A 144,179-nucleotide genomic window follows, 5' to 3' on the forward strand; every position below is an offset into this window, starting at 1 on the left:
ATGTTTTCTTGGTTTTATTCACTTCATTTATGTAACTCTTCCCAGGCTTTTCTGAAATCAGCCTGCTCATCATTTCTTTTTGAACAACAATATTTATTCCATTACAAAATTTTAAGCACAAGGTTTTGCAAGGGCTGATGTTGAAGGATTATCCATACATGTGTTTTGAAAATAAAAAAGCTTTAATAATAATAGAAAAAAGAATTGAACATCACATAATCTTATTGTTGCTGTGTTCAAAGATCTCCTGGTTCTGCTCACTTTACTTAGCATCAGTTCATGTAAGACTCTCCACACCTTTCTGAAATCATCCTGCTGTCTTTTTATAGAACGTTATAGAATGTTATATTTCACAACATTTATATACCATAACTTATTCAGCCATTCCCTAATTGATGGGCATTCACTGTTTTCAGTTCCTTGCCACTACAAAAAGGGCAGCTGCAAACATTTTTTAGCACATGTAAATTTGGAAAAGAAATTCTATAAAAATGGATGACAAAGTGGTTTTTAAAAATTTCACTGGGTAAAAGAGGAGAATCAAAGAAGAGAATGGAATGATACAGAAAAGCCAATTCTTGTATTTCTGTTTTCTCTGCCAAGGAGAATGATGTTTTAAGAGTTTTTTCTTTAATCTCTTTCATTTGATTTTTAAAGTCTTAAAAGTTCTGTGAATTCTTTTTGGGCAGGTGACCATTGGATGTTGTTTTTGGGGGTAGGAAAAATCCTTTTTTGTTTCAATAGCCTTCTTTGAAGATGAATCTGAGTCTTCCCTATTCCCATAGTGATTTTCTGTAGTTGGGTTCTTTCTTCTTTGCCTGCTCTTTTATTTTTTTAAATAAGAGTTTGTTAGGGTAATCACCTCTAATCCTGGGGCAGAGTGAAAAGAGGGAAAAATGATAATTCTGGCTTCAGGTTTTCCTTCAGTTTTCCTTCTGGCCTAGAACTCCAAATCAAAAACTCTACCTTCCTGCATGTGCCCTGCAGACAGCAGCTTTACTGTCCACCTTTTGCCCTTACCTGCCATGTGCTAGTTCCTTCTCACCCAAAGCCATATCTCAGCAGGAGAGTTACCCTGACAGCAGAGGGTCACTCCCTTTCTACTGACAAAGACTCCTAACTCTACACACTGTCCTGGAAATGAAAGTTCTGTGGTTGAGGCTGCAGTTTCCTCCCAACTCAGCTAATCTCAAGGCTAGATGCTTGTTGTTATTTCTACAGAACTAGTTGGAGGTGTATACACTTTACAATCTCTGTTCTGGAGTATTTCTTCTGATTTTCAGCAATTGTCTCAGGAGAATCACTATTCTTCCCTGTCACTTATTTTTAACCATTCTTCTAACTGCCCTCAGTTGCAATTTGTCTTGTTTGTGGGGAAAATCTGCATAACTTGGAATTTTCTTAGCTACTTTGCCAAGTTCCCAGATTCATCTCTATTTCAAAATTATTTTAAATTCTTCTTTATTATTGAACATCCAGATTAAGCTTAGATTTTCAGGATAGATCACTCTAAGCTTATCTTGAGTTTCTTTCTGAATATTCCTTCTGAATATATTATTCCATTCCCTTCTATACTTCTAGTGGTATAGTCTTGCATTGTTGAATGTCTTTTCCTTTGTATCTGAAGGACTTTCCCCTGATGACTTGCAGACTTTGTTGTTTCTGATTTGAAATGTGAAATTTAATCCCTGTGTCTCTTGAAGTTTGAAGAATTGTATCTCTCCCCTCTCTCTTCCAAGATGATCTGTGAACACTTTCTGTGTTCAGAAGTTTTGGACAGTTCTCTTTTTATTTTTTACTTTATTATAGTATTAAGGTTTTTTTTTTTTTCTTGTTATGTTCTAGGAAACTTATAATAATTAGGTTTTCTCTATCCATTTTCTCTTAGAGATCAGTATTTTTTGCTTGGATAACTATCATTTTCATTTTTCCCCTCTTAAATGCTATCATTTCCTTTCTAAAAACCTCTTTTTAACTCTTTCTTCATTTCTTCCAGAAATTCCAGTTGAGTGTGTGTAAAAACGGTGTTTTTCTCTGAGACATTGCTTGTAGCTGTTTCAGAGTCATTCTCTTCTGTGTTTGTGCCTTGAATGGCCTCTCCTATCAACCTGATAGCACATTATAGTGGGAGTTCTTTTGTTTGCCCATTCTTCCAGCCTATTTGTTGGCTTTGGATTAGATATTAGGGCTGGGCATTTTACATTTCTGGAGTAAAGGTCTGGGTTAGTCCTATTGCTGCTTTCTTGCTTCCAGTGTTGTGTTCTAGATTTCATGAACAGGTGGGGTACCTGCAAGCCTTCAGTGTTTCCAAAGTTGAATGACCCAGGACAAAGTCTTATTGCTGGCCCCTTAGTCTAAGCTCTGAAATTTCTTGACTTAAGTTTTAGTCAGAGCAGCAGGTGAATGCTGCCAAACCAAGCTACTATTAGAGAGCTGGGAAATCCTCCTGGTTCAGAATGACAGAATGCAGGTTCCCCATTAGTCTGGGATTCCTGGGCTAGATGCCCGAACTGAAATCCCACTCTACTCCTGGTATCAGAGCCACACTATTGTTGCCTGCTTTGGAAATTCTTTCTTTCTCAATATACCTTCCAGGGCCTCTTCTCAATCTGCTCTGGTTCTCTGACCCAGAAATGGTTTGGGGGCAACAAAGCTGCTATTGTGCGTTTATGGGCATTCCCAGAACAGGTTCTTATTCTAGCCTACAGCCTCTAACAGGGCAGTGCAGTGCTCTTATTAGCAGCGTGTCCCCAGTGCCCACAAACCTCCCAGTCTGTCTCCCCATGCTAAACTGGGCCAAAGGACTTAATAAGACATTTTTCTCTTATTTCCTTGCTAATATTTGGTCTGGTGCATTTTCTGCCTGTTTAGAGAAGTTTTGTGCTTTTCTTTTGACCAGATTGGAGTATATAATATATTTCCTATCTTTTTTTCTCCCTTTCCCTTTCTTATGTGTCTTCCCATACTTCAGTTCAATCCCATAAAACCCTGCTTTACTTTAGGCCAAATGTTGTGACGTTTTCAGTCCATGATGTCTCAGACCTGTTTCTTCAGAAGCCCCACCATGTACTTTTATTTTTTTTTATTTTTTTTATTTTTTTATTTGCTGAGGCAATTGGGGTTAAGTGATTTGCCCAGGGTAACACAGTGAGAAAGTGTTAAGTGTCTGAGACCAGATTTGAACTCATATCTTCCCTCCCCCCACCATGTACTTTAAAAAGAAATATTTTCATGCCATCTCTTATTTTTGGTTATTGTTGTTGTTAACCCCATAGATAACTATGTCTTCTTAGTTTTTTCAACCCTTTTACTTCTGGAGTAAATGATTTCATTATCTGTGCCTTGCTTGGCTACTATATTTGTTTATCTTTCTTATTGCTGTTGTTAGGATTATTTAGGTAGATCTGCTTCCTACCTCCCCCAACAATATTTAGAATCCTTCTTTTCTATTAAAAATCCATCTTTAAAAATTTTTTTTGCTAGACTCAGGCTTGCAAAATATGTCACTTTGGTTTGCATCTTCAGCTCTTTTAATTCCAAACACATATTTAATTTCCTCCTGCAATTTCTGGTTGATGCAGAATAGTCCCATGCTTATTTGAATTTTCTTTTTTTTTTTTTTTTCTATTTAAAAATCTTTCTCTTGTAGACAATCTTTTCCTCTTTCATTTTATCAGTTTCTTGTTTGTCATTGAAATTATTAAATTTAATCACCTCTTGATGTTTATAGTATAAAGTTTTTTCCCTGAATGAAATATATACATTTTTCTATATATTTTAACATTTCAGTTTATTTATTGATTTTAAAATAATTTATTTTCCTCCAGTTACATGTGAAGACAATTTTTAAATGTTAAGTACAATATATGTATATATATTTATACAGTTATCTTGCTGCTTAAGAAAGATCAGATCTAGAAAGAAGGTAAAAAAACTGAGAAGGAAAATAAATGCAAGCAAACAACAACAGAAAGAGTGAAAATGCTATGTTGTGGTCCACACTCATTTCCCATAGTTCTCTCTTTGGATGTAGCTGGTTTTGTTCAATATTGCACTATTGGAACTGATTTGGTTCATCTCATTGTTCAAGAGGGCCATGTCCATCAGAATTGATCATCATATAGTATTGTTGTTGAAGTATATAATGAATCTCCTGGTCCTGCTCATTTTACTCAGCATCAATTCATATAAATCTCTCCAAGACTCTCTGTATTCATCCTGCTGGTCATTTCTTAAAGAACAATAATATTCCATAACATTCATATTCCACAATTTATTCAGCCATTCTTCAATTGATGGGCATCCATTCAATTTCCAGTTTCTAGCCATTACAAAAAGAGCTGCCACACTTTTGCACATGTAAAGACAATTTTTAACATTTACTATTTAAAATTTTTAAAAAACATTTTACTATTTAAAAAAAAAATTTGAGTTTCAAATTTTCTCTCTCCCTCTTTCACCTCTCTCCTCCCTGAGATATTAAACAATTTGATATAGGTTATATATGTTCAATAATGAAAATATTACATTACATTATTTTCATTTAAAATTTGATTTCCTAATTTTCTCCTTCCCACCCCTCCATCATCCACTGAGAAGGCAAGCAATATGATATTAATTATATATATGTGAAATCATGTAAAATATATTACATTAGCCATTTTCTTTAAAAGCAAAAAAATAAAATCAAAAAATGTAATGTTCTTCTCTAAAATATAATGTTCTCTGGGAGCAGGTTTCTTGGGGGGCTTCTGGAGGCAGCCTTAGTTTCAACTCAAAGTAATAATCACCTCAACTGCAGCTAGGAGTTAAAGTCCAATCCTTTATTGTTTCCTTTCTAGTCTTGCTTCTCTCTCTCCTTGGTTCCTGCCGCTAATCTTGCCTCTGCCAGCTACTGCCTCTAGCTCCCTCCGAATGTCTCCAGCCAGCACAAAGGTGGAAAATGGAATGAATCTGTCTACTCCTCCAAGAGTGGGCTTGTCCTTTTTGACTTCTGAATGTCCTGGACTGAATCCTGGTTAAGGCTCCTAGCTTATATATGCTCTCTTAAAAGTATGAATCTTGTCGAACTCTAATAAGTACTAAGTACATTAATGAACTAGGTAACTCTTAAGTACCATGCTAAATTAGATGATTATTGTCTCTATCAATTCCAGTGACTTAGCACCTTGTAAGAATGCTAACAAAAAAATATGTTTCAATTTGCAAGTTCAATAGTTTTCTCTTTGGAGACTTTTCTTCCTCAAAAGACTTTTAGAATTGTCTTGGATCACTGATTTAATCTATATAGCCAAGTCTTTCATAGAATATTCAATAGAATTCATACAATAGAATTTCATAGAATATTTCATAGAATATCATAGAATTAACATTGCTGTTCCTGTACACAAGGACCTTCTGGTTCTTACTTCACTTTGCATTGGTTCATAGAGGTTTTGAAAAAAATTTTTTTTTCGGAAACTGCCTCTTCATCATTTCTTATAGCACAGTAGTACTCCATCTCAACCATATTCCTCAACTTATTTAGCCATTACACAATTGATGGATATCCTCTTGATTTTCAATTCTTTGCCACCACAAAAAGAGCTATTATAAATACTTTTGTATAAATAGGTCCTTTTCCTTTTTCTTTGGTCTGTTTGGGATACAGACCTGGTCAATAGTATTTCTTGGTCAAAGGAAATGCACAGTTTTATAGCCCATTGGGCATGATTCCATATTTTTCAAAATAAATGGAAAAGTTCATTGTTCCACCAAGAGTTCATTAATGATTTTGTTTTTCCTTTAGTCCCTTCAGCATGTCATTTTTGAAAGATATGAGGTATTATCTCAGAGTTATTTTAATTTTCATTTTTATAATCAATGACTTCTTTTTATTAAAACTGCCTTTTAATATTCTTTGACTATCAGTTGGGAAATTGCTCTTATTTTTACAAATTTGATTCAGTTTTGTATTCAATATATATATTTCAGAAATGAGACCTTTATCAGAAATAAAAAAAAAATTACTTCATTGTCACCTTTATAATGGCACCTTTTTAATATTGTCATTCCTCTAATCACCTCTTTTAAATGAGTCTATGATTATTACCTCTGTTTTTTTTTTTACTTCAGCTGAAGCAAACTAGAGTCTGCTTCAGTCTTTTATTTTAACTCTGTGTCTCCGTGTATTATAGTCTCTTGTAAATAACATATTGTTAGATTCTGACTTTACTTTTCTTGTCTTTTCTCGCCTTTTCTTTTTTTTTTTGGTAAGGCAGTTGGGGTTAAGTGACTTGCCTAGGGTCACACAAGTATTAAGTGTCTGAGGCCAGATTTGAACTCAGGTCCTCTTGATTTCAGGGTAGGGGCTCTATCTTCTCTACCATCTAGCTGCCCCTGAATTCTGGTTTCTAATCTGTTCTATCTGCTTCCATTTTATGGATGAGTTCATTCCATTCACATTCACAGTTATGATTCCTAACTGTGTATTAACCCATTTCTATCCCATTTTCTTCTGTTTTTTTTTTTTCTCTTCTTTCTTTTTATCCTGCTTTTTCCTCAGAAGTTTATATTGCTTTTGACCATTATACCTCTTAATCTACTTTCCCTTTTATCCTCCCTCCTTCCTTCTCTCTTATTTTTTCCCCCTCCTATTTCCTTATTGGATAAACCACATTAATCTAACTCTGTGTGTGTGTATGTGTGTGTGTGTATTCTCCCTTCTTTGAACTAATTCTGATGAGAGTGAAGTTCAAGCATTGACTACGCACTATATCCCCACTCTACTTTTCCTTCTTCTCCAACTGACACCCTCTTTCTCACCCCTTCATTTTTTAAATGGAGATCATTCTAACATAATCAACTCATACCCATGCCATCAATGTAAACTCCTTTTAATTGTTCTAATAATGATAAAGTTTTTGGAAGTTACATGTATCATATTTCCATAGAGGAATATTGTAAAGAGACATAGATAGTGGTGGAACTCTCAGTGAGATATAAGACCCTTCAGTCCAGAGGGAAGCTGCTGACAATATCTGGTTTGGTTCTCATCTCCCCTTGGGGCATCTCACTCTTCCTGAGAAGTCAGGGGGGGTGTGGGGAGGTGGGGGGTGTGGAGGATGGGGGTTGGGGTGGGAGGCAGGAGGGAGTGTGACGACCTGTTTTGTACTTGAAACTGAGATACTTATTGTAAAGAGTCATTTACATATTAATAGAAGGGTGCTATAGTTAGCACATACTCAGTGTGCTGTAGTGATGTAATTGTACTAAGGTATTTAGGGTTGAGAGAACTTGAAATAAACAGATTCCAATTTTGACCATCCTTGTGGATTCTGACTCATCACTCCTCCATTAAGACCAAGTACTCGGGCTGTTCCCAAGATCCTCCAGAGAGCTAGTCTGGATGGCATATTTTGGTACACCAACTTGAGCACGATACATTTTGGTACCCCAACTTGGGGGCTTTAGAAAGCACACTACAGAATATAATGTCCCTTATGACATTTTATCTTTTTATGTTTCTTGTATCTTGTGGTTGAAATTAAATTTTCTATTGAGCTCTGGTTTTCTTATTAGGAATGCTTGAAAGTTCTTTATTTCATTAAACATCCATTTCCTCTTTCAGTTTTGCTGGATAAATGATTTTTGATTGTAATCTAAGCTCATTTTCCTTCCAGAATATCATATTCCAAGCTCTCCTCTTCATAAATGTGGAAGCTACTAAATCTTGTGTGACCCTGAATTTGGCTTTGTAATATTTGAATTGTTTCTTCTTGACTACTGATTTTTTTTTTTTTTTGGGTAATTTTGGAGCTCTGTAATTTAGCTATAAAATTTCTGGGAGTTTTCATTTTGAGATCTCTTTCAAGAGATAATTGGTCGATCCTTTCCATTGTCTTCTGGATCTAAGATATCAGGGTAGTTTTGCTTGATAATTTCTTGAAAGATGCTGCCTAGATTTTCTTTCTTCCTTTCTTACTTTCTGTCTGTCTTTCTCTCTGTCTTAGATCAGATCTGAACTCAGGTCCTCCTGACTTCAGGGCTGGTACTCTCTCCATTGTGCCATCTAGCTGCCCCTGTTGATTGTTTTTCTAATGAGAGAGTTCACATTTTCTTCAACTTTTCCATTCTTTTTTGTTTTTTATTGTATCTTGTATATCTTTTTTCATATTGTATCTTTTGTATCTTAATGTCTAATGGAATTATTAGTTTCCACTTATCCAATTCTAATTTTTAGAGAATTTTCTCCAGTGAGATTTTATACTTTTTTTCATTTTTCCAATTTTGCCTTTTAAAGAGTTATTTTCTTCAGTGAATTTTTTTTCCCTCTGGTTCCATTTGGCTAATTCTATCTTTTAAGGAATTCTCTTTGTGGATTTCTAAGCTTTTTATTTTTTTAATTAATTAATTGCTATTTGGCCAATTCTGTTTTTTATGATTTTTCTTCAGTAATTTTTTTTTCTTATGCCTCTTTTACTAATCAAACTGTTAATTCTATTTTTATGGTTTTCTTGCATTATTCTCATCCCTATCCCCATCCAGTTTTTCCTCTACCGCTCTTATCTTTCTTTAATACTTCTAGGTATTCTTGTTAGGCTTAGGTCTAATTAGCATTTTTCTTTGATACTTTTTTTGATAGTTATTTTCATATTGTTATTTTCTGAATTTATATCTTCCCTGTCAATTTATTATGGTTCAATTCTCTCTCTCTCTCTCTTTCTCTCTCTCTCTCTTTCACTCATTTTCCCTGCATATTTCTTTACTTTGAACTCTATGTTAAAGTTGGGCTCTGCTCCCCTGGGGATAAGGAAGAATTGGCTCAAGTCTCAGACTTTTTTTAAATTTAAGTTTAAAAAAATTTAAATATTTTATTCTTCTCAATTATATGTAAAAATAAATTTTAATATTTGTTTTTAAATTTTGAGTTCCAAATTCTATTCCTTTCTTTCTCTCTTTCCTCACTAAGACAATAAGCAATTTGTTATAAATCATATGAGCAATTATGCAAAACATACTTCCATATTAGTCATGTTGTAAAGGAAAATACAGACCAAAAAAAAAGGTGAAAAATAGTTCAATTTCTGGTATAAATCCTACTTTCTCATAGTGTATTATCCTGGTGATAAGTTGCTGTAAGTTGCTAATATTTTATTTAAGATTTTTGCATCAATATTCATTAGAGAAATTTTCTTTTTCTGTTTTGGCCCCTCCTAAGTTTGGGTATCAGTACCATATTTGCGTCATAAAAGGAATTTGGTAGGACTACTTTTTCCCTATTTTCCCAAATAGTTTGTATAGTATTGAAATTAATTGTTCTTTAAATGTTTGGGAGAAAAAAAAAAACAAAAAAAAAATTAAAAAAAAAATGTTTGGGAGAATTCACTTAAAAATCCAACAGGGCACTTATATGTTGCTCTTCCTATAACTTCTACGCCATTGATTATTTCTGATTTCTTTTTTTGTCATTCTTGTCAATTTGTTGGATTTGAGATGAAACTTTTGGGCTGTTTAAATTTATTTTTCTTTTTATTAGTTATTTAGAGCATTCTTTCATATGTTTATCATTGGTTTTCAATTCTTCTTTAAGAACTGTTCATATCTGTTGGGGAATGACTTCTTTGAAGCCATCATTGGGGGAAGCAACTCCTTCAGGGAAAGAATGAGGTATCCCTACCAAGCGCTACTTACAGGGAAAACAAGCCTGCCTAGCTAAAATAGCAAGGACCATGATGGAAATACAGGAGGTAACATGCCAGGCAAATCAAACTACTGCCACCACTATCACCATCATCATATAACCATTATTTTTCCTCAGGCTATCATGGAGACGCTCTAGAACACCGAACTCAAGAAACTTGAGAACAGTGGTATCCCCCAAACTTGTTATATATATGTATAATCAAGCAAAACAAATTCCATAAAGGTCATGTTGAAAAAATATGCTTTAATGTACACTCTTAATCTATCATCTTTTTATCTGGAGGTGGATGGCATGTTTCATCATGAAATTTCTTGAATTGTTGTTTGTCACTAATCAGAGTTTCTTAGTCATTCAAAGTTATGGTTATACTATTTTTTTCATTATTGTATACAAACTGTTCTGGTTCTGTTCAATTCATGTGAAGACCGAGTTAGCCGGAGTCAGGATAAGCAAAAGTTCTTGGTCTTTAGCTGTAGAAGTGAAGGGAATGGACATAGGAATCTCCACATCTCTCCTCTCTCCTCTTTGTCTCCCGCCCAAAAATAACTCTGGCTTGTCTTATTCCACCCTCTAGTCCCTCCTACAATTCTCTATATAAACTAACAGATGGAGCCACCACAGAATAGTGGGGCCGGCCATTTTCCAAGCATATGCTAATAGAGTATCATCCAATAGTAATTAGCCTTCAGTGCTTGATTGTCCAAGTGCACCTACTCAGAGTTTCAGCCCTTTACAAATTCATACAAGTTTTCCCAGGTTTTTCTAAAATCAGCTTTTCTTATATATAGCACAATAATTCCATCACATACTATAATTAGTTCAGTCCTTCCCAAATTGATGGGCATCCCCTTAGTTTCTTACTAGAAAAAGAGCTATTATATAATTTTTTTTCTTGTATAAGAATTCTTTTCCCTTTTCTTTGATCTCTTTGGAGAACAGAATTAGTAACAGAATTATTGGATCAATGTTTATGCACAGTTTTAATAGTTTTAGAGGTACAGATCCAATTTGCTTTCTAAAATGCCTCTTCCAGTTAACAAATCCACCAATGATTCATTAATGTGTCTGTCTTTCCATGGCCACTTTAGTATGTCTTTTTTTTTCTCATCAACTTTAACAATCTAATGGGTATGAGGTGCTATTTTACAGACATTTTGATTTGCATTCCTCTAATTATTATAATTTATTATTATATATAATATTATTATGATTTAAATTATTTCTTTCCCTCTCCCCATATGGCTATTGATGGGTTGGACTTCTTACTCTGAAAATTATTTACTCATAATCTTTGACTATTTTATCCATTGGGGAATAATTCTTATAATGTGGAATTATTTCTCTCCATATACATACATACATACACACATGAATAACTACACAGATACATACATAAAAGGAATTAAACTTATACCAAACTTAATGCATATTTACTATTACTTTTCTAATTTTAGTTGCATTGAGTTTTTTTGTAAATAACTAAACTTTATGTAATCAAAATTGCCAATTTTATATTCTGTGAACTTATCTTTCTAGGTTATGAACTCTCCCTCTATTCATAGTTTTTACAGGTAACTCCTTTCATGTCTCTCTAATTTATTGTATCACTCTTTATATCTAAAACATGTACCTCTTATCATAGTATATAATATGAGATGCTCATCTATATCTAGTTTGTCAGACTGCTTTCCATTTTTTTCCTACCATTTTTTTTCTTTTCTGAATATTGAGTTCTTGCCCCAATTAATGGGAACTGGATTTATCAAATACTAGACTACTGGGATCATTTGCTCTTATATATGCCAAATCTGTTTCACTGTTTAATTTTTTTTTTATGCAGTACTAAATTGTTGATAACTATGGCTTTGATATAATAGTTTGAAATGTGGTACTGCATGATCCTTTACCCCCTCCCCAATTAATTCCCTTCATAGTCTTGATCTTTTGTTCTTCCTATGGATTTTGTAGCTCTGTAAAACAATCTTTTGGCAGTTTGATAAGGCAATAAGCCTGTGTATATGTGTGTGTGTGTGTGTGTGTGTGTGTGTGTGAATACTATGATTACAAGGTTTTTTTTGAGCTTGTAGTGAGAGCTCAGATTTTTACCTTTCATTTCTAATTTATTTTTTAGCATTTTTTTCTTTGGATGCATTCTGGAGTTTATTGTTGCTATTCTATCATTTCTGGGAGTCTGCAGGATTTTCGTTTGACCTGGGTAGTTTTTTAGACTTATGGGATCCCAATCTTAGAGTGAGAAGGGATCTCAGAGACTGAGTTCACTCATCAACTTATTTTATACAAAAGGAAACTGAAATAGAGACACAGCTACTAAATGTAGTTACCTTCATGTAATACTTGTTTAAAGAGCTCAATCTTCTCTTTAAGGTGTTACTAATATTTTCACTTTTGTAATCCTTATGTTGGTTTGTGCTTATTCAGGCTTTCTCTATTGAATGTCCTCTTTTCATGTTGGAGAACATGGAAAATGTCAGGACCCAAATCCCAAAATATATTTCTTAGGTTAAAGATTTGCCTGATTGCAAGCTGGGTTTTTAGCTTCATTTCTATCAAATACTGATCTTTCCACATTCTAGCATGCATTGTGTCCTACATGTCCATCTCTCTCTCCTTTCCCAATGTCACTTTACACTTTCTAAATCTGAGCAAGCAGACTCAGCATTTGCTATGACTTGGGAGGTGATAATAGGACAGATTAATTCCCTGCCATAGCGCAAATATGTCAATTAGATCCATAATCATAAGCCTATAGTTGCTTGAACACACTGAAGAATGGATTGAGGGAGGAAAATGTTTAAGAAAAAAGAAAAAAAAAGTTTACTCAGTATTTTCTAGCTATACTACTTCTGTTCTATACTTTTATAATTAATTTTGTTAGGCTTATACCTCAATTTTATCCTGTTACTCTAACTTGTCAAGGTTAGTTTGGCTCCTGATTATACAATAGTTTTCCTCCCAGTTTCATGAAATTACATTAAATTGTTTGCTTCTCAATGAGATGAGGTGGAGAGGGAGAAAAAGAGTTTGAAACTTAGTTTTAAAAACAAATGTTAAAATTATTTTAACATGTAACTGGGGAAAATTAAAATACTAAATACATTTTCAAAAAAATAAAGACATTGAAAGGCAAAAAATAAAAAATGAAAAAGGGGGGAGGCTGATCTCAAAACTAGGGAAAAATGAGTTCAAGCTCTGCCTCTGACAAATACTGGCCATAGGAATCCTCAGCAAATCAGAATCTCAGTACTTTATACAACTCTTATATGATAGGAAAAGTACTAATCTGAATTGATTGGAATTTCCTTGCCTAGAAGAGACCTGTACTAGAGACCTATACCACAGGTTCAGTTCCTATCTCTATTCTAGCTTAATTTTATCTATTATTTTGATGAATATCATCAATACTTTATCCAAATCATTAATAAAAATGTTAAATAATAAAAGCCAAAGATAGAATCTTGAAGTTATATTGGAGACTTAATCGAAGTTGACATTAATTCTCTTTGAATCTGGTGAGCCAGCTTTGTTATACTGAGAACAGGCTATGACAGACTACTATCATTTTTTTGTGGGGGGACTATGATTACTAAGCTGGTAAATGACAGTGGATATGGTGATATTTTAGCAAAGCATTCTGGTGGAGAAAAATGGGGATATGGATTAGACAATAAAGCGAATGGATAGCTTCAGAAATGATTAAATATTCAGATTTTAAAAATAGCTGTTAATGTTAATGTGGCAGATAGTCTCCAATGGATGCTCCAGGGGTCTGTGCTTGGTCCTTTATGGCTTAACACTTTTATTAATGACCTAGATAAAGGCACTTGGATAACATGCTTGTCAATTGTGCAGATGACAAAAGATGAAAGACAGCTAACATTTTGGATTAGAGTCAAGATCCAAAGAGACCCTGATTAGCTGGAGCAATGGGTAAATAAATATAAAGCTTTATTCTTAGGCACAATCAACTTCATAAACATAATATAATAAAGATATGATTATACAGTAGAGTTCTTAAAAAATTCTGAGTACGTTAGTGGTTGTGATATGTGATATGAGTTAGTAGTTTGATGTAACAGCCAAAAAAGTGACTGTCATCTTGAAAGGCATATTTCTGCTAGGTATAAGGAGATGATAATCCAATTATAGTTTGCCTTGATCAGACATTATTTGGAGTACTGTGTTAAGTTTTGGATGCTATTGTTTAAAAGATATTGACAAGGTGAATGTTTAAAGTAATGATTATGATGAAAGGTCTTCTGTCATTGGACTGAAGAAAATGAAAAAAGTTTTGTCTGGAGAAGACTTGAGAGACATGACTATTCAAAGCTGTTATATGAAGGCAGATTTTGTAATAATTTCTTTATAACATTTGTAGCATTCATATTGTTATAAAACTAGGTAGTATTAAATGGTTTTTTGATTTTTAAATTTTTTTAGTTTTTTGATTATACATGTACATTAAGAGAGAAAAATTAGAACAAAAAGGAAAAACCATAAGAGAAAAGCGAAAAAAAAGAACAGAAAAAAGAAAAAAATGAATATAGCATGTGTTGATTTGTATTCATTCTCCAGACTTTTCTCTGCTTACAGATGGCGTTTTCTTATCCAAAGTTTATTGGGATTGTCTCGGATCCACTAAAACACTGAGAAGAACCAAATTTTCATAGTTGATCATACAATCTTGCTGTAACTGTGTACAATGTATTCCTGCTTTTATTTGTTTTGCTCAGCATCAGTTCATGTAAATCTTTCTAGGTCTTTCTAAAAAAGCAGCCTGTTCCATCATTTTTTATAGAACAATAATATTCCATTATTTTCATATACCATAACTTATTCAGCCATTTCCCAACTGGTGAATGTCTACTTTGCATTTCTTTGCCACCACAAAAATTAGCTGCTACATTTTTGCACAAGTGGGTCCTTTTCTTTATGATTTCCTTAGGACACAGACCCAGTAATGGCACTGCTGGGTCAAAGGGTATGCAGTTTTATAGCCTGTTGGGTATAGTTTGAAATTGCTCTCCAGAAGGTTTGGATCAGTTCACAACTCCATCAAAAATGTATTAGTGTCCCAGTTTTCCCACATCTCCTCCAACATTTATCATTATCTTTTCCTGTCATTCTAACCAGTCTGAGAGATGTGAGGTGGTACTTCAGAGTTGGACAGTTTTCAAAGTATTTTACATATCTCATTTATTCCTCATAATTTGTCAAGTGGGTATTACATATATTTTACAGGTGAGGAAATTCAGATCAAAAGATTGTTACTTGCAGAGATTCATACACTGAGGTAGTATTTGAACTCAGTTTTCCAGAATCCAAATTCAGTACTATATACACATATCACCTAATTGCCTCTCAGTTAATTTGTTGGGGAAATTGGAAATTGAGATGCCCATCAATTAGGGAATGGTTCAACAAATTATGTCTTGCTGTAAGAAATGATGAGCAGGCAGATGCCAGAAAAATCTAGAAAAGCTTAAATGAACTGTTGCTGAGTGAAGTCAACAGAATCAGAACAACATTAACAGCAACATTACATGATCAACTTTGATACTTAGCTCTTCTCAGCAGTACAGTAATCTAAGACAATTCCAAAAGACTCAGGCTGGAAAATGCTAGTCACATCCACATATGGAGTCTGAATGCAGATCAAAACATACTATTTTCACTTTTTTTCTTTCATATTTTTTTCTTTTGTTCTGATTTTTCTTTCACAATATTACTAATGTAGAAATGTTTAACACGATCTCACATTTATAACTTTTATCAGATTGCTTGCCACCTTGGGGATGGAGCAGGGAAAGGAGAAAAAAAATGCAACTCAAAATCATGCACAAATGGATGTTGAAAACAGTCTTTACGTGGAATTCGAAAAAATATTAATTGGGGGAAAAGATTTGTTCAGGTTGTATCCTCATCACTTGTTCTTTTTTCTTTTCTACCTTTATTGGTTTTTTCTTTGTATGACTATTAGAACAGAAGAAAATTACCCCTATACTCTTTGATTCCCAATGACATTAGGATTCTAAAGGAATGTTTGCTTTCTGCTTCTTTTACTGAAAATGTGTGAGGTTTAATCTGATTGTATATTTATTCATGTTTTACCTATGACCTGAACAAACATGACTTTAAAATCTTTTTTTCCATTCCTGACCTTTCATTCATTCTTCAGCCACACTCAAAGGCAGAAATCCTATCACTTCTTATTCCCTCTAATGCTGTGTACTTTCCAAACTTCATTAATATCAGATTTTTACTTACACCTAACTTTATTCTTTCCTATTCAGTCATGATGCTGACTTCAGAATATAATTTCATAGCCACCATGCCAATCCATGTCCTATTTATCTCACCCTCGATTACATCTTACATGGGTTTTTGTCATGTTATATTGAAGATTATTCCCCATTACTAAAGATCTGAGGAACACAGAAGTAAAGAGAGAATAAATATTAGCTGGTATCTTCAGTAAAGGAGGAACTTAAACTATCTCTGTACTTAATTTCAGGTTCTGGGCTTCTAGAATGCACTGCCTCTCTGATCAATGTTTGCATGTGGTACTATCACTGTATTTCATTATCATACATTGCCAGTTGAAAGTTTCAAACAAACAAAAAGTATCACAGACTTTATAAAATCCAGTTGGAAGTAGTTCTGTATAACCCAACAAATACATCAAAAATAATTTTTCTCTGCCCCATTCCCAGCAAGTGGTCATCCAAACTTTTCTTGAACATCTTTACTGACAAGAGAATCTTTTACTTTTTGGGGCAACCCATTTTACTTTGGGATAGTTCCAGTTAGAAACAAAAATCTGCTCCTTATAATCATCGCTTCTACGCTTTCTGAAGCTCAGTGTATATAACATATCTCAATATCTCATCCAATCTATCTTTAGGCATTTGTAAAGCAGCAAGTCCATATTCTACCTACTCCTAATTGCTACCCTGGGTTCTAACAGAGACTACAATTTGTGGCAGTATGCTATTGATTAAAACAGGTTTTTAACACAATTTTCTGGCAAACACAGATTTGGCCATATCATGGTCAGTCAATTCTGGAACCCTCTATTCAGAAATTGTGTTTATATGTTATGTAGAAGGGGCCAGAGAGCCAGGAAAAAGGGCAATAGAGGAAAAGAACAGAGGAAAATGTCATTCCATATACCTAAGAACTGGACTAATTAGAAACAACACTCTTTAGTTGAAGCTATTTTCTCCAGACTAATATTAATCTTTTCTCTTGGAGAGTTGTAGCTATTCCTGCTTCTTACTTAGTCATCCAAAAAAAAAAAAAAAAAAAAAAAAAACAAACATTATTGAAAAAGAACTGATAAAGTATCAGATTTTTTTCCTAATTGCAAAAATTCCTTAGAATTCTACCTGATTAGTGAAGTTCAAATGTGATGTATATAAAACACTTTACAAACCTTAGAGTACTACATAACTATGACTTGATTGCTTTGAATTTACTTTGAGCCTTCATCAATCTATTGTAATAAGCCTTCTGAATCTTCATGACAGATTTCTCTTGAATCAGTTTTGTTATCTCTGCCTCACTGTTGCTCAGAAATCTCCAATAACTATTTTACATAAGAAATACTTCAATAATTTGACCTTACCCAAAAAATTCAACTGTACTTCCTAGTATTTTCTAAATATGCCATGGCTTCATCTGGATATGTTGATATCCAATTGGAATTACCATTTCCCTTCACCCTTTAAAAACTAAAATATTTAGCCTTGCCTGGACTGGGCCACATCAATTTGCCATTTCTTCAAATTCCTAAAATACTTTATATACCATTCAGCTTGATATTTTAATATTTACTACATTACAATGACACTTAATGCTTAACTATTTCATAATGTATGTTTTAATATACAAGTAGATGGTAAACTACTTGAGAATAGAACTTTTTTTTTGATATCCCACTTCATGCTTCTAATGCAAAGTAGATATTCAAAAATGATTGTTAAAAAAGATAGGTTATAATAATCAAGGCCCAGTTCTTTTCAATACTATTAATATAAAGCTGATACAATTTGTTGGCTGAGTTCTAATGACGTGACTTAGGAAGGCTTCAGATGCTTTGGAGAAATATATTTCATAATCTCTGATAGTCTAGGTTTCTTCAATCTAGACTGGGAACGGTATCTCATTGTTATGATAGACTACTAACAGAGAGGTGCCTACTGGTGGTTGATAATACTCTTTTTAACTCTGAATAACTTAAAAAGCCTGGAATAATTTTATAATCCTGTGAAGTCAGATGAGGAATAAAAAAAATATATTTGGATGCTAAATTCTTCTATTTCCTATCACTATCCTCTAGAACTTCTGACACAAAAAATACTAATTTTTGGTTTCAGAGAAGGAATAGAGCTACCTGAAGGTGCATAATAAATACTTTTAAAGTATTTTAGGGCTTGGCAAAGTTCCTTCAAATAGACAAGGCTTTTACTTTTTTAGGGACACTGAGTAATGATATTAAAAATAAAAGGTACAAGAGCAAATAACTTTGTCAGGGATTATAGGGAGAGACAGGAAACTGGAAGAGGTTTTGTATTTCTTTAGGAGAAAAAACACATCATAGCACTATATATTAATTTAAGGAGGGCATGTGTGATGGAAGGGTGGTAAATTATCTGTATTAGGAGGGCACTCATTAATCTCCATTTGACAAATGAGGAAACTAAAGCAAGCAGACTTTAAGTGACTTGCCCAGAGTTTCATAGCTAGTAAATTTCTGAGGTCAAATTTGAACTGGGATTTTCTGTATTACAGGCCCAGTGTTCTACCACTGTGCTACCTACTGCCCACTCAAGAAAAGGAAAGGAAAGAATATCAAATAGGTCCCATAAGAGAAATCAGGGCATCAGGACTTCAGATCCTAGCTTCTGATATGATGGATATGAAGTACAAAGGGAAAAGGGAGGCAAGGGTAGATGGAATAGTTTGTTCAGACTTCTGGACAAGAGCAAAGATTAGTTGTGAAAGAGGAAGGATTAGCTATAACTGGTAACAAAACAAACCATTCTTCAAAAATATTACAGCATTTTATTATGAAAATATGACTTCAGTCAAATTAGTTGAGGCAGTTGCTTCTTCTGTGTTTTGTCCCATCTGAAGTTCATCTGGTCAAATAAATCTTTCTTCCAAAATGACCAGAGTAAACAAGGGAGGATGATCACTTTCTATTTCAAAAAACCTGAAAGAAAACTTAAAACAAAAAATTAAAATCAGTCTTAATTCTGACTGTTTTCTCATAAAAGATTAACAAAAGGATAATTTTTTTCTGTTTTTTTAAATGCCACAAGTTATTCCTTTACTGAAATAATAGTATGTTTTAGATACTGCAAGTAAGAAGAGTAAATTAAATATGACCCTTAAGGGGTTTATGTTTTCAACAAGTAGAACTGAAAAGCTAATTTATAGTAAACATCTTTTAAAAGATGTGATTTTTTTTTCTGCCTCAAATATTTTGATAATTGCACCTCGTCAACTGGTTTCCTTTGTAATCCTACATATTTAAAAGATATAAATGAAAAATGATATAAAGCATAATTAGCCCTAGAATGGGGACTTGCTAGGATAGGGCTCTATTCTTAAATGAGGTCTGACACATTAGACTTACCTTGATTTATACATTTTCAACCATTGCATTAGTGTTTCTTGACACACTTCTTTTCAGATACTCTTCAGTATCTGCAATTTATAGTTGGGTGCAAATTTTTTTCATTTGGATAAATTAGTAAAATTCAAAATTTTTGAAATATACCTCAAAATGAAGACTCTTAACAATTTTCATTTTAAATTTCTGAAGCCTTTTAAAATTACTGGAAAGTTCTGAAAATTATAGTAACTCATGAAAATGACACCGTGAAAGAAATATCAGCATTACTATCTTTAATTCTTTATCCCAATTTCTTCTGTACTATAAAATTGTTTCAAGAAAATACTACCTAATACTTTCATATATTTTATCTAGAAATTTGCATATGGTGGTTGTTGTTTGGTTATCTTTGGTTCTTGAAGAGAATCAAAGTGATATCACTATGATCTTGGAAAGGCTCTACCACAGACTGAGCACAAATAATTCACATAAACATTTGGAGTAGAGTTTGGAATTTATAACTACTCACATAATAAAAAGAGCTTCAAAGCATGATGCTCATACTAATTCTAAGGTGAGCACTGTAAATTTTATCATATTCCTTTGGCAGACAATAAAACTGAAGGTTGAAGAGATGTAAGTGATGTATTTAGTTAATTAATTGGTAAATTAAACAACCAGGATTCAATCTCAGGTCTCGCTGACTCTGCTTTATTTTTTCCCCACTAAAACATGCTTCTCAACACATGAGTGCAATATTCCAGCTCAACATCCCAAACCCTACCCTTTTTTCAGCTCAGGGTTATATCTGTTTCCAAAGTTCTTGTTAGCTGTTAAAATGAAAGAGAGAGAGAGATGATCTCTGAAGACAACCCTTTTCAGTTCTTGAAGTATATAAGAAGTATCTATTTTCTCTTAGATGTTTTTAAATGGCACATCAGAAATATAATTTTTGACACAAATCTACACAATTTTAAATGGTTTAGTGGAAGGAACACTGGATTTGGAAATTAATCAGTAAAACAAGACTCAATGATTCCTACCCAAAAATCTGATATTTACAATTAGTGCCTCTACTCCTTTTCTAAATGCTCTGCAATATGGTTTCCAATACATTTTGGTTACTCCAAAACACACTACAGAAAGTCACTGATATCTTAGCTGCCAAATCTGATGTCCATTTCTCAATCTTCATCCATCTTCTGACGTATTGTTCATTTACTTTTCCTGGTACTATCTTTCTTCTAGGTTTTTATGACACAGTGATCTCCTGGTTCTTTGCCTATATGACTACATATCTCTGCTAGATCTTTACCAAGGTCATACCTCTATCTTGGTCTCTCTTCTCCTATGATATGTGATCTCATCTGTTTTCAGATGAGATCAATTATCATCACTATACAGATCCATCTAGCCTTAACCTCCCTCTTGAACTCCAATTTCACAATAGTAACTAATGGACATTTGAAAACAAATGTCTCATACATATCTCAAATTCAACACGTCAAAAGCAGAACCCATTATCTTTACTTCAAAGCTTCTAGTCATCCCAACATGATGACGGTACCACCATCCTATTCTCCCAGTCACCTAGGTTGCACACTTGATGTCATTTTCAACTCCTCTCTTCTATGTACTCCACATATCCTATCTGTGGCCAAATTGTTACTTCAACTTGTTTCCTTCCTGTGTCTTCTCATCCATAACTCTCCATATTGAGTGATATAATTGAGTGACGTTGGCCACTTTGCTGTTCTTTCCACATAATACTGCATCTCCTAACTGGAACTGTCTCCCGTGTCTTGAACTCTATCCCTTCTCACCTTGGCCTCCTGACTTCCTTCTAGATTCAGTTTAAATCTGAACTTATTCATGAAGTGTTGTTGGAATCCCTCACTAGTGCTTTCCCTTTGAGTTTATCTTCAGTTTACACTGTTTATATTTGCATATGCAGATTGTCTTTCCTTGAAGGCAGAGACCCTATTTTTTGTTTTTGTATTTCTAGCACATATCAGAGTATATGGCACATATTAACAGCTTAATAAATGCTTATTGATATGCCCAAAGGGTTACAAAACTGTTCATATCCTTTGATCTAGTAGTGACACTACTGGATCTGTATCCCAAAAAGATCATAAAAGAGGGAAAAGAATACACATATGCAAAAATATTGTAGCAGTTCTTTTTGTGATAACGAAGAATTAGAAATTGAGTGGATGCTCATCAATTGGGGAATGGGTGAATATGTTATGGTATATGAATGTAATGTAATATTCTATGAGAAACTATGAGCAGCTCGATTTCAGAAAAGTCTGTGAAGACTTATGAACTGATGCTGAGTGAAATAAGGAGAACCAGGAGAATATTGTGCACAACAGCAAGATTATGTGATGGATCAATTATGACAGACTTGGCTCTTTTCAGCAATACACTAATCCAAGACAATTCCAATAGGTTGGGATGGAAAATGCCATCTGTATCTGGAGAGAGAATTGTGGATACTGATAGGAGTCTGAACTACCATGGTTATAGTGGGAGTAAAAAGGAGATGTCTAATTGTGTGAGGTAAGAAAAAGATATAAAGATATTTTTTTGTATAATTTGGGAATTAACTATCACAAGTGTCTTCTGGGGGCAGCTTGATGGCTCCTGTGGATAGAGCACCAGCCCTGAATTCAGGAGATCTGTAGTTCAAACCTAGCCTCAGACACTTGACACATACTAGCACAGTGTGATCCTGAACAAATCACTTGACCCCAATTGCCTTGCCCCCCCACCCAGCCAAAAGTGTCTTTTGTACACTGAATAAAAACATAGCTCGATTATGTGTGGTGTCTCTTAGAATAGAACTAATCCTACTGCCTGAGAGAAACAGCTCTGAAGACACATAGGAACTTTTTATTGAACAAAATTAATTATGAAAATTATGCTAGAGTTGTTCTTTTAAAATTATATTTACTGCCTTCTTAAATGATCATGGTTATATAATTTTAAACATTTTAATTGTGAATATTTTTAATTAAAGGAGTGAAACTGTGTAAATCCTAGAAAGAGAATTTCCAGGAATATACCAATAGAACTCAAGGGCTTCCAGGAGAATCTGTAATTGGTTCCTTCCTTAAGCATTAGGAATATTTGCTTTTTTATCTCTGTATACTTCTGTGTATTCTGATCATTCTAAGGACAGATAGTTTTTTCCCTGTTCTCTTTTCTTCCTCATAGCCTAAAAATTTCCCTCTGACCCAAATGGACAGTTGAGGAAGACACATAAAGAGGCTAAGTCACAGGATTAGAAATACTAAGGGAGAGAAAGAAGGATAGATTCCTTTTTAGTCTAATTTAAAGGTAGCACACTTCTGCAGAAAGTATTTTTAAAAAGCTTTATTCATTCACTTTGTCACTTTCACTTCTTTTTAACTTAAATTTACATAATTAATAATTGTTCCTTTCCTGAATCTGTTCTCAACCACCCCCAACAATAACAAGAACAGGAGGGAGGAAGGTAAAGATGAACTAAGGCAACTCTTTTTTTATTTGAAAACTCTACTTTGTCCTTCACCTAGATTTTAAAAAATCTAGATAGATATCAAATACGATACTGCATTTCAGCAATTAATTATGTTGACTTGTACAAGCATAGTCAAATGATTTATTGCCCATTTGACCACAGATTTAGGGATGGAAGGAACCTTAGGTAACATTTGGTTTAAACTCCTCATTCTAGGTAAGACGACAGAAATCCCAGAAAAGTATAGGTGAAAGTCACAAGGGGAATAAATGGTAAAGTTTGGTTTGGAATCCAAGTATTCTTGATTCCAAATGTAGCCCTGATTCCATTTCACAATGTTGCTACTTTAGGGTTCTTTTTCTTAGTCTGTTCATTTTAAAGGGTGAAACTACACTGGCTAACAAAGTTTTAGTTGGAAGTTTGTATATGTGTATGTTTGAGTATATAAACAGATAATTGTCTTATGCAATCCTTTTAAGAGACTAATAATTTTACTCTGATTAAGAGCCAAAAACTAGGAAAAGACTTACCACCCAGTGTGTCAATCCCAGGAGCCTTAATCATTCTTCCATCCTCTTTCCCCTTTGTTTCCATCATCTATTTCATGTTCCACTTCCCCCTCTGCGGAATTTTCAGGTCACCAGTCTGAAGAAGTCCTTCTTCCACTGCAGCCACCTACCAGTTTATTACTCTGCTGCACCAGAAGGGTATATAGAAGAGGTTCTGTTCAGTATCAGATCATTAACCAAACAGGGTTCCTTTGTCCAACATACCGTGTTTGTGTCTTCCTAATATTTTTATGGTCTCTTGCTACTACATATCACACACAGTAAAGTTATGGTTAACTTTTAAGAAAAACTGATGTTACACTGGTAAAATTTCAAAATTAGAAGAAGAAAAGGCTCAAGTCACTCAACAATCAAAATCTAAGAGATATTTTCCCTTCTTTTTAAAAATAATTGGTTACTTTCCTGATTCCATTACTAAGAATTATATCAAAATTCACTTTAGATACACATAATTTTAAAACCTGAATTTGGTGGTTCCAAAACCTCGCAAAATTGCACTTCAGAGATCACCAAAATAGTAGTAGAATGAGTAGAAATTTAATTTTTATTAAATTTGCTAGAAACTGGAGCTATGTCTTCCTAATTTTTCAATGTTTTAGACTACTTAAAATCACAAACATACACATGTAACCCCCCCACCTATATTTGAATGAGACACCTATATATGCAATGTAATGATTTATTTGGAAACAGCTAATTATTTAGAAATTCAACAACACTGTTTTTTGCTAGAGAAAATAGACATTTCCCCAAATGATATGTACATCCATCTCTCTCTCTCTCTCACACACACACACACACACACACAGCGCAGAATGAAAAGGAAAAAGAATACATGTGTAAAAAAAGATAAGAAAACAGTTTTAACAAGTCTTTTAAAAAGTTCTCACCACCACTTAGGGGCATTATTATTGTCATTGTCATGCTAGCTATAAAGGTACTTAATTCAATAGCCAAATGATGGTCATTAAGGATAATTTCTTCCTTTTCCCCTCTCTTAACACTGTCTCCCCAACAAAAACAAACAAAAAAAAGAAGCTGATATGCCAGTATTTAAGACTGATACTCTTCTAAAGCGATGAACTCTAGTTTAACAAATGGAGTAAAATGATGTTCCATTTTCCTCGTCATTTATTTCCCAATTCTCTACCCCCATCCTTTGACCTCAGTATGCAGGGTGAGCCTGAGCAGAAGAGTTGGTGACATCAGGGCTTCGCCATTCCCATGGCTGCTTTCAAGAGGCCTGCTGTGCTTCTGAGAAGTGGGGCACAGGGAAGTATCTCTGACTGGAATCTAAAACAACATTTTGACCACCCACAACCCATCCCTCATCTCAAATCTCAATGGTAATCAGCAGGTTTAATTATCATATCTAGATCAACTCTACCAAATGTATATTAAGTATGGAGGAATCTACTCCAAGGCCTTTTAAATTGCCACAACACCTACCAAATATACCTGGGTCATTTAAACGGGACAGAGAATAGAAAGTTTATGAAACTACCTCTCTATGCCCCTTAAGGGTATCTATTCCTTATTATCAGCTCCTGGCTATCACAATCAGCTACAGACCATGGTCCTTTAGGCTCATTCCTTCTTAAGGCATTTCATGATAACTTCAAGAAGCATAGTATCTGTAACTTGGGATTCCTTCATTTAAGAATTTCAGTGAACTAAGAAAGATATAACAAAGCCTCACAATTCTTAGTAGGAATGACTTCTATTTTACATGAGGAAGATGAAGCATAGGATTAACTTTTCACGTGTGTAATAAGATACAGAGGCAGGGCTAAATGACATTTTTCTTTACAGATGCCTCATTGGTTGTGGGATAAGATGAAATCATGTAGGAAAAAATCTTGAAAAGCAGTTAGTTATGTGATACAAGACTCATCAAATTTAGCTTAAAAAGAAGAATTGGAGGGGGATAAATGCAACTCTAAATTAAACTAGGGAATGGTCTAACTGAACTTAAGAATTTGCCTCTTACCAGAAAGCATATACTAAGTCAAACTTCTTAACCACTATATTCCCTTGTCCCATCCATTCCCAACTTCCCCAAGCTACCTCCCCCTTCCCCCCGCGACTGTGATTTTTCATCTTTTAGCTTTATCAGATCATTTGAAGATAAGAAATTATCATTTTTTTTCTTTGTTAACAGGAGTGCCATATAAGTGCTTGGTACTGAAAGATTAGTATTTAAATTACTTTGTAACTAATTACTTTCTATTAACTCTCTATGTTCCTTTCTCAGCTTTATAATCATGTCATAAAAATCAAAGTGCTATAAAGACTAGCTAAATGCTATGGTAAAAAGTGTAACATTTAGCCTAATTCCTAATTTTACCTTTTCAAAACTAGTTTTCCATACCTGTCAACTCTTAATTGATGTCTTTATACTGTGAGCTCACTGTGTACTTGGAACACCAACCCCTGTAAAAGCTTAAGCCAGAGTAGCACAATGGAAGAAACAAACAAACCCAAAACAAAAACAAAGCCAAAAAATCCCCTCCCACATTCTAAAATACCCAAATACAGACACATATGCAAAGAACAGAAATATATCTATGCCTCTAAACAGCCTCCCCCAAGAATGTTATGTGCTCATCCCAACCAGTTCTAAAGCTCACCCAGATGGGAAAATTAAGTAAATGATTTTATAAGTATGTTTATGCAATTTTTTCCCTAAACCAGAGTCATGAGTCTCAAAATAAACCAAAATTATTTCTTAAAACAAAATGGGAAAGGGAAGAAGAAAGGGAGGGCAAAGAGCAAGTTAGAAAACAAGACTGGTGATCAGAAGCAAACAGAAAGAGTCAAATTACCTGCTAGCAGGCTGGGGCTCTGCATGGATCCAGGCTGCTGCATTTACCATTATACGAGCTGCATTATTGGGGGAAGGGAAGTTTAAAAAGGCATTGACCCCGAAAGTTCTCAAAACTTCTCACTCATCATCAGGAAGGGGGAAGGAGGAAATTTTTTTCTCTGGGTTTTTTTTTTTTTTTGGCTCCGGAAAAGGCTGGCAAAGAACAGTAACAGTGGAAACAGTTAGAATATTTCTTTAAAAACAAAACAAAAAACAAAAAAAAAAACATTAAAGAAATAAAAAGCCAAGTTTTCATTAATATAAGAAAGTTTAACACTAAAGTTAGGCACCCTCCCCAAAAACAGTATATCAACAGGACTTTGGTAAAAGAAATAAAATACCACACAAAAAAGCCCAAAACAAAATTAAAAGCATTTCAAGTCAAATCTGGAAGAGGACTAGGAGATTCCAACAGCAGATTTTTGTCTACTACTGAGACACTCCAAAATCCAAGCTTCAAAGACGCTTAACATACTTTAAATAAAACATTTATTTTTTAAAAAGAAAGAAAGAAAAAGGAGTGAATCTGGTTATAAATCCTGCAATATATTACTTTCTTAAAATCCTAGAACAATGAAAACAAATTTTAAATAAAATAAAAAACAGTAGCAGCAGAGGTTACCTGTCTGAGCACCTACATTTCCTTAGGGAGGAGGGGATCGTGTCTCACCAGCCACATAGCCCATAAACCTTCTCAAAAAGAGTGAGCCAGGAAAAAAATAATGTAACACGAGATTTGATTTTACAGTCTCCCTAAGCCCTCCCATAGCCCAAAACTGGGATTTTACTCTTAAGTGAGTAAAACAACTCTTTGTTTACCCTTTTTTTTTCCTTTTTTTTTTTTTTTCACTGGGAAGAGTAGGGGAGTTGATTTGGAAAGTCAGTGATTTCACACGATGCCTTCTCAAAGTCTGATGGAGTGCTGGATGAAAGCATGTCTCTGGATTTTTTTCCCCAAAGACTCAAATGTTCCAAAGCTGTTTCTTGAGCAGATAGCATGCACACAAAGATTTCAAAGTTGGGTGAAGGAAAAGCCAGCAGAAATGACTAAGCAGCTTGTGAATATCAAAAAAATTTTTTTTAAATGGGGAAAAAAATAAAATGGAATCGTCCATAGTATGTGTGCATGTATATAGTCCAACTTCCATCATGTGCAAGATGAAGAAACGATCCAGAAAATAATTTTAAAAAAATACAGTATTAAAAAAGTACAAATGTGACAAGCTACAAAGCTATACAAACAATTCAAACTTTGACATGATTATAGTTACACATATTGACAGATACATTTCTACCTCTCCAAACAATAATGAAGTTTATACAAAAGGTATTACAAATACAAAAATAAACTTAATTAAAACTTAAACATAAATACTTGTAAAAGTCTCACTTGGCTCTTTTAGGAAGACTTAACTTTTCTCTTACCTCTATTTAATGAAGGAATAGAGGAAAAATAGCTAGGTTTTACTGTTGTTTTCATTCTAATATGTGAACTTCCAAATCATAACAAGGTTGGTGAATCTAAAGTTAAAACAATGTGATTTTATAAAAATAGTTTATCAAAGTATGAATAAACTAGTGATGGAATGACCTTTTACTTGGCATGTGGATGACTTGCTATGAATGTGTAAGTACAAGTTACATTAAATTAATTTCCCCTATTCCCTCCCTTTCCAATACCACAAACCCTATGGTTCTTTCCCTTTATTGTCAAAGGGGAAAAAAAAAGTTACTTGTACACATCTGTGTGTACAAAAACACACACACACACACACACACTCTCTCTCTCTCTCTCTCTCTCTTTCTCTCTCCAAGTGTATCTGTCATATAGAGATGTTCTTGACATGAAAACATTTCTGGTAAATGCAACTAAGCACATGCTTCCTCCTTTCTTGATTTTTTTTTTTTTTTTACTTGACCAAACAATGTACTGGAACCATCAAATAACAGAATTCAATTAGAGTATCATCTGATTATGTGATCATTTTCTGTTTATGGTTCACATGTGTATGAAGATATACACTGAGTATTCTGCCTATAAGTCAAATTATTTGAATGTGATTTAGAGTACTCTTAAGTTTAACAAACTCCTCCTAAATATAGTACTTTCTAATATGAAGTCAGATACCGGCATTTTCCATTCTAGTTATCAACAATTAACCTACTGAATTTTAATATAATTTAATTCTATTTAAAATTCATTTTTGTTACATTCCTTTTTAAAATGAAAAAAAAATCCTATACAAATAAGCATGATCAAACCTCTGTTACAACAGGTTAATACTGATCTTTCTTTTTATTGCCTTGAAGTCTCTCTAGTAGTATCCACGAAATTATGGTTAAGATCCACATGAAGGTAAACAGCACTGAAGAAGCAAAGAAGTGGCTCAAAGAAAAACTGTAGAGGATTGTAGGGGAGATGGTACTTGCTCTTTTAAGAATCCTGTGAAGATTGGCAGCATTTCCATTTTTCTCTCATACATACTCCAACACCTCTTTGGGATACCTTTATCCCTGTTCATTATTGTTGTTGTTGTTGTTTGTGTATGTGTGTGTTTATGTGTGTTGACACCTCTAAGTTTCAGGGCTTTACAGATTTAGTGGGCAAGGGAAAAAAATACTAGGGAAAGCTGATGTTATAATGGACCCAATTATAACTAACCCAATGCTGCTGTCTTCATTTTTCTTCTTCCCTCCACCCTTCCCCCCAAACCCCATGAGTAGAAGGGAAAATCCCTGGCCAAGAGTGTGAACAAAAAAACATGAGGCCTTGAATAAACATATCCTGAAAAGTTAATAACTAATAAAGGAAATAAACTGACACAAAATAACATACACACACAGACCTGGGAAGTATCTATTCCACATGGTGGCTTCACGTAGTTACTCTCCCCCCACCCCCTTGGTGAAGTCTAGTTCTTAAAACAACTCATGTTCTGTTCCTTGAAGTCAAAAACTACATACTTCCCTTCAGATCCCATTGACTTTATATCTGTTCTTTTATCTTAAAGTCAACGTAAAAAAAAAATAAACCCCACTAGTTGCTCCCCCATGTCAAATACACACACACACACACACACACACACACACACACACACACACCCTACTTTCTAAAATGTGAATGAGAATACAAATTATTGGCATCAAAATGCATTCAAGAGCTTAAAGCTAATTTCCCCAAATATAAATTATTTTTCTATCCTCTATCCTCACCTTAATACACCCAACCACCACTGAAAAGACAAAACAAAGGGGAAAAAGGAAAGGAAAAAAGGATAATAAAGATGCACAGGCGTCAATTCAGTGTCTTGTTAACAAAAGGTAGTGTTTTCTTCACTTTGGCCATTGTTAAAGATGCAGGCATAGAGCAGGGAATATTGGACTAGCATGTATTAAAAAAATGCAACATTAACATAGTATATATCTTCCAAAAGACTAAAACACTAACAAATACAAGGCAATGCACATATTTTTAAACTAGTGTAAGTTTTTCCACATTCGATTAAATGTTACTTTGTACACCAAACATTGCAACGCTGTTCATCTATCTTCCATTATGCAAACATGCTATTTCTGTCATTAAGAAATGTTTTCACAGATCACATCTATCTTGCCCTCCCATCTAATATGAAAAACAAAATGCAGCCATAAAATGTGAAGCATCCATGTTAAAACGGTTCTAGAAGATTTGTAAAGACATCTGGACATAGAGTTAGATACAGAAATGGCAGAAATTTAGTTTTGTATATTAAAACGTTTCTTTAATTTTAGATGTTTTCTCTGACCTATTTCTAATAAATGATCTTGAGAGGGGAACTACGATCTTCAATAAAATACTGACTTTCCAAATGCAAAAGATATAAGGGATCGTGCAAGAATTTTACATCCCTTTTTTTCTGGCCCTAAAGTACATTCATTTTGAAGATTATTTTAAAAGTAGTAACTGTGAAAGAATTATCTACTTGAGCCTATAGACCTTATATCCACTTTTCTGCCTTGTTAATTCATGTAGTAAAATTCCATTTAATGGTTCTGCAGTATTAAAAAATGGAGGATAGCAGTGACGGAAAAACATAAGTTTTTCCTTTTCTCTCTTTGTTCTCTTATCTAACCTGGCTCAGTTTCCCCTCCAGCTCCCTGAGCTTCTCTCATAAACAGCATTGCAAGTTGGTTTCAAAAAAGGAAGGAAAAAAAGGAAAAAAAAAGAGAGAGAGAGAAAGATTTACAAGGGCTTTGTTCGTTAATTATTTACAGGTGGAGTCACTCCACCAGGAGTTTGATTTCATTGGCTAGCAGCTGGTTCATGTTGAACAGGCCCCCTGGGAGCTTGGTGAGTAGCTCCCTCTCCGTGGTTTCAGGGTCGCTGTCGACAGAGCTGGAGCTTGCGCTCATGTTGTCGACAGCAGTGCTGGCTGGGGGGCCCAGCTCTGGCTCACTAGTCTCGCTGGCCGTGGACACCACGGAGAGCAGGGACATGCGCCGTGTGAGCCGGCCAGGGGGCAGAAGGGAGGTGGCATAGTCCGCTATCATACCAGCTACGTCTAGATTACAAGCCTTATCAAAGGCGATGAAACCTACATTTGCATTGGCCTCGCAGACGCAGAACGAGCCGTCATCTTTCATCAGTAGGTCAATGCCACACACATCCATCCCCAAGATGTTTGACACCTGGATGGCAAGCTGTTTTCCTTGTTCACTCAGAGAGCACATCATTCCCACACCACCTAAGAAAAGCAAAGCCACAGGGATACATATAAACATGATTGCTTTTTTTCAAGTGAACAGATTACACACAAAAGCTCCATGTTTCTTGATGTGACTAGTCTTAGACTCTCTTAAGTAAATTCAAATGGGTTCTAGCCTCTTTCCTACTTTTTTTTTTTTTTTTAAAGTGACTTGCCCAGAGTTACACAGCTAGTATGTCAACTGTCTGAGGTTGTAGTTGAACACAGGTTTTCCTGACTCCAGGGTCCATGCTCTCTATCTACTGTGCCACCTCGCTGCCCATTTTCTATCTTCTAGAGACATAAAAGTGGGTCCTAAATTCAACCTCTTTATTCATGAATGATCCCCTAACCCTATTTTTTAGAACTAAGATGTGAAGTCCTCAAAAGCCATAATGTGTTCTATTTAAGCCTTTCCTTTTACCACTTAGGAAGTTAATACTTAATGGCTTGGTTGGATTCTGAAAATATCTATGTTTTTGTTCACACAAGTACTATGATATAAATAATTGTAGCTAAAATTTATGTAATGTTTACTATATGTTAAACACTTTATAATGATTTCATGTGATTTTTACAACCACCCCAGGAGGTAGTGCTGTAATAGATCTATCTAGCAAGTATCTTAAGGATGGATTTGAAGTCAGAACTTTCTAACACTAGCCACTACATTATCTAGCTTCCTCAGAAATGGAAAGTCATGTATGGGGAAGAATAAGTAAGCCATTTTGGCTGGAATAAGAAGTGCTCCAAGGCAAAATAACATTTTGACCAAAGCTAGAAACAAATTATGTGGTGTTTTAAATACTAAACAAAAAAAAGTTTTTGTTTTTTATCTTGGTGACATAACAGAAAGGCACTTAAGCTTCTCAATTAGGGGAATGACAAGGACAACACTAATTTTAAAATATAGATATTCTTGCTTTTTTGTAAGTAGACCATTTTGTAACTTCTACGTAAAGTGATTTTTATGTAAAATGAAATTGATTGTGGACATGGGAACAGGAGGGAGAGAAAGGTGGCAGGAAGGAAAGGTGCTGTCCATGGAGTGAAGGGACCAGGATATAGTTTGAGGGGACTATATGTGGGGACTAGGGATACAAAAGCAGGAGTTGAAGGTGAAAAAGAAGGGGCCCTGGGGCCTGGCTGGAACCATGAGAAAACATGGGAGAAGAATGTGGGGCCCAGACATAGACAAGACACAGGAAAGAAGAGGCAACACATGAGACTCAGGGTCAGACAGGGCCAGATAGACATACAGTACTTAGTATGGACAGAGTAAAGACAGACACACAGAACAGGAACACAGGTCTCTCTCCCCCTGCCAGGAGTCTTAAGCCCTGCCCCTGATCTGACAGCACCCAGTCTCTCCATGTGTCAGTTCTGCTTTCACTTTAAGGGTTTTGGGGAATTTTTTTTTTTTGGGGGGGGGATACAGCAGAAATCCAAGCCAATGGACAAGAGTGTAGAGAGAGAGCACAGTCAAGTTAACAGGATATTTTGGAATGCAGACTTCTTTCAGAAACCATTACCCAAGTCAAAGGTGCATAATGTGTAATTTACATAAAACAGAAACTGACTTTATTCAATTTGGCAGCTGTATCAAATATGGATTGAAGAGGAGAAAAGACATGAAATCAAATAGAAGACTACTGCAGTAGTCTAGGATAATGGTGGTATGAGGATGATTCTGGGAAGATGATGGAGTAGGTTGGCAAATTTCAAGCTCTCCAGATTTCCCCTACAAACGTAACAAATTTGTGCTTCATGGTGAACATAGACTGGTGAAAAATCAAGAAGACTTGGAGTAAAACAGGGGTCCATCTGATACAACCCAAGAAAATCTGAATAAAGACCCCAGACCTGGGATTTACCAATGTCAAGTTGTGGGCTAATTCCCAGAAACAGCAAGTGGGAACCCTTGGGGTGAGCTGGGTTTGATCAGAGCCTCAGCAGGAACCACAGAAATTTTTACCTTCTGCATGTCTGAGTCAGGGAAGACTGAGGGAATCTTGGTTGATTGGGAATGCCAGACCTAGCTGTGCTGCAGAGGCACGACCCTGAGCAGGAAGGAGCCAGCACACCAGAAGTACAGAGGCAGTAGGGCAAGGACACTGCTGACTTTGGGCACTTTCTGGAGGGTGGAGCTTTTGGTTAGGGGCTTCAGGTCAAAGGGGAGAGCCAAGGTGAAGCTAAAGGTACTATCTCCACATCCCGTGATTAGAAGCTTACATTAATATTCCTAATTAAAAATATGAATCAGCAAAGAACCCAATCATATATAGACTTACTATGAGAACAGGGAAGACCAGGTTTCATTTTCAGAGGACACTGAAGTAAAAAAAAGTTTTTTCTACCTCAAAGAGTAATGTTAAATAACTCCCTACCCAGAGACAATTTATAGAAGTTCAAAAAATTATTTAGAAATCAAATTTTCTAAAAATTTGAGGAAGAACTAAAAATAAAGAAGAAAAAAATTAAAAACCATCCAAGAAAAACAAAATTATTGAAAAATAAATTAACCAACTAGAAAAGGAGATAGAGTCTCAAAGATGAAAATAATTCTATGAAAATTACAATTGGGCAAGGGAAAGCTAGTGAAGCTATGAGACCAAAAAAATAACAAAATAGATAATAATGAAAAAAATAGAACAAAATGTAAAACATAAGAAAAACAACAGATCTGGAGAACAGATAAAGAAAAAATATAAGAATTATTAAACTACCTGAAAGCTGTGACCAAAAAAAGAACCTTGATACAACAGTGCAAGAAATAATCCAATAAAATTGTTTCAGAGTGATAGAACATCAGAAAAAAGCAGAATTAGAAAAAAATCCTCTGATGGACCTCAAAGAGAGCCTTTGTGGAGAACACACAAGAATATTTTGGCCAAATTTTAAAACCCCCATATCAAAGAGAAAATTTTGCAAGAAACAAGAAAAAACAATTCAAATACTGTGAAGCTACAATTGTACAGGACTTAACAATCACAATAAAAGACCAAAGTCCTGGAATGATATCTACTAGCAATCAGAATTAGGCCTACAGATAAAAACATCATATCTAGCAAAATTATCCATTAATATTGAATGAGAGAAAATAATGACATCCAAACCTGTACTCAATAGAAAATTTAATATTAAAAAATGTTTTCAAGGACAAGTTCAGAGTACCCTGAACTTTGTGAATTTATTTATATGAATCGATGCAGAGTGAAATGAGTAGAATCAGAAGAATTTATATATTAATTAATTATAATTTATATAATTAACATAAATTTGTAAAGACAAACAATGTTGAAAGACTATAAAAGTGATCCACATAATGAATAATCACAATTTCAGAGGACTGATGATGGACTCAATATAGAATGTAGAAGATATATTTTGGATATATGAAAATGATCAGCCAAGTGAAAAAATTAATTTCATTTGATTATGCATATTTGTTATATAAGTATTGTTTTTGTTTTTCTATTTTATTAATGGGTTGGAGGAAGGTATGAAGTAGAAAAAAATTTTTGTTAGTTGAAAAAAATTAAATTTGATAGTTTCCTCATCTGTAAAATAAGGAGGCTGAGCTAAATAACCACTAAGGTGCCTTCCACATCTAAAGCCTATGATCTTATTCCAAGCAAATCTTAACCTAGGCATTAGGTTATACATATATAATGTTCACAAATATAGTTTTCATCTAGAATTTAAATTTATGGCCAGAGCTGTGATTTTATTGATGTGATTATCTCCCTTTGAGGAAATTCTTTCTACCAATACAGATCAGCTATTGCTTTGGAACTGATAGTTTCAGAGAACTGCACAGGGCACTGAGAGATTCAATGATTGTCCAGAGTCCCACACAACAAGTATATGTCACAGTTAAGATGTGATCTTAGGTCTTCCTGACTTTGAGATGAATCATCCAGTTAGGCAATAAACATTTATGAAATACCTTCTATAAGATAGGCATTATACTTAGTGCTGGGGATACAAAAAGAGACAAAAAAACCAGTCTCTGTCCTCAAGAGCTTACAATCTAATTTTAATACTGTATTTTTTTTGCACATAATAGTATTTGAAGATAGTAGTTTTGAACATAATAGTATTGACATTAAAAACGAACACTGTCTACTTGAGAATAATTTACATACACATTAGTAGATCTCTATGGTACCTGAGGAACTGGGTCCAAATCCCAATTTAGCATTACACTGGCCTGTGTAAACTTGGATACACTGTGGCAACCCTCTGGAATTCAATATCCTGATTTGTTAAAAATAAAGGGTTTTGATGGTATCATCTCTAGGGTCTCTTTGAGCTATATATATCCTATACTTTTAGGTAAGCAATGTATTAATTATATACAAAGCACAAAAATAATAGGGTGAAAAAATGCCTTTCCCCCAAATACTACTGGCCAAGGTTTCAGCTGTAAAGCTTCTAATGAAGGAACTACTTCTGTCACCCCTCACTCTTCCTTCTGCCTATCAAACCACAACACAGTATGGGGTTTTGAGGACCCTACAAAGGTGTAGGAGAATAGAACTAGGGAGGTGAGACTAAAAAACATCCTATTTACAAACTGGAAATGGAAAAAGAGAATTGAAAGTTCAGAGAATATTTCTTTTTGCTGTTCCAAAAATAATTTAAAATATACACCCTATTTAACAGCAGGTTTACAGTACTATCTTCATATTTAGATTGTAGATTCTAGAATCTATAGCTGCAAAAAAATTGTGGGCATCATCTAGTCTAATCCCCTTATTCATAAAATGAAGAAACTGAGACTCATGGGAATGAATAATTTGATTAAGAACACATAGACTATAGGGATTCTGAGGACCTAAGTTCAATCCTTGATAATATCTAAATCCTCAGAATCTGTATCCTATACTGTACTATATTATGTTGTTCTATATAGGTGTATAGCACTATTATTTATAATTTATGAAATAAAAAAATTTATGTAAGTGCCCCCTGGAACAACTAAATTATCCACTTATATAATATGATAACATTACAATTTATACCTAGCGAGCAGTTGCTTTGCATTCTTCCATCAGTTGAACAGCGCAGCATAGTGCCTACTACACGGCCTCCCACCACAATGACACGTACATCCCGGCCATGGGATTCCTTTATATACTTCTGGAATAGGTATGGAGCTTCATGGCGAATAAGATGGCTTAGATCAGCCAAGTGATGCTTATCTCGAGCCAGGAAAACAGCTTTACCTTAAGTAAGAAGAAAACAAAAGGGTGCTAAAGTAATTGTACTATGGCAATTGATAATTAATTCTGTCTCCTTTTTTGGCACCCACCACCCAATACCATGATACTTAAATCAGAAATATTTTAATTTTTCACATTGAACTGTCATGCTCATTTAGTGAAATCTTAAAGTCTGATATTAAGTAAAACTTTGTTTAATGGAAAATGGGAACAAGAAAAGATAAAGGAGCAATTTCCATTTCATTTTAACTATATTATATATATTTAACTGTATTAAAATGTTTCCCAAGAGTAGTAGTGATAATAAAAATGACTTGAATATGAGACTTGATATACTATACTTCTATTTTGGGATCTTATCCTTTCTTTTCCACTACTACTCCAAAGCCATTTGAAAGCATTTCTGCCATAATAACCTTCATTTCACATTCTTTAGTATCTTTTCTAAGCAAAGGCATAGGCTTTCTTTACTGAAAACAACCAAGAACATCATGATCTCTCAAAAAGGGACATTTTGATTCGTTTAATAATAAAATAATAAAGTAACTAAGATACCAAAGTAGTGAAAATGGGAAAAGCTGGGAGAAAAATTTGCCTTTTAGAGAAAAGGGTGTATAGTCTAGCTAAAAAAAACAATATCTGATAAGGTTGAGCAGGTTCATCTCTCTCTTTTTTTTAATTGTAACTTTTTATTGCCAGAACATATGCCTGGGTAATTTTTTTTACAACATTATCCCTTGTATTCACTTCTGTTCTGACTTTTCCCTTCCTTTCTTCAACCCCCTTCCCTAGATGGCAAGCAGTCTTATACATGTTAAATATGTTATACTATATCCTAGATAAAATATATGTGTGTATAACCGAACAGTTCGCTTGTTCAACAGGAAGAATTGGATTCAGAAGGTAAAAATAACCTGGGAAGAAAAACAAAAATGCAAACAGTTCACACTCATTTCCCAATGTTCTTTCTTCGGGTGTAGCTGCTTCTGTCTATCATTGATCAACTGGAACTGAATAGATCTTCTCTTTGTTGAAAAAATCCACTTCCATCAGAATACATCCTCATACAATATCCTTGTTGAAGTATATAATGATCTCCTGGTTGCACAGGTTCATCTCTATAACTATCTCCCTTGCTGATGCCATAGAGTCAGTTCCTCACTTACAAAAAGGTTTTGCTCCAAAAATTCATTTATAAAATAGTAATGAACACAATTTCCCATAGAAGCAATGTAAATAGTGACCAAATTTCTAAGTTAACTTATTTTAATCCATTTAGGTTATGTAAATGTAATGTAATATAAATGTAATGCAAAAGAAGCCTTAGTTTTCCATGTAAACTATTGCACTGACAAAGTATTTCAACTTAAGTATCCATGAATAGTCAGAACAATGGCTCTTCTCTTCACAAGAATTAAATTCTGATTCTTTTGGCTTTATATTTTCATCACTTAAATTCTCTGATTTTTAAAGATAACTTAAAGAGGACTATAAAGGGGTCAGTCTGCAGAAAGATGTAATTATCATCATGAAAAGCAGGGCAATGTAATCCATTAAGCATTTTTGAAATACTATGTGCAATTCACTGGGGATACTGACAAAAGTGTTGAATTTACAATAAGTAAATAGATAATATACATGATATTTAAAGGAGAAGATAAAACATATAAACAACTAGAAGGATCAGAAGAATAGGCTTCCTTTGGGCTAGGGATTTCCAATGATTGTCAAGGGGACAAGCTCTGTTCTTTGTATGGGAAATATTTAGAAAATAATTATATTAACTTATTGAAATATTACAAAAGTCACCGTGAAAAAAAGAAATTGTGTAATGGAGAGAGGACAGGGTAGAATGAGCAAAGATTTATTACAGTACATCTAAATGTTTTGGAAGAGACTGTGGAAGGGATAATTCTCTACTACCTAAAATCATATGAATAAGTTTTGGATACAAAACCCTTTCCATACTTAGCTGGAAAAATAGTGATAAAGACTCAGTGAAGGATGAGCTAATTTTCTTTGTAATGAGCAGAAACTGATTTCCAATTAGTGAAGACGAACATATGCAGATGATCTCTTTCTAAAATTATACCAAAAATGGTATAACCAAACTGGTTAGTTGACAAGAAACAGAATTAAGGGCCTCATCAATTAATTTGATTGTGTTCCAATAATAACTTTATAATGTGAGGAAGTGTTACATAATATAAAAATTAAACACCTATGTGCCTGAAACAATGCTAAGTATTCTAGACACAAATAAAGACAACCTTGACCTCAAGAAGATACATCTAACAGGAAGACAACACATAAGAGGAAACTGAAAGTGGGAGTGAAGATGGCAGCATGACATTGAGAAATACAAAACAAAGCAGTGTAGCTGACAAGAAATGAACTGGTTGGGCTTCTGGGGCTACTTTATGCTGGGGATTTGGGAGGAATAATTTATTAAATAGAATTGTCTTCATGAAAGAAATTAATTTATTTTACTTCTTACATGGTACATCCTAGAATGTAATTCCTTTCATGTTGAAAGGGAAGCATAGGGATGTGTACTGAAAGACAAGGAATAAAGATTTTAGAAAACCTTTACAATGGATGATGGCACATGAACTAAGCTTTGAAGAAAACGAAATTTTCTATGAGAAGGAAGAAAAGAGGATATTCTAGGCATGGGGACAACTTATAAAGAGAGCTGAAGGCAGGAAATGGAAGGCTAAATTCTGGCTATTGTAACTAATTTGACTGGAACCATAAATACTTAATTTGCACAGTTATGTTACAAATACATTTTTCTCTGTGGCAGCAAGCATATGAATTTTTGAAGCATTACAGGTTTTTGTTTATTCATTTATTTATTATACTAATTTGTAAATGTCTATTTTACATGAGTGCAATGATTTCAGTGTTTTAAGTTTGATTAGGTCAAACTGACTATTTCTGACTAAGCACAAACTCCTATAGTTTCTCAATCTGCCATCAAATTATGTTTAAACTGCCAGAAGAAATCAGTGCAAACTGAATGTCATGCTCTTATTTGCAAGAGAGTTTATAAAAGTTTTTTTTTAATCATATTTCACCACAAATTTGTATGAGCAAGCATTTTCATTTTATTATTGTTTAATTTAAATCAAAACATGAAAATAAACTTGATTTGGAACCAGATTTAAGACTATGTTTATCAGATACTAAGCCAAACACTGCAAACCTTTGTTCAGATAAAGTTTAACATCAAAATTAAGTTACTATGTAATTACTATATTAAGTGTAATTTATATTTGATAAAATTTGCAGAACAAAAAAATTTATATGGAGCCCTGCAGATGAAATAAACATATGGTCTAGCTGGATTACTTCTTTTAATTCTTTCACAATGCTGCAATAAAACATTCATACTTGTGAGGTTGAGTTTTAATTTTTTGTGGAGTTTTTATAAATAAGAGAACATTTTGGAGGCTAGGGCCAAAGCTTTCACTATAGTTACTATAGGCATATAATGAATAAATCAAAAAATAATTATAAACATCATAATAAAGTATATTGAAGATTTACATCTTTTTTTGTTTGTTTGTTTTATGTTAAAGGAGAGCATTGGGCCATTGGAACATTCCCTCAAAACACAAGGAATCATCGGACCATGACACCAATTACTATATAAAAGACAAGAATATGAAATAAGCCTGGAGGGGGTCAGATTGTGAAGAATTTCAGATGCCTAATTGAAGAGTTTAAATTTTATCTTAAAGATAATAGTTGAGCTCCACTGAAAGTTCCTGAGCAGAGAGAAAAATATGGGTATTAATAAAGATTATTTTGGTACAGGATAGACTTTTAATAATAAAACACAAGTCTCTCCTTAATAATTTCTTTTATCAAATGAGTTATAGATAAAAACAAAAAGAAATGAATGATACTTGTGATTTTTATCTGTGATAGTCATATATTGTTCTGATCAATGCTATTTTGCAAGCAACTTAAGTGTAAGCAAGCTTCATTACAATATTATTTAATTGTCAAAGAGTCAAATTGGATCGTCTGAGATGACTTAGTATGGTAGCTCCAACTTCAACCAGTTAATCACTATTATATATTGCTCATAGCACAAGTGAAGCTCTTGAGAACCTAAATGTCCATTAACACTATTTTTTCTTACATTATATTTTCCTAGAACCAATTAACTTCAGGCAGAATATGCAGGTATTATCAGCTAAATTATTAAAGGTAAATTTAAATATTACTCAATTCTAATGAATTTTATTAAGGGTGCATCTACTATGTTACAGGCAGTAAGCTAGATTTGGGAATATAAAGAGCTTGTGAGTCTAGCAGAAAAGACATGACATGATAACTAGAAGCAGCCTGATGTGTTGGTCCTGGAGTCAGGAAGACCTGGGTTCAAATCCCACCTGTGATATTTTGTAGCTGTATAATCTTGGGCAAGCCATCCAACATCAGTTACTTTGATTTCCTCTGTTGTAAAGAGAGGATAGTAATAGGACCTACCTCCCATAGTGGTTGTGAGGATCAAATAAGATAATATGATTAGAAGTTGGAACAAGTTTGGGGAGTTTTAAACTAAGCAGGCTTGCCATTTATATCACTGAAGGTTTTTGAGAAATGAGATTTTTGGTATCAGAAATGTGCATAAGGAAAGCCTACTCTGGTATGAGAAAGAAAGAAGCAGGGAAAGATAGAGTAGAAGCAGGTAGAACAGTTAGAAGGCTACTAGAATAATCTAGGAAAGTTAATGTGGATTTGAATTAGGGTAACCATTGGGAATCAAAAAGAAGGAATGAATTTGTGAGAAAATGAAATAATATCTTGGCACTTGGCAGTTGGTGGGACTCTCCATTTCATTATCATCTTGCTTATTTTCCTCTCTCTTTCCTTCCCCTGCATCCTCTTTATGTGTTATCTCTTTTAGAAAGTACAAGTAACTTAAAGGTCTGTCTTAATCATTAGTATCCCTAATACCTTAGCACAATGCCTGAAACATAGTGAAAGCTTAATACATTTTTTCATCTGATTTTTTAGTTTTATCTCTGACTTTAATATTAGCAATATAAAGTCTATGGACAAATGAATCTTTGCCTTTCTTCTAGTCCTGAGCTAAAACTTCTTTCTTCTATTTCAAAGTAATTCCATGATAATTTGTATTCATTATCAACTCTACTTTATAAATATTAGCTATTGCTATTATGGCTATCTAATAGGTTTTCCAATTTCTTTCTATAGTGTCTTTAAAAATCACTGTTTCAGAAACTGTTTTCTTCTTGATTCAAAAATTATTTCTTACTACTATGATCTAATCAGTACCTAGAAAGAAACAGAAAAGAAGAATATAATTGCTTTCATCTGATCAAGAAAAAAATAAATCCATTCCATAAACTATTCCTTCTTACTTCCCCACTCTCTGTGTGTGTGTGTGTGTGTGTGTGTGTGTGTGTGTCTATGTCTATCACTTATACACACCTCTATGACCCCGTGTATTCTTCACGACCATTGGGAATTCCAATACTTCTGCTTCATCAATCATTTTAGCAAAATTTTCATGACCACCTGTTTTAAAGAAAACAAAACATAAAAAGTTTCATAATTGTTCTCTTCTAAACTGTACTTGAAAAAAGGAGGTCAAAGGGAAACCCTACTTTGATGATCAAAATCCTTTAAATTTTAGGAAGAAAACAAACTCTGGAAAAATAAAGATTGATTTTAGTTCCAAACTACTTGTACATTTTAGAGTAGATAAGAGAAATCTTAACCCGCCCCTCCCACCCCCCCATACATGTTATCTATCCTTGATAGATATTTCAACGATATGGATATTTCACCAAACTTTTCAATACCCACAATCTATATCTTTGCTCTAACTCAGGTATCCATAGAATTAGTAGTACTTTAAAATTTTCATCATAACCGATAACTGTGTCACTTTTAAGCTCTTCAACTCTGAAGTTATCATAACCTCCTATCATTTTTTCCTCCTTCCTAAATATATTTTCATTCTGCCCTCTTTTCTTAGCTCACCAACTCTGTTCTAGCCTCACTCACGTCCCTTCACAGTTAAGCAGTCCATTACATACTTTTTCCCATTGGGAATTCTTTTGCTCACTTGTCATGCCATGAAAATTATTTTCAACCCCTACCACTATCATCCTTCTTTCCTGCTGACTATAGGAAGAAATGATTTTCAGCTATGTTAAGTGTATTCCATATTATCTCATTTCAAATGGGGTAATAGGTATTGTCTTACTAGTGTTGGGATGTAGACCAAGAAGGTTTTGCTAAAGGTAAGTTCTACTCTTAGAATGTCAGAGCTAGGAGAAAGTTTAGATATCGCTTATTTCAACCTCCTCCTTTTATAAATAAAAATGGACAGTCCTCCAGAGTCAGGTTTGACAAATATACATGTTAGTTGAGCTAACATCATTTCAACAAGTAGAAAAGGGCAATTTAAAAAATCTGGCATGGTAGTTTATACTTTTACATACAGTCCAGAAGTGAAAAAGCACTCAACTGCAAAGAAGTCAAGAATCCTATGTTCACAGACTTTTAAGCTAAAAGTGACGATATAGATAAATTAGTCCAACTCTCAATCTCATCCCCATCTTCCATATAAGAAACAAGGCCCAGAGATAGAAATTACTTAAGGTTATAAACTAAATTAATGGCAAAACCAAAAATTGGAAAATAAGTGTGCATTCCACTATCCTGGCTCAAAATCCAAAGATTTTTTTAGTACCCAAGGGTATAATTTATCTGGCACCTGCAGCTTGAGCTAATTTAAAGTAATTAAGTACTATTTTAACATCTCCTTGTTTATCTTGGACATGACAAAACCTAAGAGTTGGAAGACATTCATAGGATCAGAAAATTAGAAGTTTAGACCAGCAAAGGACATTAGAAATCATCTACCAAATATTTCCTTTTAAAGATGTGGAAACCGAGGCACTAATAGTTTGTAAATAGCCCATGGTCACATAAGCATTAAGTGGCAGAGGTAGGACTTGAAACCAGATGCTGACTCTAAAATCCTAAATTTTTGTACTTCACCTCAGCCTTGGTCTTCCTATCATTTAAACAAGAATTCCAAGATAAACAAGGAGATGTTAAAATAATTTCCTCTTCAACTCTACATTGGAGAATCCTTATCTTTTTTGAAAGCCCTGATTTTTATTACTAATTCTTCTGAACTAATTTTTAATCTTCTTAATTACAAATACCATTAGAAACATAAGCTCATTGAGGCTAGGTACTGTTTCCTTTTTGTCTTTAGTTCCGAGTCAACACAAAGATCAGCACAAATCTTGCTGAAAAGCTGAAGCCAAGAAAAGTTTGCAAACTGAACCAAGATGGTGTGACCCTTTCTGCTTTATTTATCATGGCAAGATGTCTATATTCAGAATTAAAAGGGAATTATCCTACTTAATTTTTTAAAAAGTAGAAGTATTAAGTTATATAGCTTAACAATGCAGCATTTACTCATCTTTCCTATTCTCTGGATCCTTAAGACTTCATGACATAAGATATCTCAGAGTTGTAAAATATCCTTCAAGAAACAAAGATCTTCTTGAAGGAGCTAGATTTTTTTTTTTTTTTCTTTCTGAGACCACTGAGATTAAGTGACTTGCCCAAAGTCACACAGTTAGGCAGTGTTAAGAGTCTGAGATCAGATTTGAACTCAGGTCCTCCTGACTTCAAAAAGGAGCTAGAATTTAAGAATTCTTGATATTGGTAAAGAAAATCTATTCTTAAACGCAAGATCTTCACTATTGATTAGAGAAATGCAAATTGAAATAAATGCATTACTACCTCAAAATATTATCAGATTGGCTAATATGACAGAAAAAAAAAACAGTAAATGTTGGAAGGGTTGCATCGCATATGCAATGTTGGTAGAGTTGTGAACTGATGCAACTATTCTGGAAAGCAATTTGGAACTAAGCCCAAAGGGCTATCAAAATCCAGCAATACCTACTAGGTCTATATCCCAAAGAGAGCATAAAAAGGGAAAATGATCAGGCTGATTTCAGAAAAACCTGTACAGACTTATTTATACAAACTGATGCAAAGTGAAGTGAGCAGAACCAAGAAAACATTATAACAGCAATATCGTACAGTGATCAGTTTTGGATGATTTAGCAATATGATGCTCTAAAACATTTCTTAAGTACTCATGATGAAAAATGATTTTACTTCCACAGAAAGAATTAATGTATCTTAATGCAAATCAAAGAATAACATTTTTTACTTTTTTTTGTTTTTTTGTTTTTTTTTTTGTCTGTGTTTTCTTCCACAAAATGACTAATGTGGAACTATGTCTTGGATTACATAAGTATATTCTACATAAAGTTCTTCACTGTCTCAGGGAAAGGGAAGGGAGAGAGAATTTGGAATTCAAAATTGAAAAAAAAAATTAAAAACCTAAAGACAAGGTCTTTAAAAAAAATTCTTTGCATTGTAGATGTGCAAAATGGGAAGATTACTGCACAAATAAATCCCATAACTGCTCAATGGTAAGTATTTTTTGCTTCATAATCTTAATAATGAAGATAATCAGAGAAAGGAAGAACAAAGTCTTCTCCCTTAATTAAAGCCCAAGAATTTCTGTTGCACTCTTTTTCAAAGATTACAGTGCCTCACTGATTTGTACCAATGTTTAAAAGTATCTTCTTGTTATTACTGAAACACTGAAAGGGAAAGGAATGTGGGTTTACAAAATGCTAACATAAATAGGAAAATATTACATCCTCCTATGAGGTTCATTTCTTTGCAGATGTCTCCCAATCTATTTAATAAAACTTTATCTTTATTCTGACCTCTATAATACTAGATCATCAACTCTCAGTAAGATGTATAAAGTTAATGTCTCTTAAAATTCATTATCTTCTCTATGAATCTCCAATTCCCCTATTGTTTTTGAGGACAAAAATGAACCTTTTAATTACCAAAGTGGGCAACCTTAGCCATTCTCAACTATTCCCTATCTCTGGTTCTTCTTATCCATCAGGTACCAATTTTTGTTAATTCTATCTCTAACAGCGCATATATCTATTTACTTGTCTTTGCTCACAAGAATACTGCCCTAGTTCTACTTCAATACTTTTGGTTACCTTCTTCAATCCTCCACATACCTATCAAAATAATAAGATAAAATACAAATTGCTGGCATGGGATTCAGCGCTTGCATGATAACAATTCATCATTTCACACTAGTTCTTCCTTTATGAACTCTACATTATAGCCAGATTGACCTCTATGCCATGATTAGAATTTGAGAAATCAGTTTTTGCTTCCATACCTTTGAACATGTTGTTTCTTATACCTGGAATACATTATCTCCTCAACTCCTCAACTTTTAGCATTCTCAGTTTCTTTTAAGGTTTAGGTTAGGCACTACACTTATAGGAAATCTTTCCTGGTACCTCTATCTTGCATTTACTTTACTTTTGAAAAATATTTTGGGGGCAATTAGGTGAACAGCAGACAGAGCACTGGACTCAGAATCAGGAAGACTCATCTTTAAGAGTTTAATCCTGGCTTCAGATACTGTGTGACCTAGGGCAAGTCATTTCATCCAATTCCTCAAATGTAAACTGATCTGGGGAAAAAAGTTGACAAACCACTCCAGTATCTTCACCAAGAAAACTACAAATAAGGTCATAGAGAGTTACTACAGGTGAAATAACTGAACAACTAACAATATTTTTAGCCTCTAGTAGAATATAAATTCCTTGAAAGCAGGGGCTTTTTGTCTTTCTATCCCCAAATCTTTGTACAAGTCCTCAAATTTGGTGGATACTTTAAAAAAAAGTTTGCTGAACTGAATAGTAATGAAATTCCATATTTAGGATTCCCTAACTATCCTACTTAAACTGTTGAAAACCCAAAGTCTTTAAGTTATATTTCTATGAAGTCTCCCATACTAAATTTTCCTTAAGTATTTGTACATTCTTTTGAAACTGTCACTTGAATCTGGAAGCATTCTACATTTTCTTATTGATGGTCTCACCATAAGAGAAGGTATCTGGAAGAGGAACACCATGGCCAGCTAGCTCTTGGAAAGTCCAGAACTTATTGACACAATTCAGGATTGCTTGAGGCCGGTTCATCAGCCGGCATCCCATCTTCTCCAGGTGACGTAAGACAGTGATATCACTATCACTCTGTACCCAAGGTGTTGGTACTCTTACTACCACCACCTGAGGATAGGCAGTAATCAACTCCCCATTGATTCGGAGACCTGCAAACAGAGAGAAGAAACTTGAGTGCATTTATTTAAAAGGTTCAAAGTAGTCAGCAAAAAAGATGCAACAAAGCACAATACTACAGATATTCCAAAGCACAGTTCATATAATAAACCTGCATTGTTATTGATCATTAAGATTCATTGATGACTAACAATTCAAAACTATGACAATCTCCATAGTTTCATAACTTCACAGTTTAATAAAAGCAGACTAAATGTTACATTATATTGGAATTAGGAAGGATATTTTCTTCACTTTGTATTTTTTTGGTAAAAAACCATTAAATTCATAATTAAAATCCTCAAACTCTCATCCTGAATTTTTTTCAAGGTGACATTGTTAGTGAATGTAGCTTTACTTTTATAGGTTATATATACATATCCTAGAGCCAGAAAGAATTCTTGAGAATTGGTTAGTCCAATTAAATTTAATTTAATGAGCATTTGTTAAGCATTTGTTACATGATTGGACTACCTGCCAGCTAGGGGAGGGGGCTGGGGGGAAGAAGGGGAAAATTTGGAACAAAAGGTTTTGCAAGGGTCAATGTTGGAAAAACTAACCATGCATGTGTTTTGTAAATAAAAAGCTTTAATAAAAAAATAATAAAGAGTTTATTACATGAAGAGATGCATTAGATATATAAAGAAAAATAAACATAGTTCCTGCTCTGAACATATTAATATGATATGCTTTATCATACTGTGAAAATGGGCACTCATTTGAATTTATAAGAACCTTGTACAAATTCCATGACCTTCTGTGATAAACATTTCTATGTTTTAGTATTCTTAGAATCAAAATCTTTTTTTTCTCAGCTGAAAGATTTATAAAATTCTTTCCTCTTTGGATTATTTAGATCAAACTATGTAAGGAGATATTGAATGACTAGCTTTAAATATATTAAGACTGCAATATGAAAAATGACAAATACTTTAAATTTCTTTAAATATCAAACACAAGAAATAGATGATGATGGAAAAAGAATGAAAATTATATTTAAATAGGAAAAAAAGTCTAGACTGTGAGTTCTGCAATCTCCCATTTCCTCACCTTTCACTTCTCAATCCTATGAACTAGGATTCCAGTTTTACTATTTGATTGAAGGTTACTAAGTTTTAATCTTATTTAACTACTAAATTAGTCTTTCCTCAATCCTTAATCTATTTGATCTCCTTTATAAGCTTTTGACCCTGTTAATTGTCACTTCTTCCTTTGGCTTCTATGAGACTGCTTTCTTTTGGATCTTTTTTGCTGGAACATCTACTTAACCACTAAGTGTGAGTAACCCTCAAATGCTCTATACTTAGCTGCTTCTCTTTCTAAATCTTCAATTGGTGATCTCATTAATTTCTATGGGTTCAATTACTATCTTTATGAAGATACTTCCCAAATCTACACAGTAAATACTCAATCCTGAACTCTGAGGGCACTGTATTACAATTGTTTATAAAAACAAGACTCCTACTAAATGATGACCCACAAATAGTTTGGGCTCAACTTGTTTAAAAAAGAACTCATTATATTTAATTCAACTACATTCCTCCTCTCCAAAGTTCTCCACTTCTTTTGATGACACCTCCATCCCTCCAGTCTTTCAAGTCCTCAAACTAGGAATCATCCTTAATTTTTTCCCCTTTCTCAAATCTCATATCCAAATAGTTGTCAATTGCTGATTTTTTCCCCATACCAACTCTTGCCATGTACACTTTTCATTTTACTGATGTGGATTTGCCTGTGGATACAAGGAAGGGAGGGAAGGAAGAGGCACCCAGTTCAAGGACATGTGGGGGGTGAGAGACACAGAAGTGAGGGCAAGATGAGAAACATGTGATATATGCTGGAGCTAACCAAGTGGGGAACTGACTGGAGTTGAGAAAAACATGTAGACACAAACAGAAAAGGAGAGATGACAGGTGGGAGCCAGAAACAGATACCCAAGCATAGATGTATAGAAGATAGACAGTTAGAGGTTGAACATATGGGCAGTTAGATGGAGTAGGGCAAATGTTTCTTTTGAATCTGGAGGTCTCAAGTAAATCCCCAATCTAGAAGAGGCATTGGTCTCTGCACATCTGCTTTCTCTTGGACAGTATTTTTTTTCTTGGTATGGAGCTGAAGAGTAGGACCTGAGAGCACAGTACTATACAGTAAAATTAACATAGGTGGGTTTTGTTTTTTTTTTTAATGATTTTCTTTCAGAATTTTTTTGAGCAAGGTTAAATTTGAGTAATGTGAATTTTTATAAAGTGAGAAGTCTGCCTATTCTTTTCTCCATTCACAGAGTTACTACCTAGTTGAAGTCCTTATTACTTTCATCTAGATTATTGTAAGTTTCTTAATTGATCTCTTTACTTCTGGACTTTGGCTCTTTCCAAATCATTCTTTCTGTAGCTACACAGATTGGAACATGTCACTCATAGTCTAACATCTTTAGTGGATTTTATTTTCCTTTAGGATAAAATACAATTTTTTTTTCACTTTTCTGGTCTTATTTCATAAGACCATATTTCACTTTCCATTCCAGTTAAGTTAGTTTGCTAGCTCTTCTCTGCTCACAATTTTCCTTACTTGCCTATGTTTTACCAGAAGTTATTACCCATGCTTAACTTTCATGTTACAAAATCTTTATATTTCTTTAAAGCACAATCATGCTATCTTCACCAGCCCTGATCCTCTCAATTATTAACACACTTTTCCTCTAGAAATAATTTCGCATATATTTTGTATTTATTTGTATGTAGCCCCGGCTACAAATCATTCAGGGAAGATAAAGTTTCATAAAAGTTTTAGTATTCCCACACAGTGCCCTGCCTATAGTAAGAGCTTAAAATATATGTTGATGAACTAGAGAGAGGAGAATCTCCTATACACACTTTTTTTTAAAACAAAAAAACTATTTTATTGATATTTCTATTTTACATTACAGTCAAATAATGATTCACCACCCCCCTATCAAAACTTTCCCTAGAAACAAAAAGAGCTGAGATAGAAATCTTGTCTAACAATGAAAAATATTATATTCTAGTAGGATCTCTATCTTCTTACTGTAAAGAAAGAGGTTTCTGTATATTTTTTAAAGAATAAAACCATTGCTTGTTGAATGTTTTGTCATGGAAGAAAACGGTAGGAAGGAACTTTAAGATTAATTATATAATCCAGTGTAGCTTGTGAAACTGAGGTTGGACCAATTTCAATTGTTTTCACTTAGCATGAAGGGATCTACATATATATTGTAACGTTTCTGAAGTGCCTACCACATATATAGGTATGTGTTAGAGATTGTAGATACTAAGATTTTAAAAATGTTCATCTCTAATCACTAAGATTTGTTTTAAGAGGGTGGGGATGATGAGTGATACAACCTATAAAACAAAGTATATAATTAAGATACGGTGTGGTGAGACAAAAGAGATGAGAAAATCATGTAGAAAAATTTAAGTTAAGACTTGAGAGAAGAGAAAGATTTTGAATACCCACGAGGAGAGACTTCATGAGAGCCACAGTGGATAAATCTTGTAAATTTACAGATGCAGAGTGAAGTACATTGAATTCAGAGAAAACTTGTATGCAGTATACTTTGGTTTGGAATATAGAGTGTGTCTGTATAAGCTTGGAAGTGGTGAGAAATGAGACTAAAAAGAAAAGCAGATTTAGTTTATGGAATAACTTTAAGCCAGGATGAAAAATAATTTATTCTACAACCAAGGAGGAGCTCAATATAAGGTTTTTGAGAAGGAGAATAGCATTAATCTTAGGAAGATTGTTTTAGGCAACTTTATGGGGAGTAAATTAGAAAAGGGGATATCTGAAACAAGAGTGGTTGCATATGGAACAAAAATGGAACAAGTGAAGGGTAAGGAAGAGAAGCCAAAGATATTGTCAAAGTCAAATCACTAAAACTTGACATCTGATGACATGGAAGTGAAAAAAAGACTCAATTTTAACTCCAAAATTGTGAACTGAGGTTACTGGGAGAGATAGGGCTGCCTTCAAGGGCAGCAGTGATTATTTGGAAGCAAAACAGATTTAGGGCTTGAGTAAAGTAATTTCCCTTTTTTGACATTGAGAAGAGAAGAAATCAACTTCATTTCTTGGAGTAAGTGGAGTCCATTTCACTACTGCTCTTTAGGCAAAAGCATGGTAATCTATACTGGGCGGTATGTTGTAAAAGGGATTTTTTTTTTCAGGTACAAGGTAGATTTATATATCCTTTGAAGTCTCCTCTAATTCTGAGATTGTGTGATTGTAAGAAGCTGACAGGACAACTAAGAGAAGATGCTACAAATCCATTAAATTGATATTAACTGGCTATTATATACAAGTCAAGTCAAATCAACAAACATTTATTAAATGCCAGACATTGTACTAAGAGTTGGGAATACCATAATAAGTCAGATTCTTTTCTGGAACAAAGAAAGGGCCAAAAGGTTTTACACATATTTTCCAGATGTTAGGGGTATTGCACCCTGAGCCTCCACAATGTAAAATAGAAAAATGTATATTACTTTGTCATGGAGTTTAGCTGAGGAGAAACTCCACATCAACAACTGGTGGATATCTCTAGTGTGCAGAGAAGAAGCTAATAGACAGACAAAGACTGAATATTAGATAAGTAAAACATGTTAGTGGAAGTAATCTGCTGGAAAAAAAATGGAAAATGATCAAAAGTACATGTAGAAAGACTGGCCTTGACTAGGAAAAGGCCTAACTTTTCAATAGAAATTAAAATAAAGTAGGATATTAGGAAATGATATCAAGTGGGTATGAGTTAAGAACTAGAAGAGGCCATGTTCTAAGATGACAGGAAAAGATAATGATAAACATTGGATGGAATATGGGAAAACTGGGACACTAATACATTGCTGGTGGAGTTGTGAACCATTTTGATTCAGCAGTGCCACTACTCGATCTGTATCCCAAAGAAATCATAAAAGAGGGAAAAGAATCCACATGTGCAAAAATGTTTGTAGCAGCCCCTTTTTTTTGGAAAAAGAGTAGATGCTCACAGATTGGGGAATGGTTGAATAAGTTATGGAATATGAAAGTAATGTAATATTATTTTTCTATGTAAAATGAAGAATAGGCTGATTTTAGAAAAGCCTGGAAAGATTTAAATGAACTGATGCTGAGTGAAGCAAGTAGAACCAGGAAAACATTGTACACAGAAACAACATGATTGTGTTGATCAACTATGATAGATTTAGTTCTCAGAAATTCAGTGATTCAAGACAACTCCAATAAACTTTGGAGACTAAATGTGGATCAACACACACTAATTTTTACCTTTTTCTTCCTTTTTCTTTCTTTTTCATGATTTTCCCCTTTTGTTCTGCTTTTTCTTTCCCAACATGACTAACATGGAAATATGTAAAAAATGAATGTACATATATAACCTAAAAAATTAATTATATATATTTTTTAAAATGCATAAAAAAGAAGAAGCCATAGTGAATGCTTTCAGTTTTTTTGGTAGGGGGATAGGAATTGAAGTAAAAAGGAAAATTGAATCAATGTTTTGGGTAGTCCTTTAGTCAGTTGTCTAATATTGATCACTGTAACCCAACTCAAAATATGAGGTGTTACTAAATTTTCACTTTCTATCTGTATTACATAAGGCTAATCTGAAGGAGTAACTGTAATTGCAAGTTTAACTATCATTTTAAGATACTTTCTACATAGAAACTTTTGAATTATTTTTTTCTTGAAGCACAGTCGTTTGTAGTTTCATAAATTTGCTTTTCCAAATTTCAACAGTGTTTTCTTTTAACTTCTATGTAGTAATATTGTCCTTGTCACACTCGGTCTAAAATCAAGAAAGCTTCTGTTAAGATCATTCTCAGGGCATTAGTAATTCAAGATGAAGAGACTGACTTTATCTTGAGATAATTGTTACCTCTCAGTGTCACTAACTATATAATATCTTTAGGTGAACTGTGAACACAGCCCATCAGTTGTTTCATTCATCCTCCCCATCCCCAGACAACAGGCATCTGTATCTAAGGACTCTTAGAGTCAAATATGTGCCAAGATTGAATTACTTCAACAACCCATTCTAAGTGTGGAAAAGAGTACCTATAAACTATGTTCATGTATCCTGGCCAGTCTGTATTCAATCTCATCAATTATGACTCTTAAAAAATCTTCAAGAAAGACTGAATGGCATTCATTGGCCTTACCGAGAAGTTCAGTTACAAGTGCAGCTTTTCAGTGAATGAACAATCCAGGCTCAAATCCCATTATTGCCAAAAACTAATCTTTCAATTCCTAAATTCATACTGCTATTTATATCAATAGGGAGAAGGTTGTCAGACCAAAAGAAATTGTGGGCCCAGAAATATGTGCCCTTCTTTTAAGAAAGACCTCAAATTGGAATTGTGAACACATCCAGCCATTCTGGAGAGCAATTTGGAACTATGCTCAAAAAGTTATCAAACTGTGCATACCCTTTGATCCAGCAGTGTTTCTACTGGGCTTATATCCCAAAGAGATACTAAAGAAAGGAAAGGGACCTGTATGTGCCAAAATGTTTGTGGCAGCCCTGTTTGTAGTGGCTAGAAGCTGGAAAATGAAAGGATGTCCATCAATTGGAGAATGGTTGAGTAAATTGTGGTATATGAATGTTATGGAATATTATTGTTCTGTAAGGAATGACCAGCAGGATGAATACAGAGAGGACTGGCGAGACTTACATGAACTGATGCTGAATGAAATGAGCAGAACTAGGAGATCATTATATACCTCAACAACGATACTGTATGAGGATGTATTCTGATGGAAGTGGACCTCTTTGATAAAGAGAGCCTTAATTGATCAAAGACGGACAGAAGCAGCTACACTCAGAGAAAGAACACTGGGAAATGAATGTAAACTGCTTGCATTTTTGTTTTTCTTCCCGGGTTATTTATACCTTCTGAATTCAATTCTCCCTGTGCAACAAGAGAACTGTTCGGTTCTGCACACATATATTGTATCTAGGATATACTGCAACCCATTCAACATGTAAAGGACTCTTGCCATCTGGGGGAAGAGGTGGAGGGAGGGAGGGGAAAAATCGGAACAGAAGTGAATGCAAGGGATAATGCTGTAAAAAATTACCCTGGTATGCGTTCTATCAATAAAAAGTTATTTAAAAAAAAAAAGAAAGACCCCAAATCCAGGGTAGCATTCATACTCCCAGAACTACTTATTCAGAGATACAGCAGACTGTAATTTGTCTTTTTAAGAACACTTATCTTTCAATAAATTTCACTGGAATCTTGGGGACAGAAGGCAAAAAAGAAAAAAAACATTCCTGCTTGAAGAAGACAACATGGAAGTAACTTATATACAAATAAGATGAAAGTAGAATGAACTGGAGATAAACTCAGAAAAGTCATTAGCATTAAGTGGGATATGGAAATGCTTTCTGAGAGAGTGAGATTTTTGTGAGAGTTGAAGTGGGGAGGAGAGAGGAAGTAACTACTACAAAGACTGGAAAGATAGGAATGGCTCAGGTTAGGAATGGCTTTAAAAGCTAAACAGAGGATTTTGTATTTGATTTTGGAGGTAATAGGGAATTAGTGGCGTTTATTGAAGGGTAGAGGGGAGGGGAGAGAGAATAATATGGATATGCTTTAGGAAAATCAATATGACAGGTAAATGGAAGCTGGACTAGAGTGAGACAGATCAATCAGAAGATTAGGCCCAACAGTCCAGGTATGAGATGAAGGTCTACACCAAGGTACTAGTCATTTTAGGGGAGAAGTATATATAAGACATGTTATAAAGGTAGAAATAGGATTTGATAAATGACTAGACTGCAATCCTGAGTAGTGCAGTATCCTGACATTTAGAAGAGAGGACAGGGGCAAATAGATGGTGTGGTGAATAGAGTACTGGCCTCAGGAAGACCTGAGTTCAAATCCAGCCTCAGATACCTAATACTTCCCCGCTGTGTGACCATGGGCAAGTCACTTAGCCCCAGTTGCCTCAGCCAAAAAAAAAAAAAAAAAAAAAAAGGAAGAGAGGACAGTGGAGGGGAAAAGGTGAGTTTGGTTTTGAGACATGATGAACTTAAAGGTAAATAGGGAATATCAAGTATAGAATATCAAACAGGAAGTTGGAGATGAGGTTAGGGCTTTATAAGTATATCTGAATCATCTGCATAAAGATGATATTATCTAAATTAAGTGAGAGCTGATAAAAACAAGCAAAATAGTATAAAGGGAGAAGAGCAAGGATACAGCCTTCAAAAACACCCACTACTAGGGGGAGTGACTTCGATATAGATGCAGCAAAGGAGACTGAGAACAAGTTTAACAGATAAATAAAACCAGGAAAGGGCAGTGCCATAAAAACTTAAAAGAGACTATCCAAGAGAAGAATGATTAGGTCAGACGCTAATCAGTAAGGGTAAAGAAGAGAAGGAAGGAAATGAAAGCACTTTTTGCAAATGGCATTCTTAAGAAGTTTAGCCATACATAAAATATCTAGATCCGGGACAATAGTTAGCAGGGATGGAAGGATCAAGTGAGGGTTTTTGAGGATGGAAGAAATGTGGGCATATCTGTAACCAGTAGTGAAGTAAAGATTGAAAATAAATGAAAGAGTGGAGATGATAGGCATTTTATTAGAGAAGGAAATGTATTAGATACTAGGAATATTAAAAATACAAACAAAATAATTATTGCTCTCAAGGGGCAGCAGCATCAAAAATATCACCTGCATAAAGAATATGTACAAAATAATGAAAAGTAATTTCAAAAAGGAGAATATACCTTTAGGGTTAAGGGTCAGGGGTAAGAGGAATCAAGTCTCTTGTAATAGTGACTTTTTAAGTAAATGCGTAGGAGTGAATTTAGGAGATACAATAGGATATGAAGATCTGAGAATGTGCAGAGATATGTAATTCTGAGATATGAAATAGGGCATAGGAGGAAGCTCATGATATATAATCTCAATTTTCCAGGAGATGATATTTGCTAGTAGAGAGGTTGAAGGTGGTATAGGGAATTTGAGAGAGGCAGGGAAAAAGAGTACCCAAGGAATCTGAAATAGTCAACCATGGATGAATAAAAGAATTTCAATGCATCAGTAAAGATCCCATTTTTTAAGGGCCACAGCAGAGGTATATTAGTTTCTTTAGCTACATTTGGTAGCAAGGCTTGAAGAAGGCTAATCTAAATTGAATGAAGATTGTGAAAGGCATCAGACAATAGAACAAAGGGAAAAGGAATTAAAAAGTGGAAGATAGCATTAATTGATTAATTCAAGGTCAAAAATATGAAAAAGGAGAAAAGTGAAACAAGCTGGAGTAAGAATGATGGATTAGAACAAAGAAAAGTGGAAGAATGAAAGGAAAAGATATTTTGTTGAGAAGAGGGAATTTTTAAATGATGAGAGTGATGAGTTATAGGTGATGGTGAAATATAGGGTATCTCTATGTAAATTATTTGAATGAGTAAAGATGTAGTTAAGGAGATTGCTGAGCTAAGATATCAGAGTGATTTAAGGGACTTGAATGGGTACATTGAAATCTGAGAGTAGGGTTTCATATGAAGAATTATACAGTAAGTTAAACACTAAAATCCTTGAAAAAATGGATAATGAATTAGAATCTGGGTGATTATAACCATGTAAATCTAGACTAGGTGAAATAAATATATGAAGTGAATCTCAAAGGAGGAGAGATTGCTAAATAGTAATGGAAGAAGGCAAGCCTAGAAATTATAATTCGGAGTAAGATAAAGGTTGATTCCTCCCCCTACACAATGCCAAGGTGCAACAAAAGATGCAATAATTACTGGAGAAAATGATTAATGGATTTAATATCTTCTGGAGAAAAATAAATTTTTTCTGAGTGTAAAAGGAGTGTTAGGAGCTAACTTACAGTCTGAAAATTTTCCCACCATTAAAAAAAAAAATCAGAAAGGAAGTATCAGTTATCTTTAAAATTCATATTTCATTTCTCTTATGCTATGGTAAGTAAGGTATTCAATCTTAGAATACAACATTATATTTATTGACATACTGAACTTGCAGGCCACTTTTAAGTTATAATTTTCTGATTGTTTTCTGTCATTATCTAATCCTGATTTTTTTAAATTATTTTTTTTATTTAATAGCTTTTTATTTACAAGTTATATGCATGGGTAATTTTACAGCATTGACAATTGCCAAACCTTTTGTTCCAATTTTCCTCCTCCCTCCCCCTACCCCCTCCCTTAAATGGCAGGATGACCAACACATGTTAAATATTTAGAGTATAAATTAAATACAAAATAAGTATACATGTCCAAACTATTATTTTGCTGTACAAAAAGAATCAGGCTCTGAAATATTGTACAATTAGCCTGTGAAGGAAATAAAAAATGCAGGCGGGCAAAAATATAGGGATTGGGAATTCAATGTAATGGTTCTTAGTCATCTCCCAGAGTTCTTTCGCTGGGTGTAGTTGGTTCGGTTCATTACTGCTCCATTAGAACTGATTTGGTTCATCTCATTGTTGAAGATGGCCAGGTCCATCCTGATTTTTTTTAACCCTCATAAGAGTATTTTATCAAATTTTATCTTGTTAAATTTCATTCCATTACACCAGCCTATTCATATTTTGAGATAACAATTCTGTCATCCAAAATATTAATGAAATCCTATCTTATTTTCATCTGCAAATAGTATGCATTTCCCCTTCAGTCATTTGGATATAGGAATAAATAAATCAAGAATCATTATTCAAAAAGATCTTAAGCTAGAATAACAATAGACAAAATCTAATACTTTTTATAGGGATAAATGTAAAATCCAAGATTGGAATAAAATAATTACATGAATATAGAATGAGAGAATTATTACATAAAAGTTTTGTGTGAAAAAGCCTGGGGTTTTGTGTGTTGCAAGGTCAATAGGAGTCAAGTGCAACAACAAAATTATTTAATAATTTTAATCTGCATTCAAAGAGACATAACATACAGAACAAGAAAGTATTCTATTTGCCAATCCACATCCATATTCTTTCAATTTTGAGGCTCACATTTTAGGAAGAACCTCAACAAATAGTTTAAGTGCAGAGTAGGTAGAGCAAGCAAGATGGTAAAGAAACTGGAGACTTTTTCATAGGAGGACTGACCAGTATTTTCTTAGGGAAGGGCAATAAGCTTGTACTACTACTTCATCTCAAAAGGTTTCTAGAACTACGGATAAGAAGAATTTGAAAGGGAAAAAAAAAAACATTTAGATTCAATGTAAAGAAATACTTCCAAAGCATGTGAGTTATTTAAAAGTAGAATGGGATTCCTCCTCATTGGGGGATGGGGGTCCCCCATCACTGGAGTTATGCAAGGAGAAAGTAGGCCTACCTTTTCAGATATCATAGAAGGGGATTCTTATTCAAGTATGGACTGGACTATATTGCATCCTAGTACTCTTCCTACTTCAAGAGTTTTAATTCTGAACTATCAGTTAGGATTAGAAGAAAACATACTCACTATTAGTCGCTGCCTTATGTCTACAATGCCCAACTAGAAAAATAATTAAGATTACTCAAACATCAGCTGAATTCCATAACCTTATTAGATCTGCATCCCAAAGATATTTTTTAAAAAGATGGGGAAGGACCCACATGGACAAAAATATTTATATCAGCTCTTTTTTGTGGTGGCAAAGAATTGGAAACTGAAGGAATATCCATCAATTGGAGAATGGTTGAACAAGTTGTAGTATATAGATGTAATGGAATATTATTCATTATGTTATAAGAAATGATGAGTAGGCTGATTTCAGAAAAACCCAGTGAACTGATGTAAAGTAAAATGAGCAGAACCAGAATACTATATACACAGTAAGAACAACATTGTGTGATGATCAATTATGCTGATTTAGCTCTTCTCAGCAATACAATGATCCAAGACAGATGTTATTTACATCCAGAGAAAGAACTGATGGTATTTGAATGGAGACTTAAGTATGCTATTTTAATTTTACTTTTTTCAATTTTTTCCCTTTTGTTTCATTTCTTCTTTTATAATACTACTATTAGGGAAATGTTTACATGATTGCACCCACATACACACCCACACACATACACACAATCTATATCAAATTGCTTATCCTCTTAGGGATGGAAAAAGGATTTGGAATTCAAAATTTTATTTTAAAATAATGTTAACTTTGTCTTCTTTATATACAATTGAAAAAAAATACTATTTTTTAAAAGTTCACTGACTTCAGAAAACTAGAGATATTTCTGTTGTTGAAGTCAATAATACAGAAAATTACTTAACATTTTAAGTTTTTTAAGTCATTACTAAAATAGGAGACTTTTTATATGTCCATTTTCAAAATTACCTAGTTATTTCTAAATTTTAGATATGTGAACTCTTACAAGAATGATTTTGAAGCAGCAGTGCAAGATGTTAGTTACTTTATTGATCTCCAATAAGAAACTTTAAATCATATTGAAGTCTTAACTGGTCTTCTAAGTTATATCTTGCCCACAAAGATTGTTTCCCAGATATTTAAATTACCATCTTTCAATACTAGACCCCAAATAATGGTGGTCACTCTGAAACAGGACAAGTAATATTGAAAAGGGGAATAAAAGTTCAGATGACTCTCTAGAGTGATAAATCAGCCATTATAATAAATATTAAGTTTGACATCTATTGCTAAATAATGAGAACTATGTAGTTTTTTTTTTGTAAAATGATAATTCTGAAATCTATATTCTAAGTCTTGAGAAAAAATATTTTATTTTGTGTTTTCCATTACAATGTCTTTGTTGTAGTGCCTTTTTATAGACAACATGTCTTTTTATATCTTTCCTAATTCCTCCTTAATTTTCTAATATCTTATTTCCAAATTTCCTCTTTAACTGCATGATCCATAGCCAAATTTCATTTTCCAAAGTATGCATAGTTGATAATGAGGGGTAAATCTAGAATTCATTCACTTCACTGATTCCTCTTCATAATTCACGGATAGAGGGAAGTTGCTCTGGCAGCTCACCTCATTACCATGAACCTCTGCCGCATTGCAGCTGACACAGTCATGTGTCTGGGAAAAAAGCAAGCAGGCAACTGCTGCTCCATTTTCAAATCAGTGTTGAGGTCAAAGTAATGTGACAAGCAAGCTATTACTGAAATAAAAAAAATGCATATGCTATGTGTCCCAAATATACTCTACTTCCAACCAATGACTGGCAGAGGGTTAGATACCACAAATTCAAAGAGAAAGAATGTAAAATTCCTAGACAAGTAACAACTCAGTTAAAGCCCTATACTCTACATAAGATATCTGCCCTTACATGTCTGTTAGCTGAGGTGAAACACTAAATACAGCAAGAGCTCAATCATGCAGATGAATCTGCTCTACTAACCAGAAAAATAGGCAAAATATTTCTAAGAAAATGTAATATAGTAGTTTTGTAGATAGCAAACCAAGGAACTAGTTTTCTTACCAAAAGGTAACAAAATCTATTTGGTATGCAAATTTAACATATCAAAGGATTCTTAAATAAAGGGGTATTTGTTTCCTAATACTTGAAAAGTGAGGTAGCTAAGTGTGGCAGTGGATGAAGTGCTGAGTTTGGAGTCAGAAAGACCTGAGTTCAAATTTGATTTTAGATACTTGCTGCATGACTTTGGGCCTGGGCAAGTCACTTAACTTAGTGTTAACTTTATAAATTGAGCTGGAGAAGGAAAAGGCAAAATACTCCAGTATCTTTGCCAACAAAACCTCAGATAACCACAAAAAGTTGGACACAAGTGAAACAATTGAACAACAATAATATTTGAAATATGAACTAAATTTAAAGGAGGGAAAATGCTTTTATATTTAAACTAATAAGTTATTTCTATTTGATTAGCAGAAGCCAGTGAAAAACACTTCTTTCCATACCATCCAATACCAGAGCACTTTTAATTGATATAATTCTTTTAAAAAGAAATTTTCAAAAACCACAGAGAGGAATGTATAATTTAAGACACTGCTACTAAAGTAAGTCATGAATTAGCAGCAGTCTCCCAGCTACAGATGCAACAGAAAGGAAAGAAAAGAAAGCTCTGTTAATAATATAAGCAAAAAAATGATGACTCGACCATTTGTAAAGGGCTAAGTTTTCATACAGTAGCAACCCCAAGTTACCCTAAGACATTTATATCAATTAAGCTCATAAACAGTTTTGCCAACAAAAAGATGTTTACACAAATCTTTAATAAGGTCTTTCTAAACTTAGATTAAAATGAAAATTAAATCCTTCAACCTACAGAGCTCACTCCTAAGCATTTACTTCACAAAAAGCAAAGATTTTTAAAAAATGATTTTATATACAACAAAATATTCATAGCAGCAATTATTTCGGAAGTAAAGAATCAGAAAAAAGAGATGTTCATCAACTAGGAAATGACTAAACAAATTTTGATACTTGGGTGTGATATAATATTGCTATGCTATAAGATAAAGCGAATATCAAGAATTCAAAGAAATTTGAGAAAAACTTACATAAAATGACGCAGAATAAAGTGAAACTAAGAAAACAATGTATACAATGATGATACCAATATTAATGCAAAGAGTAACAATTAAGAACAAAAATAGAATGCTATATAGCTTTAACAACCAAATTCTACAAAGGAATAGAGAAAAATATTTGTACCTCTCTTCTTCACAGAGTATTATGGACATGGAATACTGCATACATTGTCAACTTCAGTCAATAGTTTGATTAGGGTCAATATTTTTTCCTCTTAAAAAATTCTTCTTACAAGGCTATGCTTCAGTTTATCAGCTCAAAGCTCAGTCCTGCAAAATCTCCACTTCCTCTTTATCAGAATATTTGATAAGGATAAAAGACCTTATGTTTTAGAATATCAGAATGCCTCTCCTCATCCCAAGCTATTGGAATGTCAATGTCTTATTCAAGATGCCTCTCCACATCTCCTGCCAGAATCCAGTTCCCGCTCTCAGCACCCTGAATCTGCCCCTGCTTCTCTCTACCCACTGAGTGCGAGCCATGTGTATATAAGTCATTGAGAACTTACATTGTTTGCTAAATTCTTGGAGTATGGTTTCATTCAGCCTTGGGACCAAACCATGGATCCATTTGGTCCCAGTAAATCTCTCCCATTTAATAAATTATTAAATACTCTCTAATCTCTATCTTGCCTCAGTTTCTCCAACATTACACTTTGAGCTGATAAAATGAAGCAGAGAAACTGAGTCAGGACTGGGTCAGCATAATTAGGGAGACTGAATCAGGACAACAAAAGAGAACTGTGGTATAACAAAACAACCCAGGTACTATAGGTATTATCTCCACTTTACAGATAATGAAACTGAGAAAAATTAAGTGACTGGAAGAAGTACTGGAACTTAGGATTCACTATATCAAGTATTTTATTGTATCATTCTGCCAACAAAGACTATAGTATTAAAAGTCATAAAAAAATAAAATAAATACAATGCCTTCAAATTACAACTTCTCATAGTACAGTTCTCATGTGGGTCATTACGATAAAAGCTGCCAAAAGGAATAGAACCCTCAGTCCAGTTAAATGGAAGAGGAATCAGAAATGATTTCATGTGTCAATACCTTGATAGTTGGAATCCCAAGCAGTAGTATAGAAACTTTAGAAATACTAGACAAAGGTTTAAGTATGTACTCAATTGCTAATCATCTCAGAGATATAATGAGATATATGAATAAACCTCATTAATTACCTTATTCATATAACAGTACAGATTTTTGCCAATACAAGAAAGTACTTTGAACACCACATAACCAGTGTACTAGAAGCAATTTTATACCAGGAAAATGGGTATCTTCTTTCATTTAGAATATGGAATTTTAGACTGCCATTGAATGTTACTAAGTATAGCTGTACATATGGATGGACTACTGACCACATGTAAATGAATGTCAAAGTGGATATTGTTTGTATCCCAAAACAATATCTTTTGAATACAAAGGTTAAATGGGAATCATTGAGAGTGGGTCTAGCTGCAAGATGAAGGTATCTTTGTTGTAGCACTGGCCAAGGAATAAAGATATGGCCATCAAGAATCTAGGTCTATCTTACTTGAATTCAAAATACTGTTATAGGTATGACAAGTTTAAACTCAGTATAGTGTACGGTTCTATGAGTTCTACAAAAACAGTACTATCTAAAACCTACTAATCAATAGCTGATTCTTTTCTTTCTTCTCTTCCTTCCTGGTAATGACTGTTCAGATAAATTGATATGCATAACTTACCCAATCCAAAATCCCAAAATCAGAGAACCTTAAAATTAGATAAATCTTTGGGGAAATCAAGATAATTGTTATACTCAAGGAGTTGATCTTCAATTGGGGAAAACAATGCATAAAAAAAATCTAGTATTTTGCTTTACTCCTTTCAAAAAAATCCCCAACCACAATGCTTCAATTATACACAATTAAATGAGATTCTGAATGCAAGTTTTTCAGAGAAGTATTTGCCTGAATAAAGGGAAAAAGCATTTATTAAACACTATTCTAGGAATCTGGAATTTAAACAGAAAATCAAGACAATTCCTATTCTCAAGGAGTTGATCTTTAATTGGGGAAAATAATGCATTAAAAAAAAATCTGGAATTTTGCTTTACCATTTTTTCAAGGAAATTCCCAGACACAATGCTTCAATCGACCATGATTGAATGTTGGGAATAGTCAGATAAGAATAAAAGGGTTACTAGAGACAGCATGTGACATTTCTAGCACATATGTACAAAAAGATTGACAGACTATAGCAGTATGTTGAATTTAATAAGATGACATTCTATAAGGATAAATTTAAAGTCTTACACTTAGATACAAAAAACCCTACGGTTCTGGAAAAGATCTGGAAGCTTTAGTGGACTGCAAATTCAATGAAGAAGCATTATGACATGGCATCAAAAAAACTAAAGTAAACTTAGGCTTCATTAGGAGAATACAACTTCCAAAACCAGAGAAATATGAATCCTACTCTACAAAGTATGGTGTTTAAAATGTTGATATATTAGAGAATGACCAAAGAACATGAAACCCTCTCAAAGTGAAATAGGACACTTTAAACTACATTCAGACTATCAAGTTTTTTCTCTGGATATGGATAGTATTTTTCATCATGAATCTTATGGAATTGTCTTGGATCATTGTATTGCTGAAAAGAGGTAAGTCAATTATATTTGATCATCACTGCACAGTGTTACTGTTACTTGTATCAGCAACACTGTCAAGAGGAGAAATAATTTGAGAGGTGATTCAGACAAACAGAAGCCAAATTTGCAATACCATGAAGGTTAATTCATACCATGGAAAAAACTACACTGACAGAAGTAAGAAACTTAACTCAGAGATTTCACACTTTCACACTTGATATACACCCTCAGAAGAGGTTTCAAAGAAGTAACTGGTATATACAGTGCCTGTCAATCCAAGGTGGCAGACAATTATTATTGTCTCAATTGCCTATGGGAGCAGAAATTAAGCTGCTGGCTAATATGCTTTTTTGAAAAAAAATTTTTTTTTTGCTAATATGCTTTTTAATGGTAAAACAATGCATTCAGATATGGCAGAAAAACACATCGTAATTAATGCTCAGGTTATCTTGTCAGTGGCTTAGTAATTAATGCTCAGATTATCTAATCAGTGGCTAGACTGAGAATCTTCCTGAGGGATATCAATGGAGTCACCCAAACAATATAGATACTTGGGCAAGATATAGTACTCCAAGAAAGAGCACGACTGATATATAGTATATATAAGATTTATTCTGTGAATTGTGTATAAATATATTATCAAGTACTGATTGTTAATGTACTTTAAGTGAAGATCACAGAATAGCTGGTATAATTTGTAAGCATTACGTTATTTTTTTTGACTAGGAAGATTACAGCCAATCTATGGTCCTTATTTCTACTTCCTGACTTGGTCTTATGTTAATAAGTCAAGTTCCATAAAGGAATAGGTGAAAGAGAAACTGGAAAAAGTCTTCACTTATTAACTCTTATTTCAAGATATGACTGATTAAAAGGTAAAAGTGATTGGATAATCCACCTAGCTGTGTCAGAGATAATTTTTTAGCTTTACTATTTCCTGAATGAAGTATGCTAAATGGGGCAGTGGTCATCCTTCTCTCAGGTGCCTAAAATAAAAAGACAAAAGAGTTGTAACTCATCATATCTGAACTTGGCATGGGTGCTTAGGATTGTTTTGGAGATGGAGAATAGTGATTTTGCTCTCTCAACAAAATGTTATTCAATATAGGTAATGGCAAAAAGGATCAACTTTAGGGAGGGGAGAAAGGAGAGAGGAATATATATTTTTAAAATATTGATAAGCTTTTTATTTTTCAAAATACATGCAAATATAGTTTTCAACATTCACCCTTGGAAAACCTTACATTCTAAAATTTTCTCCCTCGCCTAGACAAAAAGTAATCCAATATAGATCAAACATGTGCAATTCTTCTAAACAGATTTCCATATTAATCATACTGTAAAAGAAAAATCAGATTAAAAGGAAAAAAATGAACAAGAAAAAAAAAAAAACAAAACAAGAAGCAAATAAATAACAATAAAACAGCCAAAAATACTATGCTATGATCCACATTGAGTCTGGGTTGGGAGGTGGCCTCTGCTCCAATCACAGGCATTTTCATCTCCTATACAGTATGGAAATAGCATCTGGGAATGGGGGGAGAAAGGAGAAAGATTGAAAGAATCTTTGCTGATAAGAGAAAGACAGAAAGGTTAAGGGAACAATTGCTGATGAGGGACATCAAGTCCAACTGTGCCATTAAAATGCTGCTCTAGGTGAGAAGGAACTAACAGGCTGTTGGCTGTGGACACTTACAAGAGGGCAGAGTTCTTAGTTTCTCTTCCAGGCCAGAGAGGAGAACTGAATGAGGGCTTGAGACAAGAGGCATCATCCCTCACACTCCAGGACTAGAGGTGATTAAACTCACAAGCTGCTAATATATATATTTTTTCTAATGAGCAGGTAAAGGAGAAAGAACCTAACCATAGAAAGTTACCTAGGGACTGGGGTTCGTCTTCAGAGGAAGATAATGAACTAAAAAAAGCCTCTTCTACTCTAAAGATTAGTGTTAAATGGTCAACTGCCCAAAAAGAATTCATAGAAGAACTACAAAAAGACTTTAAAAATCAAATGAGAACGATTGAAAAAACAAAAACAAAAACAGAGCAATCCAAGATAAAACAAGATTATGGAAAGTCAGCTACCTGGAACAGGAGATCCAGAATCTTAAGAAGAATACTTCTTGATAATTAGAATTGGACAAGGAGAAGCCAGGATAGTTATAAAGAATGAAAAAATAGAGAATATGAAACATCTCATAAGAAAAACAGACCTGGAGAATAGCTCAAGAAGAGAAAACTTAAGAATAGAACCACTTGAAAGCTATGATTAAAATTTAAAAATCTTGATACAATAATACAAAAAATAGTTAAAGAAAATTATTCTGAGGCATTAGAACAAGAAAGTAAAGTAGAAATCGAAAAAAATCCACCAATCACCACCTGAGATTCTACAAAGAAAACCTATAGGAATATCAGTCAAATCCCCAAATCAAAAAGAAAATATTACACTGAATTTATTTTTTTCTTTTGATTAGGCAGTTGGGGTTAAGTGACTTGGCCTTCTATCTGAGATTGGCTTTGAATTCAGGTCTTCCTGATTCCAGGGCTGGTTCTCTATCGTTATGCTATCTAGCTGCCACAAGAAAAAAACAATTCAAGTATAGTAGAATGACAATTAGACTCACACAAGACCCAATAGCAGGTACATTAAAAGACTACAAGTCTTGGAACAGCATATCAAAAAGCAAAATATTATACCCAGCAAAGTTAAGCATAACCCTGAACAAAAACAAAGGACATTCAATGAACTGCCATAATATCAGGAATTTGTTACCAAAAGACCTGCATGTCTTCACAAAAATAAAGTGATTTAAGGCAGTTCCAACAGAATGAATAGAAAACGTTATTCACACACTGAATATGGATCAAAGATTAGTAATTTTTAAAAACCTTTTTATTAATTAAAAAAAATTTTTTTCTGGTTACACATGTATATTAACTTTTAAAATAAACATTTTTCACATTTCTTTATGAATTATATTGGGAGAGAAAAATCAGAAAATGGGGGAAAAACCACAAGGAAAAAAAACAAACAGAAAAAAGTGAACATAGCCTGTGTTTACATTCACTCTCCATAGCTCTTTCTGGATGTGGATGGAGTTTTCTACCCAAAGTTTATTAGTATTTTCTTTGATCACTGAACCACTAAGAAGAACCAAGTCTTTCATAGTTGATCATTCCATAATCTTGCTGTTATTGTGTACAATGTATTCCTGGTTCTACTTATTTTGCTCAGAACGAGTTCATGTAAATCTTTCCAGGCCTTTCTAAAACCAGCTTATTCATCAATTTTTTTTATAAAACAATAATAATCCATTACCTTCATATACCACATCTTATTTAGCCATTTCCCAATTGATGGGCATCTACTCATTTTCCAATTCTTTGCTACCACAAAAAGAGCTGAAGTTTAGTATTTTTAATTTTTTTCTTGTAGTTTTTTTCTCTTTTGCTCTGATTTTTCTTGTACAATGTGATAGATATGGAAATATTTAAAAGAATTTTATATATTTAACTTCTAACAGATTGCCTGCTGTCTTAGGAAGGGGGGAATTAAGGGAAGAAGGGAAAAAAATCTGGAACACAAAGTCTTATTAAAAATGAATGTTTAAAACTATCTTTACATGTATTTGGAAAATAAAATACTATTAAAAAAAAAACCTGCTTGAACTTTACAAAAAAATTGACATACAAAATTTCACAAAAATATAAGATAAACATAAAAGATTAATTACAAGGGACTCAAAAGGGACAAATTGTTTTCTATATGTAGAAATATAAACCATATGTTTAAGATGATCAATAATTAGGTTGTGCAATAATTTGAAGATTGGAATAGAGCTGAGTATGATGTGATTCTAAAAAGCAAAACTACACAGGAAAAGGTAAAAAGTAATTAACTTATACACATGAGTTGTAAGAGAAATAACTGACATAGAATTAATTGGGGGAGAAGGGCTGGTAGTTTTGGAATGCTACTCTCATCAGTAATGGGTTAGAGAGAGAACCAGTACATATATATCTAGAAAGGCTTAAAGCCTACTAACTCCAGAAAGAAATGAGAGTGAGGGAAATAGAATGGGGGGTATAGAAAGACATGAATATTAATAATGGAAAAGGGATAAAGAGATATCAACAACAACAAAAAAATATATATGTATGTATATATTTGGAAGGCTATAAACATGTTGTAAAGTCAAATAGAAACAAGAGGAAAAAGGTAAAGAAGAAAGTGGGGAGAGAAGATAAAAAAGGGATCCTCGTAAGGATAGGTTAAGTAATAATAGGAGTGCAAGACAGTTGGCATAAATAAAGCAGAAGAGTAGAGAGGAATGGAAATAAGAGCTACACCAAACATAAAATAAAAATCAAGTATAGAACTTATATAAAAAAAGCAGGGATAGTAATAATGGTCTTAGACAAAGTTAAAGCTAAACCAGATTTAATCAAAAGAGAAAAATAGGGTAACTACACTGTATTTCAGCCATATTAATCAATATTGTTTTAGACTATTTAAAATAAGTAGAGAGTATAAGATTGGGATATTACTGTTATATAGGAAATGATGAATTGGTAAAGTTAGAAAACTAGGGAAAGATTTGAACTTATGAAGATGTTATCCACTGTCCCGGCCTGCGGGACAGAGTGTGTATAGGCCCTGAAAAGACAGAAGAGAAAGGGCGGGACGAGAGACCGTAGAACTGAGACAAGACAGGCTTTCTAATCAAGTCTCATTTATTGTGGGCAAAAGTACAAGAATTTATGGTGGGTTGTAAGGGAGGGGGGGTCGTGCAAATTCAGTACAGAGGGGATCCTAGACAAATGATTTGTTTCCTGCCGAAAGAGGAATTGATCAGGGGACTTTGATGATGTAGGAAGCTCCAGGAGGCGTCTAGATGTCTGTTTGTTCAAGGTTAGAGTAGTTTTAGGAATGTGGCTTTATCACCTGTAGATTAGTGCCGGCTCCCCACAATCCACTTTCAGACAAGGACAAACAAGTATAGTATAGTCATATATGTGTCTGTATGTGTTTTATCAGCGATATGTATGAATATATATAGTTGTGTGTCAATGTATATATGTATATATACACGCACATATCTCTCTGTGTTTAATTGTAGCCTTCTTGGGGACTGGGAGAAAGAAGGGGAAAAAGAATGAAGTAAAATGTACACATCAAAGAACAAATGAAAACCTCCAAGGAAACAAAAGATGGACAGTTTTAAAAAACAATGTGTAGTGATTATACAGACTTTCTTTCAATGAAAATTTATTGCTTGATGTTCTAAATATTCTCTGATGTTCTCACATGCACATGGAAAATTTTTTTTCTATTTTTTAATTTATGTTTAAAATAAATTTAAAGTAAAAAAAAAAAAAACTTGGAAATTCTGCCAGCAAATTCCCATTCTCCCTCCTCACAAATTAATCAGAAGATGCTACATTTTGATATTTTAAATAAATGTCTGGAAGATTTAAAATAGGTTAAAAAAAAAAAAAAAACCTGTTTCCAAATATTTTAAAGTGTAAACAAGGATTCTTAAATGACTGATGTATAATTTTCAGCAACAAAATCTATTTTTAAACGTTTTACAACTCATGATCACTTTATACTATCACTAACTAATAATATTTCAGAGCACAATCAATATATACTTATTAAGAGTTTAATGACAGTGAATGTGTAAGTCCATATTTCAAATAATCGTCCATGAATATTCTGATCATGGCGGGGTTAGGGTGGAGTAGGGCTGAATTCTTGCCAGATCTGATTTAGATGATCATTGTTTTTACCTCCTAATGTGGCTGAAAAAGAGCTAAAAGTATTAAACATGTCATTTTCTGGCTACTGTTCTCATCTTATGATTATGATCCTCAATCTATGATTTCTTTATAGAGTGAGAGTTAAAACTAAGTAAATAAAATCATCCATAAATCCACATAAATGGTTCACATAGACTTATAGGCTGAAAGAAAATAGAGAAGACACTATGATTAATTTCGCTAAAATGCACAATTCCCTTTACCTACTCAGAATACCTCAAATATGGAAAGCATCAACACATAGATCCATATATTGATCATATATTAATCAATGCTAATATATTTCTTGATTTCTGGTGCAAATAAAAGTTATAATTTTTTTTTTTACAATATACCTAATGTATTCTCTTGCATACTATCTGTCTCTTCATGCAACCTATTGAAACCAGTGATCTGTTATTCTTTTACTACTTTGAACAACTTGCTTCATACTACTATTTATTCTTTTATATCAATGAAAAGCATATCGAATTTGGGATAAAGAGATCTAGATTTCTATAAAGATTTTCTTACTGACGATTTGAAATCACTTAACTTGGGAACAGAAATCACAACTTCTTTAAGTCTATTTCTTATCTGAAAACTATAAATCTATTATAAAAATATTTTGCAAAACATAAAATGCCATGTAAATGATTTCTATGCATTATTTACATCTTATCTGTCCAGCTACAGTTTAATAAGCTCCTTAAAGTAAAAGTCTAAGTCTTACAACTCTTTTTGCTCCCTAGGTTTTAGCAAGGTAGCTTGGATAAACAGCATTTAGCACCCACTCCGTGCAAGGGACTGTACTAACTCTGATACACAAAAAAAGCAAAATTCAATCTCAAATAGCTCTTTTTTTTTTTTTTAAAGGGGAAGAAAATGTGAAAACCGGACATAATCTTCCAGGAAAACACTGGCATTAATAAAGGAGGCCAGGAAATGCTTCCTGCAAAAGGTAGGATTTTATCTCAGCTTTGCAGGAAGGCAAAAGTGTCAGGAGCCAGATAAGGAGTGAGAACATTCCAGGGATGGAAGGCAGCCAGTAGAAAAACGATTGCAATTGGGAAATGGAGTATTTTATTCAAGGAACAACAAGAAAGTCAGTGTGAAATGAAGAAGGGAGGGTAAGGAAAGGGATGATGGCATAATCAGACTCGTGCTTTATGAAGACCACTTGGAAAGCTGAGTAGAGAATGGATTAGAATCAGAAAAGCCCAAACACTATCCTACTTCAAGGTAGTGGCACTCAGAGTTCAGTTGATTAATTATATCTATTCTAGGGGGAAAAAACCAATGAGAACAAAAGTCCCAATTTCTTAAAAACGAAGGGAAAATTCAAGATTCAGATGTTTTAATAACTAATTTCACAGAATGGAGAAACCAGTTTCTCCTAAGCTTCAAAAGGTGCAGATCTTTTTTTTTTTGTTTGTTTTTTGTTGTTGTTTTTTAATATTTTATTTTATTTTATAATAACTTTATATTGACAGAATCCATGCCAGGGTAATTTTTTTACAACATTATCCCTTGCACTCGCTTTTGTTCCGATTTTTCCCCTCCCTCCCTCCACCCCCTCCCCTAGATGGCAAGCAGTTCTATATATGTTAGATATGTTGCAGTATATCCTAGATACAATATATGTTTGCAGAACCGAGCAGTTCTCTTGTTGCACAGGGAGAATTGGATTCAGAAGGTAAAAACAACTCGGAAAGAAAAACAAAAATGCAAATAGTTCACATTCGTTTCCCAGTGTTCTTTCTTTGGGTGTAGCTGCTTCTATCCATCATTTATCAATTGAAACTGAGTTAGGTCTCTTTGTCAGAGAAATCCACTTCCATCAGAATACATCCTCATACAATATCGTTGTCAAAGTGTAAAGTGATGTCCTAGTTCTGCTCATTTCACTTAGCATCAGTTCATGTAAGTCTCTCCAAGCCTCTCTGTATTCATCCTGCTGGTCATTTCTTACAGAACAATAATATTCCATAACATTCATATACCACAATTTACCCAGCCATTCTCCAATTGATGGGCATCCATTCAATTTCCAGTTTCTAGCCACTACAAACAGGGCTGCCAAAAAAAAAACCATTTTGGCACATACAGGACCTCTTTCCCTTCTTTAGTATTTCTTTGGGATATAAGCCCAATAGAAACACTGCTGGATCAAAGGGTATGCACAATTTGATAACTTTTGGGGCATAATTCCAGATTGCTCTCCAGAATGGTTGGATTCATTCACAGTTCCACAAAGTAAATCCACATAAATCCTCAGCATTTTTATACATCACCAACAAAACCCAACAGCAAGAGATACAAAGAGAAATTCCATTCAGAATAACTGTTGATAGCATAAAATATTTGGGAATCTATCTACCAAAGGAAAGTCAGGAATTATATGAGCAAAATTACAAAAAAGTTTCCACACAAATAAAGTCAAACTTAAAAAATTGGAAAAATATTAAGTGCTCTTGGATAGGCTGAGCGAATATAATAAAGATGACAATACTCCCTAAACTAATTTATTTGTTTAGTGCTATACCAATCAGACTTCCAAGAAAATATTTTAATAATCTATAAAAAATAACAACAAAATTCATATGGAACAATAAAAAGTCGAGAATCTCAAGGGAATTAATGAAAAAAAAAATCAAATGAAGGTGGCCTAGCTGTATCTGATCTAAAATTATATTATAAAGCAGCAGTCACCATAACCATTTGGTATTGGCTAAGAAATAGATTAGTTGATCAGTGGAAAAGGTTAGGTTCACAAGACAGAATAGTCAACTATAACTATCTAGTGTTTGACAAACCCAAAGATCCTAACTTTTGGGATAAGAATTCATTATTTGATAAAAACTGCTGGGTTAACTGAAAATTAGTATGGCAGAAATTAGGCATGGACCCATACTTAACACCATATACCAAGATAAGATCAAAATGGGTCCATAACCTAGGCATAAAGAACGAGATTATAAATAAATTAGAGGAACATAGGATAGTTTATCACTCAGACTTGTGGAGGAGAAAGAAATTTGTGACCAAAGATGAACTAGAGACTATTACCAATCACAAAATAGAAAATGTTGATTATATCAAATTAAAAAGCCTTTGTACAAACAAAACTAATGCAAACAAGATTAGAAGGGAAGCAATAAACTGGGAAAACATCTTCACAGTTAAAGGTTCTGATAAAGGCCTCATTTCCAAAATATATAGAGAACTGACTGAAATTTATAAGAAATCAAGCCATTCTCCAAATGATAAATGGTCAAAGGATATGAACAGACAATTTTCAGATGATGAAATTGAAACTATTACCACTCATATGAAAGTGTTCCAAATCATTATTGATCAGAGAAATGCAAATTAAAAAAAGGTGCAGATCTTAACCCATACATTATTCACTATTTCAGGATCATGAGATTTTGCCCTACATGAAACCTTAGAAATCAGAGTAATACTACAGTTTCTTTCTTTAAAAACAAGCTAACTGAGAATTAAAAAATAGCAGAGTCAGGATTTGAATCAAGTTTTTATGGTTCATCATTCAATCTGCCTTCTAATGTGATCATTCACAAAAAAAGAGAACTCTGAGGGTCAGGGGCTGAAATCAATTTGTCAATTTCAAGAAGATAGAAGGGATGAGGTCAAAGCAACAATTTTTAGAATCAATATTGAATCATGTCCAGAAATGTATTTTCTAGTATTGTATCTAATCTTAAATACTGAAGACTGCAAAAACTGAAATCTGTATTAGTGATTCCCATATGTTGAGATGCAATACTTGGGGGAAAAAATTCACTTGTTTCCTCTCATTTTGATTCACTGTCTACAAATACCCATTCAAATTAATCTAAAAACAATTACTGAAAATTAAAAAAAATTCATTCTTCAGTTTTATAGAGCCTAAGTAAAATTTGTGTTCACAGAATTTGTGTTTACAGAATTGGACACAAGCTTTTAAAAAAATCTGTCAATATTATTACCTCATTGATCCATTTCTTTTTCCTACATGTCCTTAATATCTTAACATAATAAACAAGCTTCAAGTCTACATACATCCACCATTCAATTCAATAAAACTTAAAAGTATCTGCAATGTGCAAAGTGTTAGATGTTAGAGCTACAAAGACAAGAACAGCTCTTCCCCTCAAGCAACTTATATCTTGCAACGTTTTTCCATTAAACTTTATGTCATTGACAATTTTGATTTAACATCATGGTGTTTTGTGACTCAAAACTATATACTGAGTCAGCGAGGTAGCATAGCAAAGAAGCACTGGCCCTGGAATCAGAAGGACCTGAATTCAAATCCTAACTCAGAGACAAACTGTGTAACAATGGGCAAGTCACTTAACCATAACTGCCTCAAAAAGAAAAAAGACAAAACTATATGCCAAAGCCAGAAAAAGATTGGTGTTAAAAAGAAAGACATCTCTAGCAGCAAGTAGTTCAATATTCACCAAAAACATTCTACACATATGCACACATCTTGAAGGAGACAATAAAGGATTTGGACTTTAAAAAAACAAAAACAAAAACATATGTACACATCTAAACACATCAAACAATAGGCTGCTTGTCCAATGACATATCATAGTCTGATAAAATTGCCTGAAATAATAAATTATAAACAAAAACCTCCAGATGATACCACTTCATTACTTTGTATTTTTCACTGTTTCCTTCACTTCCCTCCCAACCCTGGTCTATCTCAACAAGCCTGAATACTCAGAAAAGCAACCAGCCCTTCAGTCTAACTCATCTAAGGATTAGCTAAAGGAACTGAGCATATTAAGTCTCAAAGAAGAGAAATCCTATAAACATGGCAACTTCCTTCAGGGAAGGATGAGCCAAATGAATCTATGATGTAAGAGTGATGAAGGATGCCTTTTTCACCACCATATCAGGATTTTTCATTAAATAAACCCAGAATGTGTTTCCATGCTTAGAGGCAAGATAGCCCCTGTATTGATCAAATCTGAAAACTTCACAGTGCTCATGATAAGAGATCTATTTCTTTGAATGATGCTGGTGAGCATGTCTAGTTACTATAAGTTATGTGCTTGGCCATCTTCAGAATACTCATCCATGTTCTAAATTGTAAAAATGTCACTTTAGCAGAAATGAATGAGAGTAGGATAAAATAAGGATTGCAATTAGAATGGAATTTTTGAGGTTGTGGCTTGTTCTACTAAGTCAAATACTTAAAAAAAAAAGTATAGATGATTAATAAATAGAATACATTGATTTGAAGCTAATTACTAAATTATACCATATTTAAGTATAGATAAAGTGAAATATAAAGTAATTAAAATTGCAGCAAGGGAATATGGGAAACACCTCAAAAAAGGCTCATAGATTTAGAGAAATTTGTTCTTCTAAAGTGGAGATGGAGGGGCAGAAATTGCTGGGTTTCTTCCTTAAAGCTCTTCACTTTCTTCCATCATGGATTTTGGTAAGTGTGATGTTCTCTTATCAAAAGATGAACATGAGAAATAAAAAGGTGAATATGAGAGGTAGTCATACTGGGCCACTATATATAGCTCAAAACAGAGACATATGGAGTCAGTATTATAGCATAAAGGGACTGGTTGAATATGAAGGAGTTCTTTTCTCAGTCTTCAGGAGCCAAGTGGCAGCTTTATGGTACAATGGACAAAATGTTGTACTTGGAGTCAAGAAGACTAGAGTTTGAATATCTGCCTCAAACATTTTTCTACTGACTATATGTCTATGGGCAAGTCACAACCTTTTTAAGTCTTAATTTTCTTATCTATGACATGAAAGGATTGGATTCAATGGCATCTAACTTCCCTCTGTATACAAGAGCTAGTATTACTTGAAATTGAAAAAAAAATTATTTTCCTTTACTCTATGAGCCATGAGGGTAGGACAAAGGATACCTCTCCCCGTTACTATTTAATGCAGTTCTCAAAATGCTACTAATAAGAGAAAGGAATTAAAGCATATAAATACTGGCAAAATGAATACAAATTTATACTTTTTTTTTTGGTTGAGGCAACTAGGTTAAGTGACTTGCCCAAGGTCACACAGCTAGGAAGTGTTAAATGTCTGAGACAATTGAACTCAAGCTCTCCTGACTTCAAGGCTTGTACTCTATCTACTTTGCCACCTAGCTGCCCCAATTTCATACTTTTTTTTTAAATAGCTGATATGATTTATTTAGAAAACATGAAGAATAAGTGAAAGAACTTGCTGTTTGGCAGAAATTAAGTTTAGAACAGTACATCAAAACAAACACCATCACCTTATGCTCTACATGAGCATTATATAAAAGGTGACATCATAAGGGATAAAAATAAAAAGGGACGAAAGTATAGCCATGATTAAAGTAAAAATTCATATCTAAGCAAGAAATAAATAATATTGTGAAAGACAAAAAACCCATTTTAATATAAAATTAAAAAGCTTTTTCTATAAAATATCAATATAGCTAAAATTAAAAGGTAAAACAGTATGGTGAGGGAAAAAAATTCTGCACTAAATATCATAGAGTTTGATGTCTTAAGATGTAGAGACAAATATAAGACAAAGTCATTGACAAGTAAAGGAAATAAATATTTTTAAAAGAATTATAAGTGATCAATAATTATATAGAAAGATTGATTCAAATCATGAAAAATAAGATAGAAACTAAATAGATTACTATTTATTACTTCACAACTCTCAAAGTGGCAAAGATAATTTTTTAAAAGTTGAATACTCAATGCAGACAGAACTATGGGAAGGTAGAAAAATTTGTAAATAATAGCAATAATATCAGATAGCAATTATATAGTGTCTACTTTATGCTAGATACTGTGCTATATGCTTTACAAATGTTTTCATTTGATCCTCAACAACTCTGGGAGATAGATGCTATTATCTCCATTTTAAAGATAATAAAACGGAGGCAAAGTTTAAGTGACTTGTCCAGGCTCATATAGCTAGCTCCACTGTGCCACCTAGATGCCCAAGTGGCTTTTATTATTTCACAATCAGATTTTTTAAAAAAATATTTTGTTTCTCAGGTGTCCAAAAGATCCATACCAATGGATGCTTTTTATGTGACTATTTTAGCTCACTAGTTAGAACATTCTGTTTTATATTAATTTTAGATTCAGAGTCATACAGTCTAAAGAAGAACATTGTAACTGGGAAAACATCTTCACAGCTAAAGGTTCTGATAAAGGCCTCATTTCCAAAATATATAGAGAACTGACTCAAATTTATAAAAAATCAAGCCATTTTCTAATTGATAAATGGTCAAAGGATATGAACAGACAATTTTCAGATGATGAAATTGAAACTATTACCACTCATATGAAAGAGTGTTCCAAATCACTATTGATTAGAGAAATGCAAATTAAGACAACTCTGAGATACCACTACACACCCATCAGATTGGCTAAGATGACAGGAAAAAATAATGATGAATGTTGGAGGGGATGCGGGAAAACTAGGACACTGATGCATTGTTGGTGGAGTTATGAACGAATCCAACCATTCTGGAGAGCAATCTGGAATTATGCCCCAAAAGTTATCAAACTGTGCATACCCTTTGATCCAGCAGTGTTACTTCTGGGCTTATATCCTAAAGAAATACTAAAGAAGGGAAAGAGACCTGTATGTGCCAAAATGTTTGTGGCAGCCCTGTTGGTAGTGGCTAGAAACTGGAAATTGAATGGATGCCCATCAATTGGAGAATGGCTGGGTAAATTGTGGTATATGAATGTTATGGAATATTATTGTTCTCTAAGAAATGACCAGCAGGATGACTACAGAGAGGCTTGGAGAGACTTAACATGAACTGATGCTAAGTGAAATGAGCAGAACCAGGACATCACTTTACACTTCGACAACGATATTGTATGAGGATGTATTCTGATGGAAGTGGATTTCTCTGACAAAGAGACCTAACTCAGTTTCAATTGATAAATGATGGACAGAAGCAGTTACATCCAAATAAAGAACACTGGGAAATGAATATGAACTATTTGCATTTTTGTTTTTCTTCCCGGGTTATTTTTACCTTCTGAATCCAATTCTCCCTGTGCAACAAGAGAACTGTTCGGCAGTTCGTATATTGTTCAGCAAACATATATTGTATCTAGGATATACTACAACATATGTAACATATATAGGACTGCTTGCCATCTAGGGGAGGAGGTGGAGGGAGGGAGGGAGGGGAAAAATCGGAACAGAAGCGAGTGCAAGGGATAATGTTGTAAAAAAAAATTACCCTGGCATGGATTCTGTCAATAAAAAGTTATTATAAAAAAATTAAAAAAGAAGAAGAACATTGTACATAGTAACAGCAACACTGGGCTATAATCAACTATGAGAAACTTAGTTCTTCTCAATAATATTATGATCCAAGACAATTTCAAAAGACTCATGATGGAAAATGCTACACACATCCAGAGAAAGAACTATGAAAGCTGAATGAAAATCAAAAAATATTTTCATTTGTTTTGTTTTTTCTTTCTCATGATTTTCCTCTTTTATTCTAATTCTTCTTTCACATGACTAATGTGAAAAATATGATTAATATAATTGTATATGTATAACCTAATAGATTGCTTACTATCTTGGGGAAGAAGAAAGGGAGAAAGAAAAATTTGGAATTCAAAATCTTATAAAAGTGAATTTTGAAAACTATTAAAAAAATAAATCACATGATCTAGTCACCAACAATGTCTTTTTACTAGACAATAGGGTAACTAGGTGGGGCAATGCAGAAGCTAGGTGCTGAACATGGGAATCTAGAAGACTTTTGAGTTCAAAAACACCCTCAGAAACTGAGGTGCTGTATGACCTTGAACAAATCATTAAATTCTGTTTGTCTCAGTTTCCTCATTTGTAGAATGAGAATAATATACCATCTATCATCTATCTCCCAGAATTGTTGTGAAAATCAATTGAGATAATATTTGTAAGGTGCTTAGTACAATTTCAGGCACATAGTAATCATTATATAAACAAGGACTTATTATTACTATTTTTTACTCAAGAAAGGGAAATAAAGATGTTCTTGGTTTCATATTTCTATTGCTGAAAAACATTAGATTCTCTTGTTTTTGTTAGCTTAGGTAACTCAGTCTCCTAGTTACTCAACAGATTCTCCTTATGTACTAACTTTTCATATTACTCTTTCTGCCATTCTCCTTTTATTAGACAAATAAACAGCTAGGTGGTATAGTGAATCAAGTGCTGGGCCTGGAGTCAAGAAAGTCTGGATTCAGATCTAACGCCAGACACACAGCTGGATGACCCTAAAGCAAGGACAAGTCACTTAATCTCTTTGCTTCAGATTCCTTCACTGTAAAATGGGGATAATAACCTGACCTGCAGAGTTGTGTTGAGTATCAAATAATATAATATTTGTAAAGTGCTTAGCGTAACATATAGTTATTAGTATTTTTAATATGAGCAACATGGAGAAACCTGGGAAGACTTGTAAAAATGACAAAAGGCTAATAAGCAGAACTAAAAGAACAATATAGAAATTTAATATTACAAACAAAAACAATGAAATTGATTTGTTCTAATACCCAATCTTGGCCCCATAAAATTTTTGATGAAACATATTTCTCTCCTTCATATATAGACATGGAGGAATGTGGTTACAGAATGTTGTATATACCATCAGAAACAACAGATTTGGTTACTTTATCAGATGTTTCTTTGTAAATAATTTTTTTTTCATACAAGGAAAGTTCAGTGAGGTATTATAAGAAAAAGGTCTGTGGTGTAAAAACAAGATAAAAATAAAAGTTAAAAAATAAAAAAAAAAAATTTAAAAATCAACAAGCAGATTCTTACACAACACAGATTCTTACATTTTCTGTGCTTGTTAGTATTTAAATTCCTTTAAGAAACAATAGAATTCTAGTCTTTATTTTTGTCTAATTACCATTTTTCTGAGTCAACAGCTTGCTTTAAAGAGGTTATGCTGACACAGGGTTTTCTCACACACTGTCTTTATTCTTTGTTCTCATTGGTACTTGCTTTGACCTTTGCTATAACCAATTAATGATCAGATTGCACAAAAACAGCTGATTCTGAAACAACTATAGTTTGCCATTTCCTTTTTTATAAGGAAATGTCAATTTCATTTTTTGGTGTGCTTTTTTTGCTTGCTACATATAGCATCTTCTAATCTTTTTTTCTAAGAAAAGTTACCATTAAGGAAGAGTCAGAAAAATCTATAAACCTTTTGACCTTTTTCATTTTTTAATCCCAAACCAAATTTTCCAACACTGTCTTCCCACATGGGCCTTTTGTTAGTCTTCACATATCAAGATTTCATTAGCCATGGGGATCTTAGAAATTCTTCCTACAAATTCTCTATTTTCTGCAAAAGATGATAGCATTTAAACTACAATTATAACAATAGTATTCTGCTTTTTATGAACACTTTTAAATGAAATTATATTTCTTGTAGCTCCTCAAGAGGAACATATAATCTGTCCCTTTACCTGTAACTTCTGTTCTATGTTCTTATTTTATCACAACAACAACAACAAAAAAAGATGTAGTCTGACATCAACTCACTAGTTTTTTAAAAATTTATTTACTTAAAAAGGAGAGCTTAATAAATTGAAAGTAAAAAAATATTGAATAAATAAAATTAAGAGTTGGTTCTATGAAAAAACCAACAAAATAGATAATAAAACTTTTGAACGAGATGAGGTGAGATCTTTCAAGACAGTAGGGAAAATCGAGTAAGGCTTCATCTCTTTCAAAGGTTGAGTAGGCCTGAAGGACTTCTAAGCACTAAATCAAGGCATACTTAAGTCCCCTCCTTGCTATTCTCTTAAGGGCATACTTAAGTCTCCTCCCTGCTATCCTCCTAAGGGCATACTTAAATCCCCTTCTTGTTATCCTCCTATGACATCAGTGTCTTTCTGTTTCTGTCAAATATGGGCAACTATGTACTTATTGGCCAAGTTCAATTTCTTGGGTAGTGCCCGAGTTTAGAATGTAAGTTCCTCAGCCAATAAGCATAAGGGTCAGTGGTGGGAGGGGGTATTTGCGTTAGGGATTAAAAGAGTTGACCCTACCCCCTACAGTGCCTCTTCCCTTCGATTCGATTATCTGCTGGAAGGATGGGATGGCCTATTCTCAGAACTTTGCTTTGGTCTAGAGATCTCTCCAGCTTTTTATTAAATGGTTTCTGACCCACACACTTTGTTAAATTTAATTAGAAAAAGGAAAGAGGAAAATCAAATTGTTAGTTTTAAAAATGAAAGGGGAGAACTTGCCACTAAGGAAGAAAGTTACTTTGCCCAACTTTATGCCAAGAAATTCGATAACTTAAATGAAATGGAAGAATACCTTCATAATATAGCTTGCCCAGATTAACAGAGGAAGAAGTAAATTGGTTTTAGAAAAAGAAATAGAACAAGCTATTCATAAGAATATTCATAAGAAAAATTCCCCAGGACCAGATGGATTTACATGAGAATTCTACCAAACATTTAAAGAACAATTAACTCTAATGTTATATAAACTATTTGAAAAAACTGAAGTTCTACCAAATTCTTTTATGACACAGACATGGTACTGATACCTAAACCAGGTAGGTTGAAAACAGAGAAAGAAAATTATAGACCAATCTCCCTAATGAATACTGGTGCAAAAATCTTAAATAAAGTATGAGCAAAAAGATTACGGAAAATCAGCCCTAGGATAATACACCATGACCAAGTAGGATTTATGCCAGGAATGCAGGCCTGCTTCAATATTAGAAAAACTATTAGCATAATTGACTGCATCAATAACCAAATTAACAAAAATCATATAATCATCTCAATAGATGCAGAAAAAGCATTTGATAAAATCTGACATCCATTCCTACAGGAATAAATGGACTTTTCCTAAAGTATCAGGAGCATCTATTTAAATTCGTCAGTAAGCATCATATGTAATGAAGATAAACCGGAACCAGATCAGGAGTGAAACAAGGTTACCCACTATCATCATTACTATTCAATACTGTATTAGAAATGCTAGATGCGGCAACAAGAGTTGAAAAAGACATTAAAGGAATTAGAATAGGTAATGCGGAAACCAAATTATCACTCTTAGAAATAATAGCATTAGAATATTAGAAATAATCTACAACCTTAGCAAAGTTGCAGGATACACAATAAATCCACATAAATCCTCAGCATTTTTATACATCACCAACAAAATCCAACAGCAAGAGATACAAAGAGAAATTCCATTCAAAATAACTGTTGATAACATAAAATATTTGGGAATCTATCTACCAAAGGAAAGTTAGGAATTATATGAGCAAAATTACAAAAAAGTTTCCACACAAATAAAGTCAGACTTAAATAATTGGAAAAATATTAAGGGCTCTTGGATAGGCCAAGCGAATATAATAAAGATGACAATACTCCCTAAACTAATTTATTTATTTAGTGCTATACCAATTAGACTTCCAAGAAAATATTTTAATGATCTAGAAAAAATAACAACAAAATTCATATGGAACAATAAAAAGTCGAGAATCTCAAGGGAATTAATGAAAAAAAAAAATCAAATGAAGGTGGCCTAGCTGTACCTGATCTAAAATTATATTATAAAGCAGCAGTCACCAAAACCATTTGGTATTGGCTAAGAAATAGATTAGTTGATCAGTGGAAAAGGTTAGGTTCACGAGACAGAATAGTCAACTATAGCAATCTAGTGTTTGACAAACCCAAAGATCCTAACTTTTGGGATAAGAAGTCATTATTTGATTAAAAACTGCTGGGATAACTGGAAATTAGTATGGCAGAAATTAGGCATGGACCCACACTTAACACCATATACCAAGATAAAATTAAAATGGGTCCATGACCATTATATTATTTTATAACAACATAGAGGAACATAGGATAGTTTATCTCTCAGACTGGTGGAGGAGAAAGAAATTTGTGACCAAAGATGAACTAGAGACCATTACTGATCACAAAATAGAAAATCAAATTAAAAAGCCTTTGTACAAACAGAACGAATGCAAACAAGATTAGTAGGGAAGTAACAAACTGGGAAAACATCTTCACAATTAAAGGTTCTGATAAAGGCCTCATTTCCAAAATATATAGAGAACTGACTCAAATTTATAAGAAATCAAGCCATTCTCCAATTGATAAATGGTCAAAGGATATGAACAGACAATTTTCAGAGGATGAAATTGAAACTATTACCACTCACATGAAAGAGTGTTCCAAATCACTATTGATCAAAGAAATGCAAATTAAGACAACTCTGAGATACCACTACACACCTGTCAGATTGGTTAAGATGACAGGAAAAAATAATGATGAATGTTGGAAGGGATGCAGGAAAACTGGGACACTGATGCATTGTTGGTGGAGTTATGAACGAATCCAACCATTCTGGAGAGCAATCTGGAATTATGCCCCAAAAGTTATCAAACTGTGCATACCCTTTGATCCAGCAGTGCTACTACTGGGCTTATACCCCAAAGAGATACTAAAGAAGGGAAAGGGACCTGTATGTGCCAAAATGTTTGTGGCAGCCCTGTTTGTAGTGGCTAGAAACTGGAAACTGAATGGATGCCCATCAATTGGAGAATGGCTGGGTAAATTGTAGTATATGAATGTTATGGAATGTAAGAAATGACCAGCAGGATGAATACAGAGAGCCTTGGAGAGACTTACATGAACTGATGCTAAGTGAAATGAGCAGAACCAGGACATCACTTTATACTTCGACAACGATATTGTATGAGGATGTATTCTGATGGAAGTGAATTTCTTTGACAAAGAGATCTAACTCAGTTTCAGTTGATCAATGATGTACAGAAGCAGCTACACCCATAGAAAGAACACTGGGAAATGAATATGAACTATTTGCATTTTTGTTTTTCTTCCTGGGTTATTTTTACCTTCTAAATCCAATTCTCCCTGTGCAACAAGAGAACTGTTCGGTTCTGCACGCATATATTGTATCTAGGATATACTGCAACATATCTAACATATACAGGACTACTTGCCATCTAGGGGAGGAGGTGGAGGGAGGAGGGGAAAAATTGGAACAGAAGCGAGTGCAAGGGATAATGTTGTAAAAAAATTACCCTGGCATGGATTCCGTCAATATAAAATTATTATTAAATAAAATTAAATTAAAAAAAAAGAAATCTGCAACTTATTAAAAAAAAAAAAAGAAAAAGAAATAGACTAGTTGATCAATAGAATAAGTTAGGTTCACAGGACAAAATAGTCAATAACTGTAGCAATCTAGTGTTTGACAAATCCAAAGATCACAGCTTTTGGGATAAGAACTCACTATTTGACAAAAACTGCTGGGAAAACTGGAAATTAGTATGGCAGAAACTAGGCATGCACCCACATTTAACACCGTATAAGATGAAAATGGGTTCATGATTTAGGCATAAAGAACGAGATTATAAATAAGTTAGAAGAACATAGGATAGTTTACCTCTCAGAAGGTAAACTCAGTTTGGAGGAGGAATGAATTTGTGACCAAAGAAGAACTACAGATCATTGATCACAAAATAGAAAATTTTGATTATATCAAGTTAAAAAGCTTTTGTACAAACAAAGCTAAAGCAAACAGGATTAGAAGGGAAGCAATAAACTAGGAAAAATATTTTTACAGATAAAGGCCTCATTTCCAAAATAGAGCACTGACTCTATAAGAAATCAAGCCATTCTCCAATTGATAAATGGTCAAAGGATATGAACAATTGTCAGATGATGAAATTGAAACTATTTCCACTCAGATGAAAGGGTGTTCCAAATCACTATTAATCGGACAAATGGAAATTAAGACAACTCTGAACACTAAACCTAAACCTAACACTAAACCTAAACACTAAAACCTGTCAGATTGGCTAAGATGACAAGAAAAGATAATGACAAATGTTGGAGGGGATGTTGGAAAACTATGACATTGATGCATTATTGGTGGAGTTGTGAACAGATCCAACAATTCTGGAGAGCAATTTGGAACTATACTCAAAAAGTTATCAAATTGTGCATACCCTTTGATCCAGCAGTGTTACTACTGGGCATATATCCTAAAGATATAAGGGACCTGTATGTGCCAAAATGTTTGTGGCAGCCCTGTTTGTAGTGGTTAGAAACTGGAAAATGAATGGATGCCCATCACCTGGAGAATGGCTAGTTAAATTGTAGTATGTGAATGTTATGAACTATTATGTTCTGTAAGAAATGACCAGCAGAATGAATACAGAGAGGCTTGGAGAGACTTACATGAACTGATGCTAAGTGAAATGAGCAGAACCAGGAGATCATTATATACCTTAACAACGATACTGTATGAGGATGTATTCTGATGGAAGTGGATTTCTTTGTCAAAAAGATCTAACTCAGTTTCAATTGATCAAGGATGGACAGAAGCAGCTACACCCAAAAAAAGAACACTGGGAAAGGAATGTGGACTGCTTGCATTTTTGCTTTTCTTCCTGGGTTATTTTTACCTTTCTGAATCCGATTTTTCTTGTGCAACAAGAGAACTGTGCAAATATGTACACATATATTGTATTTAAGATATACTTTAACATGTTTAACATGTATGGGGCTGCCTGCCATCTAGGAGAGGGGGTGAAGGGAAGGAAGAGAAAAGTTGGAACAGAAGTGATTGCAAGGGACAATGTTGAAAAATTACCCATGCATGTGTTCTATCAATAAAAGGCTAATTTAAAAAAATTTATTTTATTTTTTAAAAAACCCAGAAAAATTGAAAAGGAATACAAAAGAGAACATTGTCATGTGCCCATTAGAATATCAGAGAGGATTCAAAATATATAACAACAAATTACCAGTTTAAGAAAATATATATTAGCAGAAGAAATTGTTACATGAGTAAACACATGAGTGTCCATTCTTTACTTTCTTGTAAATTTTTTTTTGTTCTCTGCTACATACTTTTTTTACTTTATTCTTTTTTCCTCCCTTTCATCCCCATCATGCTTAAGCATATATATACACATACACTTATACTGCTTTCCCTTCTCCCTCTCCCCCTGATCTTTTCTATGCCTGCAGACTCTGCTTTAATTTTGCTCCTGAACTTGCCTTGCTATTACATAACCTTTCCTCACCCATGGATCCCTTCCTTGTTTTCTTCCCTCATCCTTTCCTTCCCCATCTTCCCATATCTCTCCCCTTATTTCTTTATATTGATTTTTAGAGGGTGCTATCCCCTTCATGGTATATACGTAGCATTCCCAATGTGAGTAGGTTTTCAGAACTATGAGCCCTCCTTCTCCCTCTAATGCCTGTGTCTATACCTCATTTGTATAATATTATTTTTACCATAACTCTGCCCTAATTTTTTTTTGTGAGCTACTATATTATTGATGTCAATCTTAAACCTAGAGTATACATTTCCCATATATTTAAAAAAAAAATAAATCATTTGTCCAAGTTGAGTTTTTTGAAACTGATATTTGATACCGGCTTTTATAAAAAATTTTAAATTTGGGTTTGGTTGATAGAAAGTCCTGAAAATCTGCAAGTTCACTGAATGTCCATGTTTTCTCTTTCAATATTATAACTTTTCTGCATGTGATATTTTGGCTGCAGGACTAATTCTTTTGATTGTTGGTAGATATAAATAAAGCTAATTTTAAAAAAATTATTTTATTTTTTAAAAAACCCAGAAAAATTGAAAAGGAATATGTAATGATCGCCTATTTAAAATCAGCTGGAGTCAGGAACTCAGGTTAAGGGAAAAATCTTCAGTCTTTATTGAAGTGAAGAGGTGAAAAAAGATTGCGATAGCAATATGGGCAAGAAGGATTGCGATAGCAATATGGGCAGCTGCGACAGGAAGCCAGCTAGCAGAGAGAGAGCGAGAGATCTGAGCTCTCCTCCCCTTCCTTTTTCACTCCCCTGCCTCTACGCACCAGAATCATCATATCCTATACAACACATCAAGACTTGCACAAAGAGTGGGCGGGGGCCATTCTTTCTCCAAGCTTATATATTAATAGAGTATGGTCCAATTACTATTTAGCCTCATGTGGTTGGGACCTCAGTGCATCAACTCAAGCCTCAGCCCATTACAGGAATACAAAATAAAAGAGAACATTGTCATGTGCCCATCAGAACATCAGAGAGGATTCAAAATATATTTTCAAAACACACGCATAGATAATTTTCAACATTTCACTCTTGCAAAACTTTGCGTTCCAATTGTTTTTCCCCTTCTGGAAACTGGAAATTAGTATGGCAGAAATTAGGCATGGACCCACACTTAACACCATATACCAAGAAAAGATCAAAATGGGTCCATGGATTTAGGCATAAAGAACGAGATTATAAATAAATTAGGGGAACAAAGGATAGTTTATCTCTCAGACTTGTGGAGGAGGAAGAAATTTGTGACCAAAGATGAACTAGACACCATTACTGATCACAAAATAGACTGCAAGTAATCCAATATATGTTAAACATGTGCAATTCTTCTATACATAATCTACAATTATCATGTTGCACAAGAAAAATCAGATCAAAAAAGAAAAAGATAAAGAAAACAAAATGGAAGCAAACAACAAAAAGAGCAAAAATATTACGTTGTGATCCACACTCAGTCCCCACAGTCTTCTCTGTGGTGCTCTCTTCATCACAAGACCATTGGAACTGGCCTGAAGCATCTCATTGTTGAAAAGAGCCATGTCCATCAGAATTGATCATTGTATAATTTTGCTGTTGCCACTGTACAATTCTAATTGTAGCCCTAGCATATTAGAATTTTTTTTTCTTGTTTCTTGCAAAATTTTTCTTTGATCTGGGGTTTTTGAAATTTGACAATAATATTCCTATGTGTTTTCCATAAAGGATCTTATTGAGGAAGTGATTGGTGGATATTTTTCTATTTCTACTTTCCCCTCATGTTCTATCAATCCAGGTGATTTTCTTGAATCACAACTTTCAGACAGCCCAATTATTCTTTTTACTTTTTTTTTTTAATTGACAGACAGCCCAATTATTCTTATATTTTCTCTTCTTGATTGGGTTTCTAGTTCTGTCATTTTTCTTTTAAGATGTTTCACATTCTATCCTATTTTTGCATTCTTTATTATCTGTTTTATCATCTTTTTGTCTCTTATAGCTTCACTGGCTTTCCCTTGACCAATTCTAATTTTCAAAGGGTTATTTTCATCTTGGAGATGTTGTTTCTCCTTTTGTAGTTGGTTAATGTTTTCATAATTTTCTTTTTTTCCCCTTGGATGGTTTTTATTTATTTATTTATTTTAGTTTTTCCCTCAGTGTGTCTCATTTTCTTCTATAAATTCACTCTGGGAAAAGGAACTATTTAACATTACTCTTTGGGATAGAAGCAGCTCTTTATACTTCAATGTCTTCCTCTGAAGAAGAAAACTGGTCTTTCCTGTTCCCACAGTTAAGTTTTTATGGTGAAATTCTTCTTTGCTGGTTCATTTTAAAAAAATATAACAGGTATTAGTGGAAGCACCTTATTGTGGAAGAGGAGAGGGATGGTGCCTCTAGCTTCACTTCAGCCTTTCCTCTGGCTTGGAGCCCCTAATCAAGCAGCCTCCCTACCTCACTGCCTCTGTATTCAAGGGTGTGCTGGTTCCTTCACACCCAGGGCAGAGTCTCTGCAGCACAGTTGAGCCTGACATTTTTAATCAGCAGAGATTCCCTCAATCTTCCCCGACTCACACACCCCTTTCTCCACACACATTTCAGAAGGTGAAAATTTCTATAGTTCCTAATGAGGCTCAAGTCACACCCAGTTAGTCTACAGTTCTCCACTTGATATTTCTGCAAAGTTAGCCTGGAGGTGTTTGCATTTCACATTGGAGAATCTTCTCTGGTGGTACCTGGAGGACCAGATTTAAATAATTGGAAAAATATTAAGTGCTCTTGGATAGGCCGAGTGAATATAATAAAGATGACAATACTCCCTAAACTAATCTATTTATTCAGTGGATACCAGACTCCCTAGAAACTATTTTAATGATCTAGAAAAAATAACAAAAAAATTAATATGGAAGAACAAAAGGTCAAGAATTTCAAGGGAATTAATGAAAAAAAAATCAAAAGAAGGTGGCCTAGCTGTATCTGATCTAATACTATATTATAAAGCAGCGGTCAACAAAACCATTTGGTATTGGCTAAGAAATAGATTAGTTGATCAATGGAATAGGTTAAGTTACAAGACAAAATAGTCAACTATAGCGACCTAGTGTTAGAGAAATCCAAAGATCCTAACTTTTGGGATAAGATTCATTATTTGACAAAAACTGATGGGATAACTGGACATTAGTATGGCAGAAATTAGGCATGGACCCACACTTAACACCATATACCAAGAAAAGATCAAAATGGGCCCATGATTTAGGCATAAAGAATGAGATTATAAATAAATTAGGGGAACATAGGGTAGTTTATCTCTCAGACTTGTGGAGGAGGAAGAAATTTGTGATCATGTACTAGAGACCATTACTGATCACAAAACAGAAAATTTTGATTATATCAAATTAAAAAGCCTTTATATAAACAAAACTAATGCAAACAAGATTAAGAGAGAAACAAACTGGGAAAACATTTTCACAGTTAAAGGTTCTGATAAAGGCCTCATTTCCAAAATATATAGAGAATTGACTCTAATTTATAAGGAAATCAAGCCATTCTCTAATTGATAAACGGTCAAACGATATGAACAATTTTCAGATGATGAAATTGAAACTATTTCCACTCATATGAAAGAGTGTTCCAAATCACTATTGATCAGAGAAATGCAAATTAGGACAACTCTGAGATAACACTACATACCTGTCAGATTGGCTAAGATGACAGGAAAAAATAATGCTGAATGTTGGAGGGGATGTGAGAAAACTGGGACGCTGATGCACTGGTGGAGTTGTGAACAAATCCAACCATTCTGGAGAGCAATCTGGAATTATGCCTAAAAAGTTATCAAACTGTGCATACCTTTTGATCCAGCAGTGCTACTACTGGGCTTATACCCCAAAGATATAAGGGTATGTGCCAAAATGTTTGTGGCAGCCCTGTTTGTAGTGGTTAGAAACTGGAAAATGAATGGATGCCCATCACCTGGAGAATGGTTGGGTAAATTGTGGTATATGAATGTTATGGAATATTATTGTTCTGTAAGAAATGACCAGCAAGATGAATACATAGAGGTTTGGAGAGACTTACATGAACTGATGCTGAGTGAAATGAGCAGAACCAGGAGATCATTATATACCTCAACGACCATACTGTATGAGGATGTATTCTGATGGAAGTAGATCTCTTTGATAAAGAGATGTAATTCAGTTTCAATTGATCAAGGATGGACAGAAGCAGCTACACCCAAAGAAAGAACACTGGGAAAGGAATGTAAACTGTTTACATTTTTGTTTTTCTTCCCAGGTTATTTCTACCTTCTGAACCCAATTCTCTCTGTGCAACAAGAGAACTGTTCGGTTCTGTACAGATATATTGTATCTAAGAGAATGGACAAAGTCTTTTACTGAAAAAATGATAAAATTTAAAACAACCCAAAAAACCCAGTGTTCTCAAAATTAAATACTTCCACAAGAAAAAGTACAAATGCAGCAATATTAAGAAGAATTTAAATCACACATTGTTTGGCTATGGATATCTGTATGTGTTTTATAAGGCAGTTAGCACAGAGGATTGAGTGCTGAGCCTGGGGCAAGGAAGACCCAAAGTAAAATCTATCCTTACACACTAGCTGGGTGACCCTGGACAAGCCACTTAAATTTTACCTGCCTCAATTTCCTTTTCTGAAAAATGGGGATCATAATAGCACCTATCTCCCAAGACTGTTCTAAGGACTAAGTTAAAAACAGCACAGCATTTAGCACAATGTCTAGCACATTATAAGTGCCTTAAAAAATGTTTTTCTCATCCTAACCTCAATGGGGTCTACCAGCATTATTAACAAATTAGGTTACTACAATAATTTTAAAACTTTTGTCTCAGGATCCTCTTCTATTCTTAAAAATTATTGAAGATCCTGAAGAACTTATATTTAAGTAGATTATACCTATCAATGATTTTTAAAATATTTATTTTCAAATAATTTATTATATGTTAACATAAATGAAATATTTTTATGAAAAATAACTTTTTCAAAAATAGTAAGAAGAATGGCACTGGTTTACATATTTTTGTAATCTTTTAAATGTATGGCTTAATATAAAACAGCTGGATTGTCATATCTGTTTCTGCATTCAATCTGTTGCAATGTTTTTGTTTAAAGAGTTTGAAGAAAATACAGCCTCACACAAATATTTACTTGGAACAGGGAAGAATATTTCAATAAGCAAATAACTTCTTGGTATTTTTATGAAACAGTTCTAACCTCAATTAACCACTTAAAGTGCCTTGAGGCTACTAGAAGCCTGCAGACTATACTAGTTAGGAGGGAAATAGGGCTGTAAACATCTTATTTTAAAAGATGATACCAGAAGACACTTCGTGCTATTGAAACAGAAAAAAAAAAAATTAACTCATATCCCTATCTTCTTGTATTCCAGCAGTTCTCATATGTGTATACACACACCCACACTCATTTTTCTCTCTCAGTCTAAAACAAATGATTACTAATGTCCCCCAAACTCTGGAAGAAGAGTTAAAGTGATATTTTATTAAGGATGCAACATATTATGTAAACCTTCTGGTATACTTTTTACCTAAGACTTAGGCAACCTACCATTAAATTTACACACACATACACATGCACAAAGGAAATCACTAACAAAGATACATATAGGAAACCACTCAAATGGTAAGAATTTCAAGACTTGATTCTCATCCACCTTCAGTTCTACCAAAGTACAATAAATAGCCAGTTTCTGAAGACCAGCCCAGAAATCCAGCTTCTCCCTGGCTTCCTACCACTACCCCTAGAAAAACAAATGTTATTACTCTAATCAGGGTTGTTATCAGCAGTTGCTGCTTTCTTCCTCCTGAGTGGTATTACTAATCTTATAGGAAAGACCAGAAGCTAGGCTTAAGTCAAAAGATGAAGACATTTTTGTCTCCCAAAGAAGAAAAAAAAAAAATCAATGCCATTCACAGAAAGAAAAAAGAAAAAAATTCAGTTACATGTAAATCTGTCTTTGTGTGTTAATTAGCAGTATCATTATACTAATTTAGCAGTATTATTAGTATAATTATTATATACTAGTAACCATTCCTTGAATCATTTTTTTCCTTTAAAACAAACTAAAATGTGAGAGGTAAAGGGATGATCAATAAATGGGTGTACAATGTTATGATGGGTTAAATAATTTTTACAATAAATATTTAGGAAAAATATTGGTAATAATTTTGAATTTTTTGCTATAATCCATCAAAAAGTAGTTATATAGACTCTCTTACCTCTTAAGTATAATCTCTTTGTAAGTTTTCTTATTTTAACCTAATTAATAAATAAGCATAAATAGCAGCCTATTTTTATGGAGATCAATAGATTATATTATTCCCAAATGTTGCAGTTCTTTGACCAAAGAAAAAATTCAATACTTGAGTATTATTTATTATGTTTTTAATTTTTAAATCAAATTTTAGTTTTAAATCATTACAAATCAAACTTAAGTTCTTAAGTTAACCAGTCTCCCTGCAGAGGTCCAGTTCCATTTCAACAACTGCCTAACTGATCATTTTGACAAGATCAAAATACAAAACAATCTCCTGAGAGAGATCTTCAAACAGAAGATGCAAAACCACTTGTCCTGTATTCTATAGTGGGTTTACTTTGCATATTGGTTGGGCTAGATGATCTCTTCTAAAATTTAAATTCTATAAGTTGTGGTATATGAATGTTATGGAATATTATTATTCTGTAAAAAATGACCAGCAGGAAGATTTCAGAAAGGCCTGGAGAGACTTATATGAACTGATGCTGAGTGAAATGAGCAGGACCAGGAGATCATCATATACTTCAATTCTGATGGACATGGCTCTCTTCAACAATGAGATGAATCAAATGAGTTCCATTTGTTCAATAATGAAGAGAACCCAGCTATACTCAGCGAAAGAACTATGGGAAATGAGTGTGAACCACAACATAGCATTTCCACTCCCTCTGTTTTTGTCCACTTGCTTTTTTGATTTCCTTTTCAGGTTATTTTTACCTTATGTCTTAGTCCAATTTTTCTTGTGCAGCAAAATAACTATGGATATATAAACTTATTTAACATATACTTTAACATATTTAACATGTATGGGTCTACCTGCCATCCAGGGGAGGGGGTAGGGGGAAAGAAGGGAAAAGTTGGAATAGAAGGTTTTGCAAGGGCCAATGCTGAAAAATTACCCATGCATATATCTTGTAAATAAAAAGCTATAATAATAAAAAAAAGAAAGAAAGAAAAAAGAGATTGTACTAAAGTAAAAAAAAAAATAAGTAGTCAAAAAAATTTAAATTCTATGATTTTATGAATTAATTTCTTTACTGAATTCTTCTATTTCAGATATGGACACTAATCATTTTTTAGTCTTCCAGATTCACAATCTTGGCATTATCTCAACTCCTCACTATCTCTACTACATTCCATATAGCCAATCAGCTGCTGGATCTTGCCATTTTTATGTCCACAACTTCTCTCACATCGGACTGCTAGTTATACAAATATAGAAGAGGTTTCACACAGCTAGCTGTTCAAGTTCCAGTTCTCATTGGATTTCTTTCAATTGCTTCTAATCGGTCTCTTTGCCTTAAGTTTATCCATGTCAGGGATTTTCCTTAAGTACAAATTTGACCACATCATTACTCTATGCAATATACTCTGGCGGGTCCCTATGGCTTCTCAGTCAAAATATGAATTCCTCTGATGTTTAAACTCATTTACAACTTGGTCCAATCTCATATTTCTATGAGTTTTCAATGCCTTGCTTCTTATTTGCTACTAATACTGTATACAGTTTGCAAGTTGTCTCCCTCATTAAATTGTTAAGTTTTTGGAGGGCTGCCTTTGGCTCTTTTTGTATCCCCAGTACTTGGCACACAGAAATGCTTAATAAAATGTTTGTTTATTGATTAATTGAAGATGCACATGAAAGAGGTTTTTTTTTTTTTTTTTTTTTAAAAGCTGAATCTGAAGAAAGGGAAACCTTAGATCAAAATCCAGGTATATGTTAACTGTATAATCATGAGAAAGCCCTTTTTATTTCCTTAAGTCTAAATTGCTAATGTATTTTTCTCACAGGTTTTGATGAGAATAAAATAAGACAATGTATGTAAAATGCTTTGTAAAACTTAAATTTTTTATTATATATTTATATATATTATAGCTATTATTTTTATTATTACATTATGTGCACATAGTTTTTATACCACTTATACTACTACTCTTAAACAATATACTCCTAGAAAAAAGCTATTTCAATTTCCTATACTTTGTTCTCACAATTCCTTATAATATAGCTTCCAATCTTATTACTCAAATGAAAATGCTCTCTCTAAAATAATAAATGATTGTTTTGGTTTTTAAATTTTAAAAATTCTTATTGATCTTTGTTTTTATTATCACCTTCAATTTAACAATGTAACACTTCTTTACCTCACTCGAGAGCTATCATTTATAACAAAGAATTGAAAAGGAAATTAAATCTTCAGAAAAAAAAACCCCAGCAGTTTACTAAAACTAACCAATGCAGTCTATATCTAAGGATATATGCAATGTTTCATACTCACAATTTCCCTACTTTTGCAAAGGAGGGCATATGTGGGGGTAAGAATTTCGATGATGCAGTGTAGAGAGCATTAAGTTTAGGATTAGGATGATCTAAGTTCAAATCTGACCTTACACACTTACTAGGTGTACAACCCTGGACAAATCACTTACCCTTTTGCCTGCCTCAGTATCCTTATTTATAAAAATAGGGATAGTAATAGCACCTATCTCCCAGGATTGCGTTGAGATTCAAATAAGATGTTCAAATCTGACCTCACACACTTACTAGGTGTACAACCCTGGACAAGTCACTTACCCTTTTGCCTGCCTCAGTATCCTTATTTATAAAAATAGGGATAGTAATAGCACCTATCTCCCAGGATTGCGTTGAGATTCAAATAAGATAATTTTAAAGTAGTTAACACGGCATCTGGCACTACATAAATTTTAGCTATTGCATTATCATCAACATCATTATTTTTATTGTTGTGGTGCATTTTCTCATTTCTTCTTTGGAGGCCATGTTTGGTCATTATAATCGTAACATTTAGGGTTTTGTTGTTCTTTATCTTTTACATTATTGTCGTCACTAGATATATTATATATTGGTACTGATTATTTCACTAATTTAATTCTCATTTTTGTGTGAACAATCTCTTATTATTTTCTTTCCCTATATGCTCTAAGCTACCCAAAACCAGTTTTCACCTTCATCAAGACCACTAATCTTACCCTTTCAGTACTTTCTCAAGCCTCTGCTGACTTCATTTCCATCCCTCTGGAATAGTGTCCTTTTAGTTAATTCAACTCTATAATTAGCCTCTACAACTCAAATCTCTTGCTCTTTTGTTCTACTGCTGTTCAAATTGACAATTTCAGTCCTAGATAACTGAATGGAATGACAACATATTATACAACTATACTAAATAGAAACCTTATAATTTCAAGTAATCCTACTTCAACTGGCCTCTCACTGCAGTAAGGCAATCCTTTTATTCTTAACTAATTGCTTCCCTAGGTCTCACTCTCCACAAAAACTTTTCCTTCTTACTTTTCTCCTTAAGCCCCTTCTCTTCTCTTTTAGCTAAGGATTTCACAACTTCTTTTATGATCAATCGATCAAAAAAGCATTCGCTAAGTGCTTACAATTTCAACATTTTTATACTTTTTTTTTGTCTGTCAGGTTCAACTCTTTGAGACTCCATTTTTGGAGTTTTTTTAGTAAAGATCCTGGAGTAGTTTGCCATTGCCTTGTGCCACCCATTTTATAGATGATCAGCTGAAGCAAATATGGTTAAACAACTTGCCCAGAGTCACACAGTTAGTGAGGGAAAGAGGATAGTTTTGAACAAATTTGAATCTATCAGAAAGACCTGAATTTAAAATCTGGCCTCGGACACTTACTTGCTGTCCAAGTCTGGCAAGTCACTTAATCGCTATTTGCCTTAATCCACTGAAAAGGAAATAGCAAACCTTTCTAGCATCTTTGACAAGAAAATCTCATGCACAGTAAGGGGTGTTATGGTTTATAGGATCACAAATAATAAGAGTAAGACACCACTAAACATCTCAACAACCTATGCAGCACATGTGCATAAGAAGTTCCCTCTTCTCCCCTTCTCCTCCTCTCAAAACTACTTAATATCTCCATTCACTTCCTATCTTTCTACCAGGCTCTGAGTAGATAAGGGGCCCTTAACCTTGCAAGGCCAACCTCTCTACTATGTACTTGATCCCATCCTTTTCAACAAACTGCATCCTCACTAATCTTGAATCTTGAATCTGGTTTGTTCCCATTGCTTTCATAAATAACTAATTCTCCCTCAAGCTTAAAAAGTTTTCACAATCATGCCCTTAAACTATCATCCTATATCATCCTATTCCTTCCACATCATAGGCATTAGCAGTGCAGTGCTCCATAATCCGGAAAGTTCATGTAAAATTTTTTATCCCTCCCCTTGTTCCAGAAGTCTGAATTTTTTCCTTTTTCTTTTATGGGGCGTTTCACAGCACTTTACTGTAAAGTTTGTGTTGATGTTATACATTGTAATGGGCTGACGCTTGAGTTGATGCACGGAGGTCCCAAGTATGTGAGGCTAAATAGTAATTGGACCATACTCTATTAATATATATGCTTGGAGAAAGAATGGCCCCTGCCCACTCTTTGTGCAACCTGATGTGTTGTATGGGAAATGACGTTTTTGGTGGGTGGAAGCAGGGGAGTGGAAAGGGAAGCGGAAAGAGAGACTGCTGGCTGACTTCTTATCACAGCTGCCTATTGCAATCGCCCTTCACCTCCGATCCCCCTCTGCTAGCTGGCTTCCTGTCACAGCTGCCCATATTGCTATGGCAATCCTTCTTCACCTCTACTGAGAATAAAGATTGAAGATTTTTCCCTTAACCTGAATTCCTGACACTGGCTGATTTTAAATATGCGGTAATCACAATACATCATTGTACATATATTTTATGCATTTCTGAATTTCTAAATTTTTTGTATGTGTAATCTGCCCCAAATTCTCATTTAATTTCTTATTCCAACCCATAATATATTAAAATCATGATAGTGATGACACAATGTGGAAGAGATAACTATATATTTTTCATCTTTTACTCAAACTCCTAGAAAAATTTATCTCTATTTTCTCCCCTCTCATTCATTTTCTAATTCTTTGGAATTTAGATTCTGACTCCATGGCTTAACTGAAATGGTTCTCTTCAAAATTACCAATCAACTCTTAAATGACATATATGATAAGATTTTTTTCAGGCATCATCCTTTGAAACCTATTTGCTACTATGGAAAAGTGACTACGTCTTTCTAGAAATCCTTTCTTCTCTGAGTTTTGAGAACATTACTCTCTTTTGGTACCAATTCTTAGTCTTCAATGAATTATTATTTATGTCATGACTACTCTTTTTCCACATATTCTTTCTTGTCTACCTAATCATCTTCCTTGCTTAATTATTCATAATTCATAAAAATAAGAGCCATGATAAATGGCCAAGGACATGAAAAGGCAATACTTAGACTATTAACAACCTCTATGAAAAAGTGCTCCAAGGACAGCTAGGTGGCACAGTGGGCAGAGCACCAGGAGGACCTGAGTTAAAATCTGGCCTAAGACATTTAATACTTCCTAGCTGTGTGACTCTGGACAAGTCGCTTAACTCCACTTTCCTCAGCAAAAAAAAAAAAAAAAAAAAAAAATTGCTCCAAATTATTCAGAAAATTTCAAATTAAAGAAAATTTGAAGCTCTACCTCATACCCAACATATTGGCAAAGGTGACTAAAAAAAGGAAAATGCCAAATACTGGAGGGGCTATGGGAAGACAGACACATTAATGCATTGTTGATGAAGTTGTGAACTGCTACTCCTACTTGACACTTTCTCTACTCTTGTCTTTGTAAAATAAATAGTTTTAAAAAAACTTTCTGCAGTTTTCTCTTTCTCTAATTATGCTTTCTTCATCTTGTTCATTAATTTTAATTTTTTTCCTTTAGCTACCTAAGATAAATATAGTCCTTTCTTGATTAATATTAGTATGTCATTTTTTAAAAGACTAAATTATTTACAAAATTTTACATGCGGTTACATGAAGGAAAAAAAAAGAACAACAAATTGTAACGGAAATTCAGAAGATCTGGAACAGGGAAGGAGCCCAAGGATTAAATTCAAGGAGGGGAAATTTGAAAGGATTTAAGGAAAAACTGAAGCATTAGAATTGAAAAAGGAGAAAAACTAATGATGAAGGAGGAAATGGGGTTAAAGCTAAATGAAGAAAAGAACAATCCCCATAGTTAGAGTGTGACTGGAAAAGAACCTGAAGAAAAGAAAGAGGGTCTAACTGTAAGGAAGAGAGAAATTCAAACTGAAGACCAGAGAAGAAAAGTATCCTTTAACAAAAAATCAAATTGAGAAGATTCCAAGAGGAAACTGGTAAGGCAAAAATTAGGCAGGTTAACAAAGTAATGACAAAATGTTAGTAAGACATTAGTAGGTGTGACTGTCAAAGACTGAGTTGAGGAGAGAAACAACCCCACAGGAGAAAAATGCAGAGGCAATTATCCCCAGGGAGATAAGACTAACAATATTGAATCCAGCAAGTTCTAAGAAAGCACTGCTTAGAATAAAACAAAACAAAACAAAAGGATCTGAAAACAGAGAGCAACTTGTGTCATATTAATAAAGGACAGAAGAATGTCACAAAAAGGTGAAAGATAAGAAGAGGCATTGAATCAAATCAATCAATCAACAAATACCCACTATATATCAGATAGGAGGTAAGGGAAAAAATGAAGACAAAAATTAAAATGGTCATTCCTCTAAGAAACTTATATTTTACTAGGGTGACCATATGTATTACATAAGTACATTAAAAATATAAACAGTAACTAGAGGACAGAGCAGGAGGCAGCTATAAGGATCAACAGTTTTTGTGTAAAGATAATTCAAACTTTGTTTTGGAGGCAACACAAAGTACTCATTCTAAATGTACAATTGAAGAAATGAATCAAAGATACAAGGAACAGCTAATGCAAAGTACAGAGATGAAAAATAGAGTGAAGAAGAATAAAAAGATTAGCATGAATGAACTGCAGAAATAAAAGTAATATAAAATAAATTTGGAGAGAGATTGAGGCTATGTTGTAATGAATATAAAAAGCTAAATAAGTTTTTATTTTACCATAAAAGCCTTTTCTGGATGTTCACTATGAAAAAGAGGACAGAAAAGGAGAAAAAAATCTGAGGGGGATGGTAGTGGTTAGTAAGGCTTTCTTTTTTTTTTTTCTTTGTTGGTTTCATTTGTGTCTTTACACTCTTTTCAAAAAAAGTATTTTTAATACACATTGCTTTATGAATCATGTTGGGAGAGAAAAATCAGAGCAAAAGGGAAAAACCATGGGAGAGAAAAAAAAAAAAAAAAACAGAACATGAACATGTGTTGATTTACATTCAATCTCCACAGTTCTTTTTCTAGATGCGCATGGCATTTTCTATCCCAAGTCTATTAGGATTGCTTTGGATGATTGAACCACTGAGAAGAACCAAGTCTTTCATAGTTGATCACTGTGCATTCTTGCGGTTATTGTGTACAATGTATTCCTTGTTTCGCTCAGCATCTGTTCATGTAAATCTTTGCAGGCCTTTCTTACATATCTTCCAAGTGTACTCCTTTATCACCTCCTCAGAGACTGTCTCAGAAAAAAATGGAACAGGCCTCCAAGAGACAAATTCAACCATAAGAAGTCACAGTGATCACGCCATAGCATGTAACAAAATCTCTGCATGTAATATAGGCCCACCCAGATTCGAGGTTAAAAAGGTACAAGTTGTGGAACAGGATAGACAAAGTTTAGAGATAGTACTGGGTCTTTCAGATATATATCCAATCAAAAAAATTTTGACTCCAAAGGGTGTGGGTCTAAAATTATGTAGATGTTTTAGGAGTAGCCATTAACTATCCCTGCACTAAGTCCCAATCAAGGGAGGGTCAGATAGCAAAGGGTTCTCCAAGACACTTTTTAAATTCTGTTTTCTCTAGGAAAGCTTCAGAAGTAGATGCTAGATTGGGTTCCTGTTGTTATGCAACAGTTCTCTTTTAGTGTCCTGACTCAGTCCTGCCTCAGTTTCCCTGCTTCTCAGTTCTGCAAAACCTCCCCTCTCTCTTTAGCAGAATACATGATAAAGATAAAAGATCTTATGTCATATCAGAATACCTCTCCCCATCCCAAGCTATTGGAATGTCAGATACAGTCTTATCAAGATGCCTCTCCCTGATTATGTCATCCCATCTCCAGTAGCTCACCCCACCCTCTCAAAGAGAACTTTGATTGTTTGCTGGATACTTGGAGACAATAGCCTCATTCAGCCCTGGGATCAAACCATGGATCCATTTGGTCCAGTAAATCTCTACCTTTTAAATAAATTATTAAATTGTTCTCTAATCTCTATCCTGCCTCAGGTTTCTCCAGCATTACACTGTTCTGTAAGTTCATCATTTTTAAAAATAGAATATATATATAAGATTGTTCATTGTTTTTTATAGAACAATAATATTCCATTATCTTCATACACCACAATTTATTCAGCCATTTCCCAATTGATGGATACCCATTAAGTTTCCAGTTCCTTGCCACAACAAAAAGAACTGCTAAAAACATTATTGCACATGTAGTTCCTTTTCCCTTCTTTATGATTTCCTTGGGCTACAGATCCAGTAGTGGCACTGCTGAATCAAAGTATGCACAGTTTTATAGCCCTTTGGGCATAGTTCCAAATTGTTCTCCATTATGGTTGGATCATTTCATAATCCCACCAACAATGCATTAGTGTCCAAGTTTTCCTACATTCCCCCTAATATTTATCATTATTTTTTCCTGTCATCTTAGCCAATGTGAGAGGCATGAGGTGGTACTCCAGAGTAATTTCAATGTGCATTTCTCTAATCAATAGTGATTTAGATCATTTTTTTCATATACTTATAGATGGCTTTAATTTAATCATCTGAAAATTGTCTGTTCATGTCCTTTGACTATTTATGAATTGGGGAATGATTTATATTCTTATAAATTTGACACAGTTCTTTATGTAATTTAGAAATGAGATTTTTATCAGAAACACTGGTTGTAAAGATTTTTTTCCCAGCTTTGTACTTCCCTTTTTAATCTTGATTTTGTTTGTGTAAAACCTTTTTAATTTAATGTAATCAAAGTTATCCATTTTTCCTTTCATAATGTTCTCTAGTTCTTTGGTCATAAATTTCTCCCTTCTCCAAAGATCTGATTAGGTAAATTACCCATAAGGATTTCTTAAAGACAGTGGAGAAATGAACATGTTTTTGGGCAAATAGGAAGGAACTATTTGATGGGGAAAGATGAAAGAAGAGATGATTATGGGGGTGGTTTGCTGGAGAATAAGGAAAGGATGGAGTTTCATTTTTGCATGAATGGTGATTAAATGGATCTAGAGATGGGAAATCAGGATAGTCAAAAATGAAGAAATTATGTCATAAGAATCAGTACAGGAAATGGGATTATTTAACCTGAAAAAACTAATGATGGGTTGGGTGGTAGTGGTGATGGTGTAGAACAAGACACAATAGCCAATTTAAAATATCTTTGCAGAAGAATTAGATTTGATGGGTGGGGAGTAGGGTGGAGTGAGTGGGTGGGATGGATTGTCAAACTCTAGAATTCTAAAAACAAGTTTTCACAAAAGGTGAAAACTTATGTCAGCAATTTATAGACTACAAAGGAATCATTATGATCTACAGTCTAAAAAGAAAAAATTTTTTACTTGTACAGGAGTCATTTGTATACGCTGCTTCTATACATATGGTTTGATCATCAATTCTTTTGAGTAAATATTAAAAACAAGACCTAATCAAAATAAAATTGAAAATAAGATATTGTCTAATTTTGAGACAATTCTATTCTAAGCTATTTAAACAGTATGTCAATGCCAAAAAAAAGCAGCAAAGATTTTTTAAAATATTGACAAATTATAACCATTTCCTAAGAAAGTTTAACCAACATAAGTGAATCACACAAAAAAGATGCCAAAAGAATCAAGAAACCACTTCACTTGGCAAACCATTTGCTCTCCTTACCAAAGGATGCAATAACAGCCAAAAGCAACACTTAGTTTAGTATATAAACAGATTTATTAAGTGAATTAAAAATAATAGGCTACACTATTAAAAAATTTAGAGAAAACTTTCTTCTACATCTACGGTTGAAGAAAAATCTAACTAGTCAAAAGATAAAAGATAACAGACAAGATTATGCAAAATTAAGAGGATTTTACACAAATATAATCAATGAACTTAGATAAATATGAATGGGGGAAAGCACTGCATCAAACATATACAATTTATATAGGGAATTGATATAAAAAAATTAAATTATTCTTCAATAAATAATTAGTAAAAAAGGATATGAACCATTTTTAAAGATATGCAAACCATTAACAACAATAAGGAAAGAATGCTCTATTGGTGTGGTATATAATATATGCTTTAAACTGTTAAAGACAAAAATAGTAGATATTAGAGGAAATGTAAGAAGATGGCATACTAGACACAAGTCCATTCTTTTTGGAAAACAACCTGAAATTATTCAAAAAAAGCAACAAACTCTTTATACTCTTTGAATTGATACTATAATACCAAGTCTGAGTTTACCCCTCAAAGTCAGTGACTTGATATCAGTACTATTTATAACAAAAAACTACAATTTGGAAATGGCTGAACAAATTGTCCCAGATAAATGTAATAGGTCATTGTACTAAAAGAGATGACAAATACAAAGAATCATTAAAAAATTTATGGCAAGACTTAATTTAATGGAGAAAGGAAAAAAGCTGACCAAAAAACCAAAACACATGATGGCTACAATAGTATAAATAAAAAGAATACTAAGGAACCGAATTCAGGAAAAGCAAAATTGTCAATCTTGCTTCCAAATGACTGGACTTAAAACCTACTTTCTTTCTTTTAAAAAATGTTATATTACATAAAAGTAGAAAGCAATATAAATACTGTCAGTCACAACAGTTAAAGTAAATGCTTTTGCTTAACTTCTTCTAATGGCAAGGCACAATGAGGACTGTTTATTGGGATATAATCAATGTTAAAATCTATCAATAAAAAAAAAATTTAAAAACTAGCTTATAAAACCTTATGAGGAAGATAATGAAAATTATGAGCAGAAGTACTTTATCAAACAGTGAGAAGTAGTAAAGATTTTTTAAAAGTTAGAAAGGGTGACATTGTTAACCATCTCTGGTGAAAGGTTCTTTTGGTGATATCAAACTTTCCATGGAAGCAAAAGTCTTATCTTTTTTAATACCAATACCAGTGTTGTTATATATGACAATAAGTCTATTTAATACATCAGTTTCCAAAGGAAAGTAAATTAATACATAAGTTTAAAAATTATCCTCAAAAATAGAATAAAGAAAATTAATATCATTCTTAAAAGTATTTTCTCATTTTACAGAAAACAGAACGGAATCGTAACTTCCCATTGCGAGTCTAAAATCATGAGGCAGATAAGTGTTCTGGAAACTATCTTAACTCTCCTATGTTTTTACTATTTAAATTTTGTGAAAACCAATCAGAAATTCCAAATCCATTTGGTCACCATATAGCATTTCCTAACCCAAGTAAAAGCCTCCAAATTAATAAAAAGACCAAAGAGAAAGTTACATTTTAATGAAGCAGAAATTCAAATGCAATTGGAAAGGACAAACTTATGGGGTGTAAAGCATAAGGATATGAAACCTCCTTATGTACAGCAAAGATGAGAGTGATCTAGCAAAGAAGGCTTTTGAGTCAACTCAAGGCATTTATCATTTCTACTAATGGGAAACAAATGTGACAATATTAAAAAACAGATATTAAGACATCTTCAGACATGCATACCCAAGCACATTCTATTCAACCCTGGAACTATTTGACATTTTTATCAAAAAGAGATCCTCAAAATAAGCCTGCAGAATATTCATTAAAAGAAAATATAGCAGAAATTAAAGAAACTAATGTATTATTTTAGATTTATATTATTGGATTGTTTCTTATTCTATTATAAAAGATCTCTTTTATGACATTTCCATTAAATAGATTTTCACTAATTTCTTTAAAGAGGTCTATTTCAAAGGTTGAGAGACTTTATTATTAGGAAGTTGGGTTTCTTTAAGTCTTTCTGTCATATTTAATTTTTGAAAATGTTGAATGATTATTAATACTTACTCTTTCACAAAGGAACCAAAATCATATCATTTCCTTCCCTTAGGCACATTCTTACCCAAATTCCCTTGCTCGACTGTTAATACAACTTCATCCATCACCACAGCTCTGAAGTCTAGCTCTTCCTCACAACATTTGGCCTTTAGAGCTCGTAATATCTCCTGCTGTGGGTAGTCTTCTCTGATTCGACGATCTGTCAAGAACCACAATCTGGCAGCAACAGAGCTACACATCTTGATTTGGTCTTCCTTCTTTTGAATTATATTCTCTTTAATTTATGCTCTATCTGGAAGAAAAGAAAAACATATAAACATGTCAAGAACTTTAATGAGAGTTTCACTTTATACCTAGAAATATTGTATTTTGCTGATCAGAGCTATGCAAATAGGCAAAAAATTTTTATTGCCAGAAAGATGAGAAATAGTTTAATTTTTTTCACTTAATATTATTTTATTTTTTCAATTACATGTAAAGATAGTTTTCAACATTCATTTTTTAAAATAACTTTTTATTGACAGAACCCATGCCATTATCCCTTGCACTCACTTCTGTTCTGATTTTTCCCCTCCCTCTCTTTACCCCCTCCCTCAGATGACAAGCAGTCTTATACATCAACATGCATTTTTATAAGATTTTGAGTTTCAAATTTTCTCCCTCCTCTGCCCTCTCCCCAGCAATCTGATATAAGTCAAAAAATTTACAATCATTTTAAACATATTTCCATAGTAGTAATGTTTTGAAAGAAAAATCAGAATAAAAGGGAAAAATCACAATAAAGGGAAAAAAAAAGTGAAAATAGTATATATATGCTTTGATCTACATTTAGTCTAGTTCTTTCTCTGGATATGGATGGCATTTTTCAAAAGAGGAGAAACAATAACAATGGTTAGCAATGTCTTCTTAAGAATGACTACTATTCTTCACTCATGGATAGTAATCCCATCAAGAATATAGTAGTGAGTTTGATAAAGAGAAAACACAAATCACCTCAGGGATCCTCAGAGATTAGAGAAAGAAAAGGAGATTAAGTGAAAATGTAAGAGTTTTATGATACTTATTTATCTGTATTTGGTGAAAGAACTTTTTTCAGTCAAGAAAGATGAAAGATCTTCCAATGAGGATGATGGAACAATGATGGAGACTCAGGAGAAAAGAGACATTTGGAAGAAATTACTAAATGAATGTGATAGTCAATCAAGAAAGAGTAAAAGGAACAATGAGGGTCCATGGAGAAAAGATAACATGATTATGAGTCCATATTGAACTCAGTTTTCTCAGGATTATACAATTTAGAAAGAGGAACAGAAAAGGTTAAAGTTGGGGATGACAGAGATATTTACCAAAAAAAATGACAAAAGTGCATGATAGACAAGCAAAGGGAATTCAGTAGTGATCAGATAATAGTAGGAATACAAATAAAAACAAAGTTAGAAAATCAAAAGGAGAATGTTTGCTCAATTGAATGTTAGATCCTGGTGAATATGGCTACTTGAAGAGAAGTAAACTGTCCAGATCCTACATATCAGTAACAAAAACTGTGTACTTGGCACTAAACCAAATAATGATACAGAGATCCAATGAAATACTATAACCAAGTGACTTCTTCCATCCAGAGTTATAAAAAAAAGAAAAAGAAAAAAAAAGCCATAAGCCCAAGGGCAATAGAAAAGGGAGGTCATTATTTAACATGTCATAGGACTGCTTGCCATCTAGGGGAGGGGGTGGAGGGAAGAAGGGAAAAAATTGGAACAGAAGTGAGTGCAAGGGATAATGTTGTAAAAAATTACCCAGGCATGGGTTATGTCAATAAAAAGTTATATTAAAAAAAAAGAGAGAGAGAGAGAGAGGCCATTAATACAGCCAACATGAAGGCACAAAATAAACCAGAAGCCTCCCAGTAAAAACAGTCAGGCTTAGAGACATACATGTAGTCTACATTTGGAGGCAGCAAGAATGGAAGGTTAACCTAAATAAATTTCAAGGTGGTAAGAAACCTGCATTGAGGACTTTCAAAAGCAGCTATCTGGAATGATATCAATATAGTGTATCTATAGAATAAAACATTTATCTATCTATCTATTTGTAGATAGATACATATAGATATAGATATATATCTTTGACCAGGACAGTCTATGTACTCAGGGCTCCAAGGTCCCTAGAGCTCTGGCCTGAGATGTCATAGAAGGTACTAAAGACTCACTCTGGACCTCAGAGATCCAAGGAGAACTCCAGAAATTGAAGGGGAGCAAGCATAGGAACTAAGGTTCTTGTGAATAAAGGTAGGCTGACCATCCCAATCAAAAGAGCAGCAAAAGTGGATATCTACCTTTGGCATAAAGTCCTAATTCAAGAACTGAAGTTACAGAGATGATCTTAACTAGTATAAAAAAAAAATTGTTGCTCTAGTACTTAAAAATTCAGACTAGAAGAGGAAAGTAATTCCATAATAACTGCAAGCAGAGATGAAAAAGAAAATAGTTTTGCTACAAACTACATGAAATAGTTAAGAAATGAATCAAGAAGTAAATATAAAATAAAAACTCTGGAAATCAGTAAAAGAATAAATAAGAGAATATTAAACTTTAGTCAAAATAGGAAATCTCTGAAAATCAAAATAGATTAAGGGAAAATATCCTGTGAGACAATAAATAATGGAACAAAATCAAAATTATGGGGAAAATATAAACTATTTGATATAAAAAAACTGACTTGAAAGAAGTTAAGGAAAGGTCAGTTTCCTCACCTATAAAATGAGGACATTGAACTAGCAGTCTATGAGGTCCCTTTTAGGTCTAAATACATGATCCTATGATCCATGACGCTCTGAAGAAATCTTCACAATCACCCTTTTACCCCTTTGGGATGTTACTTCTGAAGGAAACAGACCTCATTCAAACACAAGAACACAAAATAGATTCTAAAGGAAGGGGAGAAGAGCATGACATCAATGGAGTGACAGTAATTCTGAGAGAAATAAATTGATAATAAGTATGTTTTCACCAAAGATATCACAGGAAAAAACTAGAATAATTGACTAAAACAAATAAAAGCTTACTGAGTAGAAATAAGCAAACATTAAAAAAAAAAAAAAAAAATTTCAATGGCCAAGTACCTTCCACAAAGGATAATGAATCAGAATGATTTAAGGTGAAAAAGCATAAATTATTCTGTGAAGCCACCTGAAATGAAACGAGCAATTTAAACAATTTCTAGAATTGCCCAGAACAACAATCAAAGAAATTAGGAAAAATATAAAAGTAGGTAGATTTCTCAAGGAGGAACTAGCCAAATCTAACCAGAGAGATATCAAAGAAGTTAGAATAAAAGAGAGACATACTCTCTATTCTAAATAAATTTTTTTTTTGGGGGGGGGGGGAGGAGGAAAAGAGTTTGACACTTTTAGAAGATTTCAAACTTTATTATAAAGCAGTAATCATCAAACATCATAACTACTTGATACTGATTAAACTTGAAAAGTAAATGAACAGAACAGGCTGGATAAGCAAGAAATAAACAAAAATAAACAAAAAACTGTAGTTTAGGTTAGAGAAAGTCAAATATATCAATTAATGATGGGTATCCCTGGTCAAGTCATTTATTTACTTTTCTTGGGATTTTCTTCAATTATAAAGTAGAGATCCTTTCCAGCTTTAGATTTATGATATGATATGCTTCTTTTTGGCAAAAACTGCTGGGAAAACTGAAATTTGGCAGAATTTAGGCAGAAATTGGGATTAGACCATCACCTTAATATGCCAAAGTAAATTTAATGGATATGTGACCTGAATAAAAAATTCCACACCTTATTATTTTTAGGAGAGAATAAGATCAGATACCTTTTACAACTGTGGCCAAGGGGAGAATTAATTGCCAAAACCAATGGCTTTTTTTCAATCCTCATCCTTCATGACCTCTCTGGAGCATTTGGCACTGTTGACTACTTTTTTCTCTTGGATACCCTCTCCTCTCTAAATTTTTGTGATACTGCTCTCTCTTGGCTCTCCTCCTACCTGTCTCACCGTTCCTTTGCTGGATCATCATCCATATACCACCCCCTAATTGTGGATGTATTGGGAAGCCTCTGTTCTGAGTACTCTTCTCTCTATACACTCTCTTAGTGACCTCATTGGTTGCCATGGATTCAATTACTATCTCTGTTCAGATGACTCACAGATCTATATATCCAACTCTAGTCTTTCTCCTCAGTTCTAGTCCTAAATCACTAATATATATATATATATATATAGTTTATTTCAAGCTAGACATCTTCTAGGCAACTGAAATTCAACATATTCAAAACAGAATTTATCATCTTCTCAAAACTCATTACTTACAAAATTCCCTATTGTGCATCAACTAGGGCAATACCACCGTCACAACTTAGTCTTTCTTAAATCCTCAAATACATACAGTCATTCAGCAACCAAAGTTTTGTCAGTTCTGTCTTGGCAAAGTGTTTTTCATCATCCTCTCCCTTTCCCGCAGTGACCGCCATAGTTCAGACCTTCATCACATCTCACATAGATTATTGCAGCTTTCTAATTGGTTCCTTTGCCTTAAATTCTCACATTTCCCGTTCATGTCTACACAACTGCCAAAACCATATCCCTAAAACAGAGGTCTGATCTTATCATTCTACCATTCAAAACACTCTAAGCATCTCCCTATTGTTTTTGCACAAATATAAACTCCTCTATTTGAAATCTTTGATAACTGGCTTTAGCCTACCTTTCTAGCCTTAACTCATATTAATCTCTTCATACAATCTGTATCTAGATGAAATGGCATTCTTGCTGTTTCTCAAATTCTAACATCCCTCTCTATGTCTCTGAACTTTCTCCACACCTGTATTGTACTCTCTTCTTACCTCTCCCTCTCAAAAGGCAAACCTTCTGCATGAGGTCTTTCCTACAGCTAGTTCTTTGACCTTTAAGAAGTTAATTCACATTTATTTTATGAAACTTTGAGTATATTTACATGTTAAGTTAATTGTAAGCTCCTTTGAGGGCAGGGACCATTTTTGCTTTCCTTTGTATTTCCTATACTTATTTACCAAAGTACCTGACACAGTAGGCACTTAATAAATGCTTGCCAAGTGAAAATAATCTGTCAAACATAAGTTCTGGGAATAAAAATACATACCCTAGAGGCAGCTATGACCCTAAAGTGATTACATTCTAATAGGGAAAGATCTATCACAAATACAGAAGAGCAGTGGTCAGTGAGGGACAATTTAGTCTGAAAAGTTACATGGATTGTCAATGGGTGCATAGGTTAGTAAAAAACTGCATAGGAACAGTTAAGACTGATTTGGTCAGTTAAGACTGATTTGGTCAATGGAGACCAGGGAAGAGAATGCGGAAATCCTCTAAAGCAGAAGTTCAAGAGATTAAAAAGTTAAACCTCCAAGACAGGGTCTCTGGTTAAGATCAAAAAGTGGTTAATGAGAAGATGGCAGGAGAGTAGGGAGTGAGAACTACTGTACAAAAGAGAGCAGAAAGTTCAGCTTCTTTCAAAACTGAGTACTGACAGAAGGCAAATTGCCAAATTTTAAAAAACTCTTTGTGGTATAATTTTTGGACAGCAGACAAATTTATTTTTTATTTTTTTTTGCTGAGGCAATTGGGATTAAGTGACTTGCCCAGGGTCAAACAGCTAGGACACTTTAGGTGTCTGAGGCCAAATTTGAACTCGGATCCTCCTAACTTCAGGGCTAGTACTTTATCCTCGGCATCAACTAGCTGCCCCAGACCAATTTTCTAGTAGACCCAATCACACCCTCATAAAAGAACCTTAATTACAAGCACAACCTTGCTCTGATATCTTCTCGTTTGACTTTCAAGAAAACACTGAAATCATAAAAGATAGACAATTGAGACTACATAAAACTTGAAAACCTTTTGGAAAAATAGAAGAGTGGTAATAAATTATTTGCATCAAACATCATAGATATTTACTGTCCAAAATACATAGGGAAGTGACAAAAATATATGCTATCAAGAATTACTTCCTGGTTTTATTAAGTAGCAAAAGCATATGAGCAGTTTTAAAAATAACTGCAAACTGCAAATGACTACATGAAAACATGATCCAAGGCACTAAAAGTTTGAGGAATTCATATTACAAATGGTGTTATACTTCATTTCATGAAAAATGTTGGAGGGATAGTAGGAATACCTACTGATAGGCTGTTGGTAAAGCTTTGAAGTGGTTACAATGATGATTCTGGATATCAATATAAATTTTGCAAGAAAAGTAACTAATTTATTCATTCCTTTTGACCACATAATACCATTATTAAGAATATAATCCAAGGAAATAAAAAGTGAAAACAATCAAAATCTTCCTAGAATTCCCTTTCATAGGAAGCAAAAACTAAAAACAATGACTGTCAAATAGGAAATTAAAAAAAAAAAACTATAATACATGAATATAATGGAACATCACTAGGAAATAAAAGGATAATGAGTTATTAAGGAACTCTGAGAAACATAGAAAGAGTTGTACGAACTGATGTAGAAGAAATAAGGAGAACCAAAAAAATAATATCACATTTTCATCTTGATACAGAGATGGGAAACTAATAGGATACATTTATCAGAAGGTAGTCAATGTATTGAATGTTACATCTTAATTGTTTTTGTCTTAAGAGGAGTTCAAACTGGGGTGGCATGTGTGTTTATCTCTATGGTCTTCAAGGAAGTGTGAAGTGGGACCCAAATGTAAAAGGCATCAATACCACATTTTTTAAAAAGTTTCTTCAATTTAAGACACAGAACTAGGCCTAGGTTCACAATGAAACCTAGGTAAAGATGACATCAAGGGGAAGCCAGATTAAAGAAAACTATTGACATTAGGACTTAGAAAGTTGAACAAGAGGAGAAGTGAGATTTTTTTACAACAAGGATCTTAGAAATTTTTTACTTTCTCTTTAATAATATTTTCATTATTACTTTCAAATTAAAAATATTTTAAATAATAATAGACAAGAGGAAATACTGGTTAACGTTAATCTTTCTCTTTTGGTTTTTACAAGATATACTCCTTTCATATATCATAACCTATTAGCCCCTTGGAAGAACAATAAATACCTGCTCTTCACATAATAGAAAAAGCATCATTTTCAGTCAAAAGCTACTCACAAAAAGAGGACTATAAATGTAAGACAACTAATCCTTCAAAATAGTTTGAGTACAAAAGAGAAAAATTAAATGTTTTATGAGTGCAGGCATTTTTGTTTCTGCTCTCATAGAGCTTAGTAGTCTTTCACAGAGCCAACTTTTGATAAATGATTACTATTGAAAATTAAGAACTGCTCTAAGGACACAAGAACTTTACTCATGGACAAATAACTTTAATGCATTCCCATTTGAGTATTTGAGTAAAAAGGTGTTATTTCATAGTAAACACAGTAATTGAAAACCACTCAAATAGGCAGGATGGCATAAAACAAATCAACTAAAGCCAAGTTTCTGAAATGCTAACTGAAACGATGTTTTCAACCACTTAGTGAGGAAAGTTTGGAACAAAGAAACTATTTCTCTGGTTTTTGGTGAAATCTGAACATGTTCCTAGAGCTGTGAATGCCTAACAAACTTGAAGTACTCAATAAATATTACACTATATGTAGCTCTACCCTTTAAACTATATAGTTATTCTGTTACTGGCTCCCAGGGCTTTATAGAATACTACTAAATTAATCTTGTATCAAAGGAACAAACTGATACCTAAGGACCAGAAAGCACAAGGAAAGAAATCCAATGCTGTTGTGGACAAATGAACAATTTAGCAAAATTGAATCTGGCTTTCTAATAAAGCATCAAAAACTGAAATGCTGCCAAAGGTGAAACACCAATATAAAAAGAACACATGTAGTTTGATCTGGTTTAGCAACTCCCACATTCCTATGTTCAATTAAATTCCACAAACATCTATTAGGAATCGACTATGTTCACAAAATACTTCTTTTTAAAAAATGTTAAACAACATATCAAAGCTAACACTAGTTATAATACTAGCCAACGGAGACTGTTAATACATGTAATATACACAAGTACATAAAATTCATAAGCATAAATTTATTATACAAATATGAAATATTACATTATTTCTAAACAATCATAATGAATCTTTAACTGAAAAATTACAAGAAAAACAGTGTTGCATAGTAAGGAAGACCTAGGTTCAAGTCTAGTCTCTGAAAAAGCCAGCTATGTGACCCTGGGCAACTCAGTGTCGCAAACAATAATCACTAACACCATAAATTTGCAGAAGAGTTATTCTTTTTATTGGTAAAAGGAGTTCCCTAACTTGTAGTTTCAGCTACCAATGAAGTCACAGATCTAAACTCTACCCTCCCTGAAAAACAATATCAAGGGAATCCTAGAGATACAAAGATAAACATTTAAAGGCCATGCTCTCCAAAAAGTTTATATTGGGGGTGGGGACAAAAAAGGCTATATATAACCTAAGGAAATACAAAGTATACATAAAGTAATTTCAGTAACTTCAAAGAATCAGAAGAAGTACCTGAGTTGTACCATCTCGATAATCTTAACTATTTTGACGATAATGTTAAGTCATAAAATAAAACTTCAGAAATCAGAGACAAAATACAGAGGAAAAGGTAAAATACTAACAATTTTGCAAAGATAACAATTTTATTTTAAAATAGTATATTTTCATCATGCCTAGATGAAATATGGGATATTTTTGGTAGAAAAGTACTTCGAGCTAACAAATAAACATATTTCAATAGATCTTTATATTATGAACAATAATCAATAAGGATATGGTACATAACTATGAATCAACTCACACATTTGTACAAATTTACATGAGAATGGGGTAGAATTCTCCAACTCTGGTTGAATAAAAGGGTAATGAGATCAGTTAATCTTTTTTTAAAAGACTATTTCAAATTGTAGAACAACAAAATAAATGTATATTCCATAAGGTCTATATATAGTTTTGTCAATAATCGGTGACATCTAAAATTAATCTTTTATTTTCTTTTTTAAGGTCAGAAGAAGCTAAGTCAAAATTCAATTCCAGAAAATGAAAAATGAAAACAACCATAACATTAGTGGGGTAAAAATATAAAGATAAAGATTCTGAATAGACCTGGCTAATGCTTGGGCCTATAAATGAGGAAATGAGGATTAAGAAGGGCTATATATATTTATCTTTGTGATATCCTATATTTTTTCTTGGGAAACTAGAGTTCAAATATGGCCTCAAAATATTTACCAGCTGTGTAATCCTGGGCAAATAAGTCAGGTAACCCAGTTTGCCTCAGAGGTTCCTCATCTGTAAAATGAGCTGGAAAAGAAAACGGGAAACCACTCTAGTATTTTTCCCAAGAATACACCACATGGGGGGAGGGAGGGGCACAGAAGAATTGGACACAATTGAAAAATGAACAGAACAACAAATATTCTTTCTTAATCTTAAGAACAAATTCACTGTGACCCTGAGCAAGTCACTTAACCCTAATTTGCCTCAGCAAAAAAAAAAAGAAAAAGAAAAAATTTACAAAAATTACAAAATGAGCCTCTCACCTTAAAAAAAAACCCATAATCAATCTGTATCCTTTTATTTTTCTTAAACAACTGAGGGAGGAGGGACCTAGATTTGGAGTCAGAGAACCTGGGTTCAAATTTCAACACTGCAGTATTACAGATGGATGTTAGTTAAGACACAATCTTTGTGGGGCTCTAAGCTTCCTGCCAACTTCAAATCTAAGATCCCACCAATCTTCAGCTGCTTCATAAGGAAACAAACTGTTGTTTCACTGTATTAGGTAAAAGCTGTAAATAGATTAAAACTTGTTCTCGGCATTCATGTTCACCATCTAAGGGAAAAAAAAAAAAACTGCAATTGTTCCTATTAATATCCTAAGATAAGATTTTGAATGAATACAATAAATTTCAGCAACTATCTTCTAGTATTCTGACTCAAAATTCTTTGTAAAATAACTTGTCATATACATAATACATTTCTAAATTCTCATCATTAAAGTTTCCCATTTAGAGTTATCAGTAATATAGAATATAACAGACCTTTCTTACTTTATGCTTCTCTCACACTTCACAGTATATTCAGAAGTTCTACCTCCATCAATTTTCACACAGATTAGATCTTTAAGCTTGATGCCTAAGGGCAAATGATACAATCTACTTCCAGCTTCCCAAACAGTGTGACAACTCTCAGTTCAGTTCCATTCTGTTCCCCTCCCCCATCCCTTTCTTGTATGCAAGTCTTTTGGTCTTTCAGCTCAGGGGGGAGGGGAATATTTAGATGAATGAATCTAGTGACTTAGCCCAGCAGCAAGTTCCAGAGGGATAAGCTAGAGAAAAGGGAAAGGGAGAGAATTTTAAAAGGCCATTGTTTCAAAGGGGACCCCATAACTTTTAAGGTCTTACTTTGAGTATTCATGAGTAGGGAAAAGATAATGACCTGTGTCTCTACAAAGAAACTGTGAAGGTGTAAAAATATTTTTGATAGTCAGCTGATAAATCCCCTCTGGAAAGGAAAAAGATTGTAAAAAAAGGGAAAGAAAAAAAAATGGATGGCTTCTTCATGGTCACATCCTGAAGTTCTCATAAATAGGAAAACTAGAGAGGAAGCAGAAGAGGAATATGATATTGTCCACTTAGAAATTAAAATGGGTGGATGCTAGCCAGGCGCCCCACAACCTAGTAGTTATAGACTCAGCTCCTCCCTTCCTGCAGGGGGAAAGGCTGAAAGGGAAAAGAGACTCTAGAAAGACTGCAAATTTGTGAGTGATTGATTATACAGTTCTCTTTCTTGGTCCCTTCCTCAGAATTAAACTGTCCACTCCTCAAACAGGCAGGGTTCAATAACTGATGGGGGCAGAAAAAAAGATGCCAGAAAAAGAGAAAGAGAAAGGTAAAAATATCAACAGCCATGTTGCTTGGACCAACGCTCCATCAATGAAAGAAAACACTGACTGAATTACTCAAGATAAAAGGAATAAACACATATAGATGACCTTCCCACCCACAACTCAATTAGTCATCTTTGATTTAATATATTATACAAATAGCTCAGAATTAGAGATCAAGAAAAGGGTATAAATTATGCCTATTTAATTGGAATTTTACAAAATGATGCCATGATGTGAAATAACATTTAGATTTCAAGATAGAAAGTATCTTAAAGTCCAGTCCGGCTACTTCATAATTTTGTATATAAGAAAACTAGGATTCAGAGTGATTAAGTGAAATGCCACTGAATAACTATGTCATGTTTCAATCCAAAAGGCCTTAAAGCCCTTTAAAATCATGACAAAAGAAAACTAAAGCAATTTATGTAGCACTACATTGTTTCTGCTAAATTTTAATCACAAATTATCCTTTAAGTTAGTTTTGCAATAAAAATTTAACAGAAACACAAGAAAGCAATTCAAGCCTCCAAATGAGAAAAATCTTGCTAAAAAGCCAACTCCACGAAAAGTGGGAATACTTTGTAAAATTAAAAGAGAAAGCAGAAGAATTCACATCAAAGTTATAAACACAGCAGGAAGAGTATCATATGCCCAAAGATACTCTTACAAAAGAAAAAGAACCTCATTTGTATTCACATAATACATGGAAGAAAATATCGAATATACCATACCAATTCATTTTATTATACACAAAGTGTATATTTTTACAAATTTACAGAAAAAACCTGGAGAAAGGAGTATTTACCCACATCATTTGTTTCTTTTTGATAGAAGGGTATGAAGGAGAACGGGGTCTTAAGTGTTTTTGGCAAGAGCGTGTCAAAATCAAACAAGGGTTAGTTCATCGCTAGACAAGGAATACACTCTAAAAGACATGTATATGGAGGACAACATGGGGTCTGGAAGAAATAACTGCAAGAAGCCCAGACGATATCTGAATCCCTCAGGCACACTTTATAAAAGGGATTTGTCCGAGGGGTACAAGAGCAGTTGAGAATGGTCCACCATTGGGTAGGGGTGGGAGTAATAAATCCCTATTACCCCTCACACCCCGTACCACACCCCCTTACAAACAGAGGAAGGGATGATGATGGTGACCCCTCGCCTTCCCCACCAAGGTTACCACTCGGTCCCATCATTATCAGACACAGGAGTATCAAACCTCTTCACATGTGCCCACGAACACAGGGAGTCAACATCTTCTCCCCCACCCTTTCATTCACCGGGGCGATCAGTTGTTTGCTCGCGCTCACTCGCTCCCTTACACACCTTTCGGGGTGGGGTGGAGTGGGGGGGTGGGATGGGGTGGCGGGGATCACCCACCTGGCTCGGGCAGCTCCTCCCTCCCTTCCCAGCCAGCGGGGGCCGGGCCGGGGCCGGGCCTGGGGGGATCACCACACTTCGAGGGGCGCGGACGATCGGGCAGGCAGTATGTCGGGAAAGGACCGGGAAAGGGAAGGGGAAAGGGAAGGGAAGTAGAAGGGAAGGGAACTGAAGGGAAGAAGGAGGGGGATCTTGGGATGCTGGACGCAGGGGGAGCCGCCTTCTTCTCCTCCTCCTCCTCCTCTTCCTCCTCCTCCTCCTCCTCCTCCTCCTCCTCCCGCAACGGCGACTCCAGCAGCCAGAGTCCCCTGCCCTCTCACACACACTCTGGCGCTGCGCGCGCGCGCGCTCCCGCTCACACACTCACAGTCGGTGTAGCTCTCACACGAGATCTCTCTCTCTCACACACACACACACAAGTACCTCCTTCCCTTTCACACACCGTCTCTAGCACGTTTTTTCACTCACAAAAGGTCCCTCCCCCTTTCACACCGGCGCGTTCTTGTCTCACGCCCTCCTCCCTCACAGTCACCCCTCACGCACGCGCGCGCGCGCACACACACACAGCCTTCTTCGCACACGGAGCCCGCGACGCTAGCAGGGGCTTCCCAGTAGCCTCCCCAGATAGAGGCCTGCGAGCAAGTGAGCTCGCGAGCTGGTTTTGCGCGCGCGCTAAGTGCTTCGGGGTGAGGGGGGAAGAGAAAAAGAGGAGGGTGGTACGGGACGGAGAGGCCGAAGGCGATGGAATAACTAACGAACTGAACAGAGGGCACTGGGAAAGGGACAGTGCAGTAGTGGTCCCTGCGCCCTCGAGACCCCGTCTTCCGGTCTCTGCTCAGCAGGCGTCGAGCCCTCCGCGCGCGCCACCCTCCGCCCCGCCCCCCGCAGAGAAGGGAAGGGGCGCGCGCCTCGGGAGGGAGAGAATAGGAGCTCGAGTTCTCCGAGAGCGAGCCTCTCCCTCCGCCCCTAAACCGTTCCTCCCTAGAAAGGAGAAAAGGAGAGTGGGAAAGCGCTTGTCGTCTCCCCGGGAGGGAAGGGGGACGCAAGAGACCCAGGGCTTCTCTCTTTTCTTTGCCATCCCCAACCCCACTCCCATCCATCCATCAGTCCTCCCCTTTCTCCTTCGCTGACAAAGCTCGGCCGCCCCCTTTCCCCACTCTCTAAATCTCCTCCATGTACAATACCCCATGCATCGCCTTCAGAATTGCTTTTCCCCCATTCCCCTCCATCTTTATCCCTAAGCAGAAAGCATGACATCATGATCCAGCTCACCAGAAGAGGGGTTGGCGGGCTGCAAGGTGTCGTGGAATGAGCGCTGGGACTGGAGTTTGGAAAGATCTGTGTTCGAATCCCGATCTCCGTTTACTAGCTTTGTACTTCTTTCGGACAAGTCATTAAAGCTCTCTGGACCCCAGTTTCCTCATCTAAACTGAAATGCTAGCCTGGAGGAACTCAACTGCCAGTAAGAGGAGAGCCGAGTTCAACCCTGCCTCACACGCCTAATCGCTTTTTGTCAAAGCAAGCAAATCACATCAATGCCTTAGGCATCTCTGGGTTAAGTTCTTGATAGCACCCTTAGAAAACATTCTGAATATTTTCCTCCCAATTACATGTAAAAATAGTTTTCAACATTCATTTTGGGGAGATTTTTTTTGTTCCAATTTTTTTTTCTCCCTTAGCTCCCCACTCCCCAAGACAGCAAGAAATGTAATATTGGTTACACATATACAATCAAAGAGTGATAAAATTATAGGGCTGGACAAAAAACAACCAATATACCTATCTTTAATGCTTCAGTATCTCAATTGTAGTTCTTTTTGTTTTCAATTTATTTTATTAAAAAATTTAAACAAGCTAGGCAATAAAAAGTGATTATTATCTGAAAAGTACAATGTATTATAACACACTCCTGCAATAATTAATTCATTTAAAATATAAAGGGCCCCTAAAGGTTTCCCTTCTCTTCAAGCTTATTTTAGATCAAAAAAAAGTTCCGAGTTCAGTGAAAATCATTAAGCTATTTAGAATTTTAAAAAATATATATTTAGGCAGAAATGGGGCTTTCTGCCTACCTCTACATTTATTTCTATTTCTGGTGGGCTGGCCTCTTTGTGGTTGAGACAAAATTCAATTTACTGGAAAGTTTGGGTAACAAAATAGCAGATCGTATTAGAAATCTGTGGATAGAAATCAGGAGGAAAAGTTGAGCAATGTGCTAACCAACCTTCTTATTTCATTGTCTTCTGATGTAAGAGTCAGTTCTCTGTCCTCTCAAATATGTGCTGAAACCTCAGCTTATTCCTTTCATGATGCTTTTAGCACTTAGATTCTCTGATTGCTTTTATAACTGACAGTTAAACAATGGTTTTGATTCAAGATCTAATTGAATCAAGGTTGGGTTTTTGGTTTTTTTGGTCTAATAAGTTATTTATAAGTAGGTGGGATTAAGAAATCAATTTACCCTTGGATAGAAGCTTAGCTTCTCTATAAATTGTAATTATAATTATGTTACTAAATTCTGTTTTAAGTTAGTTTTTGTCAGATAAATATTTGGGAATCTTTTGTGTTTAGTATTTTTTTTTTTTTAGTATTTTTGTGTGTAGAGATAAATTACTTATTCCATACTTGATTCATATTGTATGTTGGATACTTCTTCTTTATGGGAAAATTTAAGACAGGAGTCATAACCTAAGCTATAAATTTTTTCCTTAGGCTGCCAGGGTGGGATTTAATGAGTTCCTCTCTCATTAGGGAACAAGCTCCCCCAACACTGAACTTAGTCCAGGTAGCCTAAAAAGTATCAGAGCAAAGGAGCTTCTTAGTGAAAAAAGGAATGAAAAACACATTCTTTAGAAACATAAAGAGAATAAATACAAATAATAGGAGACACTAGCATTTTAGGGGCATTGAGAGATGATGTCAAAGGTAGCATTTAAGTTAGATTGCTGAGTGTATGAAGAGTAGTGGTGTACAAAGCAATTAAGAAAGGTTAGCCCTAAACTAAAGAGCTTTAGAAAGCTAAATGGATGAGTTTACATTTTATTCTAGAGGTACTAGAAACTCTGGAGTTTATTGAGCAATGGAATGACATGATCAGATCTCCATTTAAGGAATATCATATCTGAAGTTAGTTATTTTCAGAGTATGGACTAAAATAGGGAGAGAAGAAGAAGGCAATTGTAATAATCTCAGGTAAAAGATAACAGACCTCAACTGAAGTGAAAAAATTGTGAGTACAAGGAAAGAGTCAGGTATAAGTGATATTGTGGAGGTAAAAAAAGCAAAATTTAGCATCTGACTAGATCTTTAATGTGAGGCAGAGTGAAGAGTCAAGGACAAAACCAATCTTATCAATAGAGGAGTCTGGAGGAATGGTGGTATTTCCTTAGACAAAAGGAACTATATAGTAGAGATGAATGTAAGAGAAAATGACAAGTTCCATTTTAGAGAATGTTGACTTTGAACTGTCTTTGATACACACTGTGAAAAGTTCAAGAAGCATTTGAAAATTTAGACCTGTAATTCAGGAGAGAGACTGGAACTGCACACACACACACACACACACACACATGCACCTACAGGCACAGAGAATGCCCACAAGTAGGGGAAAAAAGTGTCTAAAGAGCAATGTGGTAGAAGGAGAAGAACATCATGAAAACAGAGAGAGGAAAATATCCAGGAAGAAGGGGTAGTCAATAGTATAGATACACCAGATCAAGAAGGATCAGATTTAAGAAAGAAATATCAGATTTGGCAATCAAGAGTTGGAGACAGTAGTTTCAGCAAAAATGCCGTTAGAAACCAGACTGTAAAGTTCAAAAGAATGAATGAGAGAAAAAAAAAACAGAGGTAATCAGTATTGAAAACAACTTTTCCTAGGACTTGAGATGAGAAAGGGAGGAAAAATACAGAATGAAAGCTAAGCCTGGGAAATATCTAGGTATGTTTGAAAACAATAGAAACAAATTAATAGATTGTTTTTCAGTTGTGTCCAAATCTTCATAACCTCACTTGTTTGTTTGTCTTTTTTTGCTAAGGCAATTGGGGTTAAGTGGCTTGCCCAGAGTCACATAGCTAGGAAGTGTTAAGTGTCTGAGGTCAAATTTGAACTCAGGTCCTCCTGACTTCAGGGCTGGTATTCTATCCACTACCCCACCTAGCTTCCCCTAACTTAGGATTTTCTTGACAGTGATACTGAATTGGTTTGCCATTTCCTCCTCCAGTTCATGTTACAGATGAGGAAACTGAGGAATTGAAGCTAACAGGATTAAGTGACTTGCCTAGGGTCATATAGCTAGTAAATGTTTTGAGTCCAGAAAATGAGTTCACTTCACCACCTACCTGCCTAACCAATTAAGAGCAGTTAAAGATAAAAAAGGTGTGGTTAAATGATTTGAGTTTGCAATTTGAGATTGGCAAATAGAAGGGCTATCAGAGATTGGGAGGGAAAAAAAGGCCTAGTGAGGGCTGATGTCAAGGAGTTTTGAGATGAAAAAAAAGGGGAGGGAGATGATAGCAAATAGTTTCAGGTAATTATAAAGTATAAAATGAAATCCTTACCTGAGAGAGGAGGAAGCTGAAGAGGGAAGAGGTTTGAAAGTGTCTATGAAGAATGAGATTGGATATGAATTAGGGAGTAATAAGTAAATAAGTTCTTACTACAGTGAAAACCCAATTGAAGTTGGATAATGTGAATATATAATGTAACCAGTTAGCTTTTTTCAGCTATATTTGGTAATTTGTGAGTAGGAATGGAAAAAGCAGAGATAATAGGAGCTGTCTAGGCTTGGGATTTGCCAAAAAATGAATAAGGGTTAAGACAGTGGGGAGAGGGATTTGAGAATAGATGACAAAATAGAACTGAATTGGTGATACAGATCCCAACCCAATTCATACTTATCTATCATCTGCAACTTTTGCCTATGTCCCATAAGCTCACCTCAGATGTGAAGATTGTTCCCTGCTTTCTCTTGACATTGTGAATATACCAATGAAAGACTTGTCATATGCCTTTTTATCCTAGAACCTGCCATGTAAACTAGATCACCCTTTTCACTGATATGTTTTCCTGATGCTAATTTCATTTCAGTTCTTCAAAGTTCCTTGTATATTATATAATTTGCTCATCCCCACTATACCCTTGGGTACCTGTGAGAATATTTTTTAAATCTTCATATATGGTCATTTTCTTATCTTGCCACCCCACAAAAACACAGAATACTGTTATTAAAAAGAAGAGCTTCTGTTTCTATAAGAAGTTTGAGATTATTAAAGAGCTTTGCAATTTCCTATGGGAAATACAACATAGTCTTTGTTTATTATTAGACCCATTCCATTATACATTTATACTGTTGTGTGTGTGTGTGTGTGTGTGTGTGTGTGTATAGACAGTATATATATATATTGTTGGTGTTGGGTCAAAATGTATACCCAATTTAATAGTTATTTGGACATAGTTCCAAATTACTTTCCAAAGTTAGAACTAGCACACAATATACCATCAATATTTTTTTCCCACAAATCACTGAAACTGGGCCAAGCTTGAACATATAACAATTCAAATGACCTTTCAAATCAGCTCATGCTATCAAGCTTATTTTTTCCATAGCTTTTCCAACATTTGTCATTTTAGCCAATCTGATGGGTGTGAGATAGTACCTGAGTTGTTTTGTTTTATATTTCTTTATCATTTTTTCATATGGCTCTTGATAGCTTAGATCTCTTCCTCTGAAAATTGTCTGTTCATATTTTTGACCATTTTTTTGGTTGCAGAATGGTTCTTATATGTGTAAATCTGACTTAGTTCCCTATATATTTAAGTAATGAGAACTTGCTGCAAAGATTTTTTTCCCCAGTGACTTGTTTCTCTTTTAATTTTAGCTGCATTGGTTTTGTATAAGTATATTTCTGCCATACTTTCCCATTTTCCCAATAGATGAATGAAAAGACTGAGAGAGAGTTTCTATGTAATTAATCAATTTATTCATTAGACTAGTAAATAATAAGTTGATGATCAGTATACTCTCTCGATAACCAAAGACAAAACCATGTAGGTTCCTGGAAGTTTAAATACTTTTGGAAAAGATATTCTTATTTTACTTGTTCCTTCAGTTTCTTTTTCTTATTGCTATAGCTAATGTTTCTTGTACAATATTGAAAGTAATGGGAATAATGGAGATTTTTGCTTCACCTGATCTACTTGGAAAGGCTTCTATCTTATCTCTATTACAAATGTTTATTTTTGGTTTCAGATAGAAACTTCTTATCATCATAAAGAAGGTTCCATAAAATGTGAAATGCTTAATGAATTTGCATGTCATTGTAGGGGCCATGCTAATTTTTTCCTGATAGTTCTTATTTTACTATACATATTGCTAAAGTGAGCATTGTAATATCACTTTTGGAAAACTGTGCATTCTCTAATATCCTCTTTGACAAAGTCCTGGATGCATGTATAGATGATTTTCATAAAAAGCTTTACATAGATGGAAGAGTAGGCATATGTTTGTAGTTGTTGACACAAATTCCCCTAACTAGCTTTATTTATTTATTTTATTAGTAAGATCCAAGATTTTTTCCCATAACTTTGATATCTTCATCTTTTAGAATCCTTGTAAATTTATTCTTCCACACGTTCACAATTGTGTTGCCCAAAGCACTGGTTTCTTCCCATACATATTTGATCTTCTCCCAGTTGCTTTTCCTGTATTTGACCTCTTTGATGCCATTTCTCTTTTATTATCTGAGCATATATGAGTCTGTGATGTTGAATTCAAATGTGAAGGCTCCAATATCCTTGATGGTGAGAAAAGTTTGTAATAAAAATCCTTGTAGATCTCTTCCATTTTTATTCTATTTGTTGTTCTTCCATTTTCATATTTAAGTGGCCTTGATGTTACTCTGTTTAATTGGATACCTGGCCAAACTTTTTTTAAACTGATTTTATTCTACACCACTTCTGTCTTTTAAGAGGTGATCATCCTTTATGAACAATTTTCAGATGAAGAAATTAAAATCATTTCTAATCATATGAAAAGGTGCTCCAAATCACTATTGGTCAGAGAAATGCAAATTGACACATCTCTCAGATTGGCTTGAAATGACAGGAAAAGATAATGATGAATATGGAGGGGATGTGGGAAAACTGGGACACTAATACATTGTTGGTGGAGTTGTGAATGGATCCAGCCATTCGGGAGAGCAATTTGGAAGTATGCTCAAAATATTATCAAACTGTCTATATACCCTTTGATTCAGCAGTGTTCCTACTGGGCTTATACCCCAAAAAGATCTTAAAGGAGGGAAAAGGCCCCACATGTGCAAAAATGTTCGTGGCAGCCCTTTTTGTAATGGCAAGAAACTAGAAACTGAGTGGATGCCCATCAGTTGAAGAATGGCTGAATAAGTTATGATCTATGAATATTACAGAATATTAATGTTCTGTAAGAAACAATCACCAGGATGATTTTAGAGAGGCCTGAAGAGACTTATTAACGAGATAAAATGAGATCTTTCAAGACAGTTGTGAAAATCGAGTAAGGCTTCATCTATTTCAAAGTTTGAGTAGGCCTGAAGGACTTTAAGTCAAGGGCATACTTAAAGTGTCTCCTCCCTGCTATCTTAAGGACATACTTAAAGTCTCTTCCTGCTATTCCCTCCCTGTTAGCTCCCTAAGGGCATACTTAAGTCCCCTTCTTGTTATCCTCCCTATTTCAGCCAAATATGGGCAACTATGTACTTGTTGGTCAAGTTCAATTTCTTGGATAGTTCCCGTATTTAGAATGTAAGATCCTCAGCCAATAAAGATGGGGGTCAGTGGTGGGAGGGGGGGAATTTCTATTATTTTTATTTTATTAGGGATATTTTATTATTATTTTATTAGGGATAAAAGCGCCGACCTTACCCCCTACGGTGCCTCCTCCCTTCGATTGTCTGCTCCGTTGGTGGGACGCCCGTTCTGGAGAACATAAATAAACTTTGCTTTGCTTCTAGAGATCTATCCAGTTGTTTTATTAATGGTTTCTGACCCACACACTTACATGAACTGATGCTGAGTGAAATAAGCAGAACCAGGAGATCACTGTATACGGGGAACAACAAGATTATACAATGATCATTTCTGATAGATGTGACTCTTTCCAACAATGAGATGCTTGAGGCCAGCTCCAATGATCTTGTGATGAAGAGAGCCATCTATACCCAGAGAGAAGACTGTGGGAACTGAATGTGGATCAAAACATAGCATTTTCACTCTTTTTGTTGTTTGCTTGAATTTTGTTTTCTTTCTCATTTTTTTTTCCTTTTTGATCTGATCTTTCTTGTGAAGCAAGATTATTGTACAAATATTTATGCATATATTGGACTTTACATATATTTTAATATGTTTAACATATATTAAATTACTTGCTATCTAGGAAAGAGGGTGGGAAAAGGAGAGGAAAATTTGGAACACAAGATTTTGTAAGGATCAGTATGGAAAAATTATCCATGCATATGTTTTGAAAATAAAAAGCTTAAAAAAAAGGTGTTCATCCTAATCTAATCTAATCTTTTTTTCATTAGTATCTACATCAGAAGCAAGTTATATCCTATCTGTTAAAATAAAATGTTTTGAATTTTTTCTTATAATTTTCAGCTCCTAATTAATCTTTCTTTAAGGAAAATATAATATATAGCCATGAGATTTCTGCATAATGTACAAATCTTTGGTCTTTAATTCCTTTTTTCCTGATCCATATTTTCTGACATATAATTTACCATTATCACCTATTCACCAAGTATCAGAATATTTGTTGATTTATTTTGAATGGTATTTAGTGACCATATTCAAATCTTTCCCTGCATGGTAAAACCTATTGTGTACACTGGCAAAGCCTTGGAGAATCAAAGATCACTTCCAAATTATGAAGAAATAGCAGAGTAGGACTTAGTGGAATATTTGATGAAATAAAATAATAATGTCAAGTAATACCAGAGCTTTTTACTTTGCAAATCTTGAGCTCACTTTCCCAGAAGTAGAAATTCTATCAATTCTAAAATCATAGATTGGAGTTCAAATCATAACATTCATTATTGATGTGTCTTTGTGCACATAATTTAATCTTCTTTTTTCTCAGTTTCCTCATCTATAAAATAAGGAGGTTGGATTGGATGGCTCTTAAGATACTTTCAGCTCTAAATCTATTATCCTCTAATCCTATGATACTACATAATACTCTGTAAAGAGTAAATAGGAGACCACATGTAGAAAATACACACGACCAGTGCACCCATATGGAGGAGCATACATACAAAGAAAATGTGTGGTTAAAGCACACATGCTGGAGGAAAACTCATGCTTCTGATGCAGGAACACTTCCTAATATCTCTTGATGATATCATTGCATTTCTATCTGTTCAGCCTTTATATTTAATGATATCATGTCTCTGCTGCTTTTGATGGGTATCACATCTCAGCTTTAATTGGTATTCAGGATTATTGTTCTGTAAGAAATGACCAGCAGGATGAATACAGAGAGGCTGGGAGAGACTTACATGAACTGATGCTAAGTGAAATGAGCAGAACCAGGAGATCATTATACTCTTCGACAACGATATTGTATGAGGATGTATTCTGATGGAAGTGGATTTCTTTGACAAAGAGACCTGAGTTTCAATTGATAAATGATGGACAGAAGCAGCTACACCCAAAGAAAGAACACTGGGGAACAAATGTGAACTATGTGCATTTTCGTTTTTCTTCTGGGGTTATTTTTACCTTCTGAATCCAATTCTCCCTGTGCAACAAGAGAACTGTTCGGTTCTGCAAACATATATTGTATCTAGGATATACTGCAATATATCTAACATATATAGGACTGTTTGCCATCTAGGGGAGGGGGTGGAGGGAAGGAGGGGAAAAATCGGAACAGAAGCGAGTGCAAGGGATAATGTTGTAAAAAAAATTACCCTGGCATGGATTCAGTCAATATAAAGTTATTATTAAATAAAATAAAATAAAATATTAAAAAAAATTGGTATTCAGGTATCTTCCACATATCCTGATACTCCATCTACTAGGGGCTAAGGAAGGAGAATGGAGCAAGTATCATTATTAAGTCTGAAGCAGAAGGCTAAAATTCTCAGGGAGTTCTCTCAGCCAGTGGCTATGAAGATCTTCCCTTTAGTTCACCCAAGATAGAGAGTGCCCATTTTAAGATGACATCTGTTCTTTGAACTTCTCTTTCTTCTGATGCTTCCAATTCAATTTTCATCTGGCTTAACTGTCAGGAATTCGCTTTAATTCTTACCTTATTTCCCTACCAAGTATCTCCAGGCTATACTTCCTGAAACAGAAAAAGGCTTATGAAGCTATGATTAAGAAACTGTTTTTAATTTCTCTCTATTATGTGCCTCAATTCTACAGAAAAAATTTGGGCTGGGCTAGTTAGAGAAGACTGAAAAAATTGATGACTTTTTGCACTACTTTTCTCCAGCAATAAATTATAATTTAGATCAGCAAGATGATTTCAGAGAGGCCTGAGGAGACTTACATGAACTGATGCTAAGTGAAGTGAGTAGAACCAACAGAACGTGTTACACAGCAAGATTATACGATGATCAATTCTTATGGACGTGTCTCTTTTAAAAGATGAGGTGATTCAGGCCAGTTCCAATGGTCTTGTGATAAAGAAAGCCATGTGTACCCGGAGAGAGGACTGTGGGGACTGGGTGTGGATCACAACATAGTATTTTCACTCTTTTTGTTGTTGATTGCTTGCATTTTGTTTTCTTTTTCACTTTTTTCCCTTTTGATCTGAGTTTTCTTGTGCAGTATGATAATTGTAAAAAAATATATAGAAGAATTGTACATATTTAACAATTATTAGATTACTTGCCATCTAGGGTAGGGGTAGGAGGAAGGGAGGGGAAAAATGGGAATGCAAGGTTTTGCAAGGGTGAATGTTGAAAATTATCTATGACTATGTTTTGAAAAAATTACAGTTTAGAATTTCTACAGTGTTTGACAAACCCAAAGCACAAACTATGTATATACACATACACACATATGTTTATATTTGAAGTGGAAGAAAGAATCTTTCAGAACTAAAATTAGGGGAAATAGTATTCACTAGTAAGTCAACAATCACTTAACATGTGCCAAGTATTGTGCTAAGAATTGGTGATAATCAAGGGATAAGATGATCATAAAAAAGATAATTTCTGTTCGATAATATTAAAAAAGCTTTTTGCAAAAACAAAATCAATGTAGGGAAAATACAAAGAGAAAGTGATAAGATTTAGATTTAGGGAACCAAAATGATATTAGGGTTTCTGGTTGTCAGGGAGTTAAATGATAAGGTCTAGTGGTAGGTTCAGTGTTCAGGGAAAACCAAATGGAGAGATTTGGCTCCCTTGCATCCCCTTGGGATTTGGCACAAAGGTAGGGAGTTTTGGGGATTCCCTTCTGGTGGCACAGAGGTTCTCTGTAAAAGAATTTATAGACCTGAAAACCTAGATTGATAAAAAGGCTTATTATGGGGATTGGATGTAAGGTTAGAAATCTAGACAGAGAGGCATAAAGTCTGGTTAGGGAAATAGGTGAGGATAAAGAGAGGGTAACACTGGAAAAGAATATTATTCCAAAGGGCAGATCTATGGCTATGGAAAATGGAATTTTGCATTGAGAATGCAGTTCTCAGTGGACAGAAAGTGCTGGCAGAAAAGGGAGCTGCCACGGTCCATCTGCAAAGACTTTAGTTGATGGAAGCTTATTATATTGAGTGTCTTGGTTGGGGCTGGGACAACCAGAGCAGATCAGAACCAGTAGGGGCTGGGAGACCTCAACTCGGCTCAGACCCAGTTGGGGCTGGGATAAGCCTGGATCTCCTATTGGAATTCAAAGGAATGCTTTTTGACCAGGATTTTTTTTTTTTTTTAATAATTATAACTTTTTATTGACAGAACCCATGCCTGGGTAATTTTTTACAATATTATCCCTTGCACTCACTTCTGTTCCGATTTTTCCCCTCCTTCCCTCCACCCCCTCCTCTAGATGGCAAGCAGTCCTTTACATGTTAAATAGGTTACAGTATATCCTAGATACAATATATGTGTGCAGAACCAAACAGTTCTCTTGTTGCACAGGGAGAATTGGATTCAGAAGGTATAAATAACCCGGGAAGAAAAACAAAAATGCAAGCAGTTTATATTCATTTCCCAGTATTCTTTTTTGGGTGTAGCTGCTTCTGTCCCTTGTTGATCAATTTAAACTGAGTTTGATCTTCTCTTTGTCAAAGAAATCCACTTCCATCAGAATACATCTTCATACAGTATCATTGTTGAGTTATATAATGATCTCCTGGTTCTGCTCATTTCACTCAGCATCAGTTCATGTAAGTCTCGCCAGTCCTCTCTGTATTCATTCTGCTGGTCATTTCTTACAGAACAATAATATTCCATAACATTCATATACCAAAATTTACCCAACCATTCTCCAATTGATGGGCATCCATTCATTTTCCTGTTTCTGGCTACTAACAAACAGGGCTGCCACAAACATTTTGGCACATACAGGTCCTTTTCCCTTCTTTAGTATCTCTTTGGGGTATAAGCCCAGTAGTAGCACTGCTGGATCAAAGGGTATGCACAATTTGATAGCTTTTTGGGCATAATTCCAGATTTCTCTCCAGAATGGTTGAATTCGTTCACAACTCTACCAACAATGCACCAGTGTCCCAGTTTTCCTGCATCCCCTCCAACATCCATCATTATTTTTTCCTGTCATCTTAGCCAATCTGCCAGATGTGTAGTGGTATCTCAGAGTTGTCTTAATTTGTATTTCTCTGATTAATAATGACTTGGAGCATGGCTAGAAATAGTTTCAATTTCATCATCTGAAAATTGTTCATATTCTTTGACCATTTATCAATTGGAGAATGGCTTGATTTCTTATAAATTAGAGTCAATTCTCTATATGTTTTGGAAATGAGGCCTTTATCAGAACCTTTGACTGTGAAGATGTTTTCCTATTGACCAGGATTTGTAATTGAATCAAAGCCTCTGGCCTCCCGGAATGACAATTTGTCTGGGGAGGATATGCCTCGGCCAGGAGGGGCTGAGAATCTGAAAGGAATCACAGAAAATAGGAAATACAGTTTCTTAAAGGGACCACAACCCGCTTCAAAAGTACCAAGTAAAGAAAAAGCCTTTGTATTGAGAATCTTGACTAAGAATTTGATATTTAACATGTATAAAGAATTGACCAGAACATATTAGGACAAAAGCCCTTCCCAATAGGTTAAAGAATGTGAACTTTTTCAAAGAAATGCAAATAATCAATATCTACATGAATAATTGCATGGTCCTAGACCTTGGGCAGTACTCTGCTCAACTAGAAGACCTTACTTCTCTTTAAAATGTGAGCAGCATCCATTCTTGGTAAATTTTTGCCTCAATGAAATGAGGCCCTGTTTTTAGAACTCTCCATTAGAATTTAGGGTGACCCAATTTATGAAGGAGAAAACCAACCAGAATGTCTGGGTAGAGATGGATTCCTTTGTCTAGATTACTGGAAGCAGCTGGATCAAGTCACAGCAGGAAGACCTGAAGACTTTTAGCCAACCTCATTAATGTGTAATCAGGCCTGATTTTCATGTGTTGGTGGCATCTCCTTATCTAAAGGTATTTAAGCATTCAGGGATATCCATGGTTTCTCTTTGTTACTGAGAGAGACCAGTGACCTCCACTTTGTTGATTATTTGCTTGCCTAATTAATAAATTGGTAATTAATTACCTAAAAACTTGGTTTTTGGCGGTTTTTATTCGTCTTACATCCCTCTACTGGGCATATACTAAGGAGATCAATGAGAGAAAAAAAGTCCTATATGTAACAAAATGCAATATCCCTTGTGGTAAGAAAAAAAATTGGAAACAAAAAGGATACTCGTTTCTTGGGAGCATAACATGAATGTAAGGAACGACAAGAGGATTTGCATGAAGTATAACAGAATGAAGACCACAGAACTGGGAAGAAAACAGACATAATTAATGTAAACTGCGATCTTTTGGGGGGGTGAAATGATGTAACCTTTGAGGGAGGTGGGGCAGATGTAAACTGTGTCCCCTTTGGGGAGACTCTCAAACCCTGGGAAAAGCAAACTTTTCCCAGACAACGCCCTCCTCAAGTTAAGTGGTTTCATTTAGTTGGATCCTTTTGAGTAGCTGGAAACTCAAGATAAGTAATCTTTTTTCTTCCAGATGAATTTTGTTGTTTTTTTCCTAAGTCATTAAAATAGTTTCTTGGGAGTCTGATTGGTACAGCACTAAATAAATAGAATTAGTTTAGGTAGTATTGTCATCTAGTAATCTCTTTTCAACTGGAAATCTAGGCCTTGGTCATTGACAACATTGAGTGAAATCAATTGACAATTGACAAAATTGAGTGAATGGAAGCCCAAGCCTCAGACAGCTAATAAAAGACAACTCTGAACCCCCAAACTCTGCAGAAGTCCTAAACAGGATTATGTTTGCCAAGGAAGCTGCCTTGGCAAAGCTGCCTGCCAAGACTTTTGGCCATTGTGGGGATATTCTCTTCTCAATGTTAACCTTTGTTGCCTTCCTGATAGGACCTTGCCACTAAAAAGTCTGTCTTCCTAGCAAAGCTGACTTCTTATTGCCAAAGTCCTAATGAGGAGTTTTGTCTGCTAAGAAAACTTCTTTCTTAGTGAACAATAAAATTCCTCTTTTGCCACGCAGATTTCGGGTTTGCGAATTCTTTTGCATTGGACCTGGTCTCTGAACAGAGGGGATCTCTCCCCCTATTCCCACACCTCATCATAATGACACAATAATATTTTAAAAAATTAAAAAGAAGTAGAATATGAATTCTAATGAACAGTCTTAGTCCTGTAGAAATTATAAGGAAAAGTTTTTTCTTTCTTAGTAGAGAGGTGGGGATTATGAATGGAATGGAAAATGCCTTGCTTGTCTGTGTTAGTATACTTGGTTGGTTTTCCTTGAAAGTTTTCCTTTGTTATAAGGCAGGAAGCATTTGTTATAATGCTGTCTATGGCAGCAGGGCTTTCAGATTGAGTGGAGTGGCTAAATGGAAGTAAAAACAAAAGGAAACAATAACAAATTTAAACTTAACAATAAAATATTCTCTCCATTCAGCTGAGAGCATTTAAATGATTTCTCCAGGCTTTTCAAATGTAACATTTACCAAAGTTGATTTTCCTTCAAATAATTAAGTTTTCCATAAAAGTTAGAAAAATAATTGTTAAATAAATAGGAATGGTGATGGGTAGAGGAAGGTAATAAAAAGGGATAAGGAAGAGAGACAAAGAGAATAAGAAACACTGTTCTTATCCTTTGAATGACAGAGATGAAGGGGTGAGACACCTTTGAAAATGTGAAAAAATGGGATTGTAAATGATTATGCATTTGTACATAAATAAATGCACATGTGTATATGTGTGTGTGTGAATATGACAAATGGTTGCTCAGTTAAGGGTTTGTTTTATTTTCTTCCTTTTTTTGAAAAAGCAAATATATTCAGCAATATAAAAACCTGAATGCTTCTGTGGAAGAAATACTATGATTAGGTGGAAACATTTTCTACCTAGAAAAAAAAGTAACCTTAGAAGAAAAACCGCTACAGGGTTGTTTAAATGGAGAAGTCTCTGTCTGTATTTATTCAATAACAGGATAAGCTTACTGATTTTATCTTGAAGGAAATATCTTAAGAGAAGTTCTACCTGTAGCCTACCAGGATATTCTGATGGAATTAAATGGAAACTACAGGCTCCACTTGGAGATTCTGATAGGATTAACTATAGAGAAAACATCCACAATAGGACAAATCTGATCTTTAGCAACTCTAGAGACCTTAAGGTTAACACATTCTCTTCCAAATCTCTTGATATCCTATTGCTATTACTCAAACTCCAAAACAAGGAAGTGGCTGAGCAGCCTCATCTGATAGGCTTTTTTTGCCACTGGTAATCCTAAATCTGTGTAAAATCCTGTATGTATATAGATAGGAGATATATACTGTGTAAAATCCTGTATGTATATAGATAGGAGATATATATAGATATAAATATATCTATATATATCTCCTATCTATATATATGTACGTGTATATATCTCCCTTTGTTCCTTGGAATTGTTATGTACTTGTCAACTGCCCTTAAGCTGATGATGCTCATTAAACTTTTTATCTTCTAGTCTTGTCTCTTGATTTATTGATCTTCAGTTAAATGGATTAAGGTAGGAGGAATTTCTCCAGATTGTTAGGATCTCTGAGTTGAGGAATTCCTCCATATTTCCAAGAGTCATTAGTTTCATTGTACTGGAAAATATCATGCATATATTGACTCACATTCCCTGGGTGGGGATTGTGGTATGAGAATGAGAGAATCCTTTGAATATACCCAGATGCTTCAGGTCATTAGAGAATAATGGGGCTTGCATTTTGGGGATTCAACCAAGATTATCCAGTGAGTCATATATGTGTTCTACAGTTGAACCTCTATAATACCTGTTCAAATGCTGAAATCCTGTGGGCATTGTACTCTCGTGTATTGTGGTATAAGGCTGAGGGGCATAAATGACTTCTCAGTTGTTAGAAAATTGTTGCACTGCAGTGAATGCACAAATCAAGAGAAAGCACTGTTTGGGGAACTGCATTGTTGTGTGGACAGACCCAGTAGGAAGTTGCTAATTGTCTCAGGAAATATTATTGTCCTGTAAAGAGAGGAAGTATTTGATATTTGTTTGGCTATTCTACTAAGAGATGCACAGAAAAGTAAATTCAGCTAACGCTACAGAAACCATACAGAACAACAGAAAGCTTACATTTGATATGTTGTATGTATTTTTTGTAGCCAGCAGATGTTGCTGTAGAGACAAAGTTTGGACTGGCATTTGGTCATTTTACTACTTTCTCCCTCAGAAAAATGGAGGAATTCAATACTTCCTAAGTGTTTTTTCCCTTTTACTGAAGTGAGCCTTCCTTCAGACTCTTCTAACTGACAATTGTGACCAACAGTTCTAACTTTTCCCTCCTCTGTGGTTCTGAGGCTGGCTCATTGCCTGAGATCTTAGCAACCTGGCTTCTGCTACTACAAATTACTCCAGAAGCTTTTGCCCAGGAACAAACTGGTCCACATCCACTTGGACCTCTATTCTTTCAGAGAGTATATAGATACAAGTTGTTTAAAAAAAAATCACCATAAAATCTTCTCACATTCATAGGTGAGTCCAATCAGAATACTTTCCAGCTCACAAGAAAGTTTAGTTCCCTGGACTAATTTGAATTTTGAGTATTCCCAAGTAACTACATTCATTTTCCATTGGTTCCTCTTCTGTGCTGCCTATAGAAAAACAGAATATAGTGGTCAGCATGCAAGCATTTATTAAACACTTACTCTTTGTTAGGTAATGTGAATACAATGAGGACATAAGTGAGGTCAAAAAATGGTCCCAGTCCTTGAGGAGTTAATAACTGTACTAAATATGTACAATATATAACCCTAGGAGTCATTGTTAATTTTTTGGTGTGATGGGGCAGATTTAAAACACAAATTCTTAGTAATTCTGCCTTTAGCAGTTTAGTTAAAGTATATGAATAGCTTGTAGTTATATCCCCAGTTAAACTCTAAAAAAATTGAGCTGAGGAATTGGGATCATAGCCTTGGATCAGGAAAAGTTATGTCTCCTTGTGTAGCCCCCAGAATTACAAAAAATGTAAAGAACAGAGTCAACCATAGGTGTTTATGAAAAACAAGATTAGATCATTTATAAAGTCAAAATGGTAAGATTTGACAATCAAGATGTGAAGTGACAGGGTAGGTAGGTGGCACTGCACAGTAGATAGATATCTGCCAGATTCATCTTCCTGAATTCCAATCTGACTTTAGATACTGGGCAAAGTCACTTAACTGCCTCAGTTTCCTCATCTGTAAAATGAACTCAGAGAATGTTCTGCCTCAGTTTCCCTGAATTGTTCCGTCTCAGTTTCCCTAGTGGCAACCCCTCTTCCTGACCATTAGGATGAGATAATTAGGGCTGGAAGCTTTGGATACTCTGGCATTCCATAGAGTCATAAAGCTCCAGATGGTTTATTTCAAATACTTAGGTGGGATCCTTTATCTTCTGGTTCAGACTTGGTGTCTCCTAGCTTCTTCTTTCCCAACTTATCAGAATTTATGATCCTTCCTTCTTTACCCCAACCTGTCAGAACTGAATTTTTGGTCTTTTTCTGGAGTTTCTGCTCACCAGTGCTCTACTCCCCATTTTGCCTTTGTTTCTTTGATTGCTGGAACCTTATAAGAGTCTCTGGTATCCCTTGCTTGTTGTTGGATGTTTTGAGACAAGAATACCATCCAGTCAACTGGCTGATGTGTATCACCAGTTCAGACTGTCCACTAATAAAATATTAAAAACCTTCTCTAATCTCTATCTTTTCTCAGTTTCTCCTGCACTACAAGAAGGAAGTGGCAAACCATGTCAGTATCTTTGCCAAGAAAACCTCAAATAAGGTCATGGAAGAGTTGGACAACAACTCAACAACAACAAAATCTGAAGTGAGTAGAAAATGAAACTAAGGTTGTTAGTCTGGAATCTTGAGGTGTTGGAGTTTTCCTTGACAAGAAAAAGGAAATTTGAAAGAGAGGAGAGCTTTAAGGGAATAATGAGTTCTGTTTGGGAGTGAAGGAAATGAATGGTGGGAGTATTCCAAAACTGGGATTTGGCAAGATGTGATTAACAAAAGATCAAGAGGACAAATGCATCATGTTACAGTTGAACTGATTCACTAAGGGTAGATATAGTGAAGGGAAGAAAATGTATCCAATGCAGGGGCAGTAGTCTAGGAAAGAACTAAAGGATGGAAGGGTTGGGAATCATGGTGAAAATGAAGAACAGGGTCAGAAGTCATAAGACAAAGGCAAAAATAGAATGATAAAAGATTATGATTAAATGAAGCAATTTCAGAGTTCATGAATAAGTGAATGTGTATCATAAGATCAAATATGTGTAACTGATGAGGAATAGAAGAGTTAATCTTAAGAACTGAGTAGGTCGAAGAACTCTGAAATTAAAATATTTGAAAGCTTATTAATATGTTTTTAAAGTCCCCTGATAGAAGGGTAAATGCTGAAGTGAAGAGAAAGGCTAAATCATACACTAAACTCATTGAGAAATGGTTCTATGGATAATAATCACCATAACTGAATTAAATATTAAAGTTGGAGTAAAAATTGTTGAATGATACTGATACAGTGGCAGTGGGGAGCAAGGAGCATTCCAACTTCCCAACCATGACCAGTGAATAAGAGCACAACTAGTATTGGGAATAGTGGTCAGTGATATGGTGTCATCAGAAAGAAACCAGGTCTCAGTGTGTGCCAAAAGAAAGAAGAAGACAGAAAGAAGAAGGTTTTAAGAAAAAAATCACTGATTTTACCTGCAACCAAAGTCAAAGGGGGGAAAAGTCACAAAAAAATTGAGTACTTCTTGCTAGACAGGCTTGGGATAAAGGGAAGTTGAAGAGAGTAAAACTTTTTTTTGTTCGGTTCTTAAAGAGATGTTAAGAGTGCTTTGGTCTATAAAGCAGAGGCTAGCTGCTGAAGTTGGCTTTCTATTCTTAGCTCTTAATCCCAGAGCACATATTTCAAGTTGTCCTCAGAGACTCAAGGGCCATAGCATTGTTGTTGTTTTTCCCTGGCACAATTTAGCCACCAGACCAGTTTTTTCTCTCCATGGTCACAGACAGAGATGCAGAATGAAAGAACAGTTCAATGCTTCCCCTACTGCAGAAGTTCGTCTCCTCCACATCTCCCTCCCCGCTTAATCATTTAGTCTCTTCCAGATTTTAAAAACTTCTAATGCTCAAAACTTAGTCTCTACCCACAAGCAATTCAGTTTTAGAATATTTAACTCTTAATTTAATAACTTAACACTTAGAATACTTAACAGTCTGGAAGTTAGACTTTACAAATAGAAAACCTGTTTGAGGGATTTCTGGGTCATAAGACAAATAAAGGTACTTTTTCCAGAACTCACTAACTCTGAAAACATTTTGAAAAAAAAAAAAGGAATTATGTGCCAGATGAACAATTACAGTTAAATCTGTGGAACAATGAAGAGAGAACCCCAAAAAGGTAAAAGCCTTATGATTTAATACCATAGAACCCTGATATGTAAAGGACTCACTCAGCTGCCTCTTTATGCCTAGGGCCCAACTAAAGTAATGTTGGACATAAGTGCTAGCCAAGACACACAGAAATTTTCTGTAAACCTAGTATTGCACATTTTTTTCTTTCTCCTAGGGTCAGGTCAGATGTCAACTCCTCTGTTTTTATTTGTCATTCCATTTATTTTTTCTCTTTTTTAATAGTATTTTTTTAACCCAATTACATGTCAAGACAATTTTTAGCACTGAATCTTAACGAGATTTTGAATTCCAATTTTTCTCCTTCCCTTTCCCCTCTCTAAATGTTGGTCAATTTGATATAGGCTACATATGTAATATCTTGGAACACATATTTTTATAATAATCACTGTTGTGAAAGAAAAAATAGATCAAAAGGGGAAAAAGAAACATGAAAAAGAAAAAAGTAAATAGAAAAAATGCTTCAATCTGCATTCAGATTCTATTGGCTCTTTTTTTTTTTTTTTTTTTTTTGTTATAATCTCTTTCCTAACATTTTATTTCAAATGTTTGCATCAAGATTCAGTAGGGAGACTGGTCTGTAATTTTCTTTCTCTGTTTTGGCTCTTTCTAGTTTAGCTATCAGTAATATATTTGTATCATAGAAAGAATTTCACAGGTCTTCTTTTTTATCTATTTTTCCAAATAGTTAAAGTTTATTTTCCAAATAAATTTTTCTTAAGTTCATTGATGGCTTGTTTAATTTCTTTTTCTAAAATGGGAATATTCAATTTCCTCTCCTGTTAATCTAGGCAATTTACATTTTTGGATCCATTTCAATTAGATTGTCAGATTTGTTGACATACAGTCGGGCAAAATAACTCCTAATTATTGCTTTAATTTCTTCTTCCTTGGTGATAAGTTCATATTTTTCATTTTTTGATGCTGGTAATTTGATTTTTTCTTTCCTTCTAATCAAATTAACAAAAAGGCTTTTCTATGTTGTCAATTTTTTCATAAAACCAACTCTTAGTTTTATTATTTCAAGAGTTTTCTTAGTTTCAATTTTATTAATCTCTCATTTGAGTTTCAAAATTTCTAATTGTTATTTAATTGGGGGTTTTTAATTTGTTCTTTTTCTAGCTTTTTTTAGTTGCTTGTCCAATTCAAAGATCTCCTCTTTCTCTATTTTACTAATATAACTATTTAGAGATATAAAATTTCCCCTAAAAACTGTTTTGGCTATATCCCATAAGTTTTGATATGTTGTCTCATTATTGTCATTTACTTGGATGAAATTATCGATTATTTCTATAATTTGTTGTTTGACATAATCATTCTTTAGAATTAGAATATTTAATTTCCAATAGGTTTTTAAGTACATTTTCCCCTGGCTCTTTTTATTGAATTACTTTTATTTATCATGGTCTGAAAAGTGTGTAGGTGCCATATACTGCTGAGAAAAAAGTCCTTTGCTTTCCTAGATATAGTATTCTAGGCTCTTTGATCTTTTATTGTATTGAAATTGCCAGATTCTGGATATTCCTGACTATTACTCCTTGATACTTGAATTGTTTTTATCTGGCAGCTTGCAGTATTTTTTCTTTGAGATTATAGTTCTGGAGTTTTGCAAAAATGTTCTGGTTTTCCTTGTGGGATCTCTTTCTGGAGGTGATTGATAGATTCTTTCATCCTCTGGTTCTAGTGTAGCAGGACTATCCAGCTCTTTTTTTGAGCATGGCCTTAAATTGTCTCTCCTGGATTTAGTTTCCAGAACAGCTATTTTTCCAATGAGATATTTTACATTTTCTTCCATTTTTTCATTCTTCTTTGTTTGATTGATTCTTGATGTCTCATAGAGTCATTAGCTTCCATTTGCCTGGTTCTGATTTTTACTGTATGATTTCTTCAGTTAGCTTTTGCATCTTTTTTCCTATTTTTATTAATTTCACTTTTTAAGGTAGATTTTTTTTTTTTTTTTTGCATTTGGCCATTTGTGTTTTTTAAAGGAACTGATTTCTTCAGTGCCTTTTTTTTTTTTTTTTTTTTTTGCATTTTAAAGACTGTATTTTTTAAGAAATTGTTTTCTTCAGTCAATTTTTGTCCTTTCTTTTCTGAGCTGTTGACTCTTAGATATCTCTCTTGCATATCTTATTTCTTTTCCCAATTTTTCTTCTACTTCTCTTATTTGCCTTTAAAAATCTTTTATAAGTGCTTCCAAGAAACCTCTTTGGGCTTGAGACCAATTCATATCATTCGTTGAGATTTCTCTTGTGAGCATTTTGTCCTTATGAGTTGGTATTTTGGTTTTCCCTGTCACAATAGTAGCTTCTTATTAAGATACTTTTGTGTTTCTTGCTCATTTTCTTTCTTTTTTTTCATTTCCTATTTTGTAACTTTTAACTCTTGCTCCTGGGGTAGAGAGAGACTTATCCCAATAGTTTGTTGTGCAGCTCTGTGCTTTGGCTTTGATCACAAGGGCCCCTTGAATTTGTTGTATTGTTCACAGCAGAGGGTAATCCTACCTGCTTTCTCCAGGCAACAACCTGGTTTCTCAGGCTGAAAATTTGCCTTCTGTGTTGGAACTAAAAGCTGTCCCACTGGTCTGCTCCCTTATTGAGCTAGGATTGAGAGTCTCAGTTATTGATCTGCCATGATTAAGACCCTCTCACTGGCTTTTCCAGCACCCCTTTCACCACAGTAAGACTGGTTCTTTATCTGGATATGGAAAGCACTTTCTTTTATTAGTCCTTTGAATTTGTCTTGGATCATTGTGTTGCTGAGAAGAGCTGAATCATTCATAGTTGATCATCTTACAGTGTTGCTGTTGCTTTGTTTTCCTTATTTTGTTTATTTCACTTTGTCTCAATTCACACAAGTCTTTCCAGGTTTTTCTGAAATCTGCTCATTTATTATTTTTTATTGCACAATATATTCATTCAGTTTGTTCAGCCATTCCCCAATTGATGGCCATCCTCTTAATTTCCAATATTTTCCTACCATCAAAAAGACTACTATATATAGACTTGCACATGTAGATCCTTTCCTCTTTTTTTTGTGTGTGTGATTTTATTGGGATGCCAGCTTCTTTGTGAAGCCTTTCCTAATTACCATCATCCCTCTCCAAGTTGTTAATGTTTTCCTCTAAATTATCTTATATTTATGTAATAGTAGTTAGGCATGAGGTCAGAGTGTTTCTAGATGTTATCTCTTCATGAAAGGTACTAGTGACTTACTTCTGGCAGAATACTAATGATGTGTAAGGGAAGTACCTTGGAGAGACTAGAACATCCATGGATATTTCATAACTCATTCAATTATCACCATGCGAAGAGGAGGAGCTTCTTTGATGGGCTACAGAAGGTCCAGAAGATGAGTCAAGATAAGGCTGAAGTTGACAGACCTTTTCTGAAATGAAACCTTGCTGAGCATGAGACAATGATAGCATGCATTATAAAATGATTGGAATAAGACTCAGTGCTCATCTATTACTACTAGTGTAATCAAGTAGGAAGCCATTGTTCAGTCAATCAACAAACCTTTATTATGTGCCCGTGCTGTGCTAAGAGCCAAGCGTACAAAAAGGGGGAAAACATCTTTCCTGCTTTCCTAGACCTCATATTCTAATGGAGGAGACATAATGGAAACTCCAGCTTAGTGGGATAGTGGCCCACAAGGTTGTTGATGAACTACTTCACATTTTATCTCTGCACTGTTAGTTGGTCACCAAGTATTTTTTAATCAACTAATGTGTGCTAAACCCAGGTGACACAAAGAAAGGCAAAAGACATCAATTTTTATTCTCAATGACCTTGAAGTCTAAGGAAGAAACAGCATAAAGACAACTATATACAAGCAATATGTAGGACATATTGAAGATAATCAATAGAGGGAGGCATTAGTATTAAGGGTGATTGGGGAAGCTTTTTATAGAAATTGGAATTTTTCTTGAGATTTGAAGAAAGTCAGAGATGCTGGGAAGCAGAGAAAAAGAACAAGTGTTAAGGATAGCTAATGAAAACATACATTTATTAAGTGCCTAGTACTATGCTAAACATTCCACAGACATTTCTACACAACAATCCTGGGAGGTAGATGCTGTTATGATCCCCATTTTATAGTTGAGAAAACTGAAGTAGATATAGATTAAATGACTCGTCCAGGTTCATATGATTAGGAAGTCAAGTTTGAACTATCATACAGTGGATATCTGCTAATGCTTTAAGTTAGGTTTATCTTTTTTTTTTTTTTTTTTGGTGAGGCAATTGGGGTTAAGTGATTTGCCCAGGGTCACACAGGTAGGAAGTTACATGTCTGAGGTCAAATTTGAACTCAGGTCCTCCTGACTTCAGAGCTGGTGCTCTCTCCACTGTGCTACCTAGTTGCCCCACCTTAATTTTTTTTTTTTAAATAGAAAATAGTGACAGAAGACAATCAAATGTGAGATGAGGAAAAAGAGAAAGGTAACTGGTCTTAAATATCTATAAATTTTAGTGAAAATGAGGCAAAATTCTTAGCTGAGTGGATGAGGAAAGAGGGAGATATGAAAGGTCTGAAGAAAGCTGAAAATATTTGGGAAAGTTGCACCGATTAGTAGGAGAATGAATCGATTAGAGAAATATAAAAAGCTTGCCTTCCCACAATGAGATTCTATATTGTATAACTGTTAGATAAAACAAAACTCTAAAATGAAATAATTTAAGAACTTTATCAAGTCATCCAAAAGAGGGGAGCATTAAAAAAAGGTAACTCACCTCCTCCTCTATTATATAGAATTCGAAGGAACAAGGAAACAATAAATGATTGACCAGCACAGGGACAGTTTTTAGATAAAACACCTGGCATTTGAGTTGTATAATGGGGAAAAAACTCCTCACATAAATCTTTGGATCTGATTGAGTTTCTACTCAGCATAATTTAAGTCCTGAGTTAAGCATTAAACAATCTGGTTTCTAAGCAACAGGTCTGGTTTCTTAGCCATGTAGGGCTGGGTTCAAACAATGCCATAAAGTTTTCCCACAGTTTCTCTCTTTTTTGGGCTTAAGCTCAATAGTCCTGTATTAATAGAAACACAATTACAGAAGCATATAGATGAAGGCTTAAAGTAACTTGGATCAATGAAGATCTCTCCTTCACTGCTCATCTTATTAAGAGTATGATAGAATCCCTAAGAGCATGCAATATCCAGAATGATAGGAACCAGATTGGTAGGAAACTTTTAGTCATGGAGATCAAATTGGGTAAGTAACAAGGGGTATAAGTTAGGGGACTTAGGCTGGTATCAAGAAACAAGTACCTTACACAATATAGGGAGATTTCCCAGTCATTGAAAGAACACATATTACCATAAATATCACAAGAAGTTAAAAAAAAAATTACAGCTCAATGCTTTCTTCAGTGTCAAAAGTTGAGCAAACTTAGTTAAGTATTATCATAATTTCATATATCTGTTAAGGAAACCCACCTAGTTAAATAGGTTTTTTAGGTAAACAAAATCAGGTTATAGATTAAACTACATTTAATCAGCTTATATAATTTTGTATTTTATCTATCTTTTGAAGCCATTTGATACTTGGGAAATCCAGAAAAGGCCTCATTTCCAAGGCAATTGTGAAATTTGTTTTTCTAATAATTAGTTCATGCAGTGAAAACTAGTTCAAACCTTATGAGGCTAACCTTGTTCTAGAAATATTTGAAAGCATATATATACATGTATGTACGTATGTCTTAGTTCTATTCCATTAAGTTTAAAACTTTTATGTTTTTGTCACATCACATTTTTGTTCTAATTGTCCTATCCCCCTTTGAAAATACATTATCTTCAAATTATCCAGAAAAAAAGAGATACTTTAAAAGCCTAATCTTTTCCATGATTACGTAACTATTAGTGCTACAAATTCAGAATAGTAAAATTTAAAATGGTAAGATCTTTTATACTTGCATTCTATTATAGTAACTCAAAAATGTTGACTACTGCAAAAACAGGTTTCATAGATATATAGATATATACATATGTATTTATATCTTTACAATTCACTTGCTCTTGTTTTAGAAATTTGCTATGAAAGGGAAAAGGAAGCACTAAATTATAACAAAGTAAAGGTTATCCCTTCAAGGACCCAGATTGATCTGCAAGTATCCTTAAATCTGTTTGATTATAGGTAAGAATCATAGCCTTTATTTTGGAACAATTAATCAGATAGCAAGATTCTATATTATTCATAGGATACCATAGTTAGGCTTATAATTAATCAGTTGAGAAAATTTCCTATTCAGAAAGAAATGGTACCATAGGGAAATTGAGTCAAGAGGAACCTACCATTACATTTGCAAGGTCATCGCTCAACTTTTTCAGACACAAATATCCACTTGTATCAGTTCTTAGACTGTATGCCCTTTGAACAGTCTTTGGCATTTCTTTTACATGGCAGATTATTGGTTTGATGACAATTTCAAGAATCTTACATGAAATAAAAATTCAGAACAATCCCAAGAGATTTTTCCAAAATCACTAAACACAGCATATAGTTATTATCATTTTTCTCATATTGTAATAACTGTTAATACTAAACACACATATGTCTTATCTAATCTTTTCTTGTTCAAATCAGGCCGTTACTAAAAATGAAAAATACTAATATAATTCTATGATTATACACACAACTAGATGCATAATAGTTCATGTAAAACCCAGAAAGATATTAACCATTGTAAACTTCAAGTTGACAGATATCCATATCTGAAAGTATTATATACTAATTCCAAAAGCAAGATAAAAATCTTTAAATCTGGAATTTGTTGATAATAAGTTGGGCAACTTTAATCCATGTTATTCCAAGTGTATTTTTATAGTTTTCATAAGCAATGGCTAAACACTACCAGGTAAACACAATTTTTTTAATGAAATAAATTTCTAAGCCCCTTTACTTCAGCTATAAGAGATCCTACTCTCTTATTAAACAACTTCATTATTTTGGAACTTCAGAACCTTCTTTCAGCAACTTCTCTTACAGAGTTTAATAGGATTTAATGACCTCAATAAGACTGAAGATCCAGGGGGCTGAAAATCTGGTAAATCCTTAAAGAACTTTTTAGATATTCAAAAACTCTGAGGTACTTTCCCCAATTCTAAGTAATTATTATTACTTACTTTAGAGCATGATATAGCCAATCAAATTTTTGACAGCTTTTAAAAAAAATTATAAGGATAACAATCTCTATCAAAGAAGAATTAATTTTCCAATGGTACAATCATATTACTCTCTGGATTTCATTTTTCAAATTAATAGCAATTCACTGGATTGTATTATTTACAACCAATATTTTTCTGAATCCATTAACTTTTTTCAGACCCCACTTCTGAAGGTTAGGCAGTTTTGGAGGGGCATAAACAAAAGCCAGCTTGAGTCAAAGCCTTCTCAGGGGGAGAACTCTTGTGTCTTTGCCTTTCCTAATCAAACTTCGGGGTGATGTGATCTAAAAAAAAGGTAACTAAGCCAGTAAAAATCTGATTGAGATGGCTTATGTTTTTTCTAGCTAAGGTTACTGAAAGCATCTGTTTCACATGGAACAAGTGGCATTTCTTGAATGTCAAAGAAGGGCATAATTAGCCATACCTAAAGGCAAACTCATCCACCAATCAGTGTTGCCTTTCGTTTGTCAGGGGAGATCCCAGTGAGGTAATGTCAGGTCAATGAGAAGGAAGAGACACTTGGATTTAAAGGGCCCTGTGACCTGCAATTGGGGCCTTTGGGAATCAAAAGACCAATGGACTTAATTTATTGGTTATTACTAGCCTAACTAATAAATTGATTAATCAAGCTCAGAACTCCATCTCTTGAAATTTCACTTGGGATGATGATTTTCTCAAAAATCACAATACA

General features: G+C 34.3%; 1 protein-coding gene and 1 long non-coding RNA gene across 5 annotated transcripts; both read right to left on the minus strand.

The window, feature by feature from the left end:
* Window positions 1–18,756: 18,756 nt before the first annotated feature.
* LOC127539204 (uncharacterized) lies at window positions 18,757–29,311 on the minus strand. 3 transcript variants are annotated; one of them, XR_007947883.1, is made up of 4 exons: window positions 26,907–29,311; window positions 26,228–26,421; window positions 23,364–23,527; window positions 18,757–18,931 (listed from the first exon to the last, which is right to left on the minus strand). It is a non-coding gene; the product is annotated as an uncharacterized LOC127539204 (long non-coding RNA). The 3 variants fall into 3 exon arrangements; XR_007947881.1 differs by having other exon boundaries at window positions 26,891–29,310; XR_007947882.1 differs by lacking the exon at window positions 26,907–29,311 and having other exon boundaries at window positions 26,228–26,861.
* Window positions 29,312–29,562: 251 nt separating this feature from the next.
* On the minus strand, window positions 29,563–116,397 carry RIMKLB (ribosomal modification protein rimK like family member B). 2 transcript variants are annotated; one of them, XM_051963254.1, is made up of 6 exons: window positions 116,160–116,397; window positions 103,926–104,153; window positions 46,233–46,463; window positions 41,693–41,779; window positions 36,020–36,223; window positions 29,563–30,992 (listed from the first exon to the last, which is right to left on the minus strand). In XM_051963254.1, the coding sequence occupies exons 2-6, from the start codon at window positions 104,098–104,100 to the stop codon at window positions 30,529–30,531; spliced, it is 1,161 nt and encodes a 386-aa protein (XP_051819214.1). In that variant the 5' UTR covers window positions 104,101–104,153; window positions 116,160–116,397; the 3' UTR covers window positions 29,563–30,528. The 2 variants fall into 2 exon arrangements, with proteins under 2 accessions (XP_051819214.1, XP_051819215.1); XM_051963255.1 differs by lacking the exon at window positions 116,160–116,397 and adding an exon at window positions 107,704–107,988.
* Window positions 116,398–144,179: the final 27,782 nt, after the last annotated feature.

Source organism: Antechinus flavipes, chromosome 5 (assembly GCF_016432865.1).
Source record: "Antechinus flavipes isolate AdamAnt ecotype Samford, QLD, Australia chromosome 5, AdamAnt_v2, whole genome shotgun sequence".
Classification (NCBI taxonomy): domain Eukaryota; kingdom Metazoa; phylum Chordata; class Mammalia; order Dasyuromorphia; family Dasyuridae; genus Antechinus; species Antechinus flavipes.

Bases quoted from the DNA above. Each gene is read 5' to 3' on its own strand.
- RIMKLB (XM_051963254.1), bottom strand. From the start codon at position 104,100: ATGTGTAGCTCTGTTGCTGCCAGATTGTGGTTCTTGACAGATCGTCGA. The intron at 46,464-103,925 runs GTAAGAATGTGC...CTCTGTTTGCAG, and splicing joins AGTCGAGCAAGGGAATTTGG to GTCTCCGAATCAATGGGGAG. The intron at 30,993-36,019 runs GTATAAATTGTA...TGCTTTTCTTAG, and splicing joins GCAAAGCAACTGCTCGCTAG to GTGGTGTGGGAATGATGTGC.